This window comes from Balaenoptera physalus, assembly GCF_965194825.1.
Source record: "Balaenoptera physalus genome assembly, chromosome: 20".
Taxonomy (NCBI): Eukaryota; Metazoa; Chordata; class Mammalia; order Artiodactyla; family Balaenopteridae; genus Balaenoptera; species Balaenoptera physalus.
Genome location: NC_138901.1, coordinates 44,258,185 through 44,401,113, shown reverse-complemented (window position 1 = coordinate 44,401,113; position 142,929 = coordinate 44,258,185). Strand labels below are relative to the sequence as shown.

Below are 142,929 nucleotides of genomic sequence, written 5' to 3'. Positions count from 1 at the left end.
GTACTCAAAAGTTGGCTACTCTCCAAAAGAGAAAATTAGTTAAACAACTTGCATTAAAAATATGTAGGTCTGGCAGTTGTAGCAAATAGCAGATTTAGCCAATGTGGACGACCCTCCACCTCACCCTCAATTCACAAACACAGAAAATTGCCAGATAAAATGAAGCATGTTTAAAACTACATACACAATATGAGAGACCACTTCATACTCATTAGGATGGCTATTATTTAAAACAAACAAACAGAAAATGATAAGTGTTGGTGAAGATGTAGAAAAATTGAAACCATTGTACACTGCTGGTAGGTATGTAGAATTTATGGTAGTTCCTCAAAAAGTTAAACACAGATTACAATATTATCAAAAATTTCACTTCTAGGTATACATCAAAAAAAAAATGAAAGGAGGGACACAAAGAGATACTTACATACACATGTTTATAGAAGCATTATTCACAATAATCAAAAGGTAGAAGCGGGCTTCCCTGGTGGCACAGTGGTTGAGAATCTGCCTGCCAATGCAGGGGACACGGGTTCGAGCCCTGGTCTGGGAAGATCCCACATGCCGCGGAGCAACTAGGCCCATGAGCCACAATTACTGAGCCTGTGAGTCTGGAGCCTGTGTTCCGCAACAAGAGAGGCCGCGATGGTAAGAGGCCCGCGCACCGCGATGAAGAGAGGCCCCCACTTACCACAACTAGAGAAAGCTCTCGCACAGAAATGAAGACCCAACACAGCCATAAATAAATAAATATATAAAATTTTTTTTAAAAAAAGTAAAAGCCATTCATATTAAAAAAAAAAAAAAAGGTAGAAGCAACACAAGTGCCCATCAACAGATGACTAGATAAATGAAATGTGGTATACACCTACAATGGAATATTATTTGGCCTTAAAAAATAAGGAAATTGTAACACTTGCCACAAAATAAAGAAACTATAACATGATGAACCTTGAAGTCATTGTGCTAAGAAAAATAAGCCAGACACAAAAGGATAAATACTATATGGTTCTACTCATATGAGGTACTTAGAGTAGTCAAACTCATAGAAATAGAAAGTAGGGTGGTAGCTGCCAGAGGCTGGGGCGAGAGAAGAATGGGAAGTTATTGTTTAATGGGTTAAAAGTTTCAGTTTTGAAAGAATAAAGTTCTGGAGATGAGTGGTGGTGATGGTTGCACAACAATGTGAATGTACTTAATGCCACAGAACTGTACACTTCAAATGGTTAAAATGATACATCTTATGTCATGAATATTTTACACAATTAAAATAAATAGAAAAAAAAAAAGAAGAAAAAAAAAACTGTATGGCTGAACTTAAAAGAGAGAAAGGGAGATTTTCCTCAAGAGGAAACCAAAACAGAGTGATAAACTCTGAAGGTGAACTGTAGAAGCCTGGGAAAAACACAAGATCTGGTCTAGGTGTCAAGCTTTTAATGCCCACACAGAAACAGGGCCACACTTGAAGGAGGACTTGACACTAGGCCCCTAAATGAAACAGGAGCCTTGATGCTAGACAAACTCTACCCACCTGCCAAGTGAAGCAGTAAAGAAACTTGCTCTGCTCAGGGCTCCTATGAGATATTAAAGCCCAAAGTCTGTACCATGCTCAGGAGCAAATGAAGAATTTATATTACCTAAGTGAAAAAAAAAAGGTAAAAACGGGTCCTGTGCTCTATAAATTGCTGACAGTAGTGCAAATTAGTATAACCCCTAGGAGGGGAATTTGCCAATACTGTTGAAATTATAAAGCATATATAATGCACATACAAAGCAGAAAACAATAGGATAATATTTTCAAAATGCTGAGAGAAAATAGTGGTTAACTTAGATAAACGAAATGTGGTATACACACACAATGGAATATTATTCAGTATTAAAAAAGAGGGAAATTCTAACACTTCCCACAATAGGATGAATCTTGAAGTCATTATGCTAAGTGAAATAAGCCAGACACCAAAGGCTTATACTATATGTAAATTACCACTCAATAGCAGAGGGCAATGAAGACCTTTAGAGGGAAGCAAAACTGAGAGTATTACTACCAGACTTGCACTAGGACTAGGATATACAACAGAAAGAAAGAAAGTGAACCCAGTTGGAAGAGTACAGCTGCAAGAAAGAATGGTAAACAAAGCAATGAGTTAAAAACAAATGGAGTGGGACTTTGCTGGTGGCACAGTGGTTAAGACTCCACGCTCCCAATGCAGGGGGCTCAGGTTCGATCCCTGGTCAGGGAACTAGATCCCACATGCATGCTGCAACTAAGAGTTCACGTGGCACAACTAAGGAGCTGGCGAGCTGCAACTAAGGAGCCTGCAACTAAGACCCAGTGCAACCAAAGACCCGGTGCAACCAAATAAATAAATAAATAAAAATTATGTTTTTAAAAAAAAATGAATGGAGGGACTTCCTTGTGTTCCATTGGTTAAGACTCTGCACTCCCAATGCAGGGGGCCCAGGTTCAATCCCTGGTCAGGGAACTAGATCCGGCACGCCACAACTAAGAACCCGCATGCCACAACGAAGATCCCGCATGCTGCAACTAAGACCTGGCACAGCCAAATAACTAACTAAATAAATATTTTTTAAAACAAAGAATGAAAAATATAAACAGGAACTGTTTTATTGTTGTATAAAACAATAATAATAATTATTATTATTATGACTAATTTAGGGGATTTAAAAGACAAAATGGAACTAAAATATTGAATAAGAACAAATATAAAACAAGAGGCAGACTTCCCTGGTGGCGCAGTGGTTAAGAATCCGCCTGCCAATGCAGGAGACATGGGTTTGAGCCCCGGTCCGGGAAGATCCCACATGCCGTGGAACAACTAAGCCCGTGCGCCACAACTACTGAGCCTGCACTCTAGAGCCCACGAGCCACAACTACTGAGCCCCTGTGCCACAACTACTGAAGCCCGCATGCCTACAGCCTGTGCTCCCAACAAGAGAAGCCACCGCAATGAGAAGCCTGCACACCACAACGAAGAGTAGCCCCCGCTCACTGCAACCAGAGAAAACCCCACGTGCAGCAACGAAGACCCAACGCAGCCAAAAATTAAAAATAAGCAAAATAAAATAAATTAAAACAAAAAACAAGAGGGGATGACTATATTTAAAATGTTTTAAGGACTTTGTATTGTTGGGGGGGAGCAGAGAGTTATTAACTATATTAAGTAAGCAAGTTAAAATTTTTAAAGTAATAAATAAGATGTATCATTTCCAAACTAGCAGAGGGAAAACAGGGGTAATAAACTAAATTTAAAACTTGGGTCAATCCAATAGAAGGTAGTAAAGGAGAAAAAGCATAAAAAAGGATAAACAGAAAGTATCAAAATTATATGGTAGAAGTAAATCTAATATATCAGTAATCATAAAAATATTAACTTGTCAGTTAAAAGAAATGTCAGGCTGAATTTTTAAAAATAATAAAAATCTAGCTATAGGCTGTTTTTAGAGACATACTTCTAAAAACAAAGAAAGTACTTCAATTAAAATAAATAAATAAATTTTTTTAAAAAATCAACTATATGTCAATTAATAAATATATTCTTAATAAATATATTTTTAAATAAACGCAAAGAAAGTAAATGGATACTAGAAAAATATTATCCTCTCTCAATCCCCACCCACCCAGCCCCACCATACCAAAAAGAGACAGCATCTCTAGAATAATACACAACAAAATAAGGCTCTAAGGGTAAAAGCACCATTTTAGAGACGGTTTCCATAAAAATATAAATAATGAAAACAGACTCAAAAGGAAATAGTAAACTCAAGACCTAAATCAATGAAGAAAATTTTATCAGTAGTCGAAAATCCATCCCTCCCATTTAAAAAACTACTAGGCCAAGACCAAGCTGTCAAGAAAGAGATAACCCTCCATCTTACTGACTCAAACTGTTCCAAAGAAAAGAAAAAGAAGAATAATTCCCCAACTCATTTTAATAGCCTAGTATGTCATTGATACCAAAATTGGATAAAGATAGTAAACAAGTAAAATTATGGACCAATCCTGCTTATGAATACTTACAAAAACCTAAATAAATATTAGCCTCAAGTCCAGCAAAAAGAGTTAATACAATATTTCATCAAATCAAAAATGTCACTGATTGTAAGACACACCATTACTTTTATACTAAGAAACAAAAATCCTGTCATTTCAGCCATAGCATAATGCTTTCTTATCACTCACACATTTTATTTTATACTCACTGAAGGAGTTTTCAGACTTAGTTACACTTATTTTTATCATTTATCATTCTTATACATTCAAAATGAGGAAAATATAAGCAAAATAAATAATGTTAAGATCTTCATATTGGAGTCCAACTCTTCTAAATCACCTTTCAATTCAGAGTCTTTGATATTTATTCTTGCCATCAAGAGGTGGTAGTATGTAACATTTGTAAAAATAGTTTCTACCATCCTCTCTGGCATTTTCTTCTAAGCCACAGACACATATTTAGAAAGTTTTGCTGCTGAAATTTTCTTACTTTACCAGAAGTTAACAACAGAAAGTTTTCAGCAACAATCAAGACTCCTATTCCTTCCTCAAATGGTTCTTAAATGGCTGTTAACTAAAACGCTAAGGAATCACAGGTAACCAAGTTCAAGCAAGAGCAATTAGAAGAAGCCATTGACTGTAAAACATATTCTACTTACAGAAATGTGAAAATGTAAAAAATCTGCATCTCAGAATCAACAAACATGGTATTTCACAATCAAAGAAGATTTATTTCAGCAATACGAGAATAGTTTAACATTAGAACACTTATTAAAGTAGGTCACCACATTAACACATTAAAGAAAAAAACTCAAAGCATGCAGAAAAGCATTTGATAAAATTCAACAATCATAACTTTTTTTAAAAAACCTCTTAGCAAAACAGAAATACAAAGGAACAGACTTAACCTTATACAGCTGACTACCTGCCAAGATTCCACAGCAAAAACAAACAAAAAAATGGTAAAATGCTAGAAACATCCTCTTTAAAGGCAAGAACAGGAATAAACGTGACTGCCATCATTGCTTCTATCCAATATTCTACAAAAGGTCTTAGGCAGGGGCTTCCCTGGTGGCGCAGCGGTCTGGGAAGATCCCACATGCCGCAGAGCAACTGGGCCCGTGCGCCACAACTACTGAGCCTGCGCTCTAGAGCCTGTGAGCAACAGCTACTGAAGCCTGCCCGCCTAAAGCCCATGCTCCACCAACAAGAGAAGCCACCACAATGAGAAGCACGTGCACCACAACGAAGAGTAGCCCCCGCTCACCACAACTAGAGAAAGCCCACGCACAGCACCAGAGATCCAACACAGCCATAAATTAATTAATTAATTAATTAATTTAAAAGGTCTTAGGCAGCTCCATAAAACAGTAAAATAGTAGAGATAGTACAAGGAGTGGAAAAGAAGAAAGAACTAACCTGTTATTATCAACCCAGATAATCCAAAATAAGCTACAATCTATTGCACTAATAAGAGATTTCAGCAAGGTTATGAAGTACAAAAGCCAATATATTAAAGCCCATAGAGGGCCTATAGTACGGCAATGAACAATTAAAAATATAATTTTTGTAAAAGATGGTATTTATAATAGCTTCTAAAAAATAGATAGGAATAAATTTAATCAAACATGTAATGCATTTTTATAGGAAACACTTAAAACTTCACTGAAAACATTTACCAAGAAAAAAAACTGAAGCACTAAGATATCAATAAAGTGATATAAAATATTTATGAGTGGAAGGAATATATATATCTATTTCTACCAGAAATAATCTATAAAGTCATTGAAATTCTAAAATTCTAATCAAAACATATAACTCAACAAGCTGATCCTAAAAGAGGGAAGAGAGATCTCGGAATAGCCAAAACAATTTTGAAGAACATAAAGAAGGGGTTGGGGAACTCAACCTACCATGCATCAAGACTTTTTATAAAGTTTTAAGAATTAAAACAATGTGGTATTGATATAGTAACAATTATCAGAGCAACGGAACAAAATATTTAAACCAGAAACAAACCCAAGTAAAGAAAATTCAGGGACTTCCCTGGTGGCACAGTGATTAAGAATCCACCTGCCAGTGCAGGGGACACAGGTTCAATCCCTGGTCCGGGAAGATCCCACGTGCCGCGGAGCCAACTGAGGCTGTGCACCACAACTACTGAGCCTGCACTCTAGAGCCCGTGAGCCACAACTACTGAGCCCACGTGCCACAACTACCGAAGCCCGCACGCCTAGAGCCCATGCTCTGCAATAAGAGAAGCCATTGCAATGGGAAGCCCACGCACCGCAACGAAGAGTAGCCCCTGCTCTCCGCAACTAGAGAAAGCCCACGCACAGCAACGAAGACCCAACGCAGCCAAAAATAAATACATAAATACGTAAATAAATAAATTTATTAAACAAAAAGATCAAAGAATATCTCTAGGTAGTCCTTTTTCTAAGGAGAAAGGGTGGGAAAAGCATCTGATGAGGAGGTAGGGGACAGTGGCAATTTAACAACATCCATACTTTCTTATTTCTTTACAGAAAATCTGAAGCAAACATGACAAAACTTTACTATTTTTTAAAGCTAGGTGGAGGGTACAAAGGTGTTTATTATATTTTTTCTGTCCTTTCAGTTTATTTTAAGTATTTCATAATTTAAACATTTTACATAGAAAAGGTCTGGGAATATGCATGATATACCCATTTTTAAAGCCCTATCCTATAAAATAAGGATAGAGTCTAAAAAAGATGTTTGTTTATAATGGGGAAAAATTGAAAACAGAATTAGCTAAACAAATTGCAGAACAGCCACACAATGAAATGTCACATAACCACGAAAAAATTATAGTTCAGAAGTGTAGTTATTAACTTGGAAAGATGGTGACAACACATTAAGTGGAAAAAAAACAGACTATAAAACTATAGGCTTTCAACTAAGGCATTAAATGGTTAAATGAACTTTGCCCCACATGCATCAGCAGGCCAAGGTTCTATTAATGCACCTGCCATATTTTAATCTCATCAACTTGCGTCCATGGATAGAAGTTAACTACAAGGAGCTTAATAATAATAAAAATTAAAATAGATTAATTCTAGTGTTTTGAATAAGAAAGATATTGCTGTAATACTGATATAGAATAGCTGCATTCAAAGCCAAAAAAAATTATTTCCCAGTGTTGGTGCCAACAATCCCAGCCTTTCCAGATGAGACCTGTTCTATCTAATCATCCAGTCAGACAGCTACCAAAGTTAGCACACTAGTGTAAATTGCTGATCATATATAAGAAAGAGCCAGGTAAAATATAATAAACTATATTCAAAATAAACTGTCAGGTATCAGTGAAACAAAGCTATACTAACAAAGTGATGCCATATTTATTAGAGAGAAGAGTGGCAGCAAGAAGTTACTAAAGGAATTTTGAGAGAATAAAGCATTTTGCCCTGTTACATTTATACCCACTGATAAATTGGAAATTGACTTGGGTACTCTAAAACCTGTGCTCCATATTTTGTTCATTAAAAGTTGCCCAAGGGACTTCCCTGGTGGCACAGTGGTCAAGACTCTGAGCTCCCAACGCAGGGGGCCTGGGTTCGATCCCTAGTCGGGGAACTAGATCCCACATGCATGCTACAACTAAGAGTTTGCATGCCACAACTAAGGAACTGGCAAGCTGCAACTAAGGAGCCCATGTGCCACAACTAAGGAGCCCGCGAGCCACAGCTAAGACCCGGGGCAACCAAATAAATAAGTAAACATATTTTTTAAATATTTTAAAAATATTGCCCAAAACGTCTAAGAATCACAACAGATTCTGTTTTATGAAAACTGCAATAGCATACTAAAGGAAAATTGTTTCCTCTACTCACAACCTTTTGATATCAAATGTGTGGGAATTTTCCCACACCAACCAATTCTCCAACTCTCCAGACACAACTGGGTGTCCTACAATTCAATTCTGACATTAACTACTGGGAGTTAGCATAGACCCCACAGAACTGAGTCCCACAGGCTCAGTTCCACAAGATTGTCCTCCACTTCAGACACCAATGAACAAGTGGTGGGTCCCCACGTTACCCACACTTCTGTCCAACTTCTGTTCCCATGACCCCCCTCCTCATGTTTGATAATTTGCTATACCAGCTCACAGAACTCAGGCAAACACTTACTTACATTTACCAGTTTATTATAAAGGATATTATAAAGAATATAAATAAACAGCCAGATGCAGAGGTATATAGGGCGAGGCCCATAAGAGTCCTCAGTACAGGAGCTTCTGTCTCCATGGAGTTGGCGTCCACCACCCTCCTGGCACATGGATATGTTCACCAACCTGGAGGCTCTCCAAACCCCATAGTTTAGGGATTTTTTTATGGAGGTTTCATCATGTAGGTATAACTGATTAGTAACTCAGTCTCCATCCCCTTTTCCTTCCCTCCCAGGGTGGGGAGGCTTAAAGTTCTAACCCTCTAATCACACGGTTGGTTCCTCTGGAGACTAGCCCCCAACCTGAAGCTATCTAGCGGCCCATCAAGAGTTACCTCATTAGCATACAAAAAGACACTCTTATTAATTCCAGAGATTTCAAGGGTCTTAAAAGATCCTATGTCAGGAACCAGGAACCAAGACTAAATATTATAATAAAAAATGTTCCTATCACCCCTATTGCTCAGGAAATTACAAAGGTTTTAGCAGATCTTGTGCCAGGAACTGGGGATAAAGACCAAATATAGGACTTCCCTAGCGGCGCAGAGGTTAAGAGTCCACCTGCCAGTTCAGGGGACACAGATTCGATCCCTGGTCCAGGAATATCCCCCATACCGTGGAGCAACTGAGCCTATGTGACACAACTACTGAGCCCATGCACCATAACTACTGAAGCCCGCGCGCCCTAGAGCCCATGCTCCGCAACAAGAGAAGCCACCGCAATGAGAAGCCTGTGCACCGCAACGAAGAGTAGTCCCCACTTGCCGCAACTAGAGAAAGTGCGTGAGCAGCAACAAAGACCCAACGCAGCCAAAAATAATAAAATAAAATAAAATAGGCCAAATATATATTTCTTATTATATCATAATAGCACACATACAATAAAGGGTAGGGAGTTAGAACTTCGAGGGAAAAATATTTTCATTAATATTATTTACTGTGAAAGTATTTCTTGTGTTCTTTATACCTTGATGAAATACTTTCGAGACTTATAAGACCACCAAATATAAACTGCATTTATTGTGTAAAAATTAAGAATGGCTCAGGCTCTATAATGGTAGTTGGATGTAAGATGTGCTAAGTCTCAGCTTCTAGAAGAGTTGATTTTGAACTCAATCACCCTTTGAGAGAAGACATACCAGCTCGCATAATTTCATCAACGAGGAGAATGTTGGTGGCAATCACTGTGCTGAGGGAAAAGATGACAGGGTGAGTAAAGCTTACCAATCCATCTTATCTTTCCCCCCCAGAAATCTTCAGCTACTAATGACACTTTGTTCTGCAATGATGTTGGTGTGAGATAAGACAAAGCTATTATAAATACAAACATCACCCCTTGCATTATAATTCTAACTCATTTGCTGATAAAGTAGAAGCCTAATTTTATATTCCAGCAAAACTGAGCTCATTTTTAGCACATCATTTGATCTTTTTCCCACTATGCATGTGGTACTATTTCAGTAAATGGCCTTCTTTCCCTTCTCTCTCAAATAAACAGTAAGATTAACATTTCCCATAACTTACACTGATAGAACTAAAATCTAAAAGGGACTGTAAAACGACAGCAGCTAGTCTTAATAACTGGATACAATGCCTTTTCGTACACTTAGCCATTTTCCACTGTAGCAGGCAAAAATAATAGAAAAATCTTAATGTTATCAATTATGTCCTTAAAAGTCTTTCTCTTTTTATTAATACAAACTTACCAAGAGTGAAGAAGTTGTTTTTTCACACAATAATTATCCCAAACTCCTGCATCTGCTGCTACCATTGGCTCACCTGCAAAGGAAAAACAAACTATTTCAAATCTACAATCTTGATATATTCTGTTAATATTGGCTGTATATTCTAACAATATTTAATATACCACCAAAATTACTATTATCAAGGTCACCAACGACCTCCATGGTGTCAAATCCAAAGGTCAATTCTCAGACCTCATCTATCAGCAGCACTTACCTAACACAGCTGATCATACCCTCCCAACCACTCTTTCTTCACTTGTCTTCCAGGACATCACACTTGCCTGGTTTTTTTCTTTTGTACTAGTGGCTCCTTTTCTGTCTACTTTGCTGGTTCTTCCTCTTCTTCCTGAGCTCTTAATGTCAGAGTACCCAAAGGCTCAGTCCTGTATTCTTCTCTCTCTACACTCACTCCCTAGATGATCTCATCCAATCTTCTAGATTTAAAGCATATACACTCTGATGACTCTCAAGTTTTTATCTCCAAGCCGGACCACTTTCCTGAGCTTCAGACTTGTACATCCAACTGTCTATTTTAAAGTCTCCAGATACTTCGAACTTAACTTTGCCAAAACTCAATGCTGACCTCCGGCCACCAAAACATGCTCTACCCACAGTCTTCTCCAATGCAGTTAATGGCAATTCCAATGACAATTCCTTCCAGTTGTTCAGTTGACTCCCCTCCACAGAGTAGCAAGAGTGATCCTTTTAAACATATTTAGACCATGTCACACCTCTGTTCAAAATTGCTCCCTATTCCACCACAGAAAAAGTCAAACTCTATACACTGGCCCACACGCCGTCGCGTGATCTGACCTTCTATTACCTCTCTCATCTCCCTCCTCCTCGAAAACACCAGACAGTGGCTTTTCCACTAGCTGTTCCCTCTGCCTAGGACATTCTTTCCCTAGTTCCCACGTGGAACTTCCTAACTTTCTTTGATTTTGTTCAACAGACATTCTCAGTGAGGCCTATCCTGACCACCCTCTTCCCATTGAAACCCCCTCCCCACACTGCTGTGCTAGCATTCACAATCATCCTTACACTGTTCCTTTAATTTTTTCACAGAATTTATTACCTTTAAAAATGTTAAAGGAACTTATTTATTAAGGTTATTATTTACTGCCTATCTTTCCCTGCTACAACCTAAGCTCACAAGGGAAGGGTCTTTGTTTTGTTCTGTGTGAATCCCGAGTCAAATAACAAGCACTCAATAACTATTTCTTAAGTGAATGAATATTTGCTTTTAAGAAGTTCAAAAGTAAAACAAAGGCACCCAAAATTTAAATATAAAAGTCATCCAAACCTCCACCCCCTTACTTAAGTTTTGGGTCACTGTAGTATAACCTCTTTTTTTATTAAGCAGCTGATTTTTCTTTACTTTCTTACCTGTATTCAAATCTATGCCAACAGGTTGTTTTGATTCTGAATGCTCAACCTGAACTTTTACTAGTGTTTCCTGCAGGTCATAACCAGAATTCTGAGCAAGAACCTTTAGGAATAAAAAATAATAATAAATGTATGTATGGAATTCCTTCATATATATTTGAATATCAGATATAAAAAATAAGGCACTCGGGCTTCCCTGGCGGCGCAGTGGTTGAGAATACGCCTGCCAATGCAGGGAACATGGGTTTGATCCCTGGCCCAGGAAGATCCCACATGCCGTGGAGCAACTAAGCCTGTGTGCCACAACTACTGAGCCTGTGCTCTAGAGCCCACGAGCCACAACTACTGAGCCTGCATGCCACAACTACTGAAGCCTGCACACCTAGAGCCTGTGCTCCGCAACAAGAGAAGCCACAATGAGAAGCCCGCCCACTGCAACGAAGAGTACTCGCCGTAACTAGAGAAATCCTATGCACAGCAATGAAGACCAACGCAGCCAAAAATTAATTAATTAATTAATTATTTTTAAAAAGCACCTTGGTATTGAAAAGGAAAAATGGAAGAAAACTAAGACTAGGGTTATGCTTGGGTGGTAGGAATAGAGATAACTGGGGGGGGGGAGGCTTTTTTCCTATTTTCCAAGTGATCTTTCAAGAGAAAATATTTTTATAACTTTTAAAAATTCATTTATACCCAATTAGGAAATGCATTTCTACTTATGAATCTTTTATAACCAATATTTGTTACACATTCATGTAAAGAAATAATTTTTAAAATAGTTAAGCATAATTATAGGGAATTTTTCAAAATTTTCATCTAACTAGATTACTCCAACTCCTAACTGAATGTGAAGATACTTTATTTAGGAAGAACAAAACAAACTATATGTTCAATATTCTTCACTCTTCAAGTCTCCTTCACTCTTCCCCTTCTTCTCACTCTCAGCAAATGATTTTGCTTCTTTGAGAAAATAAAAACACTGTCCCATCACTACCTCTACCAATCCACCTGCACTTGAACCTGAACCTCCTATGACTAGGAATGAATTGCCCATGCTCCTCTCTAAGGTTAACCCCTCTGCTTGTGTACTGTATCCCATTTCCCCTCTGCTCCTGCAACCGTCCCCTCTTCCCTCACATCAACTGTTCCTGCCTACAGGAGCATCCTCATCAGGGAACAAACTTGTCATAGTAATTCCCATCTTTAAAACAAAAAATTCTCCTTCAACCCCATTCCCATATTCCCTTCTAGCTACTGCCCCACTTACCTGCTCCCCTTTAGAGCTAAACTCCTCTGAGTTGTCTACATTTGCATCTTCACTTCTTCCCTAACCATTCTCTCTTGACCCCACCTTCAATCTGACTTTCACACTCACCCCTTTATTGAATCAACTTTCATTCAAGCCACCAAAAAACTAAACGTTCTCCAAACCTAATGGTCAATTCTCAGTTCACAACTTGCTCATCAAACTGTCAACCTCATATGACATAGCAGATTATTCTCTCCTTCTTGAAACACTTTCTTCTCTTACCTTCTGGGACACTATTCTCCTTTGGCTTTCCTCCTATCTCACTGACCACCCCTTTTCAGTCTTCTCTGCTCAGTCCTCCCTACCTTCTCAATTTCTAAACATTGGAGTTTTCAGGGCTCAGTCTTTAAACTTCCTCTTCTCTCTATCTATATCACTTCCCAGATGATCTTATTAACTCTCATAGGGACTTCCCTGGAAATCCAGTGGTTAAGAGTCTGTGCTCCCAGTGCAGGGTGCATGGGTTCAATCCCTGGTCAGGGAACTAAGATCCCACATGCTGCACGGCGCAGCCAAAAAAATTAAAAACTAAATTTAAAACTCTCATAGCTTTAAGTCATCCACACACTGATGACTCCCAAATAAATATTTCCAGTCCAGACCTCGATCCTGAACTCCTGACACCTCTCTCCAAATTCTTACGCAACATCTCCACATGGACATCTAATAGGCATCAAAAACATAACATTCCCCAAGCTAAACTCTTGATTTATTTCCCCAAACCTGCTCTTCCCAGTCTTCTCCATCCCAAGAAATGGCATCTCTGCTTTTCCAGCTGCTCATGCAAAAACCCAAGAGACATCCTTGAATCCTCTGTTTCTGTCACATTCTATGTGGAACATCAACAAATCCTACTGCTCCTTCTTTCTAAGTATACTCTGATCCAAACCTTTTTTTCTTTTCTCACCTATATTACAACAGATTCCTAACCGGTCCCCTGCTTCTGCCCTTACACCTCCCACCCTGCTCCACAGTGTACTCCCCACACAACAACCACGGAGATCCTTCTGAAATATAAACCAAGTACTTGTTGCCCTCAGCAATGGTAAGGTAATTTGGACCAACCCTACTACCAAAAGCAACTAAAAATGCTGGATTAAAAACAAAACAAAAAAACCTTAAAAACTCTGCAGAGCCATAAAACAGTAAAGAGCTACAAAAGTTTTCTTTTCAAAACTGAAAACAAAACAGGAACTCCAAGAGGTAAGTAGATAACTGCAACCACTCACCCTAAAGTCATCTGATAATTCAGGCAAATCTGAATTTTGACCTCATAATGAGAGGGGGACAGAATTTAAAAAGTTCAAGGCTCCTCCAAAGTACAGAGTATAACAGTAAGACCCTCTTCACATTAAACTAGAACCTCAAAGGCTACATACTCAGGGTACAAACCAGCAGCCCTCACATGGACTTGCAGTTAGAATTCACAACTGGTTATTCAAAAAAAACCTCAAGCTGTGGATTTAGTTTAAAGTCGTCCCTGGGCAGGGCTTCCCTGGTGGCACAGTGGTTAAGAATCCGCCTGGCAATGCAGGAGACACGGGTTCAAGCCCTGGTCTGGGAAGATCCCACATGCCGCAGAGCAACTAAGCCCGTGTGCCACAACTACTGAGCCTGTGCTCTAGGGCCCATGAGCCACAACTACTGAACCCGTGTGCCACAACAACTGAAGCCCGCGTGCCTAGAGCCCGTGCTCCACAACAAGAGAAGCCACCACAATGAGAAGCCCATGCACCGCAATGAAGAGTAGCCCCCGCTCGCCACAACTAGAGAAAGCCCGCACGCAGCAACAAAGATCCAACACAGCCAAAAATAAATTAATTAATTTTAAAAATAAATAAATAAAATAAACACCAGAAGTAGACAAGACAAAACTTTAAATATTGTAATTATCAAACTGAACTATATGTTTAAAGAAATGAAAGGTAAGTTTGAAAAGATCTGCAGGGAACAGGAAACCATAAAAAGTGACAAGGCAGATTTAAGAACGAACCAAATAGAACTTCTATAAATAAGTAAAGACACCTACACATACACACACATATATTAAAAATAAATAAAGTATTTACAGATGAAATATAACATCTGAATTGGCTTCAAAATAATCCAGGTTTGGGCAGGGGGAAGGAAAGAGGAGTATATATGGGGGATATAAGACTGGCCATATACTGATTATTGATAAAGATGAGTGACAGATACGTGGGAGCTCATTCACTATTCTATTCTACTCTTATATATGTTTAGAGTTTCCCATAATAGAATGCTTAAAATGAGTTAAGTCCAAAGTCAACAAGGTGCTACTCACTCTGAGTACATACATACTCAGACAATGTTATAATTGTCTTACCTCTCTGACCTCACCTTCTACTACTTTTTCCTCTTCCTCTGCTCCAGGCACACTGGAACACCCCAGCACACATCTGCCTCGGGGCTTCTTCCACTGTTATTCCCTCTGCTTAGAACACTCTTCTTCCAGATATGCACATGGCTAGCACTAGAGACCCCTTTATCTCTCTAGTTTACTTTCTCATCACAATGACCTTCCTTGACTACCCTAAAATCATGCACATGCTCACATATACAGCTGCTCTAGCCTCTTCACAGCACTTATTAGCATTATTTGTCCACCATCTCTTTCAACTAGAAATGTAAGATTCTTAAAAAAAGAAATTCTGTTTTGTTTACTCTTCATTCCTAGCACCTAAAACAGTGAATGGCTCCTGGTAAGTATCCAATTAATATATGCTGAATGAATAGACTGATAATGAATAGAAGTAACTAATGAAATCAGTGAAAGAATATCTGAAGATAACCAAGTATTCTAGAATCTATGCACTGTTAAAGTTTATATCATTTACTTTCTGTTTCTGATTTATGCTTCATCTCCATGATTTCTACCATGAAGAGATCAATAGGATAACCCGGTCTTCTAATAGCCAAAACAGAATCCACCACAGCCTGGAAGAGAAATGAATGAGAACAGTAAATTATTTGGTCTACTAAAAGAAACCACTGGCCCTAGTAATCTATCACCAGACTAAGCAGATAAAGTGTTTCAGGCTCCAAAACACAGGGCAAGGTCAGAAAGTGTCACTTTGTCATGGACACGAATGATAACCAATGCCAATGGATACTTTAGAGCCTACAGGGACTTCAGAGATTATCAGGTCCAAACCCCTTATTTTACAGAGAAGGAAACTAAGGTAAGACTTTAAGAAGTTATGGTCTTAAAACAAGGTCTAACAGGTAGTAGCAGAGTCAGGACTAGAAATCAAGTCTCTTTAACTGCCAAGCCTACTATACAAACACTACTTAAACCTTTCCACCAAAGGACACCTTAATGGAAAAGAAGGAAATGAAATCTAAGGAAAGAGTTCAAATTTGCTGGCTCTAACAACATGAAATTTTTAAGTCTTATGTTTTACCACGAAACTTTTCCACATCATGCCATAATATATACGTTTGTTTTTTGTTGTTTTTTAATTTTCATTGGGGTACAGTTGATTTACAGTGTTCTGTTATACATGTTTGTTTTAATGTGAAAATAATGCTTTTCCTCCATCGTAAAGTAAAATTGACACTCCAGAAAGACATGTCTCATTTATTCTGCCAAATATCCCCAGGGATACGCAATTTGAGAAGCACAGCACCGCACAGCTTATTGCTTAGCTCAGAAAGTAATATGAAAATAACTGACTACAGAAATTAAATGCTATAGTATAACCATCCTCAAATAAAATAAAAGCAAAAAAACTATACCTTAGAAAAGTTTACTGAGGTAACATGATTTTTGGTTTTGATGACTAATGGGGAATAATGACAAACCATTGGAAAATGAGAGTATTAGTGTTTCTATAACTCCAAAAGAGAATGGAGGCCCTAATCAGATAGCTTGAAGATTCTGGGCCACGTGATATATGTACTTTAACACAGAAGAGTCTTTATTTAGACTGCTCAGCAAGAAAATGTCTTAATTTCTTAATCTTAATCTGATTTCCCAAGTAGGTTTTCCTATTGGTAAGAATTGACCAGAAACAACTCAGGTGTTTCAGTATTTATATTTCTCAAGGTAAATTAGTAAGATAGAATTCTGATTTCTATGTCAATGTCTTGTGAATTTGGTTGTTATGAACTCATCATTCCTGATAAACTAATATACTCAAGTTTCAAAAAATGCAAAGCTGAGGAATAATGATGATATCATCAAACTACAGCTACCTGATAAAAGCCTTCCCAAAATACCCAACTTTGTCCTGATATTATATATATATTCTACCTTTAGAAGTAAACAAGTATATACTTCCCAGATGTGAATATTATCTATCAGATCAATCATGCTCATTAAAGTGGTAACCTTAACTACAAGGCACACTGCCAAAACAACGTCCCCAACCTCACATAATAAATATGGACCTCTAGGTTTAGGAGACCAGTGTGCATCACCCCAACAGCTTCCAAAGGGGGTGATCCATAGGCAGCCAAGTCCCTCCCAACTTTCAAGTTAACTTAAAAGAAGGCTTAATATGACACTTTTGAAAAATTACACATACTGTTCTGACCAATCAAATCTACTCTGTAAATAAGCCTATAAATGTCTGTCTTCTATATTTTGTTGTATGTTCAAAAGAACCACATGCCATAGCTGATTATCTTACAGGAAAAAGAAAAATACCACCATGTGTTAGGCTGTACTCATTCTGCAAGAGTTTAACCACATACCTCTGTTAACATATCAGCCAGTTGAGGATGAACTTTAGTTTGTAGAGATGTTCTAGCCACATCTAAGAGGATTTCTCTTTTCATCTCTTTTTTAATTTTAACTTGTTCCAAAACTTCAAGTGCCTTTACTTTTGCAACTTCAAATCCTTCAGCTATTATTCTAGGGTGCAGGCCCTAATACATCAACATAAAACTATAAATTATAAAGTAAGTTATCCAGAGTAAAAGTAACCATCCTTTCCTACTAATAGGTATGTCCAAAAAATTAATTACCTATATCAATGCCACTAAATATAAGTGTATGTATGTAATTTGTAATCTTTCAGCGCTTCATATTTCAAACAATCTCAAACTTACAGAAAAACTGTTTATAATTTACAACAGTACAAAAAAACTACAAAAGTTCTTTTTATGTCTGAAAACTATAAAACACTGTCGTGTAGTGCTCTTCTGAATAAGCACAGCAGAAAAGACTCCCTGTAGTGTAGAGGAAAAGAACCAGCATTGTTTGGAGAAAAATGACAGATAGGCAGCACCTTCACCAAATGTTCAAAGTTAACATCATAGAACGGGACAAACACACACCATGTGCCTCCAGATATGCTGTATTAAGACCAATACAGCATTTCCATGGCACTCCTGCCAAAGGTTCATAACCTGAGTCTGATCATGAGGAAACAGACAAATCCAAACTGAGGGACTTTCTTAAAAAAAAAAACAAAACAGCCTATCCTCTAAAAGTAGCAAGTCAGCAATGTCATGAAACACAAAAGATGGCTCGGGAACTATTCCAGCTTAAAGAAGACTAAAGGGGTATGACAACTGAATGGGACAAGTGATGAAATTTGAATAAAACCTGCAAATTAGATAAAAGTATTTATCAATGTGTTAATATTAATTTCCTGTTTTGATCACTATACTGTGGTTATATATATGAGAATTCCCTGGTTTAAGAAACATACACTGAAATATTTAGATCATCATGTCTGCAACTTATTCTTATACCATTAGAAAAAAATATGTATATTACTATATATATACACATTCCATATATATATATATATATACATATATATATATATATATATGTATATATATTCATGAAAGAGAGAGAAATGTTATTCTTTGGAATATTCTTGCAACTTTTCTGTAGGTCTGACATTATAACAAAAATATTTTTTGAAAAAACACTATTGTTTATTCTGAAAAATAATACATAAACTTATTGAAAGCTGGAACTAGTTCTAATTTATTCCCTTCCTCCATTCCTTTATGTCAGTCCTATAATAACTTTAAAAGTTGACATTTATTGAGCATTTGTGCCAGGCACTATTCTAAGGGATTTACATGTATTATTTTAGTCCTCTCAACACCATGAAGTGGGTGTTTTTATCATTCCTGTTTCACAGATGAGGAAATTTAGGCTTAAAGGCTTAGATCACCAGGCTAGTAAGAGCCAGAGCCAGGATTTAAACCCACAAGGCCTGACACCAGAGCCTGTGTTATTAACCATCTTCAAAACATTTCCTCAGCCTAGGACCTCACAACTTCTCACCTAGACTACTAGGAAAACCTTCAGTCTTGACTCCCTTAAAACTGTCCCCCAAATATTTAAAATGCCAATCTGACCATATCACTCATTCATATGTCAGTATGAACATTCTTCTTGGTTAGTATATGACATGCCCATTCACTACTGTCCGCATCACTTTAAACTCCACCAACACCAGACTGCTTGTAGCTCTGCACACACACCAGTTTGCTTCTTTTCTCTGTGCCTTTGCTCATGCTGTTCCTTCTGCCTGGAATGCCATTCTCTGCACCCCTCACTCTTTCATCAGGTTCACTCCTCACCCCTCACTCTTTCATCAGGCTCACTCCTCACCCCTCACTCTTTCATCAGGCTCACTCCTTCTAATCCTAAAGATTCAGCACAGGCCTATTTCCTCCAGGAAGTGCTTCCTGACTACCTCAGGCTAGTTTAGGATACCCCTCCCTCCTCAGTGTTTCTATCCCATCCTGTGCCTAGCTCTGTCACTGCACTGTCACACAGTTTCATAACTATGTCAATGTCTGTCAGCATCTCCCCTTCCCTAATTTCTTCCTTCCTAGCCCAACCCTAATTTTGTTTAGGTATCTCTCTTCCTCAGTGCTTCAGAGGAAGCTGACCCTATCCCTAGCTCAAGGGGCGGATCCTAATTAGATTAAGTCAATTTCCCGAAAAACTGTCACTGGTTTGGGATGGACATAAGACCAGTGTTGGCCCAATCATATAAAGGAAGAACTTTTATTCTATGGCTGGGTGAATGGTTTTCTCTTGCCCTCTCCTGCTGAGTGTTAGTAAGGAGAACAGGTAGCCCTGATTTCTTCTGACAGTCTTTCATCCAGGATGGGAATAAGCCCATGAAGAAACAGCATTGCAAGTGGAAGAGCTAAGAGACAGAAAGGATCTGGGTACTTGATGACTGAATGAATTTTTTAATCAACTAACCCTAGAAGCCTGCTTTATTGCTATATTTCCTGTTACGGGAGATAATTTTTTTATTGTTTAAGTGACTTTTAGTCAAGTTTCTACTGCTTACAGCTAAAAGCATCTTGAGATAAGTTGCAGGTACTGAATTAATAGACAGATCCCAATACTAAATGAAACACAAAGTGATCTTTTTAGCACTTTGAAAGGACAGGTTATGCTTTGCTAAAATGGTCCTTGAAAGAGCAAAAATTCAACTGCTTAATTAGAAAAGACAGATAAGTAACGCAAAGAAAACAATACAAATTGAACAAAGGCATGGAGGTAGAAATGTATGTAATGATTTCAGAGGCCAGTGAATGAAGGAGTCTGGCTAGAGGAGACGGTTTATAAAGGGAAATAAAACTAGAAAAGTAGGTAAATTCACAACGTGGAAAACCTTCAATAATTCTTCTCTAGTTATTTTTTAAAAGGTGCATAATTTGTTTTCAACTTTCTCAGTGATGTTTTCTTTCTTAGGCCATTAGTCATGGGTACATGGCTAATTTTTCAACTTTTAAATATATCTCAAATATTTCATTTTTTAAAAAGGTATATAATTTCAATAAAAGGCATTATTTTGACTAAAAATTTCATTATTTCCATTTATAATTGTCCAAAAGTATCTTTGACAAAAATCAACTTTTGCCCTCTAAAATTAAACCATTTTACTAGCAAAAAAAAAATAACTTTTTATTCAAAATAAAGTACCACATGAATGTGCATTCTATGAAATTCTAATACCTCAGACATGTAAAGATCAGCTGGTTTTAGTAACTCTCCGATAATTAGAACATTTGAAGTAGTACCATCTCCTGTAATGTCATCCTGGGCTGTTGCTACTTTTGCTATCAAGGAAGCTGTTGGGTGTTGAATTTGCTGAAAAAAGCAAGCAACAGATTAAAAAAGAGAGAGAATGAGATAAAGAAATAGTCCACCAAAAACAAGGTAACCTAAGGGTCAACAGTAAAATTAAGAAATGAAATAAGCTTCATTCTATAAGTTCACAAGTTTTATATTATCATACATAATAAATGTCAAAACGAAAAGTTAAAAACTGAGAACTAATGAGGTTTGAACATTTTATAAAAGAGTCTCTGCTTCGAATGCAATGACATTTCCAAAATAAGATTAAATCCTTCAATCTTGAAGATGAATATATGTACTAAACTTGCAAAGGATTTTTTTCCCCATGATTACAAAGGACATAATGCATTGCCTTTAAAAGATGTAACTAATTTGGAAGTATCCCTAAGCTATTATTTGCACTACACAAAGATTTGAAAACAGCCAATAGACTTTTTTTTTTCCTAAGGTTTAATCCAACAAGCATATCTCATGACTGCAGTATTTAGCTTACGGCCTTGGTTTAAGGATATACAAATTGTACTATGTTCTCAGCTAAGGCTAATTAAGGTTTATTAAGTCAGCAACATCAGCTCACCATCTCATGAAGCAGTACGTTGCCATCTTTGGTGAGTTTGATGTCTCCTGCACCAGAAACAAGCCTGTTCAGAAAACAGTGGTTATAAACTTCATATAGCAAGAGCCAAACAAGACACTACCAGTGTTAGCCACTCCACTATCCTTAATATTAAGTAACTGGGTGTGGAAAACTTCCATTATACCATGGGGGATACCACAGTAACTACCACAGAATCACTTCTCCCCAGATGGACTGCCATGGTGATTTCATTCCAAACAGCACATTTACAAGTTTAAGGACAAGAGCAGTCCATGAGCTATGAACAGTGGTTTGGTACCTGGAAGAGTACTTGGAAGTCTACAAACCACACATTTGTGAACTTTCTGCAGGTTTCTTTTTTTGTGAAATGTTACCATTCATTCACTGAACTAATTTTTTCCCTCAGCCCTCAGGTTTATTAGATCAAGTTCTGTCAACTCTACAACCTAAATGTCTCTTGAATCTACCCCCTCCTCTCCATCTCCACTGTCATCATCATCTCTAGTCTGGACTACTTAGCATCTTGGTATCTCTGAATTTGAATTTACCCTCCACACTGCATTTATCTTTCTAAAAGGCAATGTGATTCAGTCAGTTCCCTCACCAAAAATCCTTCCATGATTTTCATGTTCTCCATCACCTTCAAGATAAAATCCAAACTATATAGCAATGACATAGTTTACCTTTCCCAAGCTGGGTAATGTCTATTTTTTCTACCTCTTCTACCAAATGAGATCTTGTGGGCAAACCTTGTGGTTCCCTTACTACATCATGTTTGGTTTTGTTTCTGTTGGATTTACACCACTGAGCTTCTCTTGTTCCTTAAGTTACCCTATCTAGAAGGCCTTTACTCCCTTCTCCAAATGGAGAACTCTAATTCGTTTTTCAAGACTGATGAAGAATCCTCTGTTATTGAGAAGCTTTTCCTTCTCCCTTCTGCCATCAGTTATTAGTCCCTTTCCTCAGTATAATGGTATATATATAATTAGCACATTCATCTCTACCAGAACTCCTTAAGAATAGAAACTGTATCTTGGTCATCTCTGAGTTCCCAGCATCCCAGTTAGTACATACTCAGTGCCCTCTTTTACTGTTAATATTAATTACTTTGCTCATTCCTCTGAGACTGTACTTCTCTCCTCTTACACCTCTTTGCCCTCACTAGTCTCTTTCCCTCTCTTCTAAAGAAAATAATGGTCCTAAGTAAATATATGCTGAAAGAGCGTTCAACTTGCCTAGGGACGCATAGCTAAAGCGGACCTTGGATTTGAACCCAAGCCTGCCAGGTTCCAAAGCCCGTGCCGTCTCCAGTACAACACACTGCCAAGCAAAACCCAAACTCTTAAACAGCAGGGGAGCTAGATGGCTTATGTTTCATATACGACACTAAATGAACTGACTTTCTACTTGCATATGAACCTTAACAAGAAGTCGGGGGCCAGGGAGGGGGTCACAGTCGGCCCTTTCTTCGGGTAGCATTTCTCCTCCTCTCCCACCAGGCTAGAAATGAGCTCAGGGCAGGAATGAGAACGAGGGAAACCAGGCCCACAAGTGCGTCCACGTCGCTCCCAACTCTTTGTGGAACGTCTGCCTCACAGCGCGCCCCGACACCCAACGAACCCCGACGCCCTAACCGCCGCTCCAACCGCCGTCTCACATTTTCATGGTTCCCTTGGGACCCAAGTTGGTCCGCGGCACATCCTGCAGCCCTCCGGTGGCGCATATATTGACTGACAAGGCCGCCTGAGCCCGGGCCACCTCAGCCTTGGAGTTTATGGCTTTAATCGCAGCCATGGCCAGACAGTAGAAAGAGAACCCCACCGCCTCCGCCTAAAGCGGCCTCAGCTGCTATTCTGAGGGAAACCCTGCCGCCACGGCTCACGCTCCTGAGCCTCAACCAATCCGCGCCCGGACAGGAAGTGACGTCATCAGGCGTCGGCGGGACGGAAGCCAGAATCGCTTCGGGTCCGGTCGCAAAGATGGCGTCCTCCGCCTCCGCTCGGCCTGAGGCGGGGAAGCGAGTGGTTAATCAGGACGAACTGCGGCGGTTGATGAAGGAGAAGCAGCGTCTGAGCACCAACCGCAAACGGATAGAATCTCCATTCGCGAAGTACAACCGCTTGGGGCAGCTGAGTTGTGCCCTGTGTAACACCGCGGTTAAGAGCGAGCTCCTGTGGCAGACTCACGTCCTGGGAAAGCAGCACCGAGAGAAAGTGGCCGAGCTGAAAGGCGTGAAGGAAGCCGCCCAGGGACCGTCCGCCAGCGCAGTGCCTCAGTCCGCCAGCGCAGTGCCTCAGTCCACCAAGAGGAAGGCGCCGGACGCAGAGAGCCAAGATGCCAAAAGAGCGAGGGCCTCCCTGGTGTCTGAAGTACAGCCCTCCACTTCCGCTTTGCCCACCAACGTTGACAAAGCCGGAAAGGAGTCCACTAGGGCGACCCTCAGTAAGGCTTCGGGACTCGGTTTACTCCCTGATTATGAAGATGAGGAAGAGGAGGAGGAGAAAGAGGAGGAAGGAGGAGGAGAAGGGAAAAGAGGGGATGTCTGTAAGCATCCGGCCAACGCGCAGGGCAAGGAACACTCACTTTCCTCCGCGCGGGAGGCAACCGGTAGTAGGCTGCCAAGCGATTTCTCGGACACAAATCCTCCCAAGGCCCCTTTAATTCCTCATTCAGGGTCAATTGAGAAAGCAGAAATACATGAAAAAGTGGTGGAAAGGAGAGAAAACACCGCGGAAGCATTACCGGAAGGGTTTTTTGACGACCCTGAGATAGATGCGAGGGTACGAAAGGTTGATGCCCCAAAGGATCAGATGGACAAAGAATGGGACGAATTTCAAAAAGCCATGAGACAGGTCAACACTATTTCCGAAGCCATAGTTGCCGAAGAGGATGAGGAGGGACGGCTGGACCGGCAGATTGGGGAGATCGATGAGCAGATAGAGTGTTACCGTCGGGTGGAAAAGCTGCGGAATCGCCAGGATGAGATAAAAAATAAGCTTAAAGAGGTTCTGACCATAAAAGAACTGCAGAAAAAGGAAGAGGAGAATGTTGACAGCGATGATGAGGTAGAACTACAGGATTTGTTGTCTCAGGATTGGAGGGTGAAAGGGACTTTGTTATAGAGTTTCAAAGACCCAAGAGTTCTACATCCTCTACGACTGTATAAAAAGTGCCGCCTCTCAATACGATATCGTTTACTCCATGCCTGGAGATTTGGTAACTTGACTGGGTTGTCGAGATACAATGAGCCTGTGAAGATACCGCTTTGGAAAATTGGTGTAAAATATTTTTGAGGTAAAGGTGTTTTTGAAGTTTTCGAAGTATTACACTCAAATGCCCACTTTTTCACACACTTATAGATCTAAAGTTGTAAAAGCTGTAAGCTGTAAATATTGTACATATTAAATATATATTTACTTAAGAATTATATTTTGAAATTTATAAGTTAATAGAAGTCAGGCCAACAGACAAGCTTTTAGATGAAAACCAAGTGTGGCATTTAGAAGGTATATGGCTTTTTCTTTTCTGACTCCCTAAATCAAACTCAAGAGGGTTGTGGCCGGGCGGGGGGTTGTTTTGTTGTTGTTTTTAAGAACACTACTCATAAACATATAAGTCATTCAGGGCTAATCAGGTCTCTGTTTCAAAACGGTGTTCCAGGAGAATATGGTGAAAAATACATGCCAGTATGACCAACCTCCTTAATCCAAAGTTTCTCTTGATTAAACCAGTGGTTCTCGGATGTAGGTACACAGGAAGATCTCATACAAAGATTTTTTTAAAGTGTATGTGGATCATCTAGGAAGCTTTTTAAAAAATTCATGTGCCCGTGCCCTACCATTGGAGAGATTCAGTAAATCTGGAGTGGGGCTCAGACACCTGTAGTAGTTTTGATGGCTTCCCAGGTTATTCTGTGGGAATGCCCTGGTGGTCCAGTGGTTGGGACTCCGCGCTTCCATTGCAGGTGGCACGGGTTCTACCCCTGGTCGAATTAAGATTCCCGCAAGCCACGAGGCGCGGCCAAAAAAAGAAAGCTTCCCAGGTTATTCTAGTAAGGCCAAAATTGGAGCACCACTGCCCTAAATCCAGAACCTATTTATATTTTTCCAGGCTTTGTTTTTTCTTTAAATGACACATTCCGTAAGTTTACTGTCTATTGCATAAAAGAAATGCTACCTTTTATTTATATCCCATCTAATCTTAAATTTTATTGTTACATATTATAAATTAGGGGTCAGAGTTAACAGGTTCTATTAATTGTAGGAAGGAGGTATAAGTTGTTTCTCCAGCAGTAACAATTAGCCTGTGCTGATCATCAATAGTTTAAATCAATCCTTCTCCCTTTGGAGATAGAGGTATTCAAATAGGAAAAAGGAATTAGCAGTGTTCTGGGGATAGAAATGCATACAGCACATTCAAATAAAAGTGAGTAGTAATAATAATAGCTAAGACTTTCTTATAAGCCAGGCAGAGTTCTAAGTGCTTTACATAAGCTCAGTCTAGTTTCCCTAAAGCCCAGGTTTTAAGCCCAGGGATAAGGTATAAAAAAGCCTTGAGTGTTGAACAAAAGAATTCTTCCTGTAGGCAATGTGAGCAAAATGGAAGTTTTTGAGCAGAGAGTCATATCTGCAAGAAATATTATGAAAAAAAAAAAAAGAAATATTATGGAAGATTATTTCAGTTGCAGTGTATAGAACGGAATGAACATGGGTAGGGGCTAGGAAGCTGGGAGACTACTTGGAAACTAGATTTTAAAAGCAAGGCAGCTAAGACTGTAATTAGGTATGTATTGAGAGAAAAGTAATAGTATTGAAAGAATTTCACAGAAAGGGCTAACACTGACTAGAAGTGAAGAAAAACAGGAGATATATAGGTGGAATTCAGGAGTTTTGGGTTTTTCTAGTGTGGGTGCCTAAAGGAAGTTATCTAACACTTATGGAGCATATTAATTGTCCTGAGGCCTTTGGCAGAAAGGCTTTGCTTTTGTGAGCTGTCCAGTGGATCTGTGATAGCAACTTCAGTTTGATAATGTAAAAGGCATGTCTGCATCAAATGTATGAACCCACACTTAGAGTTTTCTGTCGTTTATCATCTTATTATTTCAGGATGTGAGAAAGTACAAGGGGGGTGTTGAATGGTGGGCTAACTTCTATATGGTAAGAGGCTATGCTAATGATCTAGAGGAGCACTGTATATTAAAAATATAATTCAAGCCACATACATATATTAAATTTTCTAGTAGCCACATGAAAAAGTAAAAAGAATGTGAAATTAGTTTTATTTAATCCAATATATCCAAAATATTCCGTTAAATTTCAATATGTAATCAATATTTAAGTATTATTAATGAAATATTTTACATTTGGGGGGTTCCTGTAGAAATGTATTTTGAAATCTGGGTGTATCTAATAGCACATCTCAATTTGGACTGGCCGTATTTCAGGTACTCACTAGCCATATGTGACTAACAGCTACCATAAAGGACAGCACAGGTTTAAAGAGAAAGGTATCAGGACTTCCCTGGTGGTCCAGTGGTTAAGACTCCACGCTCCCAGTGCAGGGGACATGGGTTCGATCCCTGGTTGAGGAACTAAAATCCCACATGCTGCACAACACAGCCAAAAAAATAAAGAGAAAGGTATCCAGGTGGAAAAATACAACATGCTCAGGAGGTAGTGAGCAGCCCAGTTTAACTGGAGCAGAGTGTTTATTCCTGACAACAGTGGGAGTTATCACTGAAAAGGTAGGTTACGAACCGTTGTGGAGGGCCTTGAATGCCATGCTCTAAGGGGTCGGAACTTTCACTAAGTTAAGAGTTGAGTACCTTGAGATTGTTGAGTCCTTTACTGTAACACAGTTAAAGGATGAGCTTAAGGAATGCCAGGCATATAAACCCCCAGTGGGTTTTTAGGAGGACCCAAAAGCTCTCAAAATCTCCCAATGCTCTGTATCCCAGAGCATGAGTGATGGGTCCCTGATCAAAATCAAGTGAATCCTTGTTGTATCTGAGATTGATGTAGATAACTACACTGGTTGTTGAATCCTTCTTGTTCCTCCATGCCTTAGAGAGCTCCTTTGTACCTCTTAGAGCTGTGGGAAATAGGTTTTGGCATTAGACTGCGAGTACCACCAGTGTTTCCAAATTGTAAGAAGTGGTCCCAGGGATTTCTTCCTGTCACTTGTTCTCTTTTTAGAGACCACCTCCCCCACAATTCAGCCAACATTTACAGGCATACCTCAAAGATATTGCAGGTTCCATTCCAGACCACCACAATAAAGTGAATATCGCAATAAAGCAAGCCACACAAATTTTTTGGTTTCCCAGTGCATAAAAAACTTATGTTTACACTATACTGTTGTCTATTAAGTGTGTAATAGCATTATGTCTTGAAAAAAGTACATACCTTAATTTAAAAATTCTTGTATAGAAAATGCTAACCATCATCTGAGCCTTCAGTGATCATAGTAGTAACGTCAAAGATCACTGATCATAGATGACCATAAAAATAATAGGGGAAAAGTTTGAAATATTGTGAAAATTATCAAAATGTGACAGAGACACGAAGTGAACAAATGCTGTTGGAAAAATGGCACCAATAGACTAGCTCAATGCAGTTGCCACAAACCTTCAGTTTGTAAAAACAAATGTAGCACTATGAAGTACAATAAAATGAGGTATGCCTGTGTGTTAGAATTATTGTAAATACTACAAAGGCATGAGGTATGCCTATGTGTTAGAATTATTGTAAATACTACAAAAAGTAATTATTGTCAATACTACGTCTCACCCAATTGAATACAGTTCCCCTAACTTGGAGGAAAAAAAAAAATGCTCATCTCATAACTAGCCTTCAAATGTTCATTTGTCCAGTGCCTTACAATTTACAAAATGCTTTCACATAGATCTCATTTAATGATGGAAGTAATGACTACTTTTTACACACCAGGGAACAAAATAAGACGCTATGGAATTAAAATTGCAGGGAAAAGAGTATAACTTAGACCTAACACTTTTAATGTAACACTCACTAGATTAGTATGGAGTAATGGAAAGAACAAGGGAATTGGCACAAGAAAAGACAGGTTCAAGTTCCCACTCTACTTTTTTTTTTTAATTTTAATGAAGTATAATTGATTTACAATATTGTGTTAATTTCTGCTGTACAGCAAAGTGATTCAGTTATATATATTCTTTTTCATATTATTTTCCATTATGGTTTATCACAGGATATTTAATATAGTTCCCCCTACTCTACTTTTTAATGTCTAGTGATCTTGGGCAAGTCGCCTCTCTGAAACTTAAGTTTGCTCTACTATAAAATGATGATGATACCCCACAGGCTGTAGTGAGAGTCTAATAATACATGCATGTGAAAGGAGTTTATAAACTGAAGTTTATAAATAAAGCAATAAAAGTGTTTCTACTAGTAGAATCTGGTCTAACTGCCCCATGCTACTACTAACTTGCTAGCTTGATCTTAGGCTAATAATTTAATGTCCCTTAATTCCCTCTTTAAAATGAGGGAATTAGAGCAGATGATTTTTCTTTTTCTTTTTTTGAGATTTCTTTTAACTCCAAATACTTAATTTTGCCATGAGACAAGTGGCATCTCACCTTTTAAAGATTTTAAAAGTCATTCAGTTGACTATCTGGAGACAGAGATGGCCAAAGTATTGTTACTTTTACTTGCAAGATTTGCCCAGGATAGTCCCAGCTGTCTTGGTGTAATTAGGAATGGTGTCCCCTTTCACTTTCAACACTGTTCCTTTTTGGAGATACAGATACAGGTATATACTCACCTACCTAAAAGTTTGATATGAGGAAAAACCACTTTCTAATGAATGGAAGGTCTTAATGGAAATAGTATGTTTCCTGTTAATGATGCACCCATTGGCTAGCTACTTGGCTGGATGATGTGTTGGGGGATTTGAGTAAATACATATGTAGGTAGGAACTGTGGCTAGATAGATGACCTTAGGTTGGTTTTGTTTTTTTTGTTTTTTTGTTTTTTTTGCTGTGTTGGGTCTTCGTTGCTGCACGCGGGCTTCTCACTGCTGTGGCTTCTCTTGTTGCGGAGCACGGGCTCTCAGCGAGCGGGCTCAGTAGTTGTGGCTCATGGGCTCTAGAGCACAGGCTCAGTAGTTGTGGAGCACGGGCTTAGTTGCTCCACAGCATGTGGGATCTTCCTGGACCAGGACTCGAACCCGTGTTCCCTGCATTGGCAGGCAGATTCTTAACCTCTGCACCACCATGGAAGTCCCCCCTTAGGTTGCTTTTTTAATACTGAGAGTCTAGTAGCCTGTATGATACCAGGAATTTAGATGGTTTAAATTTGAACAGGAAAAAAAATTCCTGTAACCCTGTGTTCTATTTTCTATCTACATTTCCTCTCTCAGCGACCTCACTCATTCCCATGGGTTTAAATATCACCCATACTGCAGCAAATGAATGGACATAGAGATTATCATACTAAGTGAAGTAAGTCAGACAGAGAAAGACAAATATCATATTATCATACTAAGTGAAGTAAGTCAGATAGACAAATATATGATATCGCTTATATGTGGAATCTTAAAAAATAATACAAATGAACTTATTTACAAAACAAATACAGTCACAGATGTAGAAAACAAACTTATGGTTACCGGGGGGGGGGGGGGAAGGGATAAATTGGGAGATTGGGACTGACATAGACACACTACTATATATAAATTAGATAACTAATAAGTTATCTAACTGTATAGCACAGGGAACTCTACTCAGTACTCTGCAATGACCTATATGGGAAAAGAATCTAAAAAAGAGTGGATAGATGTATATGTATAAATGATTCACTTTGCTGTACAGCAGAAACTAACACAACATTGTGAATCAACTATACTCCAATAAGGGACTTCCCTGGTGATCTAGTGGGTAAGACTTCACACTCCCAATGCAGGGGGCCTGGGTTCAATCCCTGGTCAGCGAACTACATCCTGCATGCATGCCGCAACTAGGAGTCCGCATGCCTCAACGAAGATCCCATGTGCCGCAACTAAGACACAGTGCAGCAAAAATGAATAATAAATATTTTTAAAACTATACTCCAATAAAAAATTTTTTAAATAAAATAAATATCACCCAGAACGAAGTATACAGAGTGAAGTAAGTCAGAAAGAGAAAAATAAATATCATATATTAATGCATATATATGGCATCTAGAAAAATGGTGCAGATGAACCTATTTGCAAGGCAGGAAAAGAGACGTAGACATAGAGAACGGACTTGTGGACACGGGGGAAAGGGGAGGGTGGGACAAATTGAGAGAGTAGCATTGACATATATACACTACTGTGTGTAAAATAGATAGCTAGTGGGAAGATGTGTGTGTGTAAAGCACAGGGAGATCAGCTCAGTGCTCTGTGATGACCTAGAGGGGTGGGATGGGGAGAGGGGAGGGAGGCTCAACAGGGAGGGGATATATGTGTACATATAGCTGATTCTCTGTTCTACAGTAGAAACTAAGACAACATTTTAAAGCAATTATACTCCAATTAAAAAACAAAACTTATGGTTACCAATGGGGGCGGGGGGAGGGATAAATTGGGAGATTGGGATTGACATACACACACTACTATATATATAAAATAGATAACTAATAAGGGCCTACTGTATAGCACAGGGAACTCAATATTCTGTAATGGCCTATACAGGAAAAGAATCTAAAAAAGAGTGGATAGGGCTTCCCTGGTGGCACAGTGGTTGAGAATCTGCCTGCCAATGCAGGGGACACGGGTTCGAGCCCTGGTCTGGGAAGATCCCACATGCCGCGGAGCAACTGGGCCCGTGAGGCACAATTACTGAGCCTGCGCGTCTGGAGCCTGTGCTCCGTGACAAGAGAGGCTGCGATAGTGAGAGGCCCCCGCACTGCAATGAAGAGTGGCCCCCGCTTGCCGCAACTGGAGAAAGCCCTCGCACAGAAACAAAGACCCAACACAGCCATAAAAATAAATAAAAATAAATTTTTTTTAAAAATGTGGATATATGTATAATATATGTATGACTTGTTCACTTTGCTATACAGCAGAAACTAACACAACATTTTAAATCAACTATACTCCAATAAAAAAAAAAAAATCAGGTAGGACCTTGATCAAAAGTCTAGGGTCGGATTTCTCCCACTCACTAGCTATGTGGTATCTACCTAGTCAGTTTACTCCTCCAGCCTTCTCTGGGTGTTGTGTTGTCTGGGTATTCCCTAAGAACCCTCTCACTTCTATCACTGTGATATTGTGATTTATAATAAGAAATATATATTTTGGCCTTTGTCCCCGTTTCTGGCACAGAGCTCCTAAAACCCTTGGAATTTACTAAGTGATTAGAGAAGAGTGATAATGGCGTCATTTGTTATTCAAAACAAGCCCCTTTCAACCACGCCTGTTTATGTTAATGAGGTGACTTTCGGAAAGCCCCTAAGAATGGGTGCTGTTTACGTGGGGAACCACCCGCTGAGTAGAGGGTTAGAACTTTCAGTCTCACCCCCAGACCTCCAGGGAGGGGAGGGAACTGGAGACTGAGTTCAATCACCAATGGACCATGATTTAATGGATCATGCCTATGTGATGAAGCCTCTATCAAAACCAAAAAGGATGGCATTAGAGAGCTTCCAGGCTGGGGAAGGGAGGTGGGGAAGCACACAGGGAGGTGCTTGGAGGGTGGTGTGCCCAGAGGGCATGGAAGCTCAGCACCCCTTCCCACATACCTTGCCCTATGCATCTCTTCTGTCTGTTCCTGAGTTATATCCTTTCATGATAAACCAGGAATCCAGTAAGTAAATTGTTTTCCTGAGTTCTGTCAGCTGCTCTAGCAAATTAATGGAAACCTGAGGACGGGGTGGTGGGAAATTCTGATCTAAAGTCAGTCAGAAGCGCAGGTAACAACCTGGATTTGTGGCTGGCATCCGAAGTGGTGGGAAGGGGCAGTCTCATTGGACTGAGCATTTAACCGATGGGGTCTGACACTAGCTCCAGGTAGATAGCGTCAGAATTGAATAAAATGGCAGGACACCCAGCTGGTGTCACAGAATTGCTTGATGTTTGGAAAACCCATATATCTGGTGTCAGAGTTAAGTAATATTCAGAGAGTATTGTGTATAATGTAAACGGAAACAATAGAGTTTTTTCCTTTACAATCACCAAGACCGAGACAGGAGCTGAAGGCAGGAGAGGGAAACCATAGTGGGCTGCTCGGTCCGAAGGCTTCAGCAGGAAGTGGAACCTCCCAGAAAAGGAGAGAAGAGGGCTTGGGGCTCTCCTGGTATAAAGGAAATGGCATGAGGAACAAGAGAGGAAGTGTTCAACCCAGTCTTCAACCTCTGCAGCACACCAGAGCTGGAAAACCAGCGGTCATCAGTGCTACCTATTGACCGGCCCTCAGTCCCGTGGAGGACACAAAACTTAAGTTTAAGGACACAAAACTTAAGTTTGCTTCCCAAATAGGCTCTCGGTAAAATTAATTTTCCCTTTGAAAATTATTAAGTTACCTCCTAAAAAACATGACCACCAGGACTTCACACTAGAAAACCCAACCAAAAGTTCAAGGAGGATGGTAGTAACTTTGAGTCTCCCTCACTCTGTGAAGGTCACTCTGTATCTGTGACCTCAACCCTGCCCCAGAAGCCCCGTCTCTGTGCCATGGATTAACTACTCCCAAAGGCACACCTGACTCCTCTCAGCTGTCCTACTTCAACCTGGCAGCTGCAGCACAAAGATGTTCAAAGGAGAGGAAAAAAAAAAAAAAAAACCCCTCTGGTTAAACCAACCTCCAGGGACTTCCACAGTGGTTCACTGGTTAAGACTCCACCCTTCCACTTCAGGGGGCATGGGTTTGATCCCTGGTCGGGGAACTGAGATCCCCCATGCCGCACAGCACAGCCAAAAAAAAAAGCCAACCTCCATAGGCTTTATTGAGAATGAAGAGCCATGGGCTGATATGAATTATTACATCTTCCTGCAGCTGTTCCCTTTTAAATATTTATCCTGGCAAACACCACCACTGTTTTTTACAACTTATTTTAATTGTGTGACTATTAAGCAAACCAAACCGTAAAATCAGCTCTCAGTGCTGAAATTTATGTGATTCATAGACCACAGCTTATTAAAAAGAAATGCACCGAGTGCAAACTAGCCTCATGAGTGCCCCACACCATCTCTAGGCAGGTGTGAAGCCTTTTCGCTATTACTGCCTGTGGCTTCCAAGCTTCCACAGTGTGTAGCGTAAAAAAAGAACAGAATCTACCCATTTCCCTGTGATTTTTTTTTTCTTCTTAACAATCCTGATGAGTGAAAACCGGATGTCAGGGATGCTACAGTCCTAAAGGGGGTGGCAGAAGCTCTGAGAGACTCTCATACAGGATCGGTGCCCTGGAAGATTTAGGATCAAGGTCTGAGGGAAGGACTTAATCATGGGACTTCGAAGAGCCAGGAGGTATCCTGCATATTTGCTACCAAGGTCCTTCTTGATTTGGACCATGGAACTGCTTTGAGACTCCAGTAGAAGCCCTCCCTCCAAAAATGCACTTACACACAAATATTTATATAAAATTTCAGGGGGTTCAAGGACACCCCTGAGCCTATCCACAGATCTCCTAGGGGTCCATGAGCCTTCAGTTATTACTACTTTCACTGTTACCACTCAAGCTGCCCTCATGTCTCCCCTTTTTACAGTAGCCAACTAACTCATCTCCCACTCTCTCTACACAGCAGGCAGAGTGACAGCAATCCTGTTAAAACCTAATCAGATCATGTTACTTCTCTGCTCAATATAACCCACTAGCTTCCCATTTCACCTGCAATAAAACCCAACATCTTTACAGTGGTTTACATGACATGATCTATCTCCAGATCCCCTGCTGAGCTCATCTCCAGTTCTTCTCAGCCTTAACTCCTGCTGCTCTAGACACACCCATCTCCGTGTGATCCCTCAACAGGACACACACCTGCTGCTCTGTCCTGTGCGGCCTTTTCTTGCTGCTCCCTCTCCACCTGGCTCTCTCCTTCATTCCTTCAAGTGTATTCAACTGTCACTTTGTCAGCGAGGCCTTCCTGACCACTGTATTGAAAACTGCAACCCCCATTCTGCCCTCCCTGACACCTCCTGTCCGCCTCTTCTTTTTCTCCATAACACCCATCATCATTTCACATAGTATGCATTTTCCTTACTGTTTATTATTTCTCCTATGCTAACCTGTTAGCTGCAGGAGGGCAGGGATTTCCGTCTGTTTTGCCTCATTGCTGTACTCCAGTTCCTGGAATAGTGTCTAACCCAGAGTAGGCACTCAATAAACACTTGACTGATTGATGACTAGCTTAAACTCTGCAGTGCCATGAATGTATCCAGGCTGCGAGCAGGCGGGAATGTACATTTACTGAAATACCTCCAAGTGACAAGCGGTTTGCAAGTTAATATATGTCATCTCATTTAATTGTCACACACAATCCTAAGGGGTATTTTTATCCCCATTTCACCATGAAAACTGAGCCCCAGCAAAATTAAGAAAATAAAGAGAGGTTACACAGCCAGTGGTGGAACATAATTCAAACCTAAGTCTGTGTGACTCCAAAGCCCTGCTATTCCCACCACACATCACCTCCTTTCTCTTGGTGGCAGTTCCCACTTCCCTAAGGAAATGCAACTGCCAGCTTTCACACCTCCTTCCACTTTACAGCTGGAGTCTGAGTCAAAGATCATTAGGGGTTCCTTGGAGTTCTAATCAAGCAAAACACTTACAGCCTGAGTCTTTTTGCACATTTACATCCAACATTGTCAAAGATACAATGTAATGAACATCCTTCTGAGGGAAGTTTATTACTTTTAGAGAGTCATTCATTCATTCATTCCATTCACTCATAGGTTTCATTCATGTATTCATAAATACTTGCCTAGTTGCCTACTATGCACCCGCTACTGTTCTAGGCACTGAGGATAAAAAGATGCACGAGGCACAGATGTCACCCTTCACAAACAGGTTTGAAGGCTCAGGTGGTGCTGTCCAACAGAAGTATAACACGGGCCATTTGCAGTTGTATATTCTCCTGTCACCACATTTTGAAAAAAGTAAACAGTTAAAATTTATTTGAATAATATATTTTTATTGAACCCAACATATCCAAAATATCACTTCAACATGCAATCAACATAAAAATATTATTAAAGAGATATCTTACAGTCTTTTTTTGTTTTATAACATCTTCAAAATCAGTTTGTACTTTACACTTACAGCACATCTTAATTTGGATTTTTTTTTTAAATTGAAGTGTAGTTGATTTACAACGTTGTGTTAGTTTTAGGTGTACAGCAAAGTGATTCAGTTATACATGAGCATATATTCTTTTTTTCATGTTCTTTTCCATTATAGGTTATTACGAGATATTGAATATAGTTCCCTGTGCTATACAGTAGGTCCTTCTTGCTTATCTATTTTATATATAGTAGTGTGTATATGTTAACCCCAAACTCCTAATTTATCCCTCCCCCCAGCACATCTCAATTTGGACTGGCCACATTTCAAGAGCTCAATAGTCACATGTGGCTAAATGACAGCAACTGACAGCACAGGGCTGGGGAAAAAGACAGATGCAGTCAAGGGGACTTTCAAAACACCATAGTAAATGCAGTGACAGAGATTATGTTCAGGATCACTCAACCGAGGGAGTTCGGATTTGAGCCTCCAGTGACCTTCCAACCCCAGACCTGTTCATGCTGCCGCACATAAAAGACTTTGCCCACTTCAAACAGTGGCCTCATTGCTGGCCTCGACCAACCAAACTTAATATATCCAAAATAAAATTCATCCTCTTACCTCAAATACCTCCTCCTGCTTCCTCATTTTCTATTTCAGCTGATGGCACCATTATCTATCTGTTCACTCAAGTCATCTTCATTACATCTTTAGACAAAAGATTACTTTCTCTAGAAGATAATTTAAAATCTAAATCCTGGGACTTCTCTGGTGACGCAGTGGTTAAGAATCCGCCTGCCATTGCAGGGGACAAGGGTTCGAGCCCTGGTCCGGGAAGATCCCACATGCCACAGAGCAACTAAGCCCAGGCGCCACAATACTGAGCCTGGGCACCTAAAGCCCGTGCTCTGCAACGAGAAGCCACCGCAATGAGAAGTCTGCGCACCGCGACGAAGAGTAGCCCCCGCTCGCCGCAACTAGAGAAAGCCCAGCAACAAAGACCCAAAGCAGCCAAAAATAAATAAATAAATAAATTTAGGGGCTTCCCTGGTGGCGCAGTGGTTGAGAATCTGCCTGCCAATGCAGGGGACACGGGTTCGAGCCCTGGTCTGGGAGGATCCCGCATGCCGCGGAGCAACTGGGCCCGTGAGCCACAATTACTGAGCCTGCGTATCTGGAGCCTGTGCTCCGCAACAAGAGAGGCCGCGATAGTGAGAGGCCCGCGCACCGCGATGAAGAGTGGCCCCCACTTGCCGCAACTAGAGGAAGCCCTCGCGCAGAAACGAGGACCCAACACAGCCAACAATAAGTAAATAAATAAATAAATTTTTTAAATAAATTTATAAAATAAAATAAACTTATAAAAAATCTAAATGCTTATCCAAAAATGCACCTTCCTCTCCACCCCAACTAACCGAGCTTGTTCAGGCCACTTTCATCTCTCACATGGGTCATCACAAGAACCTTTTTCTTACCCAGTTTTATTGAGATATAGTTGACATACAGCACTGTGTACGTTTAAGGTGTACGGCATAATGGTTTGATATAGATACAATAATAAGCAAAAAAGAAAAAATTTCCTTAAAAATATGAACCTCTTCACGAATTTGCATGTCATCCTTGTGCAGGAGAGCCATGCTAATCTCTGTATGGGTCCATTTTAGTTAAAGTTCTGCCCAAGCCAGCACTGAAAACCTTTTAATTGGTTCCCTTACTATTTCATAAGGCCCTTCAAGGCTCTCAATCCCCTACATAACAAAGCCCATGATCTTTTTCACATAGCACAGAATTCCCTCCAGGGTGTGAGCTTTGCTTCTCTAACAATGCCCAGCTGTTTACCTTTCCTAGACCCTGAACAGGTTCTCTCACCTCCTCTGAGCCTGCTATTCTTTTGTACTTTGGTTGGTTGGTTGGTTTTTTTGGCCGGGCCCCCAGGCTTGGGGGATCTTAATTCCCCCATCAGGGACTGAACCGGCCCCACCACTGAAAGCGCCCAGTCCTAACCACTGGATCGCCAGGTGTAAAAACCGCCATCCTAATCTCTCAAAAAGTTGACCTGAGGTTTAAAAGAAATATACTTTAAACAATACACAATCAAGGGTTTTCTGTACCCATTACTCCTTTATATATCTATCTAGTGCCCCTTTCCAATTAAATAACATTTATTGAATACTTACTATGTGCTAGGCACTTTGCGGGACACAAGACAATGGAAATACAGAAAAATAGATTGAATAACGCGCGACCCTTGCCTTCCCCAAGCTCATCACAATATAGTTTCTCAACCAGTACCTTTAATGACTAGATAATCTCTACAGTTAAGAGCAAATCACGGGGGCACTTCCCTGGTGGCGCAGTGGTTAAGAATCCGCCTGCCAATGCAGGGGATACGGGTTCAAGCCCTGGTCCGGGAAGATCCCACATGTCGGGGAGCAACTAAGCCTGTGCACCACAACTACTGAGCCTGCGCTCTAGAGGCTGTGAGCCACAACTGAGCCCACGTGCCACAACTACTGAAGCCCACGCGCCTAGAACCCATGCTCCGCAACAAGAGAAGCCACCGCAATGAGAAGCCCGAGCACGGCAACTAAGAGTAGCCCCCACTCACCGCAACTAGAGAACGCCCACGTGCAGCAACAACCCAACACGGCCAAAAATAATAAATTTTTTTAAAAAAGAGCAAATCAGGGGGGTCCCCGGCGTTCCTTCAGGCGCCGCCTCATCCCAGCATCTGGGCTTTCTCCTGATGGGTAAACACCCCCGCCACGCCCCAATACAGACTCCCGGGCCTCTCCGGGGGAACCTGACCACCGCCCACGTGGCAGGCGCAGGGCGGGGACTTGAGGCGCCGCTGGGGCCTGGACCTCTGCGCCTGCGCGCTGCGGCCAGCACAAGGACCCGGATTTAAAGAGACAGGCGTTACAACCTTGGTGGCTGCGCGCGGCCTGTGGGTGCCTGGCCCTAGGCCTGAGGTGGAGCCGGAGCCGGGAAGGCAGGTGAGAGATGGCGCGGCCGGGCCGGGCAGGGGGGAGAGAGGCAGCCCGGGTTCCGAGGCTGGGGCGGCTGGGAGCCAGCCTCCTGACCTCCTCCTCCGCCCGCCCGCGGAGCCCCAGGGCACACCCTCTGTGACGTGGAGGCCCCCGGGGAGCCCCACCGGCCTGCGCCGAGGCAGGGTGCCCCCGGCTTCCGCGGGGCTGCTCTGGCCGGATCTGCCCACCCGCCGCGCTGAAGTCGATGGACTCCGGAGGGACCTCGGGAGCCTTTCTCTACCCGCCGCGTTCCCTTCAGCCCAGCCCCGGGCTGTGTCCTGAAGGCCCCTCCTGCCCGAATGGAGAGACTCGCTTCCCCGCCCCCTCCCGGTGTCCCCGCTGTCCGCCCCGGGCAGTAGTAGCCCGTGCCCACTCCCGAAAGCGTCGCGGGGAGGCCCTCCGGGAAGAACGGTCGCGGAGCTTTCACTTCCCGGCCCGGCTGCGTTCAGGCCTCAGTGGTTTCCTTTTCGGCTCCCTTTGATGAAATGCTGAGCGGCGGCTCTGGGGGCTGTGAGCCAGGCGGGGTTTCTCACAGCGGCTTTGTGCCTCCTCGTGGCCCAGCGCCTCCTGGGCCCTGCGGAGGGTCGGGCGCTGCGAGGTCCTCTCCAGTCGGCTCCTGTGGTCCCGGCGGGGGAGGGGAGGGGGAGGGGGGACGGGAGGGGGAGGGCTTCGTTGCTCGCCCCCCAAGGAAGGTGGTGAACCTTGTTCTGAGCGCCTCTTACGGGCCTGCCGTGCTTTCCCGTACCTCACCTCTGTGGTTCCTCAACTTCTGGGGGTTATAGAGACCTTAGTGAGTTGCCTGAAAATCATGACCGTCTCTCCCCCCCGAAATGTACAATGCTGAATGTGCACCTTTTTGTATACATTTTCAGGGAGTTCAGAGCCTCCACCCCCCCCCCATGGACTTATTTTAATTTTCCCAGCCATCCCGTGAGGTAGGTATTATTTTCTCTGTCTTAGAAATAAGAAAACAGACTCAGGGGAGTTAAAGGAAATTCTCAAAGATAACATAGTCCTTAAACTGTATGGTCACACTTGTGCTCCCGTCTCTGATTCCCAGTTACGTGCTGTCCTCTGCATCATGTTGCGCTACAGTAAGTCAAGCCTGCTTTCCATTATCACCCAATAGCAATTTCACTACGAAGGTGGGTGCAGGCTGAAAATAACGTCCAGTCTGTTTAAAGTTGGAACTGCGAGGATACTTCAGAAAATATGGATATAAGAAGGTGGGGGATGCCATGTGGATATGATACCTGTTTCCATTTGGGGTGATTGGTCAGTTCCTTTGATTCTTGCTGTTCCAGCTACTTCAGCATTTCCCAATTCAAGCTGCTGAATTATAACCAGGCTAGTTTCACATAGGGAGCTTCTGCTTAAAGGATAACCGCTTCATTGATTTTGAGGGCTTTATTCTTAGAGTGACAACCCTTTGAGTTAGGTACTATTATTATCCACATTTTACAGTTGAGGAAATTGAGGAACTGAGAGGTGAAGTAACCTACCAAGGTCATACAGCCAATGAGCTAGGATTTGAAACCAAGCAGTCTGGTTTTAGGCTCCATTTAACTGCCTCTCAAAATAGGGCTTCTGATTAAATCACACATCTATATAGTGGCTTAATTATTTTCTGAGGACGGCATATATTTTATATTTCACATTAAAAACTTAATGAACATAATGTAGTGGGATTTTTTTGTTTTGTTTGCCGCACCACACAACTTGTGGGATCTCAGTTCCTCAACCAGGGTTTGAACCCCGGCCACTGCAGTGAAAGCGCAGAGTCCTAACCACTAGACCACCAGGGAACTCCCAATGTAATTTTACTTGATGATTAAAAAGAAACTTTAGGATCTTATTATACTTAAGGCTCACCATCCATTTTAAGGATTAGGGGCTGCTGGTGGCCTGAGAGAAGGTTTTATGTTATTTGGAGTCTCTTGATTGTGATTTACTAGATACACATGTATACATTAGATAATTGAACATCCTTTTGCAAACTGAATTTTCCTGTATTGGAACTCTTCATCCTGTAGGCAATAAATCTTTCATACTTGGTCTTCCCTGGTGGTCCAGTGGTTAAGACTTTGAGCTTCCACTTCAGGGGGCGCAGGTCCGATCCTGGATGGGGGAACTAAGATCCCACGTGCTGTGCTGCACAGCCGGAAAAAAAAAAAAAAATCTTTCATACTTTGGGAAATGTTTGATTGGTCAGCATGGATTGTGTTAGGATGTCTGCCTTTGAGGAAATTAGAAGCCTACCTCCTTGTTTATAACTCACTTTTCTGCCTCTCACCCTTTCATGCAGCTGTATGACTTTGGCTTTTAAGATCCTCTTACCACCAACTCTCCGTGCGCTCAGCCAGAAAGAACTGTACCTATTCCGAGAACAACATCACTGGCCTGACATAAGACAGTTCAGCCGGTGGTCAGAAACAGTTCTTCGTGGACACCGCCTCCTCCAGAGAAGAAAGCCTGTTGTGTCATTCCAGGAAAGCAATCTAAGACCACGTGCCACCCGCCTTGTTTTCTTGCCAGGGTCGCATGTGGGACTCTGCAGTGGCCCCTGTGAGATGGCAGAGCAACGGTTCTGTGTGGACTATGCCAAGCGTGGCACAGCCGGCTGCAAAAAATGCAAGGAAAAGATTGTAAAGGGCGTGTGCCGAATCGGCAAGGTGGTGCCCAATCCCTTTTCAGAGTCAGGGGGCGATATGAAAGAGTGGTACCACATTAAATGCATGTTTGAGAAACTGGAGCGGGCCCGGGCCACCACAAAAAAAATTGAGGACCTCACAGAGCTGGAAGGCTGGGAAGAGCTGGAAGATAATGAGAAAGAACAGATAAGCCAGCACATTGCAGGTGGGATGGAGAATACTGCTTTCTCATCTTATTGGTGCTGAGAAGAAAAGGGATGAGAGTAGAGCCCAATTTCTTTCTTCCTGTTTGTCTTTCTGTCTTTAAGTTTTGGTTCAGAAATAACTTAAAACTCACAGAAGAGTTGCAAGAATAAAAATAATACAAAGAATGCTCATATTCACCTTTTTTTTTTTTTTTTTTGGCCACACCATGTGGCTTGTGAGATCTTAGTTCTCCAACCACAGATTGAACCCAAGTCCTCAGCAGTGAGAGCGCAGAAAGAATCCTAACCACTGGACCGCTGGGGAATTCCCTCAGATTTACCTATTGTTGACATCTTGCTCTCTTTGCTTTATCATTTGTGTTCACGTGTATATGCTCGCGTGCTCTCTCTCTCTCTCACTCTCTCCTTCCACACACACACAGTTTTTTTTTTCCTGAACCATTTGAGCATACATTATGGCTCTTTGCCTTTAAATACTTCAATGTGTATATCTTAAGAATAAGGATATCTTGACTATAATACGCCTATCAACCAGTAAATTTATCATGATATAATACTTTAATCCACCATCTGTATTCTAGTTTTGTCAGTTGATCAGATAATTTACAGCTTTTCTCTCCCTTCAGTATGGAATCCTAATCTAAGGTTGGGTATTTCATTTAGTTGTCATTTCTGGCCTCCTTTAATCTGGAACATTGCCATGGTCTTTCTTTTTCTTTTATGACATTGACATTTTTGAAGAATAGAGTATCTACCACTACACCCTTTTATCTATCAATTTATTATCTGTATGAACTCAGAGATTACTACTTTTTCCTGGTGGTTTATAATTGTACTGTATTAATTTGGTACTAAATTGTCCCATATTTGGCCAGTTGGGAGCCCCTTTGAGCTAGTTTCTGTCCTCAATGCCCAAATCACTTTTTTTAAAATGTTCTAAAGTACTTCCTTACTCTCTGGCATAACAGTATGCTTGCTCTTAGGCTTACCTTGTATGTATCCTATCTCATCCCTGGAATCAGCCATTTCTCTGGAGTCCTTATTCCTGTTAGTGGGGAAATGGCATAAGAAGCCAAAATCTAGATGTTCCATGTCCTGGGTGCCATGAGGTGTCCTTGCTTTTAAGCCCTTTCAGCAGACAGAACTAGAAAATATATGTTCGTATGTATACAAAAACATATATACATACACAGATACATGTATATGTGCACATACGTACATATTCACATGTATGCATATTTTAGAAATCTTATACTGATACTTACAAATCCAATTAGTACTTTCTGACCTTCACTGTCTTCATCTACAAAGTAATATTCATATCTTCAATTAAGTTTAGTTCTGGTCACTGTAGGAGTACTCTAAAATGGGCATCTATCTTTGTTCTTTGAGAGGAAAAGAGATTTCTGGGAGAGAAAACTACTCATACATTTTTTTCTCAAGCTCCCCTCCTGCCCTGCCTGGCCTTAGCCATTGGCCTCAGCCTTTGTTACTTCTTGACCCATCTCATTCAGAGGAAGAAAAACATGAGGTAGAAGTAAACTGTCAGATAGCTCAAATAACTCAGCAGCTGGAAGTTTTTTTCCTACGTATACCAAATCAACATGCTCTGTTTATCCATCTTCATTTTACTTTCTTGGTTATCTGTAAATTGGGGCTAATTCCATAAGCTGAGGTCGCCACATTTCATCTGTTGAGACGTGATTTCTGATTTCCTCCAAATAATCTGGAGATTATTATATGTGGGATAAGGGTTGGAGAGTGTTGATGAAAATTTAAGTTATTAATGAAAAAGAGTAACAGTCTTTTGTCCCCAGGACACCCTCTCCCTAATAACCTATTACTCACTACCTCCACTCAAGAAGACCAGCCAGCCAGTAGTCAGCATTGGGTTAATACCATGGTAGTAACTTACCTAGCCAGGCTGTAAGAGCAGTTGATAGATTCTTTGGAAGCTTTCTCAGGGATCTTTCACTGAAGGATATTTTCCCTTCTTTTGGGATCCTACAGATCTGTCTTCCAAGGCAGCAAACACACCAAAGAAGAAAGCTGTTGTCCAGGCTAAGTTGACAGCCACTGGCCAGGTGACATCTCCAGTGAAAGGTGCCTCATTTGTCACCAATACCAATCCCCGGAAATTTTCTGGCTTTTCAGGTAAGATATGTCAGGGTTACCTGAGCTGTTACAGTCCTCCTTTTAATTTGGTATCCTATTTGGGACTCTGGTTAAGAGTGGACATTCTGAAAGAAAAAAAAAAGTGAACATTCTGTGCTATCTAGCCTCCTTAATACAGGTGACCCTTGAACAACATGGGCATTAGGGGCTCCAAACCCTCTGCACAGCTGAAAATTTATAGTCTACCCTCCTTATCCCGTGTTCCTCCATATCCACGGTTCTACCATACCCTCAGTTTGCATCCATGGATTCAATCAACTGCAGATTGTATAGTACTTATTTGCTATTGAAAAAAATGTGTGTAAGTGGGCCCATGCATTTCAAACCTGTGTTGTTGAAGGGTCAACTGTAATTTGCTTCCATCTGAGCAGAGAGGCAATGGCTAATTCTCAGTGCCCCACTTATATAGCATTTCTTTGTATATTTTAATCTCTGTTGCAGCAAAAAGATGTTTGTTTTGTCAGGACTTTTTCCCCTCGAAGTAGTTTACCTGGATCAGACATGATTATAACCTGCCCTTTACTTCCTTGTTTTTTGATAATGGAAGAATCTTGAGAAATTGCATGCCTAAACTTGCCCAAACTGGAGATGAAAGTAGAGAAAAAGGGAGATGTCCTGCATGGCCTTGTGTAGCAGATAGCGTTGGGCTGGGGGCTTTTACATACTTGGTTTCATTTGTTCTTCGTTAAATGTTGGGAAGTACTTGTATTAGGCCCATTTTATGAAAGAAAGCCAATGCTCTGCATCATTATGGAGTTAGTATTTACACTGAAGTCTGTCTAACTCCAGCACCTGTGGTCTTTTACCCTACAACCTGTTACTTCTTTTATATGGAGACATTGTTATGACTGCCTCAGCTAAAGAAAATAAAGTCAGAACACATGGGCTCAGAAGTTGTTTGAGGAGGTTGCTGCTACAATGAGTGAAAGAAGCCCGGACTTGAGGTCAGAAGACCTGGGTCCTGGTCTGAGCCTCTGTGGTGTCATCTGTGAAGTGGGAATGGCAACACCTGCCTTGTTGATCCCACAGTGTCTCACAAGGAATAAAGGAGATAAAGTTGCAACATCAGTGCCTGACTCTCTGGGATTTTTTATTATTTTAAAACTCCAAGGTTTGCTTGGTTTTTGTCTAATGGTAGGCCAAAGATAGAAATACGGAAGAGTCCAGGTGACAGTAAGGGCAGTGTGTTTCTGGAAGGGCCCTGGTTCTAGGGAGCGAATTTGGGAGAAACGGGGTGTTCTAGTTCTTACAAGCTGCTGAACAGTGACACTTTGGAGATTTTGTCCCCTAAAATCCTCTTTAGACTCCAGGTTAGAGATGAGGATAGATTTATAATTTACAAAGCCCAGGCAAGAAGACACTTAAATCAGCAGACAGCTTGCTAATGGCTTTGCTGCAAGCTTGCAGAATGAAATTTACTTTGTAAATGGTCACAAGGAGGTAAAAGAGGATCAACTCAAAAGAGTTGTACAGTTATTTGGGGTGTCTGGAGGAAAGCCCTACTTGTTGCCTACTTTTTCTTTTTACAAAAAGAAAGAAAAGAAAGGCTTCTTCCAGTTCCAACAATCTGCAGTAGCAATGGTTTCAGATTGACCAACGAGTCCGCTGATTTCTTCCCCCTTCCTGATCCCAACTTTTCTGGGTTCAGCTTTGCAAGTGCTCTGAGATCGTCCTGACCACTCTTGGCATGAAAATGGCCCTTATTCTTCTGTGAAGCAATCATATAAAGAGATGCACATCAGCTGGTCTGCTTCAGTGTGAGGCCATCGTTTCTTTACTATTAACAGCTGTGAGATTTGGGGAGATCACTTGACTTCCATTTTTTTACCCATAAAATGGGTATAATATCTACCCCCAAAGGGCTGGTTTTGGGGGATTAAGTGAAGCTACACTAGAGCACCAGCAGAGTGTCTATTAGTTTCCCTTTCTTCCTTTTCAGCAAGGCAGAATGAATCATCTATGCTGTCTCTCTTTTTCTCTTCCCAACAGCGAAGCCCAACAACTCTGGGGAAGCCCACTCAAGCCCTACCCCTAAGACAAGTCTGTCCTCAAGCAAATGTGACCCTAAGCACAAAGATTGTCTGCTACGCGAGTTTCGGAAGTTGTGTGCCATGGTGGCTGAAAACCCTAGCTACAACACGAAGACCCAGATCATCCAGGACTTCCTTCAGAAAGGCTCAGCAGGAGGTGGGGCCTCGAGCATCCTGGATGGGCTTCTCCTCTAAAGAGCTCAGAGTCGTGGCCGCTTCATGGACATGTGAACTATACAGTTGCACGGGGCCTCACGCTTGGTTTAATGCTCTGCTATTGCCATCTTGAAATTCTTAACACTTTTGAACAAAGAGCCCACATTTTCATTTTGTACTGGGCCCCACGAAGTGTGTAGCCAGTGTTGCTCAAAACATGTTGGCATCTTTCTTCCTCCCTTACTCTGCCCCCCAGGAAGCCAGAAGAACCTATCCCATTTGACCAAGAGGAAAATTCACTATCCTGCATGTTTGATTAGTTTTTTGTGAACCACTTGCACAGCTTGGGAATAGAATCTTCCAACTGTGTTTCTTTCATTCATCTAACAAATGATCATTGAGCATCTGTAATGTGCTCATCACTGGGGACACTGCAGTGAAAGTCATGGTTCTGCCATGCAGGAGTTCATCCAGGGGCTAGAAGGGAGGCACACCACCAGCCACCCAACGCCACGGCCTTTGCTGCCGTAGTGAAATGCACACCCTACCCTGTGGTCCCATCACGGCAAGGGCAGCAATGTAGACATCTCTTTTGGTTCCTTGAGGTTATGTATTTATTTGTTTAAGCTTCATTTCTCAAGAAGGGTTTCTTTCTTCTGTCTCCTCCAGATGGTTTCCACGGTGACGTGTACCTAACAGTGAAGCTGCTGCTGCCGGGTGTTATTAAGAGTGTTTACAACTTGAATGATAAGCAGATTGTGAAGCTTTTCAGCCGCATTTTTAACTGCAACTCAGATGATATGGCACGAGACCTAGAGCAGGTCAGAGGAAGGGGAGGGAAGGTGGATTCCAGGTGGGGTTCTGCCTAGCCAAGCACCTGTACCCTCTTTTTTCTGGTGGAGCTCATACTGTTTTAGGAAACTGAAACCCACTTGAGCAAGCTTTCATTATGAGAGGAGCTGAATGGGAGGCTACAGCTGTTAGTTTCACAAAGTTCTGAGGACTGAACTTATACTACTGCTGCACCCGAGAGGCCTAGACCTCGAGGGGCTGGATCTGAGACTTCCCACTATCTCTCCAGGGGCTCTTATTCTAGACCCTGGCCTTTTCTGGCTTTTTTCCCCTATAACTTGGGCTTACCATTCAGTTTTGGTTTGTTCATGACTCCAGCCTTGGCACAATGGAAAGTTTCTATCCAAACATCCACATTATCTGATGACCACATCTGTCTCTTAGTTCAGATTCTGACAGGCCTCAAATTGGCTTGGCCCTGGATTAGTTCTTGCATCACTTCTCAGCTAAGGCAGGTGGCCAGATCCTGTGGTGGATGGAGGTACCCTTTCCATGAGCTGTAGGTGGGACAGATTCTTGAGAAGTGAGGTCAATATGTGTGAGTTGGGGATAGGAACGGTGATTGAAATCTCTGATTCACCTTTAGTCCTGGGGACTCAGGGGTTACACTTGGCCACTCTGGGGTTGCTGCAGTGGCATTTTGGTTTTTGGAGACAGGGTGACGTGTCAGAGACAATCAGAGTCTTCTTTGAGCAGAGCAAGTCTTTCCCCCCAGCTGCCAAGAGCCTTCTTACCATCCAGGAGGTGGATGAATTCCTCCTGCGGCTCTCCAAGCTCACCAAGGAGGACGAGCAGCAACAGGCCCTGCAGGACATCGCCTCCAGGTGGGAATGGGCCCGGGGGGATGGAATCACTAGGGAAGGAAGGTTTGGGAGTGCAGAGCTTTTCAAAGACCAAAATGAATGTGCCTCGTCCCTCTAGGTGTACAGCCAATGACCTTAAGTGCATCATCAGGTTGATCAAACATGATCTGAAGATGAACTCAGGTGCAAAACATGTGTAAGTACCTGGTGCTCTGATAGTTGAAGCTGCCCACTTTCTTTGTTGTCAGCTGGCGTCAGGACTTTGGAGCCCTGATTTGGTTTTTTTTTTTTTTTTAAATTATTAGCACCTTTAATTATTATTTATTTAGTTATGTATTTTTTGGCTGTGTTGGGTCTTCGTTTCTGTGCGAGGGCTTCCTCTAGTTGCGGCAAGCGGGGGCCACTCTTCATCGCGGTGCGCGGGCCTCTCACTATCGCGGCCTCTCTTGTTGCGGAGCACAGGCTCCAGACGCGCAGGCTCAGTAGTTGTGGCTCACGGGCCCAGTTGCTCCGCGGCACGTGGGATCCTCCCAGACCAGGGCTCAAACCCGTGTCCCCTGCATTAGCAGGCAGATTCTCAACCACTGCGCCACCAGGGAAGCCCCTGATTTGGTTTTGAATCCTGATTCTCCCTTCTTCCTTCCTGCAGGACCCATCACTTGACCTAGCTCAGCCTCCATTTTCTCAGACGTTAAATGGAGATAACAGTACTTTTTCACAGAGTTATTACAGTCAAACGTATGGAATATGTTCAGTAATTATGGTATGAGTTGCTTGCCCATTCCAACCCCCTCTTTGCTGGGGCAGCATCCATGTAGCACAGTATCTCAAAAGAGCTGAGTTTTCCGAGAGCTTTTTCTCCTGTGAAAGTCTTTAGACAATAGAACATAACCCCTTCCCCGTATATTGGGAGCCCTCCTCTCTCTGAGGACAGACTGTTATCCAAAGCATTAAGGTCAAAGGCAGTGGTTTTTGTTTCCTTGCTCCTGTCGGCCTTGGCAGGTTAGATGCCCTAGACCCCAATGCCTATGAAGCCTTCAAAGCCTCACGCAACCTGCACGATGTGGTGGAGCGGGTCCTCCGCAACGAGCAGGAGGTGAAGAAGGAGCCAGGCCGGAAACGAGCTCTGAGTGTCCAGGCCTCACTGATGACCCCGGTGCAACCCATGCTGGTAAGGATGCTGCTCTGGCCCTGCTTTCTACTCCTATCCAAGGTTACTGTCCTTCCCCGTGAGATCTGATAGGGTACGATGTTGACAGCCTGTGCAAGTTGGCTGGAGGAGTTTGGGGAAGGAAGAGTAGAGATGCAGAGGTTGTTTCTCATGGAGGAGTAAAGGCAGAGGAGGAGACGGAGTGACCTGGTGGAAAGGCCTGAGATCTAGGCCCGGCTCGGCCATCAGCAGGCTGTAGAATCTTAGGTGAGTTCCTTAGCCTCTCTTGGTCCTTAGTTTTCTTATGGGAATGAAGTCTGAAGCGTCTACCTAGAGCGGTTCACCTGTCATCTTTCCTGAAGTCAGGTAGATGTATGAAGTAACTCCTGTTTCTGTGACCTGCCCCAAGGTAGCTCTGAGAGTTGGTGACAGAGCCAGGCTTCCTATGACAGGGTGACTTGGGTCTCCTTTTTTTCTGGAAAGAGAGGAAGCTTAAGGAATGAAGACCAGCTCTTCTTGGGCCTCTGCTCATTTCATGAGAAATGAGATTTCCTTTCTGGCGTGGGTTTTCCTATGCAACAGGACTGTCCACATCTGCTGCCATGCCTGCTGCGAGAGCCTCTGCATTGTTTCAGTGGGGTGCGCTGCTTTGTATGAAACGGTCTTGTGAGTTTTACTGAAGTCTTGGTCTAGGTTTCTGTGTTAGGGACGGGGAAGTATTCTGTGGGACAGCCAGCACCAAAATAGTGAGATCTCCACTTGAGGGACCGGTCCCCTCCATTAGTGGCCTTTCTGACTTTTATAAGAATTCTTTCTGGAGTCTGTCCTACAGCCTGTCATTTGAAGAGTGGCATGGGTTATACAGCTTACTGGTTAACCACCCAGGCTTTGGAGTTGGGCCTAGACTCACATCTCATTTCTGCCCTTTACTAGCTATGTAACCGAAAGTGGGCATTTAACCTCTGTGAACTTCAGCTTTCTCATTCATAAAGCGAAAACAACAATATTTACGGCATAAGATACTACATTGAGGATGAAATGAAATTTTGTGTATGATCTGACACATAGAAATACCTCCAAGATGATAGTCATTGTTGTTTGGGTCAGGACAGCACAGGTATGTGAATAAGCGCTCCTGTGTCATGTCCTGTCCTAGGGATCCCTGATCACTGCCATCCTGCCAGCCTCACTGTCACCTGCACGCTTTAATCTTAGCTCTGCGTACCCCCTGTGCTGAGATAACTGATGTGTTCAGTAATAAGCCAGAGGCCCTGCAAGACCCTAAATTATTATTGAGAAAAAAATCAAATGCTGTTTCAGTGGAATTGTATTTGCTCTACAGTGAACTGCATTCATATATTCCTCAAAATGCAAGCTCCTGTGTCAATTTCGGTGGTGCTTTTATAGTTGGAATACGACACTGCCCAGCCTTTTCCACTCCCATCACCTCTTCAGCAGCCTACCCTGGGGGTATGCTCTGGCTGTTGGTCCCTGGGACCTGGGCTCTGGGCTGTCCTTGCTGAGCAGCCCCTCTTGGAAGAGCACCTGTTAAGTCTCCAGGCTTTTCTTTCCCTACCCCAAGGCCGAGGCCTGCAAGTCCATCGAGTACGCGATGAAGAAGTGTCCGAATGGCATGTTCTCTGAGATCAAGTATGATGGGGAGCGAGTCCAGGTACATAAGAACGGGGACCACTTCAGCTACTTCAGCCGCAGTCTCAAGCCAGTCCTGCCGCACAAGGTACAGGTCCCTTCCTTTCCGCTGGGACTCTTTCACTTCCTGCCTCTAAGAATCTCAAAGCCAATGTTCCATAGCCATTCCAGCTCTGGTGTAAAATAGGGTCTATTTTGTATTTGTTGAATGAAAGAATGAATTCATTTATTCAGTTTTGGAGTCTTCCAATAATGAGGGGCTGTTCAGTAGGGACAGCCAAAGAGCGCAGACAGGGGTCAGTCAGCACAGAGCCCGGGGGCAGTGATGCCGGCCGTGATGCTGGGACAGCGAGAGCTCAGCTGGTGAGCCACGTGCAGTGCTTGTCTTCTGCGTTTCCAGGTCCTGTGTGCTCCCCCTGAGCTAAGTCATGGCTCAGGTACAAAGGGCCAATGGGCTGTCATTCATTAATTTGTTCAACAAATGTTTATCAAGTGTTCAGTATATTCTGGGCACTGTTTAGGTAGTGGGCATCCAGCATTAAAAAAAAAAAAAAAAAAATGGGTGGAAGTTCTGCCCCTCCAGAAGCTTACATTCAGATGTAAACACAATCCCACAAGGATTTCTGGGAGCCCAAAATCCTGCCCTCAATCAGAGGGCATTGAGAACCTCGCCCCTGAGCCCTTCTTAGCTCCCGAGGCCTCTGGGAGCTTTTGGGGGTGTGTCCAGGGAAAAGCAGCGGGAACATCTGGCTCCAGTAGCTGGAGGGTAGGTAGACTTCTTGTCCTTGTTCCCCCTTCTGTCTTAGCTCAGACTTCGCTTCTCAGAGCCCCGGGAGAGGGGATGTGGTATGGGGCTCTCATCCTTACCTCAGCCGCCCCTGCCTGCTAGAGCACTGGGCAGTCAGACCGTTTGGTTCGGGTGTTCTGGAGAGCTGAGCACAACCTCCCCGTGAGCATTAGTGTGGGCTCACTTGCTCCGTAGGGAGGGCTCACAGTCAAACTGCTGAGGAACAGCTAGCTCCTGGTGAGCTTGTTCTGGGGCCACCTCCTGCTCCTTAGGAAGGCATTTGGGCACAGCTTTCCAGACTGAGAGCCATTTCCCTGCTCTCCCTTACCAAAGTTTCATTCATCCCTCTCTCCGCTTTGCTTTGGTTCATGAAGGGCTGGGTCTGGGATGGAAGCGGAGTGGGATGGATGTGCAGGCCTTTCCTGTACCCCCTCCAAGCTTCTGAGGCAGTGATGGCCTAAGTGCCCTGCCAGGGGAGGATTGGACCACCGTAGTGCTCTCTGGACTGCCTTCATGGCCTTACTCGGCAGGGGCCACCATGGGTTACAGTGGGACATCTTCTTGTAGGACTGTAAACACTAAGGCTCTGCCTTCCACAGGAAAAAAATCCAATTCCAAACATCCTTTTCTTCCTCATTCTGAAGATGGCTATGGGTTCAGAGCTCCCACTCAGAGAAGAAGCTCCTCATATTTCCTTGCTCCTCCTAAGGGGATTCATTTCTTCCCTTCCATCTTTTTTCCAACTGGTCTGTTCTCCTGCACAAATCTCTGCCTGCCCACCTTCCCTCCCTCCATTCCGTGTTTGTCTGCCCCCCCCTCCTCCCCCTCATTTTCACTCTCAGTTTCTTCCTTTTTCCTGCAAGTTCTCCTCTGCAGCCAATAGAAAATGACCTCAACATGGGCTGACCTCTTCCTGGGTCTGGGCAGAGGTCCCGAAACATAGCTGATTCTTCTTGTCTAGGTGGCTGCCGAGGCCTAGGTCTGTTCTGCACATTAGCTGGGCTTGCACATGCTGGTGTTCTGTGTTCCTTCTGGGGCCTGACTCCCTCCCCTGAGTGACCCTTCTGCCTCCAGGTGGCCCACTTTAAGGACTACATCCCCCAGGCTTTCCCTGGGGGCCACAGCATGATCTTGGACTCTGAGGTGCTCCTGATCGACAACAAGAAAGGCAAACCACTGCCCTTTGGGACTCTGGGAGTGCACAAGGTACTGGCTCAGGGCCAGATGTGCAAGAGTGAGTGTGTGCATGTGTGTGTGTTGTCAGTCTGAATGGAGAGGAATGTATCACTTACTTAGGGTCAAGCTTATCTTCATCTCTGAACTGGTTCTGAATTTAGCCCTGAGTTTAAATGTGTTTTTGTGTTTTGCATAAAAAAAGAGCTACTAGTGGCAACTAACTTATAATTGGGTCAGTCTCTATTCAGAACCATCTTTCAAGTGCCCTTATGGCCCAGGGACTTCACAGCACAAATAGGCCTTTTGTATCAGATGCTTCAGAGGGTCTCTGGAAGTGGACTGGTACTCCCCATTTTTCATGCCCTCTTATTTTTGTCCCTTATGTACCTACTACCTCATTTTCCCTTACAGAAAGCTGCCTTCCAGGATGCTAATGTCTGCCTGTTTGTTTTTGATTGTATCTACTTCAATGATGTCAGCTTGATGGATAGGTGAGGAATCTATTTTTGATTCCTGGGTGGGGAGGTGAGGGCTTCAGACTGGAAAGGAGGGAGGAGAAGTGGCTGGAGCTGGTGCCTCTTTGTGCCCAGGAGCTGCAGCGGGAGGGAGCTGAGAGCCAGCACAGTTGCTACACAGCTCCCCATTCAATGTTAGGAAGAGCCGATGTGTTGACTAGGTCTCGGCTCTGAATGCTTAAGTCACAGAGGAAACTCAACCACCCACAGCAAAATGGATTGTTGACGAGATACAGACTATGAGCACAGTAGGGCTTCAGTTTATCTTCAACAGCACCTATGGGTGCATAAGGCAGATAGTTTTCAGCTCAGAGGTTTTGTTTTTGGAAGAGGCCGACAACAGGAAGCTTGTGATTGTCGGTGTTCTGTGGCTGGGGCCTTCTTAGGGATAACTAGCAGTCGTGACTTACCTGCATCCAGTTCTTGAGCCTGAGAAACCGTTTTGGCCCCTTCCTCCCTTAGAGAGGCATCCCAGCCCCCACCCTACACACCAGCCTTGAGTGTGGAAGGGGAAGGAGACAGAGGGAGAAAGAACCGCGGGGGTGGGAGTTGGGGTTTGGGCTTCAGGTCCTGACGCTTGTCAGCCTGCTCACCCAAGCACCAGCCCGCCTGGGGCCTGGGGTGAAGCAGGGTCCAGAAAATGAGAGTCGGAGTTATTTTTCAAATGAGACCGGGATTTATACAGTCTGTTTGGGCTGATGAGGTAGAGACAGGAATTACAGCAATGAAGTGGCTCTGTGCTGTGGCTTATAGCTGTCTGTCTTTGGTCCCAGTGGAGCCCTTGTCACCCTGGGCAGGCAGAACTGTTAGACATGAGGGCCCTAAGCCATGGCAAGCCCTGAAGCCGAAGTTCATTGCTGTGCTCCTTCCCTCCTCGGAACTCCTCAAGGGGGTGGGAGGATCCTGCCCTGACCTCAGTTCTCCTGTCCCCCTCAGGCCTCTGTTTGAGCGGCGGAAGTTTCTTCACGATAACATGGTTGAAATTCCCAACCGGATCCTGTTCTCAGAAATGAAGCAAGTCGCAGTGAGTGAATCCAACCCTAGGCAGTGTCCTAGTGGTTTGAAAGCAGGGCAGAGAGCCCCTTGGGTCAGATGTGACTGGGAGAATGAGTCTTAATTATTTTCTTATGAGGGAAGCTGGTGTGTATACAGGCAGACCTTGGAGATACTGTGGGTTTGGTTCTAGACCATGACAATAAAGCAATATCACAATAAAATAAGTCCTATGAATTTTTTGGTTTCCCAGTGCATAGAAAAGTTATGTTAATACTATACTGTAGTCTATTTAGTGTGTAATAGCATTATGTCTAAAAAAACAATGTGCATACCTTAATTAAAAATACTAAAAAATGCTCACCATCATCTGACAACACAGGGTTGCCACAACCTTCAGTTTGTAAAAAACACAGTATCCGCAGAGTGCAACAAAGCAAAGCACAGGAAGACAAGGTCTGCCTGTGTTCGTCTACCAGTCTCCACCTGGGAGGGCAGGGCATGAAGCATCCTTCCCAGGTGGGCTCCCAGTGTCTCAGAGCTGAAGCAGCTCTCTGGTTGGTCGCTGCTCTGCTAGCGCTTTTGTTCCTTCTATTCAAGTCAGGGTGTTTCCAGCAGGCGCTTTGCTAGTGTGTGAAAAGAAACCCCCCTCTACCTCGCTCCCAGAACCCTTCTCTGTTCTCATACCAACCTCAGCGTCTCTCCTGTTATCCCTCAGAAAGCTTCCGACTTGGCTGACATGATCAACCGGGTGATCCAAGAGGGCTTGGAAGGGCTGGTGCTGAAGGACGTGAAGGTAAGATGGTCACATCCTTTGATTTCTCCTGCAAAGCCCTCCCCTGAGCCTTTCCAGCCATGGCCAGGAGGTGGCGGTGGTGGTCTGAGGTGTTTGGGGGTGAGTGCTGGGGGGTGTCTTTCCAGAGTTCTGGATCCCAGAGGATGGGTTTGTGTATGTCTCCCGTAGTGCCTGGAGCAGAGCGGGTTGGGCACTGTGACATCTGTATGTCGTGTGAAGAGGTAAAAGGCCCACCCTCGTAGAGTGTCCATTCTAGTTTGTGGTCTCTCTCTTGCTTCCCCTCAGGGTACATATGAGCCTGGAAAGCGTCATTGGCTGAAAGTGAAGAAGGACTATTTGAACGAGGGGGCCATGGCTGACACAGCTGACCTGGTGGTGCTTGGGGCCTTCTATGGGCAAGGGAGCAAAGGTCAGGGTGGCCTCTGGCCCCTGGGAGGGTACTTCTTTGAAAGTTACCACTCAAGGAATAGGCAGGCCTTTTTCCTGGCTTGGTCTGCTAGCGTGGCCAGTCATGACTTCCAAAGCTCTGGGATTAGGGGCCCCAACCTCACCCATGCTACGTCAGGCAGGGACATTGAGAGCTACGGACCTGGAAAGGGAGAGATCAGGCAGGAGTACCCTGTGCTAGCCTGGCACAAAGAAGCTCACCACCAACTGTTTCTGCAGGGACTGGCAGCTTTCTCCTCAGGGTAAATCTCCATTTCCTGACTGGAGAGGAAGCTGGGGTCTGAGGAACGAGTACTGGTAGGCATCTTTCTGTGTGCCAGGCTCTATTCAATTCCTTTTACTCCACCAGAGCCCAGCGTCAGGTGTGATTATCCCTAATTCACTGAAGAGGAAATTGAGACTCAAAAAGGTTAAACTTACACAGCTAGTAAGGGGTAGATCCAGGAGGTGATCTCTGGCACTCTGATGCCAAGGCCTGGGCCCTTTCCTCCAGCAGGCTGCCCCTCACAGGGCACGAGGGGGTGGCAGAGATGCCTCCCCCAGTTTATTTAGCCCCTCCTCCCCCCAGGTGGCATGATGTCCATCTTCCTTATGGGCTGCTATGACCCGAGCAGCCAGAAGTGGTGCACAGTCACCAAGTGTGCAGGAGGCCACGACGACGCGACACTCGCCCGCCTACAGAAGGAACTGGACATGGTGAAGATCAGCAAGGTGAGGAGGGGACCTGGGGGCCCTGCCCTCTGGACTGGCAATCATTCCTGAGACAGGCAGTGTTATGGGGGCTGCAGGTATCATTTATCTGTTTCCACAGAAAAGAGAGCTGCTGCTTGGCCATAGGAGCAGTATTAGGCCCTCAAGTTCTCTGAGTACCTACCTTGTGGAAACTGGCCTGCATGCCCTCCAGGCCACACCCTCTCTGGGCAGGGAGGATCCCAAGGGGTGAGGGTTAGCCTTTTGTGATAAGTCACCTGTTCTCACAAGCCCGTGACCAAGAAGGGGTTTAAGTCTCATTTGGCAACAGCCCAGGACTGCATCTTTTCTCCTCTAGGATCCCAGCAAGATACCCAGCTGGCTGAAAATCAATAAGATCTACTATCCTGACTTCATCGTTCCAGACCCAAAGGTATTAGCCCAGGGCCTGGGGTCCTCCAGCCCAAAAACTGAGCTTGTACATTACATTCTCTAGTGCCACAGAGACGTCGTCACCTTGGCCTCAATGACAGTCCACCCAGGGTGGGGCTCTGGGCTGTTTAGCAAGTGACAGGCACGGGGATGACCAGTCAACAGTGAGGAGTCGTCCTCAATAGAGAGAGAAAGGGACTGCCCATCCTCTAGTCTCAGAGGGTCTGCTCTAGAAGTGACCTGGGCCAATCCCTTCCTGCACTGACAGAGAAACTGAGGCCCAGAGAAGAAACGAGACTTCCCTAAGGTCACACAGCATCAGCAGCAACAGTGGGACTTGAATTCGTCTCCTTCCTGTTAGCCACTGCTTTTTTTATTTTAACTTGTTCTGTATTGCTTTTAGCTGGTTGGGAGGTGTTTTCTACTTAACCAGGGAGTGACCTGACTTACTCCTGACAGAAAGCTGCCGTGTGGGAGATCACAGGGGCTGAATTCTCGAAATCTGAGGCTCACACAGCCGATGGGATCTCTATCCGTTTCCCTCGCTGCACCCGAATCCGTGATGATAAGGACTGGAAGTCTGCCACTAACCTCCCCCAACTCAAGGTGCCGTCTCCTGGGCTGTGTGTGTGTCCTGTACCCCACTGTCCCAGCCTTGGAACCGAGGGCACCTGGCCTCCTGCGTCCTCTGCCTTCTCCTTTCCCCGCTGCACTGAGATGGGCAAGGAGGGCAGTTGTCAGAAAGGGGGACCAAGCCGTGGCAGGGCCGGGCCCAGCAGCACTGGGCCTCCGCCCACAGCTCCCGGTAGAGAGCCCTACCTTCGCCGGGCCCCGTGGGCAGCCCTGGGTCCTGGTGCGGGAGCGCTCCTGTCTCACGGCTTCCTGTGGAGGACCTGGCCCCAGGCTGCAGTCTCTATGCTGCGGAAAAGAACTGGGGGACAGAACAGTGATCTGTGCTGATTACTCCAGAAACAGGGCCAGAGCTAGAAAAGTACCAAGGAAGCCAGCCGCTTTTCCCTATGTGTCTCTTTCCCCTCACTGTTCCTCAGTCACCTAAAACGTACCACACAGACTGCCTGAAGCCAGTGGCTGGGAAGGGAGTGATACACCAACATTCTCCCCCCTCCTCAGGAACTGTACCAGCTCTCCAAGGAGCGGGCGGCTTTCGCCATAGTGGCCGGAGATGAGGGGAGCTCCACTACAGGGGGCAGCAGCGGAGAGAACGAGGGCACCTCGGGGCCAGCTGTGTCTCACGAGGCCCCGAGAAACTCCCCCAAGCAGCCCTCTGCCAGTGCCAAGAAGGCAGGAGGGAAGCTGAGTAGCTCCAACGGCAAAGGCGGTAAGGAAAGGGTAGGGGCTGGGGTGATGAAGAATGGACACGAGGGCAGAGACCAAGGACAAGGACCCAGTCTCACACTCCAGCCCTGAGGTCGTGTGATTCTCTGTCCACTGCAGCTGACGTTGGCTGCATTCCTGCTGTGTGTCCGCCCATGGGCCAGAAGCTGTTCTGGCATCCTCCTGCTCTGTAAATCTGAATGACAGGACCCCGGGAGAGCCCCTCGGAGGCGGGGATAAGCCACCTCTGAGCTAAAGGCTCAGCGTACAGCCCTTACCTCCTGTCTCACCCACGCTCACGGCAGAGGAAGGGCCGAGCCCTTCTCTGTACTCTCCTGACTTCAGGGACCATTATCCGCTCCCCTGCCCTCTTCTTAGTTCTCATCCTGAGCTCTCCTGCAGGCAACAAGCTGGCTGCAAAGCCTTCCCCTGTGAAAGTGGGAGAGAAGCGGAAGGCTCCTGATGAGACCCCATGCCAAGCAAAGGTGAGGGTAAGAAGAGCAGCGCCCTGCGGGGGGTGGGGGGGGCCTCGTGTGCCCAACCCTCTGCACTTGGACTCTGAGAGACAAGCGAAGGTGTTACCAGGACTAACTGCAACCCCCTGCCCTCCTGCAGCTGCCCCTGGCCGCGGGCTGGGCTGGCAGTGCTGCGGCTCCACCCCGTGCCCTCTTGTTGCCTTGCAGAGGCGGCCGGCCAGCGAGCAGAGAGGAAGGAGCGCTGTGCCAGCAGGCAGGCAGTAGAGCAGCCGGCCCAGCCGAGAGGCTGCAGGGACCCACCCAGCTGCCGGTCCCAAGTCACAGTTGACATTAAAGGGGAGAAAGCCCAGTCTGGGTGTGGGAGTGCAGCAGTGTGAGTTTGTGAACAGGGCCAGCCAGCGAGGAGCGGGAGAGGGCACTGGCTTGGTGACCGTCTTTTTCCCTCTTGTACTCCCTTGCTAGTCTCTGGTTTGACGGCAGCTATCGAGCGCCTCCTGAGGCCAGTGACTCGGTTCAGCCCTGGGGGAGCTGATGCCCCAAAGGGCAGATAAAGAACTCGACATCTGGTCACTACACGGTGATTGTGCCACCCCAGCCCAGGAGTCAGCACGGAGGTCTGGGAGCTCAGGCCCTGAACCCAGTGCCCAGAGCACCTATACGACCTTTCCGTCTTTTCCCTACCCGAAGCCTGGAATCCGCGCGCAGTCACGAGCCGGGCTCCCGGCCCCTTGGGCAGCTGGTGCACACAGTGGACTGCTCGATCGAGCAGCCTCGCTGCGTCTGAGCGCCACTGGCCCTGCCCACCAGCCCCTGGGTGGTTCTTGGAGACATGTACTTTCCCTTTCCAAGTCCCCAGTGTAGGGAGCCGTCTCCTCTCCCTTCTCTTCCTCTAGGCAAGGATGGAAGGGCGTGTCAGTCCTATGTAATCTGGAGTGGCTGGAGGGTCGGGGTTTTGATGCCTTTACCTTTTCTCCAGTAAACTCCTTCCCCTCGTGTCCTGACCACTAGGCTCCCTCTCTCTGGCTTTTGTTCTAACCTCCCTCCTCACTGGTCTCCGCTCCCTGGGCGGAGAGCCACCTGCCCCAGCACGGTCCAGCCCTGCTCCGGGCCTGCCCTGACCACTGTGCATTTGCAGGTGCTGCCGGACATCTTCACCGGGGTGCGGCTCTACCTGCCGCCCTCCACGCCAGACTTCAGCCGTCTCCGACGCTACTTTGTGGCATTCGATGGGGACCTGGCGCAGGAATTTGACGTGGCCTCAGCCACACATGTGCTGGGTAGCAGGGACAAGAACCCTGAGGCCCAGCAGGTCTCCCCAGAGTGGATCTGGGCCTGTATCCGGAAACGGAGACTGGTAGCTCCCTGCTAGGACTGCTGCCTGCCCTCGCCCTCTGGCTGTGCTCTCCCCACTGCACTACTCCTGGACAGGGCAGGCAGGCACAGGACAGAACGTGGGGGAACGGGCTTTCTTCTCCAAGCTGTGCATCTTCCAGAACCCACCAACCACGCATGGTCTCTTCCAGACTGGAGTCAGTTGCTGTGGGTACCACCAGTGAAGTTAGTTTCTCCTGCCAGTTTACATAGGTCTTTCAGATCTGGGTGCTGGTTTTGACCTCTTTTTTTTCTTCTTTAAAAAGAAGCTTTTAAAAAAACAAAAAACAAAAAAACCAGGAACTATCTTGGAGTTATGTCCTTCCCCCCACACCCTCTATAATTCTCCTAGTGAGTAAGGAGTGAAGAAGGGAAGGCCGGCTGTTGAAGCTCTGTCCACAGAGCCCGTCCTGGCGGCAGTCTTTTCTCCCTTACCTGCCCCTTCTACTTCCAGGCTCATTTTAAAGTTGTATTTAAAAGAAAGACTGTCCCCAGAAATGCTTATATTTGGCAAAACTTGTATGCAGCCTGGCCGCCAGGAATGAAGTCTCACTTGAAAGAAAACAAAATGGGTTTTCTCTCTTTGTGCTCTCCTATTACAGCGTGTGGGTCCGGTGTGAAGGGAGGGAACCATGATCAGGTAGGAAGGAAAGGGAGGTTGTTTGGGCTGCTCCTCGGGGGGATACAGGGCTCCAGAAGGATCTGCCTCCCCCAAATCTGGAAACAAGACTGCTCTTTAAAAACCCACCTGAGGACAAATCTACACAGCCTGCTTACAAAGAATGGCTCCTGCACCGCCTGAGGCTGATTTATTTGAATAAAAGGAAAACAATTTAGCATGGACGAGTGCAGTTCAACAGAACTTTTTATGGCATTGGAAGCACCCTGTAAATCTCCACTGGCCAACATGAACCAGCCATATTCTGAGCATGTGAAACGTGCTAACGAAACTGAGGAAGTGAACTTTTCATCTTCGTTCAAGTAGTCACGTGAGGCTAGTGCTAGTGACTACCACCTTGGGCAGTGCAGGTGCAGACAGACGTAGTTTGAATCAAGCCCTGAAATTTAACAGCCCTGACCCTCCAGGAATGGGGACAGGAACTGCACCTACATCACAGGGTTGCTGTGAAGAGTAAGTGACCTCAGGAGGCCTTCGGTAAAGCACTTAGCACAGAGCCTGGCACGCAGCGGTCTAGAGTCGGGAGGATCAGCACTGGTGTGCATGTCCGGAGCCTGCCCAGGAGACTGGGGCCTGGCCTCTGACTTCAGAGCCCTGTCAGCCCACCTCAGCCTCGTACCTGTGCGACACAGCTCACTCTGGTCTGTGTGCAGTTCATCATGTCACCCTCTGGTTTTGAACTGACTTCCAGCTAGTTCTGCTGACTTCTGAGGGTCCATTCTGCGTTTTCTTATCAACAGATTGGCAGGCTTGTTTGTCCAGCCCCTGTGAGTGAGGTTAATGTGACTCAATCTCTGGAGCATACCCGAGTCTGCGTCTGAGTCTGGGCCACCGCCTAGCCCCGGCCCTCCTCCAGTGTGCTCGGCCAAGGTCACACTCCGCTGGGAGGCCAACTTCAACCTGATGGAACGGGGTTTCCACCTGCTGCTGAAAATGTGTTGGCAGGAAGGGCAGGAGGGGGAGGCGCCCTGACTCTAGGCCAGGACGTTTGGTGTTTCTGAATAGGCACCATTCAGTCTGGCTTCACTGCTGAGAAGAAGACACTCTTTTTATTCTGTCCTCTGCAGAGACAAAAGCTGCTCCTCCTCTGAGCACTGACCTACATAAATTTTCATCCCCCTCGCCAGCCTCCTCAGGCCAAGCAACTGGACAGAGCAGCAGAACAAGGCTCTCCCCTCAGGATTTTGCCAACGGACACAGACGCTGCCCTTTCGCCTGGCTGGTCTCTCACTCAGGGTGCGCTCACACAGCAGAGGGGGGCATCTCAGTCATGAGCTCAGCCCCTCAGTCCCTCCCTGCCCCGCTGGGTGTGTTGTCTTCGGTTCACTGTACAAGGTGTTTATTTCCTTCCAGTCTTTCTGACACAATTTTTCTTTGCTGCTGAGATTAGATGTGATCTTGTATCCATGTATTTCCACAGACCGTAAACAACATCATCTTCAACCTCCCCAGCAGAGTGCTGGATGCCTGCCCTCCTTTGAGCCTTTGTTTACTTGCTGCTGGTTGGCAGCAGACAAGAGGTCATCCAGGGTGCTGAACAGGTCAGCTGCCCAGAACAATGAGGACAAAGTGCTGTGGCTCAGCCTCGAGCCTTTATGCCCTTTTGGCAAGATTTCTTCTTTCCTCAGTCACAGGGCAGATCTGCACTAATCCAGCTCTCCCAAAGGCTGCCTACTCAGGAGTCCCCTCCCCTGGGCACCTGGTCAGGCAGGGGTACAGACCTGCACAGACAGGGCACTCTGCCCTCGAGGCTGGGCCAACCTCTGAGCCACACTCCAGCCACCACAGCTGTATCCACAAGCTACTGTCCATCTCCCAGGGTCACCTGAAGACTTAACTAGGCACCCTGGCTGTCCTCAGATTCCTTTCTACCCACATCTTTAAGGTCTGCCTCTACCAAATCAGTGTCCCATGTCTGAACTCACTTGATGCTTTTTCCTATTTGGACTTAGGATTGGTCCTTTTTCCTACCCAGGTCCCATCCTCTTCTAGGCTCTTCCATGACCAAGGCCACATGGCCCAAGCATCTCCAGAAATAATGCAGTCTCTCAAGAGCATGCCTGTGTGCCTGGGATTAGCCTGTGGTTTGTCAACTCTTGTCAGTCTAAACTGTCAGACCTCTGGTATCCTCACACCAGATCAGACAGGCATCTATATTGAAACTTTATTACAAAGTTATAAGGCAGAGCTCTGTAACAAAAAATACACATTTGGGTTTGCTCTTAACACCCAAGTAAGTCTGAGAAAATCTTAATATAAGCCATTTGAAATAACACATTCACATCCAAAAGATTTCAACAAATTTATACATTTTATATTGAGCGCTAATCCCTGTACAGCTTATTCTTACTAGTTTGGATCCAGCTATTCCAATGTATTATGAACCAGTCAGCTGTCTGTGTCTTTTAAAACAAGTCTCAACTGAAACCTCAGAACAGTCACAGCAAAAGCCATGGAATAATGGAAGAATTAGACATTTCCATGATAATTAAGACCAAGGACCTATGAGGAGCAGGAGAGAATATTCAAGGATAAAATTCAAGTTTTCTACCTAGGTTAGATAGTAACTGAAATGGGATCTTAGAATTCCCAACTTTTACTTGGCGTAGGAATAAAGAAGATACAAAAAAGCGGGGGGGGGAGGTGTTTGCCACCTTTTTTTCCTAAATGGAAACCTTCACCAAAAGAGGTTAGAAGACTTCAAGGCAAGTTCTTTCTCCAAAATGAGTAAATGACATCAGTTCTAATTCTTACTGAGGTTAACAAACCAACCATCAGGATATTATTAACTCATGTCTTAAGAGGGAAGTTGGGAGGTAGGGAGAGGTAAGGCCGCAGCAGAGAAAGCAAGTTTTAAGTAGGGAGACAGCCAGCTTCTGCCCTGAAGTTATTGCTAGGTTGTAACTGAGCTGCATACATGTAGACCTGTTTCACAGTGGAACTGAGGAGTAGCTGAATCCTTTGTTAAACTGGTAGGCACTGTAAACTATAGTATTTACTGTCCAGCAGAAAGGTGAAAGACGATGTCTTTATAGGGAAATTTCTTGATTCCCCCAGTTCCTACAAAGGCTGTAGCCCAGAATCAAATCACCCAGGACTTGGTATAATGTCAAGGTAAGCGGTCCAGTGTTCAGCTGACAACCACTTTAAAATTATTTCACTCCCCCAAAAGAGATTGATTAGTGGTTGACAGCATTAAACATGTCTGTACCAATAAACAGGTCCCCTTAGAGGTTTCCCACTGCTTTCAAAGTCATGACTGGTTCTTCCAGTCTGAGAGATCTTGGCTGCATGGGGTGGGGGTGGGGGGACTGCCAGGGCCTTCGGGTGTTCAAGGGTTTGCATAGCTCGCCCAGTGGTGACGGCAGCACACACCGCTCTTCTGATAGTACACAGTATGTACGTTTGTGCTTGGCTAAGCTTCTCCGGCAAACTTAAGCTCTTCCAGTGGTGAAAAGACCCTAAGAGGGCTCGAGAACATCACCTGTTCGTTGCACGGCCCTTCCTAAAGGGCCTAGAGAATGCTTCTTCCTGACCTGCCCCTAAATCAGCAGGCTGAGAAAGGAAATGGAAGTAGGGAGTCCCCACCAACCTGGGGAACTAAGACTTCCAGCTGTCTGCTCAAGGGCTGAATCCAGCCTCGTTCAGTACCTTCTGATACCTCTTAGGTGCTCTGTCTTACGTGCTCAGTCTCCGGGAGCTTCATGAGAAGTCTGGCTAGAGAAGCGTGAGGCTCTCTGCCTAAGTCTCTGTGCCTTCAGTGAGACCATGTTTAAAACCTCCATGGGAAAGAGGGACCTCATGCTCAGGGGAAAGTGGTTTAAGGCTGTCTGTTGGAGAAGGCAAAGCCAAGCAGAAAGCCACTGCTTCCACCCAACGCTTTCCCTTTTCTCATAAACTAAAATTAAGGATGGCACAAAGTCAGGCCCCAAGAGAAGACGCAGAGATGATCCACGCACCATGTCTTGCACAGAGGCCGGAATTTCCCAGCAGTTTGAAAGCCAGATGCTTTGTTGACTGCCAAGGTCAGGTCAGGAGACTGATAGCTTCCAATCCCAGCACTTAAGGAAGCAACTCCTAACGACTTCAAATTTTTTCAATAGCATTTGTGTTTCATTTCTCGCCAGAAATGAGTTTACTGGGCCAAATTCTGTCCTAAGGAGGATCACCATTGGTCTGGGAAGCTAACATCTTTTTGGTCTGAAGAAACACATGGGATTTTAGGTAATGTAGCAAGAGATTTCAGCAAAGGTCGGTTAAAGCACAGAAAGCCAGAGAGACCAGAAATGAATCCAGATGTGCTGGGGAAGAAGAGAGCCATTTCTACCAGGACTTCCGATGGGTGGAAGAGAGGCACACAGCTCAGGGGGATGGGTGGGCTACAGGAGGAAGGGTGAAACTGTTTAGGTTCTCAGAGGAAGGGAAGAAGATACGGTCCAAATTCCAGAAAGTCCTCTCTTCATCAGTTACCATCATCACCCCAAGATCGCTGAAACAGGGACTTGCCTGTGCGATCTGTGCATGCCCAGAGGTGACACAGCATCTTGCTTGCCCTGGTCTTGGGAACACTGCAGATTTTCTTGTTAGGCTGCCCCTCTGCAAGCTGGCCAACTGTGGGCCCAGACACCTCGAGCTATGTCCCTGTAAGGCACTGAAGAAGCTGGTACAAGCCTTCAGGATCGGAAGACATGCACGGCTCGGATCACGTACTGCCGGCAGATGGGACACTCGTTCATGCGCTTGCCACACTTGGTACAGGTGACCATGTGGCCGCACTCCAGCAGAACACAGTCGATGGGCGAGTCCATGCAGATCCGACACAGGTTCTCCTCCAGGCTGGATGGCACTGCTCCCCCTGGACACACACAGCAGAAAGGGGGTAGAGGGGAAAGTAAGAAGACTGTCTAAGTGTAAGGAGTTGGGGGACAGGGGGAGAACAGGCACACTGGGAACAGCCCCCCCAAATCCACATACTTCACTCAAACAGAATTCCAAAAAAACTTTTCCCCAGTAGTTAATTCCACTTGCTTGTTTAATCTGCACCTCTACAGGTCAGGCTATAGATTTGAAGAGTCAAGTACTTGTAGATCAAAGACGTCCCAAGAACATGAGAATTAAATAAGGCAAAGTCCTCAAAGCTTAAAAGAAATAATTTTCAGACAATTGAGGCTGTAATACAGCACTTAGGGACTCAATATTCTCTGAGGCAGAACATGATGAAAAGATAAAACTGGTTCAGAAAAGTTTAGATATAAATGGAGCTGCAATGAATGGCTCACTAAGGATCATGAGGCTTATATGTAAACATATCCCCAATTTAATAAAGCCAAGGATCATGGGAGCCTCTGGGCCATGCCACAGACTACCGCCAGGCTTCCTCTTAGGAGACGTCATGCTCCAAGAACCCGGCGGAGATTACGGCTCCCTCTTCTCTGCTCCCCACACACGGCTTTATTCACACCCTCATGACTGCTCATCACACTGCATGAGAATTTTTGAGTTTGCCTACTTGTCTCCCCACTACACTATGGGCCCCTAAATTCAACAAATGCAATCAATTTCTACACTAATGTACTAAGCAACTGCTATGTGCTCTGAGGTCTGATATTCATCTTTGAATCCCTGCAACCAGTCACAGGGTAGGTGCTCTCTACATGTCTGACAAATGAACATCTCCCAAGGGAATGATAACAGCTCACATTATTGCAAGCTTACAGGTGCTAGCAGGGTCCTAAACACTTTGCATGTTTTAACTCATTGGATGCTCACAAAAACTATGAAGTAGGTACTCTTGTTACTCATATTATAGATGAGGCAACTGAGACCAAAAGGTTAAGTGGCTCGCCCAAGGATTCAAATCCAGGCAGGCGGGCTTCTGGGCAAGGGGCCTGAGGGCAGGGACTGCCAAGATAGTATTAACTGCTCAGTGCATAGTTCTCGACAAGGCTAACTGGCTTGTGCAAGTGGTAAGATACAGTGGGCATGACCAGCATCCTAGGCTAGCTGCAGGAACAGAAAAACCTTCACTTCCCCAAAGTCAACCATCCCCAGCATGTTTTAAATGGTAGCCTGAACCAGGTAGCCATAAACAGGCAACTGGCCTTGTACCAGCCACCTCTACGGTTCCACAGGGAATTCTCTCACACTCCATTGCTTCTGCACTTTCTTTTCCTGTTCCCTAGACTATTCAAAAAGTCAAGAAACACTTGAGGAGGGCTGGCTGTAAGAGGCAGTGAAACCTATTTACCTCTTTGCAGAGCTGTTGGCCCTAACAGGGAAGGTTTGGAAACAACTGAACTATATAAATACCTAAGATGAGCTGGAGTAATTTATAGAATTTCATTACTGATTGCTTCTATCAGGATTAACAAATTCATCAACTCAGTTGCCAGCATTCTTCCAGGGAATCAGAAAAAGAAAGACACCAAGTGGATTGGCCCGATCTTGGTATCAGATGAGGGAGTGGGTCTAGAACTCCAAAAGCTTTGGGGGAGTTCAACTCTTGAGAATTTATCAGCCAGAAGACTGTGCCCCATTCGGAGCTATATGATTGTGAGCTCTTCCCCAAGAAAGGATGTTCTCAGAAGCGTAGGGGCCTGCAAAGCACTTTAAAACTTTTTCAGAAAGCTCTCCAAATTTGTTATTTAGTAAAACAGCCATGTAGCCTTTAGGCTTTCAAAAAGGTCTAGCATGTTTTAGAATGATTTGGATCTGCAGTCAAGATTCCTGCAGTGTGTTCTGGAGGTGCCCAAAGGCCCAGTGGTGGTCTTTAACACACAGGTGAGTTCGTGGCAGCTGAGCGCCACAATGAGCACCATACGTAACACCTTTCCCGATCTATCCCCAGAGCAGTTCTAACCACTACCCAGCCCTGTACAAACAAGGCTCTCAGGTCACCACCCTTTTCTTTTTTTTTTTTTTTTTTTGGGCCACACCGTGAGGCATGTGGGATCTTCGTTCCCCGACCCAGGATCGAACCTGCGCCCCCTGCAGTGGAAGGGCAGAGTCCTAACCACTGGACCACCAGGGAAGTCCCCACCACGCTTTCTTTTTAGTTGGTACCAGAAGCTGATAAACATCCCAAGTGATTTCCCTGAAGGTGTACACAGAAACCCTCCCCACTCAGACCAAGAGGGAGTGAAAACTATAGGGGAGGGAGTGCCTTAGCCCCAGGAGTGTGGGAAATGCACCGGATGTGCCACATGCCACCACTTGCTTTGCTGAATATTTTACAGATGCTGGCTTCTGAGCTCTGACAACCCAGAGGCGTGCAGATCTGGCTGCCCCTAGGTGTCCTGCCACTCTTGTCCCTTCACGGGGACGGGGATGAGAATTTCTAGAGATGCTAAGAAGCCTTGGTTCCCAGTAAATTCCCCCACATCCTCTATGGATGCTGACATGCTCAGAATTCTTAGACTGTTAACAGGAATCAGGGCTGAAGGAGGGGAAGGACAGAAGAGCTAAGAGCCTAAGCCTGTTCCCAAACAGGAACAACTACATACCGTTCTGGTCTTCAGCACCACACACTGGAAAGGAAAGAGAAAGAAGGCGTCTGAATATGTGACAGCACGAGGAAAGTCTCCAGCCACCCTGCCTTCACTTCCGAACTCTGACTGCTCGCCTGCTGGGAACCAGGCCGGCCAAGAGCCCAGACAGAACACCCGCCCTCCTCACTCCCCCTGCGTGCGGAGGACTCACACACAGCTCCTGCCGGGGTGTCTGGTCTAGTCTTAGAAAGAAAGATTCCACCGCTTTGCCATGAACAAAACTGCCAAGCAGGAAGGCTACTGCATAAGCACAGGGTCCTTTTCTGTTGCTTCTGAAGCCAGCACTAAAGTCAAGAAAGGAGGGACAGTCTGCTCCAGTCGGCCAGGGAGCCGGGATGCAGCCCCCCGGCGGAGCCATCTCCTAGTCCCAGGTCCTCGCCACTCTAGGGAGGTTCTGGGGATGATCCCAAAGGGGAGAGTCTGTGATCAGGTGACCAGTCAGATGTCCCCTAACTCTGATGAATCTGAACTTCTGGGAGAGGAGAGCCCCAAATCCGACCTCAACTGTGAGCAGGCAAGGAGTCAGAACGACCTGCAGGACCAAATCAGCTGGGGAGGGGGTGTTGGGGGGCGGGGGGCGGGGGTAGGTTCTGGGTGAAGTCACTTCAGGAAATGCAGAGTTCCACACGGCTCAACTCCTCTCTCTTCTGCAGGACTTCTCTGCCTTTACTGTTCCATTATTCATCCACTATGAATCAGCAGCAGGGACATAAAGTTTCTTTTTTTTTTTTTTTTCCCCAAACTCATCTGAGCACAGACCTTGATATTTACTGGGCATCGCTGAAAATGATACCATGCTTTGGGAAATGAACAGCCCAAGTGCAGGCAGGACACAGTGTTCTTGCACCGTGTGTGCAAAGAAGGAGTACTGGTAGAGGCAGTAGTCAGTATGGCAGGGGCGACGTGTGGGGGGAAAGGCCATGGACTTGGACCAGGAAATCCTCAGTTCAAATCTGGGCTCTACAATAAAAGGAAGACACTAATAACGCCCATTTCACAGGCTGCCCTGAAGATTAAATACATGTACATGATGCCTAACCCGATCCCAGCCCTCAACTCCAAAGGACAGCTATTATTAGAGGCTGCAGATGTGTAAGGTGACTCCTTCCTGGGCTAAAAGTGGGGAAATTTAGTCAGGTCGATGTCGACTCTCAAGCGAGACAGCAAGCACTCTGGAACTCCGTGCAGCTGTCACCCAGGCGGCCCCTCACCCAGGTGCTGGAGTCCCTTCTGATCCTTGTACAGCCGCGTCACCCTCTCCATCAGCTCCCACTTCTCACAGCAGCCCTTGTAGTTGACGAAGTTGCGAGCCAGGATCTCTTTGAGCTGCCGCACAGTTAGACCTTCAATGTCCTCCAGGTCGGTCAGGTCAGACAGAGAGGCCCTCCGGCCCGGGACGAAGCTGTCCTCTGAGTCAACAGACTGCAAAGGCAAAGATGAGATCGGTGGGCTCAGCTCCCCCAACCCAGGCCCTCCCTCCCAGGACCCCAGAGCACTCATCACCCCATGCTTTGGGTGACTGGCCTCAAGAGGAGTAGGCACAGGAGCAGTAGCCGGCATGGTGCCCTGCATCGCGAGAGAGACCACGGTCTCTTCCTGACCCGAGCCCTGAGCTCAGGCGCAGCGGCCTGACCCGCCCAGCAGCACGACCCGGTAGAAGGAGCAGTAGTCTGAGGCAGGTGGCCCTGGCTTTGAATCCTGATTCCTCCGCTGATTAGTACTGAATAGTATCAGGCAAGTGGCTCACCTCTCGGAGCCCAACTGCCCCTCCATGAAGAAGAGGCAGCAGTCCTGCCCCACAGGGTTGCTGTGACGACTAAACGCGGCAGCACCAGAAACTACCGAGAATGGTGTCGGTCCTTCTCCCCTGGAGACAGTTCTGCTTTCCCACGAAGGAGCCCACCTCCTGGGCGAGCATCCTCTCTATGCACCCGCGACAATAGCTCCACGGCCCCGATGGCTGTGCCCTGGGCACTGGGCCCGCCACGGCTGAGGCCTGAACTCCCTCCCATCTTTCCTCCTGATTATCTGACTTCCTTCCCCTAACAATGGCTACTGTGTGCTAGAAGCAGAAGAAAAGAACAAGATTTGCACAGCGGCACCGGGAGCCTGCCCTCTGGCAGCTCTTAGAAAGTCAAGAGACTGGAAACTAATGGGCCATGTGGCTCCCCCGTCTCCACTGTGACTCAAAACTCCACACTAACACACTGACAGCCACAAAGATTAACCTGGAATGCTAACACTAAACTCCACCCCTGAAAACAGAATTTCAGAAGGACTATCATCACACACTGATTCTCCTCTCTCCACTTGGAGTCTGCCAAGAGGTTCCTAATAACAGCCTAAGAATGCCAGTGAAAGAGCAAAAGCAAAGGCACAGACCCAAGCGGGGGCCCCACCTGGGTCTCATCCTCAGCAGGTGCTCTGGCTGTGCTCTCCAGGTAGACGGGTTCCTCTTGGTCCTGAGACACATGGCCATTGGCCTGTGGGAAGAGAAAGGTGCCATCACATCCACAGAGATGTCCCAGGGATAGCATGGGCCTCTTGCCAGCTCACACCATTTCCAGAACGCATTCCCATCTCCCCCGGAAATCTGGAGTCTCGCATAACAGCATTACAAAGCCTGCTCTTCAACACTGACTTTGTCAGGCAGGGAAGCATTAGAAATAGATTTCAACTCTAGAACAAGATGCATTAATTCTGCCCACCACCAGGAAGGCATTAACCGCCACTCACCGTCAATTTAGTCTCAGCCTGAACACTCCGAGTCAAAGGAAGATCACACGTCCACTCCTGTGCTGGACCGCTGTCAAGTTTTTTCCTGATACTGACCCCAAACTACCCTCCCGACAACTTCTGCCCACCGTCCCTGGTTCTGCCCCCAGACCAATGCCAACTATTTTCTTCCCAGCTGTTCATATCATATCTTCCCTTCCTCCACACAAAATCTCCCCCACTCCCTCATCTGGCCCGGGTGAGACAAAGTTTCCAGACCCTCCCCACCCTCCCACCCCTCTCTTCTGGCTGGTTGCTGCTCTCACATTCTAGAAATGTGCTCCAACCAGCAGGGCACGCTACTACTGAGAGCTGTCGTGAAACCTGGTCAGAAATTATTATTAGCCTGAGACTATATAAGACAAACGCCTGTCCTTAAGAAGCTTCATTCTGCTTAGAATTCTAACTTCTCAAAAGGTTCCCCCTAGATACTCCTTCAGGTTTTGCCACAGAGTAGTCAGAACTGTGAGCCTCCTGATCCCATCACCATTGAAGCCACAAATCCCTTAACTAGATCCTCTTCACCCACTGCTCCCAAGAGGCAAAGGGCCTGGTGTGAGCCCAGAGCAAAGAGGTGTCTGAGCTCACAGGCCTTTTCCACTGGTCTCAGTAAAGGGACAACCTGGGAAACAAGTCACTCACTGCCTCTAGCCGCTCATCTCAGATTAGGATGCATAATACGGAGCTAATTAAGAACAGGCAAGCAACTACAGTGGCAATGAAGAGTACAAATAACCACCACCACCAAAAATGCCAAGTGACGATACGCTCCCACATATAGCACACATGTATGGAGATGCATCCAAAACAATGTCTAGCTTTCTCTTAGATTTACGTCGGTGTGGTACACACTGGCCTCCTGGTGTCACCTTGGAGTTACAAAAAGTCTTTCAGAGCCTAACCTCGTCCTAAGTAGACAGCTTCTTGTATGTCCTTTCTTTTCCAGGAAAGAGAAACTAGATCTCATGCTGCAAAGTATGCTCCTGTCTTTTCAGTTTGCCCACTGGCTAAACCAAAATCTACAATGAAATATGTGTCCACAGTTGTGCTTATTCCACACACTTCCTTCACCAGCAACTACTGCCAGGACATTAAAGGTACAGGAAAGGGTCCTGGTAGGGCGAGTGGTACAAGCAGATTTGCATCCTGGGTGCATGCAGCTCGCTGTAGAATTGTCGGGCAGTCGCGCACAAGTTACTTCGCTTCCCCTGTTTTTCTGGATGGCAAAATGCAGACCTCACCAGAACAGGGGATGTGAGCTGACCTGAAGGTCCTCTGAAAACATCAGAGAAGTACCCAATGAGATCTGGTACACAGTGTCACCTGTGGGTGCAGTCTGGAAACTTCTGATTAATGAAAGGAAGCTTAAAACCGACTCCTTTCATTGGAAAAGCCACCTGAAGGTTCTTGAGGGGAAAAAAAAATATCCCTCAAGGCACTCTCCTGGCTCCACATAAACAGAGAGAAAGCACTTAACCAAGCAAAGGGAGGAAGTCAAAGCAGGAGCCCAAACCTGTCCAGCAGACAGAGCCAGAGCTGAGGGAAGAGTTAAACTCCAGAGCGCGCTGGGGAGAAAGCAGGCTCAAGCCAACAAGGGAGCTGCTGAGTTTCCTGAAGGTAAAGCATGCGATCACAGTGGCCTTTATGCCTCAGTGCTCGTCAGAGCTGAATCAGGGGGCCCCATCCTGGCGAAGGAGGTGATCATAAACAAGAGGCAGCAGCCATCCACATCCTGTGTGGGAACTGACAACACTGGCACGTGCCTGCTCGAGGCGGCTCAAAGCCCTTTAGACGTGAGATCACGCTAGGCAGTCCTCCCAACATCCTGGCAAGAGCAAAAGTGGTCTGGATTGCTAACCCCATTTCATTGTTATAGGCTCAAACCTCACCCAAACTGACCCAAGAGTCAGTGACAAACCGGATGTGGAAACCGGATTTCTTAGGTCCTAATCCTCCCACTATTGCCCAAGCCATGTAAGTAAAAGGCTCACTAAGGCACTTAACGTATATCTACGGGACACCACCATGCCTTACACAACGGTGAGGTCCGCCTGCGTCACTCTAATCCAATAGTTGGTTTCTGCGTCTACCTTCCCCCTTGGAGGGGCTTTCTCAGCACAGAAGCAATGTGTTACTCATTTCTGTACTTTCCATGCCTGGTTCATATTTCAGTCGATGTGCTGCTCTGAGCTTACCATTCCCAGGCCCCACTAGGATGCTGGTAAGGCTGCTTACTGTTCAATAGCCCGCCAACCACTGCCCCGCCCAGACAGAGGCTGGCAAGAGAAGCAGCGCCCTTGCCTTAGTCACAGTGTTTCCCCACTCTCCCTTCCCTCTACATGTTCCTTTTCTTCCTTTGTGCCTTGTGACGGTCACCGAGGAACGGAGTTCCCCATCCGGCCAAGGAAGACCACAACAAAGGTGAGTAAGGAGGAGGGCAATTTGAACAGAACTACATGCAAAGACTACCAGTGAGTTTTCTCAAAATATTTCTGGAAAAATGCATTTTTTAAAACTCTCTAACTGGGATATGTACGTATTAAAAACAAACAAAAAACACAAACACCCAGTAACGCGCATCAATATCCCTGAAAAAAGCCAACACGTGAGTCTGATGTCCAGAAAACATCATCCCTCATCAGTAAGCAGAAAGGCGTCACATGATCCAGACACTTAACCTTGCCCCACTCCCACGGTGCAGGCGGGAGAGGAAAGCGAGCCCTCCACCCGGCAGAGGCGGTGTGGCTGCCAACGGGCCGTACCTGCTGCCGGTCCCGAGCCTGGGCCGGGGCTGAGGAAGGGAGGCCGGGTGAGGTGGGAGGTACTGTGCTGGTGTGAGGCTGGGTCAGGAAGGCCTGCTGCTCGGGGGAGTCCGGGGACAGGCTGGGGGCGCAAGTCCTGCCCTCCTGGGAGATTACAGGCTGCTGGCCAAGCACCAAGAACACCAGCTCCTCCTTCTCCCGGCACGTTTCGGTAGAGATGTCATGCAGGCTGAGATAGTCCCTCAGGTCCTTCACCTTCATCTTCATGAGCTCCTCCCGCTGAAAGGCTGTAGCTCGGAAGCGCTGGCAGAGAAGGCAGAGGCGGGGCCCGCTCCCCACTTGGCTCGAACAGGCCACGCAGAAATTCTTCTTACAGTCCAAGCAGGTCTGCTGCTTAGAGCAAGAGGCAGAGGAAACCACGTCAGACAGCGAGAACAAGACAGTGCGATGGGAGCTGGGCGAGACCTCCCCCATCACTCTTACTTTTACTGAGCTCCTCCTCTCCCTGCAGGTGCAGGCTACCTTGCAGATTTCAGGTAAAAGCCACTCGGAGGTGGCGCAGCCCCTGTGGGCATCGTGTATCCAGATACAGGACACTATGTGGAGTGTTCCGTCGGAGGCTTACTTTATTCACTTTACTGATAGAGAAATGGAGGCTATTAATTAAGACTACCAGCTTCAGGATAAAAAAGCCCTGCATTTTTATTGTCTCCCTCCTCCATTTCTTGTGGCATCACCTTGGGGGTGTAACTTAGCCTCTCTGGCCCTCAGTTTCCTCAACTGTAAAGCAAGGCGGTAACAGCAACTGCCTCATAGGATTGTTGTAAAGTTAAGAGATAATGCATTTAGTATATCTGACACATGAGTCTTCAGTAAGTGTTCAGTGTTTTAATTATTCTTGCTAGGAGATACAAGCCAATGATAAGAGTCAAGATTCAAATCCTGAACTATGATTCTTTCTACTTTATTGCTGAGATAAGAAAGCAAATGCATAAAGGTTATGGTGGTGACTGTTGTTACTACTAATGTTATTAATTAAATTATTGAGGGGCCACTATGTGCTAGAGCTAGACTTGGCTTGTCATTTAATTCTCAAAGCAAGCCCGCAAAGTAGGTATTTGCGTACCTCCCTGTTTTACAGACCAAGCATCTGAGGCCTAGAGAGATTTAAGTCCCATCCTAAAGGGCAGGCAGTAAAGAGTGGAGCTGGGATTCACACTCGAGGTCTGTCTGAGTTTCGTGCCCACAGTCATGCTCACGTTGCCTAACTCAGCCCCAGGCGAGCCTACAGCTGGGCTGAGTCAAGGGCCTGGCTCTCCATCCCCCAACTGCCAACCCAGCGCCCCGTCTGCAGAGGCTGGGGCCCAGGCCCCCCTCCACCCCAGGAAGGCCCACTCAGAGTGCTGGGAACGCAGTGGTGCCTGAGAGCCTACCCAGGACAAATATTTAGTCAGCTACAGGAGGCCCTCTGGACGTGATTAGGGAGCTCTGGTCTGTGAAAGTACAGGGTGTCTCAGACGGGCGACAAGAGCACCCGGCAGGCAAGCTGGTACCACCAGGCAGCAGCTCCTCCCAGGATCGCAGAGAACACGACTCATGAAGGCTTGCTCAGCTCACAGGAAGCAAATCCTCGGCCTCTCGCCCCGCAGGCTGACCGAGCACGGCGACATCTGACCGAGGCCTGTTCCAGCCACCAGCAGGCCACACGCCACCAGAGGGGTAATCCCTGGGCCCACAGGGCTGGTCCCGGAGGGCGCCCTCACCCATCCTTTAGAGAAATTAAAAACTTTTCATCCTGTGGTGACTTAAGTATTAACCTAAAGATTTCTGCTCCCTCTTTTCTAAGTATAGAAAGCTATTCAAGCTAACAAGAATGCCCAGGAGAGGGACTTCCCTGGTGGCGCAGTGGTTAAGAGTCCGCCTGCCAATGCAGGGGACACAGGTTCGAGCCCTGCTCCGGGAAGACCCCACATGCCGCGGAGCAACTAAGCCCGTGCACCACAACTACTGAGCCTGTGCTCTAGAGCCTGCGAGCCACAACTACTGAGGTTGCGTGCCACAGCTACTGAAGCCCGCACGCCTAGAGCCCGTGCTCCGCAACAAGAGAAGCCACTGCAATGAGAAGCCCGTGCACCACAACGAAGAGTAGCCCCCGCTCACTGCAACTAGAGAAAGCACAGCAACAAAGACCCAACACAGCCAAAAATAAATTAATTAATTAAAAAAAAAAAAAAGAATGCCCAGGAGACTGACATTCCCAGAGTCGAAATCACAGATACTCTTGTGTGGCACTGAAGTAAAAGTCTGCATAGCTGACGTCATTTATAGTTAGTTTTCTCTAAGTGTCATTCGTGCAGTACAGGAAAACAAGCATAATGCTTACCATCGTTTTGACTAGTGATACTTAGAAGCTGGGGAAGGACACGCATCAAGCTCCCTTATTCTCTACACAGTTATAACCAGACAATAAAACGTTCAGCGACTGACTGGAAAGGACGCATGGCTGCACTCGCTTCATAAGGGTCTGGGACCAGCAGCCACTCAGGTGGAAACTGGATGTTTCCGGGTATGCGGGGTTCAGTCATATCTAAAGCTTTTCTGTTGGGCAATGAGATGTGCTTAGGATGACAGTGAAATGACGAGGCTTCCGTGTAATAAAGCTGTAGGTCCTGACGTGGAACATTATTTAAGTCAATGCAGTTTGATAAGACCTAGCTTGACACAATTAAAAAGCCCCAAGTTGCTCAATGAGCCAGATCTAAACAACTCTCTTCTTCAAAGATGTGCAGCGTATTGGACGCAAGATCAGAATGCAAAGGCAGCAACCAACCCAGCTTCTCCGTACCCCCGGCTCGCCAGGGACTCTCAAGTCCCGGCATCGGCATCTGAAACACACCCTACAGGAAAGAGTAAGACAGCGCTCTCTTGAGGCTAAAACCCCAGTTTGCAGAGGCAGGAGAGAACAAAGGAGAAGGAAAAAGCAGCTGTCAACAAATGTGGGCAGAACGAGCAAGGGAAACACATATGTATACATTCTAGCAAACGGTGCAAACTGACTCACGAGGTCGCATGAAAGATGACCTAGGGGAGCCGACGAGCCTGCACAAATGCCAGGAACACAGGCAAACACCAGCATTGGGAGGCTGGCAGCGGCACCCGCCTTTGCCAATCCACCCTTCCTTGTTCCACCCTCTCCCCAGCCTCGTTCCCTGGCACAGGGCGGGCCCACTTTCTCAGCCCACCAGCCCCTCCTCCTAGCCATCCTGCCCATAAGCATCCCCTCCTGCAGCCCACCGGGAGGAAAGGGGCAGCCCGAGGCGTGACACACTAGGATTAAGGCCTAGCTGGTCACGTCCCAGCTAAGGGAACTTGTGCAAAACAGATAACTTCCCAGAGCATCAGATTCTCACCTGTAAAGTCGGACACTCAGCCTACCTCGAAGGACTACTCAAGTACTACATGAGCTAAGGCACAGCAAACCTCAGCATGCGGTGGGCGCGCAACGCACTTCAAGGTGACACCGTCACCCCCTTTTCCCTTTCCCCTGTGCCTCATCTCCAAGCACGGGCCGGTCCCTAGGAGCCACCCCCTTTCTACTCTGAGACTTGAGTATCTCTTCCACGTTTCCAAGTACAACCGCCCTGCCAGGCCACCTCCCCCGCCTCCTCCTCAGCCTGGTCAGCTCAAGAGGCTGGGAGCCAAACTCCCTCCAAAACCGTCAGGGCTGCTGCTAGACCATATGTAGGTGTTACCAGTACAGATGGGATATGAGGCTTGTGGCAAATCCCAGCCTGCCATTTCTCTCTGAGACTGGAAACTCTGGGAAGGCAGGGCTCCATCTTTCTTAGTACGTCCTCTCTACAAAGTCCTTAGTGCTCTCTGGACTTTGTACCCAATGAGCAGTTGGAAAATACTGACCACGATGAAGAAAGGAAAAAGAGACAGTAGGATCCATGTAATCACGCCAGTTCAAACACTTCTAGAAAAGACATTTTAAAAGCTTGCAGCTGTTAAATGCCAAACCCTTAAGATAAGATGCTGATCCACTTAAGCATGAAATTACAAGTGCAAAATTCTCATAGGAGAAAACATCCTTAATATCCACAAAATTCACTGTGAATTACACAAAATTAATCCATCCCTTTGTGGCAAGAAAATATTGTACCAATAACCATCTTTTACCTTCCAGACTGGAACTTTCTTTCCCCCCACAAAAGCTCTTCTTGCTACAGAAGCTTTCTTTTTGTCTCCTTGTGTGGCTGCATATTTGCCCCCATCTTCCTGTCAGACTACAAGCTCCCTACTAAGGAGGGATGACTTTCTTCACCTCTGCCTGCCTAGCCCACACAATGTCTGACACACAGTAGATACTGAATAATGTATTTTCCACTGAACCACTGAATAGGAAAAAAATTCCTTATTTTAATCACTGTCAGGCTCCTAGGCACCCAGACAGATTCTCGGCCTTCTTTAGTTTGACCTCCTCCTCCTCCTCCGTTTCATCTGTCTTCATCAGCTGCGTGCCCTTGTATCTTCGTAGCTAAAGTACCTGTTGTATGAGTCTCAAATTTTTCATCTGTAGAATGGGTTAACAACCACTTCTTCACAAGGTCTGGCACAAAGAGTTGCTCACTAAATGGAAGCTACTTCGATCAGTCTCGGCCTCCACCCTACACCAGGCTCTGGGAACTTCCCGCCAGGTGTGCAGGAGCTTCCTAAGTGCTACTCCTATGGCTCCATCAAATTACCCTCCTCATGAAGCCACGTCTGCTCCCTGAAATGGGATCGATCAGGTTGTTGCCTTGTTCAAAATCTTTCTGATGCTTCCTTGTTGTCTGGTGGCGATAGGCTCCTTACCATGGCAGTCATGGCCCTTTACCACCTGATCCCAACCTTGCTGCCCTAACTTCCCTGGTACCCTGCACTCTGGCCAAACAGGCCACTCACAGTTCCCAAGTCCACCTTGAACTTGCTCCACATCTGGTGCTTTTACCTCAGCCACTGCTTTGCAAATCAACAAACTTTCCTTCATCCGGCTAGAATTATCAGTTTACCAACAATGCCTGATGCCCTAGAACTTAACTTATGCAATTGACTATTATTAGTTCTTTGTAAAGGTGGGCCTCCTCGACCAGACAGTAAGCTCCCTAAGGGAAAGACCTATGTCTTAGTATTCTCTCCACAAAACTGTAACCTCCAGCTACTAGCATGCTGCTGGGACAGCACCGGGCCCTCAGTGAAAATCTTCAGCACGGAAATGTCAGCCATAAAGTGATGAAAATAGAAACTCTCTGGTCTACTTCCTCTTTTTCAAACTGCTCTCAACTCAGCAGTCCATTCGTTCATTCATTCATTTATTTTTAAAATTTTATTGCCTACCTACCACGTGTCAGTCACTGTTCTAGACACTGGGGAAAAGCTGTGAACAAAACTGACAAAATCCCTTCTCCTATGTATCACCTGAGAAGACAGGCAATCCACAAACACATGTATGCTGGGTGGTGATAACCACTATGAAGACAATAAAGCATCTTCCCACCCTGACCCAACCATCGTTCTCCTTTCTCTGGGGGCGGTTTCCTTGTTCATTCACGTTCTCTCTTCAGGCTGAGCAATGTCAAGAACTCGCTCGATCCCCTGGCTCTCTCAAGTTTCCAATGTGCTCGACATGCTTATCCTGAGCCTGGAGCACCACCATCGTCCTCTCTGTGCTTTCTCTCCATTTCCACTCCAGAGGATAACTGACTTTTTTAAAAAAAAAAGGGGGGGTGGGGGGGTGGTTTCAAACAAACCTATTGCAAATTCATGCTGCTTCCTTTGTTTGTTTGTTTATTTTTTAATTAATTTTTTTTGGGGGGGCCACTCCGCACGGCTTGCAGGATCTTAGTTCCCTGACCAGGGATTGAACCCACGCCCTCAGCAGTGAAAGCGACGAGTCCTAACCACTGGACCGCCAAGGAATTCCCCATGCTGCCTCATTTAAATGAGGGTTTTCCCTATTCCTTTCTTGCCAATTACTCTGCCACTTCAGCTGGTTGTTCCTAGCATTCCTCACAATGTAACAATGAAAACAGCACGAGCTTTGACGTCCAACAGACTCTTGATGTACTTGAGGAGTCCTTGAAACTACTACCTTAGATAAAGGGAACAATTTCTTCATCTGTAAAATGGGAACAAATGATAGTAGTACACACATCATAGGCTGTTGTAAGGTTTCAGTGAGACAACACATATGAAATGCGAGGCTCAGTGCCAGGCACATGACCAGGACCCGACAGCCCTCCTTCCATCTCATCTCAGACCCTAACTCCACCCCACCGTCTCCACCACCGACAGCACTGAGGCCACGTGGCCCCGAGTTCCTCCTACTCGCCACTTCAGTCTCCATCATGGACTGAACCTTTCAGCCTACGTATAAAAGGAGAGGTACCCCTGCCCACCAAGCCACAGCCCCCTGGCCTGCAGGAGCCTCTCTGGTTGAGCTCTCAGTGACTGGGGCAGCCAAGCAAACCACAACAAAGCTTGGCTACGTGCCCACCTTCCCCGCACTGCAGTGAGGTGTAGGCAAAATACAACCTACGAGGCAAAATGCCAATCCTCCATCGTCTTACAGTTACAAAGGGGTGGCTGGTCAACATTTTGAGCTGCAGAAATTCTGACATGCTGACTATCTTCTGGGAGAAAGCTTGAGAGTCAAAGACCTATGTTTGAATCCTGGCTCTGCCATTAATAACCAGGTGATCTTGGGGCGCTACTTAAGTAGAGGGGAAAGAATGAGTATTTTAATGTCTCCAATGCTGTCAGGAACTTGAGACAGTTTCCTTTTTACCTGTTAAACTTTAAGCCTTAGTTTCTCATATGTAAAGTGGGAGTGTAGGGACCCTAAAACCTACATCATAGAGTTACTGTGAGGATTAAATGAAACAAAAACTCTATAAATTGCTTAAAATAGTCCCTGGCATACAGCAGGTGGTTTAGAAAGTATTTTTTTCCTCTCAAATTTCTCATTATCATCATTTTAACGTCACATTCTAGGCTGCAAACCTCTCATTCTGCAGAAGAAGACAGATGCAGCAGTTCTCTTCTCCGGGTCAGGGCTCACCTTCAGCCCCAGGCGTGCTTACCACAGACAGAGGGATGGCCCACACCCGTACACCATGGCCCAGCCAGTGATTTTACCTCCTGCTCACTAATCTGGAAAACACGGCTACCATGCATTTCAAATGAAATGGCAACAGTAAATAAGCTCCATTCTTCATCTTGTTAGGGTCCTGATGTACCTGAGATGTCCTTGACACTGTTTTCAATAAAAAGAACAAGTTCACCTGCAGCCAGGCTTTTTACGACGGCAGCTAATGAAGGAAACAACAGCAAGTGCCTACTGCACCCCAAGCATCGCACCGGGCACCCTTCGCAGCTTAGCGCATTTTATTCCCACAACACTGCGAGATGTTGACTTGGGTACAATTATTATATCCCTACTTTACAGACGGAGAAAATGAATCTCAAGACAGGTTAAGTCATACAGCTAGGAAGTGGCTGAGCTGCTATCAGAATTCAGATCTAGCTGGCTCCAAATCTATGCCAAGATATGTTGCTTTTGCTTGGTTAGTTTTAATACTTTTGTGAAAGGACAGCTCTGGGTTGCCAGCTTTGCACAGGCACCATGGAAGGGTCAGCAGACCTGCCTGAGGGCCTGAGGCTACAGCGGCCGAGCAGGCCGAGAGGTCGACACTCACCTTCCTGGCCATGCTTGCGAAGTGGGCCCCGCAGGCCTTGCAGTTTGGTTCCGAGCCCGTGGGGGAAGGGAAGGAGCTGTACCCAGGGTTGGAATAGGCCTGCGTCCTGGCTCCCTGGGGCGGTGGGGCCTCCTCAGGCTGTCCATCCAGGCAGAACCAGTTGCAGCAGGTTGCCCACATGATAAAATCTGGCACGAGGGAGAAAGGGGGAAAGGTCAGAGTTAAGACACACCTTGACGGCGTCCCCTGAGGGCACAGGTGAGCAGCGACATCGGTCCACACCTCCCATCACCGTCATGGTGAGGATGGGCTTTCGGGGGCCACCGACTTCCTACCGCCTCCTGCACCACGCCCGCTGCCGTTACAGGAAAGGTGTGCACAGACGCCTGACCTGCAGGCCAGGCCGGCACGGGCAGCAGAGCCGGCACGCTACCTTTGAAAGGTTGCCGATGTCTGTTTGGGTTTAATCTGAGAGCTTTACTTCAAATAAAATCTTTTGTCTTAGCAATGATAAGTGGCCTAACAGCCATTTTATTCAGGAACATGACCTTGCCCCTAGAGCTCAGACAGATAGAGCTCTATCATACACACGTGTACAGTTCCACACTCATATTGACCATGGGGCGGAAGGATCATTACTTCCTTTATTTAGATGAGGCAACCCAGGCTCAAAGGAATCAAGGTCACACAACTAATATATAGAGAACGGAGATTCTGAAAACCCAGCTCTTCTGACTCTAAACCTAACGTTCTCTTCCCTATACTACGTTGCCCCCTGGTTTCCCCTCCCACCAGCCAGCAGAACTTACGTACAGCTCTCACATTTGTACGTCCGGCCCTACATCAACGTCTACCACGGCACCTGTAATAGTTATGCTTTTTTTCTACCACTAAACCATACGCTCCTTGAGGGCAGGGACCACTTCTTATTCATGTCTGTTCTGTACTCAGCAGTATCGTGCACACAGCAGATGCTCCACAATGTTTGCTTCCTTGCTGAATCAGTGCCTCTGCGGGCTTATGAAGAAGTTTTGGGTTATTACTTCCATTTTACATATCAAATACAGGAATTAGGGGCTGGGGGGTTGGTGACTTTTTGAGATCACAGAACAAAGAGGATCCAATCTCTCAAATGTCAGAATAAACTAAACATTGCAAGGGGGTCCACTAAAATGCCAGTCGCTGCTGTAATAAAGTAAAATGTGCTTTTCTCAGTAGACTAAGGTAGTCAGGATGGACACTGTGGGCCTGAACTCTGCTTACAGAGATATCGAATGAAACATGTTGCGTATTAACAATCAGTTCACACAAAAGAATGGTACTTTCTGCTCTGCCTCCTGACTCGCTGAAAGTGCCTTTGTTAGATCAGAGTTCAAAGACGTAGTAAGCTGGAAGGAACTAAGACGTCAACGGGTTCCACCTTGGTTATTTTTTAGAGGAAAAGAAAGAGGCCCAGCAGGAGGAAAGAAACTTCCTGGTTCACCCAGTTACAACCTTTGGCCTCGTGATTACTCCAGGGCCTTTCCAGCTTCCCGACACTGCTTCCAATAATACATGCATTCACTTTTGCAGGCATGTCTGATTAATACCTGTCTCACCCGGTGGCCTATGACCCCCATGAGAGCAGGGACCATGACAGTCTTACAGTGCCCAGCAGAAGGGTGGCTCAACAAGTACTACTGAATGAATGAATCACATACAATATTTAAAGATTAACTAACCACACATTCGTTCCATTTCCTTCACATCAAAAACATGTCTCTCTGACTCACTATGACTTGTCTGAAGGCTCTCAATTCCCAGAAAACAGGGACTTAATCTGCCTTACGAATTCACACGGAATAATGAAGCCCAGAGCAGTTAAAGAACTGAGTTATTTGCTGGCAAGAGACTGCAGGCAACAGCAGAGTAGTAACCCTCCAAAAGAGGAAGTTTGTAACTCTTTAAATCACCTGTTGATGGAAGCATCTGAAACAGTGTGTAATAATACAAAGATCAGAGGATCTGGAATCTGAAGACCTGGGCTGTTACCTACCTCTAACAAGTCACAGCCTTTCTGGACTTCATTTTTCTCATCTGACATTCTCCAGGCTGTAAAGCACTAAATAAACCTTAGTTGTTGCTACTAGCATTATAACAATGCTTTCACTGCAATTTCTCTGAGACAGCACAGGTAAAAAGTAAACGTAGAGGTTTCACAATTACCATTTGCCTTTCTGGGCTTGTCCCGAACGTGGACAAATCTTTGACAGAATCAGCAGGATGTGTCAATTAACTAAGTGAGGTCAGGGGAAGGGGAACAGCAGAGCAGCCTTGAGACAAAGCTGTGGGTGGTTCACTAACTTGTCAAATCCTCCACTCATTCATGCGTGCAGCCCTTAGAGGAGCCAATGCCTTGCTGTCTCCAGTGCTAGGTGAGTATGGTCGATTACCTAAGTTCATGGTCTAGTAGGAGAACTAGAAATGTAAAACCAAAAATTGAAATTTCAGGGTGATCAGTGCTTTAACGGAGGTTTGTGCAGTGTAAGGGGGGTTACAAAGATGGGAACAATGATCAGCTCCTCGGGGTGGAGGAGTGACCAGGGAAGACACATCCTATTGAAACAGGCTGGGACCCCGGGGACCCTTTGCTGCCATGCTTCACCTGGACAAACGTCTCCTGGAGCAACAAAATACAAATAAACTATAAGGTACTAAAAATAACTACGTGCATGCACTGGGGCAAATTATGGACAACAAGATACAAAAAGACCAAAAACCCAACTGCCACTTCTAAAGAGCCTGGAGCAAAGGCAGGGAGCAAAAGCAGGGCACTGCGCATGCCCCCTGCACACACCACCACCAGAGGGCTGGGCAGACCACCTCAGCCACCTCTCCAGTCCAACCCCTGGACCTGCTCCTACCCTCACCCCATATAAGGAGACAGCTTGCACCCCTGCTCAGCAAGCGAGCAAGCAAGGGCACCTGCGGCTTGTTCTCGCTCCCCTCCTGCTGCAGCAGGGGCCCCAGTAAAGCCTTGCCTGAATTTCTCATCTGGCCTCTTATCGATTTCTATTGATAAAGGAGGCCGAGAACCCTGGTCGGTAACACTATTATGGACCAGAAAGTCAAGAGCAAAAAGACTTTTCAAGAACAAACCAAGAGCATGCACCAGGGCATTAAAGAAACTACAAAATGCTTGGTTGGGTCAAAGGTAAGGGTAGGGGTGGCGGAGAGCACAGCAAGTAAACAAGCAACCATTTAAAAAAAAAACAAACTTGTATTCCATGGTAAGGAGTCTGGACTTTATCCTGTAGGTAGCGGGACACGATGAAGGGTTCAGGCAAGCAGGTTTTGTTATCTTATTTGCATTTTAGAGTGGCCACTTACAGCAGTAAGCGGTGTGGAGGACAAATCCGAGAGAGGGGCAGGTTGGAAGAAAGATATGAGGATATAGGCAAAAGAGAAAGGGACAGCTAGATCTGCGACAAACTTAGCAGGATGTGGCAATGAACTGAAGAGGCGGGGGGGAGGGGAGAGAAGACGCTGGCTCTCTGAGTTACACAACAGGAGACAGAGTGGAATGGCTGACTGGGATAAAGCCCTCGGGAAGAGTATGTGTCTGTGTGTGAAATGGGGAGTGGGGGCAGGTTAAGATTCTGAGTTGAGTTTTGTACCTGTAGGACCTGCTGACCTTCAGCACCGTGTTGGCTGAAGATAAAGGTTTGCAGATCCTCGCCTACTGGAAAGTATGTACAGCCAGAGAGGGCCAGAAGGTTGGTTAGACACTCTGGGGCAGAAGAGAAGCCAGCCTGGGAGAGCCCTCGGGAACGTGTGATCTGAAGAGCAAGCAGAGGGGAACCAACCAGCACAGGGGAAGGAACGAAGCATGCTCAGAGGTGGGAGAACAGGAACAGCGTCTTGAATTTCAAAAAGAAATTTTCAACATTGTCTAATGACCCAGAGAGCAGAACACGCGGAAGAATGAGATGGACCTAGTTTTAGGAAACTGTGTGCTCCATGCCCGAGCAGTTTAGCAAGAGACAAGCTGACCGGTAACCACAGGTTGCGAAGTGAATGAGAAGTGAGGACCTGCCAGACTTTAAGGATAAATTATTCCTTCTAGAAACTTTTGACAGCGAAGGGAAGAGAGAAGGCAGCAGAGGTCACGAGATAAGAGAAATGTAGACGTATTCATAGACCGCAGAGGAAACCCCCCAAGACTAAGAGCTGAAAGAAGGGAAGCTGGCAATGAATGATGGGAGTGACGACCAGGAGTGGGAAGAAAAGTGACCAGGTGACGAGACGTGGGGATGGACTAAGACCTCCTTCACCGGAGGGTGGAACAGAGGTGAAGACAGATGGAACCAAAGACAGCCTGATGGCATTAGCAGAGAGAGATGGAAGAATGGAATATTTAACCACAAGAAGAAAACAGACTTTTCTTCCCACAAGGGGAATCCACGTGTTGCAATTCTTTTCCCTAAGAGGTAAGGACTTTGTCACGGAATGGGCAGACCCACTCGGTAAGGCACCATCAGTCGGGAACTCTGGAAAGCCGGCCACCTGCACCTTGTTTCATTTCATGTGCTTTTACAAGCACTTGGGAAGCACCAGATGTGCTGGGCACCGGGGAGACCAAAAGTGAATTCCACAAGGTCCTTGCCCCCGGGGACTCTGGGCCCAGTCAGGCACGATATATACAGCTCAACTCGGCCCTCCTGGTACAGAAGCTAAGAAAGCTTTTCCTTAGCTGGGAATCAAGAGGACCTGTCTTCCTCAGCACTATTTTCAACTTCTAACTTTGGCTCTAAACTTAACTGCCTGCCTCCTCTGAACAGCTCTGAAAGAAACACCGTCAGCCTGTTGGGAGTATTTGGCTACTCTTACAAGGACCTGGCTGTGTGGAAAGACTTGAAATGTGCCCCTTCGTTATTCCACCGGCCCCATGTATGGGTGGAGAATGCAGCCTCCTCCTGGGGATGTGGGTGTGTGGCCAGGGGTCACTGGGGAAGAGTCTCCAGTGCTAAAAATACCTTAGACCTGCCCACCCTAACAGAACAGGCCCACCGAAGTCAGCAGCCTAGGCTTCTACTCTTTGTGACATATATTTAACTACCAAAAGACACATTTCTTAATGTGGTCTTGCCAAACTGGAAAGCCCTAAGCCTAAATGAGAACTATATTCAGGGTTATTTCAGGGAGTGAAAGCAAAGAGTTCGTCATTTTAACGCTGCCGTACAAATAACACTCTTCTTTGGGGAGGATACTGCATCCATCAGCCCTAAACAGAGACGCACGTGCGGCATCTATTACTTAAGGGCTGAAAGTGCAACCAACTGTGGGATGTATGAAGAATTCTCCCTAGGTTGACAACTTTGAAAAACTTCCCTCTCTGATCTGCAAACCTCTTTCTGATCTGCAAAGAAAATTATCACCAAATCTTCGCCGAGGGCTTGAAAATTCCTTCGCCAATTTCCCTCACCCTCTTCAGAGAAGATGGGACTTGGTGATCTAATTTTCAAATACAATCTGACTGCTCTCCTACTGCGTTTGTTTGAAACCTGCCAGGCTCTCCTCTTCCAATTTGCCTAAAGGGTAAAGAAGACGGGAGATGTAGGGCTGGGGTGAACAAGAAAATGTACTATTCCCTGTGGAAGGACCCAGTGGTATGAGGCAAGAACGGCTAGCTTGCACGTGGGGTTTTGTCAGCTTGATAAGTAAGCTGGTATTTCTTGGGAAACTGAACCCTGTTGAACAGGAAAATTATAGTGCTAAGAACAGGACAAGATAAGTGACCTATTCCAGGTAGGCTGAGTACAGCCATAGTTAGAGGCAAGAGGGCAGATGCTGTGATTTCTCCCTATTAAGTCCTAGAATATTAAGTAATTTTAAAACAATCACTTCTCTACTTGTCTGCCTGCTCAAGACAAATGATTTTAAGTGCATCAGTGGTTGTCACAGACTTTCCCATGGAAGAGAGAAGAAGGGTCAGAATGGACCCACAGAGTAAAAACGTCAGAATGTCAGCATCTTAGTAAAATCTCTGAGTTTGCAATGCAACTCCAAAACCACCTTGCTAACCACCAAAATCTAAGGCACTAAAGTTGAGGCCCCCAAGATTCTCATCCAAACTGTTCTGATTTTAGTTAACTGCCCTGTGTGCCAAGCTACAGGCTTTACCCGGATGCAGAGACAGCAACATCTTGGAATTAACATACTATGGGGAACCCACCGTATAAGACATTACAAAAATCCTTTGGAAAATACCTCATTAAATGCCCCCAATCCTCAAAGAAGTACCTTTATGACATGACAAATCAGAAAATGGCTAGTTGCAAGCCTTACAGAATCATCTCCAGTTTATTGAGGGTGGTTTGCCTACTGTCACTACTGTATTGCTGGAATTATCAAAAGCATCTATGCTGGTAAGTGCAGAAAGGAAAGTGTTCCACGTTCTGGATCATTAGTACAGAATGGGCTTTGCTTCATCTTGTATATCATCCTTAAAAAGCAATTAAAGGATGACTTTGAAAGGAACTGCAATGCAATGGCTTTGAAAGGAAATGCTATGAAAAACCTATCAATATGGCTTAGCCATGTCTCTTTGAAATAATTGTACAAGTAATGACATATTCTGAGAAGTAAAGAAGAAAGTAGCCATACTCTGCTGGAAGAATGCTTCTTATCTGCCAGGCACTGAGCTAGGTACTACCTAATGCTATCTCATGTGATTCTCACAACCATCTGGCAAGGCAGATTAGTTCTTCCCATTTTCAGGTAAGAAAACCAAAGTTCAGAGAAGTTAAGTAACTCGCTAAAGGTCATAGCTACAGGGCAGTGAAGCCAGAATTTGAACCTAAGTCGCTTAGACCCTGAAGCCTACACTCCGTAGGCCACAACAGAAGTGTTCCCGATTCCACCAAAAAAAAAAAAAAATCAGTCTGTCTGCCCTGCAGCCTATTACCCTCTGAGCGTCTGCTTTCCACCTCTACTGGAGCTTTCCCATCAGTGCATAGACACTTTCCAGGACCTCCCAGACTTAGAAAACTCTTCCTTGTCATAATGCAAGTACGAATTACAATCACAATGTATTGCCACCAAACACCCACTGGAATGGCTAAAATGGAAAAGACAGATACTAGCAAGTACTGACAAGGATTTTTTGCTGGCCAAAAATATGAACTGGCACAACCACTTTGTAAACACACACACACACACACACACCCCCCAGGGCTTTGCAATTCCACTTCCAGGTACATACCCAACAGAAACATGTCTACCAAAAGAAGTATACAAGAATGTTTGCAGCAGTTCTATTGTAATAGCCCCAAGGTGGAAAAGATCCAAATGTCGATCCACAGTAGAATGGAGAAATAAAGGTATATTCATACAGCAATGAGAATAAACAAACTACTGCTCCATGCAACGGTAAAGATGAATCTTATAATGCTGAGTGAAAGAAGATAGGCACAAAAGAATACATATTAAATGATTCCATTTATATAAAATTCCAACACAGGCAGATTACTATATGGTGCTAGAAATCGCACAGGGGTTATCCTCCGACAGTAGATGGAAGGGGGCACAAGGGGGCTTCTGGTAGTGTCCTGTTGCTTAATCTGAGTGCTGGTTATATAGATGTTTACTTTGTGAAAATTCATCAAACTGTACACTTAGAATTTGTACAATTCTCTAGTTATATATATATATATATATATATATATATATATTTTTTTTTTTTTTTTTTTTTTTTTTTTTTTTTGGCTGCATTGGTCTTTGTTGCCGTGCGCGGCCTTTCTCTAGTTGTGGAGAGCGGGGACTACACTTCGTTGCGGTGCACGGGCTTCTCATTGCGGTGGCTTCTCTTGTTGTGGAGCACGGGCTCTAGGCACGTGGGCTTCAGTAGTTGTGGCTCACGGGCTTAGTTGCTCCGAGGCATGTGGGATCTTCCCAGACCAGGGCTTGAACCTGTGTCCCCTGCATTGGCAGGCGGATTCTTAACCACTGCGCCACCAGGGAAGTCCCTCTCTAGTTATATTTTAAAGTTTATAGAAAGAGTTTTTAAAGCATCTAATATTTGTAATTTGTAAAAAAAAATAAAAATAACAAATAACAAAAAAACCCACAACATGTTGACTCCACACCCACCACTCCTCAGTAAAGGTCCTTTTCTCTGCTCTCTACATCAAAATTTCTCCAAATATTCGACTGCACTTCCTCAACCTCTAATTCACTCTTCAACCTTCTCCAGTCTAGCCTGACTCAATCACTCCGCCTAATCTCTTCTTTGTAAGGTCACCGGGACTTCCAAGTGGCCAGGTCCGAGTGACACTCTCTAGCTTCATCTTCCTCAACCTCCCAGCAGGGCTGGACACGGGCAACCCACCCTTCCTCCTGGAAAAGCTCTCCCCTCTAGGCATCTCTTAGCTTCCAGAACTCTGCACCCTTGGTTTTCCTCCTGCCTCAAAGCCTCCGTGCTGCCCCCCTCCCTCTGTTCTTAAGTTTTGCCAGTGCCTAGGTTGTCTTCCATGTCCTCTCCATCCACACTCTCTCTCCCGAGGAGACCCCAGTCAGATGGCTTTAAACACCATTCTCAAGCTGAAGATTCGTCAGTGCCCATCTCCATCTCCCTTGGCCCGGACAGTGGTCTAGATCGCATCTCTCATCTATTACTCACATTTCCCTCCTTAGGCCCTTTGAATTTGCTGTTTGTTCCTTCCGCCTGCATTCTTCTCCCCAGAATATCACGTGCTTGGCTCCTTCTCGTCATTCACCTTCAGTTTAAATGTCACTTTCTAATCTCATGCCTAACACTTAGTACTAGCTGGTGTTACTTGCTTACTTGTTAACTGCCTTCCCTAACTAGAATTTTAAAATCCATAAGGGCAGGGACTTTGTGTACTATTGCATTTCCAGGGTCTATCATAGCTTCTTGGACAAGAGAACGGCTTCCTAACTAGTTTCCCAGCTTCAGTTCTTGCCTCTCTCCAGTTCTTTCTCCACAATTCTTTCTTCCTTCCCGGACAAAAACACTTAAAGCTCTTTCATGGACTCCCATTACATTTGAGAATTAAAAATTCCCACTCCTTGGGGAGAAGGAAGGGTAAGCTGGGCCGAAGTGAGAGCGTGGCATGGACTTATATATACCACCAAATGTATAATAGATAGCTAGTGGGAAGCAGCCTCATGGCACAGGGAGATCAGCTGGGTGCTTTGTGACCACCTAGAGGGGTGGGATAAGGGAGGGTGGGAGGGAGACGCAAGAGGGAGGAGATACGGGGATATATGTATAGGTATAGCTGATTCACTTTGTTATAAAGCAGAAACTAACACACCATTGTAAAGCAATTATACTCCAATAAAGATGTTAAAAAAAAAAAAATTCCCACTCCTTACACGGTTAAAAGACCCCACGTATGCCGCCAGCCCCGGCCCACTTCCCCAATTCACAGCCTGCTACTTTCCTGACAGCTTACTAAGCTTCAGGCCTTGTGACCTTTCAGTTCTTCGAGGACGCCAGGCTCCCTGCCGCCGCGGGGTCCCTGCACTTGCTCCCCCGCCGCTACTGCTCCTCTCGCCCTCAGGGCTCTGCTCACGTGTCACCTGTTTACAGGTCTCCTCCCCAGTCACACACTCGCTCACTGCCCTTTCAGTTTCCTTTGGGAAAACGATCATAATCTGTAATTGTATCTGTCTGTTTACAGCATAAACTCCAAGGGCAGGAACCTCATCTGTCTTCACTTTTCTATCCGCATCATCTAGCACAGGGCCGCTTCATAGCAGGCACCCAAATAACTTGTGGAATGAACAAGCCGAGATCAGAGAAACAGTCCATATTTTATCAATACAGCCCATGAGGCAAGTACTAGTTATCTCTGCTTAGGGCCCAAAGCATTTTGCCAATATTTACAGTGACATAAAGTGACTACGAAAAAGTTCTTTATCTAAAACAAAGGTAGCGGGACTTCCCTGGTGGTCCAGTGGTTAAGAATCTGCCTGCCAATGCAGGGGACACAGGTTCAAGCTCTGGTCTGGGAAGATCCCACATGCCGCGGAGCAACTAAGCCTGTGAGCCACAACTACTGAGCCTGCGCTCTAGAGCCCGCGAGCCACAACTACTGAAGCCAGCGCACCTAGAGCCCATGTTCCGCAACAAGAGAAGCCACCACAATGAGAAGCCCGCGCACCACAACGAAGAGTAGCCCCGCTCGCGGCAACTAGAGAAAGCCCGCGCGCAGCAACAAAGACCCAACGCAGCCATAAATAAATAAATAAATAAATTTATTTTTTTAAAAAAAGGTAGCTAACCTTGGGCAGGCTACTTAAGCTTCCTGAGTCCGTTTCCTCACCTGTATAAGAGGGTAACACCTCCCCTGTTGGAAGGTAACTAACTGTAGGGATGAGAAATAACCAAGAGCCTAACCTACAGTAAGTGCTCCATAAATAGCAAATCAAAATAAATTATCGTTAAACTATACGTTACAAGTCTAAACTGGCAACAGCTCAGCTGTTCAATAGCAACTACTGACTGGCAAGCCCAACGTCCCTCTCTCCCTCTGGTCGCGCAAAGCCCGAGTTTCCCACCGCCCGAGGGACCGGGCTGGATGGGGCCTATGACACAGCCGGTCACATCACCCACGCAATAAAGACACAATCATTATCTGAAGAACTCACCTTAAGTTTAAAATCACCTTTCAACTTGGAAGGTTGCTTATTTTTTAAAAGAAGTTAGTCTGGAAAGAAACTCGAACTCCCTCAAAACTCTTTCATGTAAAACAGAATCTCAGAGTCGCAACTGGAATCTTCCAAGAAACCTGCCTGAGGGGTCTACCTCGGAGGGGGAAGATTTAAAATGCCGGTGACAACACAATGAGCATAAAATAGGGTGACTGTGGCATTTCTAAGCAAGGCAACTGGCAGAGTCAACCATACTACAGACGGGTCTCCCTTGCCGGGTGTGGGACAAGGAAGCACGTTCTCTGTGGTACTGAGATTATTTCTGAGATATTTTAGCATGAAGAACTCAGAACACCTAAGTCACAGAGGAGACAAGTATACTGTGGAACTTTGGAAAACTTTAGAACCCCAAGGCCTGAATCAGAACAACAGCCCTGCTGGGGTAGTGTATAGTCTGGACATAAACAGGGGAGCTTTCTCAAGGCTGGAGCATTCCCAAAGGCTTTAAAGCCTAATGGAGGTTTTCCATCCTCCAAGGCAGTCCTTTAGATGTGGGTAATGGATAATGTATCGTTCCTAGATAAGAATTTTCTTTTAGCGCTAAATTTTTAGAAAACAGAACAGTAAAAATATATATATTAAAAAAAATAAAAAATAAAAAAATAAAGTTCCCAAATATGTTTTACTTTGGTTTTCGATTCAGTCAGACTTGACCTTAAAGCCTGGCCCTAACAGTGAGTCACTTGAAGGAGCTTGAGAAAGTTGCCTCTCTGAGCTTCACTGTAACAGGAAGACACTTACCTGCATCCCCCAGGCTGGACACAGAGTAGGTGCTCAGTATGGAGGGAGCAGGCCTTACTGGGCTTTCCAGTTCTACATAAGGGGTGGAAGGCAGTACTAGACGTTCAGTAAACAGTAGGCACTAGACTAAGGCACGGGACCAATGAGGATCGAGTGTTTGCCTCTCTCCAGAGCCCCATTCACACTGAGACGTGTGGGAAGGCTTCAGAGACACTGGGGCCTGGCTCCTCTCTCCTCCCATCCCCGCGTTACACTTCTGTACAAATGATCAAAGCTTGAGTGAGAGAGAGGATCTCCTGTGCTGGTATTTCAGGCGCAGGCAAGGGGAAAACTGGGGGAGTTATTCAGACTCTGGGGTCCTGAAGCCCTTTCTCAGATGATCCTAGAAATTTTTATTTTTTAAGGAAAAAGCAAAAACACTGCAAAACACCTAACATGTGCCAAGTGAGTTGTTACATGTCCATCTACTGTCTCGTTTAATACAGTGATGCTGCCCCAAAACTCAGAATTTAAATGGTTATTTTGTAAATGAAGAGGCTGGACCTCAAGAGGGTTGGGTAACTGGAGCAGGGTCACACAACTAGAGGGCGATGGGATGTAAGTCCAGGTTCTTGGAGTCATTTGTGGTCCTCCAGAAAGAGGCGGCTGCTTTCAGCATCCACATGCCCCACCGTCAGCACCAGTGCTTCAAGGGCCTGTGCGCTGGGAGAGCGAGGTTAACGGACCGACTGGGAGAAGACCAGGGAAAGCGCCTGAAGTGGCCAGCGGCGGGGGGAGTGCTTCGCACCGGTTCCTGCTCCATTCTAGGGACACCCAAAGGGGTACCTACCCGCCAAGCCAACCTTCAACACTTGAGGACCTTGTGAAAGGCACCATAGACAGAAAAGCCATTCCTGGGAATCCAGAAGTTTAGTTTACACATCCAGAAAGGCATCTGCATTTCCTACTTCCTACAACCTCAGGGCACCAGTGCTCCAGACAGATGCCCACTTCCTAAAGGTAAAGCCCTTCCTCGATATTTGGGATCCGTTTCAGTTTCTATTCTTGCCCACCTGTGTTGGTCCAGTGGAGGAGAGAGGGGTTTCTGACTTAACTGTCTCAAGTACAACTAATGCTCTATTAGCCCCCTTTTAAGAAGTGTTTTCACTGGTAACCATTAAGTAATAATGAAAGTCCTAAATGTCCATCAACAGATAAATGGATAAAGAAGATGTGGCACATATATACAATGGACTGTTACTCAGCCATAAAAAGGAATGAAATTGAGTTATTTGTAATGAGGTGGATGGCCCTAGAGTCTGTCATACAGAGTGAAGTCAGAAAAACAAATACTGTATGCTAACACACATATATGGAATCTAAAAAAATGGTACTGATGAACCTAGTGACAGGACAAGAATAATGACGCAAATGTAGAGAAGGGACTTGAGGACACACGGGGGGAAGGGGAAGCTGGGACGAAGTGAGAGAGTGGCATGGACATATATACACTACCAAATGTAAAATGGATGGCTAGTGGGAAGCAGCTGCATAGCACAGGGAGATCAGCTCGGTACTTTGTAACCACCTAGAGGGGTGGGATAGGGAGGGTGGGAGGGAGGCTCAAGAGGGAGGGGATATGGGGATATATGTATACATATAGCTGATTCACTTTGTTGTACACAGAAACTAACACACCACCGTAAAGCAGTTATACTCCAATAAAGATATAAAAATAATAATAATAATAATAATAATAATGAAAGTCAATCATCAGATCTCAGAGCCCCACCCTCCTTGCTCTCGGCTCCAGCTACCCTGCTGTGCTTTCAGTCCCCAAATGCCAAGCTTACTGTGGCCTCAGGAACCTCCCTCCAGTTCCTCTCTCAGCCTCGACCCCTGCTCCCACCCCACCTCCCTCATGTGGCACTTACTTCCTCAGCGAAACCTTCTGGGCCCCGTCTGTGCTCTCATAGCATCTTGAACACCTCCGGACAACCGTCATTCATTCATCTGCTCAGCCCTCTTCCAGCCACTGGCGATTGCAAAAGGAACAAAACCAGGCAAGGTCCCCGCGCGGCGTGGCACGGCGAGTGCATTCTAAGGGGATGAGCGCTCTGGCAGCATTGCATTTAAGCAACCATTTAACAACCTGTATGATTCTTTCTAAAGTATTCTTCTCCAGTGATTAGGGAGCAGAAGGTGAAACAGAAAACAAAAGCAAGTCACTTTACAGCTTTATTTCCAACCTCAGTGCCAGGCAAATGTGATCACCAGGTATTTGTTGAAATCTTACTAATGATAACAGCATTAGAGCTTTAAAAACTGGGGGGAGGGACAGACATTCATTCTTGAATACTCCACAACCGTGATTCCAGGGTGATGAGCAAATTATGGGTTTTAAACCCACAGAACCACAGCAATCCTTTTAAGGAAAGATGTCATAGTAACGCTGCCTACCTCACACATGCTGAAGATAATTTAAACGTCTGCTAAGATTGCTTGAAAAAGAAGGAAAGAACAGGAACAGACCGACCTTCTAAAAGTAATAGAAAAATGTTACGATTGTCGGTTCTTACAGCATTAGAAAGCCAGAAAGGGAGAGCCTCAAAGATGTACAAGATCGTCAGTCACTTCCATCCCTCCCCTGCATCAAAAGGCACAGAAGGCATCAGGGCCCTCCTGGAGGCTGTGGTTTGAAATGGTGCTGCGACGAAACTGCAAAGAATACAAATAAAGATGAAAACAGCAAATGGAGAAGCAAGAGAACAGAGAAAAGAAATGCTGGAAATCAAAGAGACAGACCTCGACCAGACAGCCAGGTCCAAGCAGAGCTTTGCCTGTGGCTACTGAGGGCACAGCCCCAAGCCAGGTGGGAGAGAAACAGGACAAAGGCTGTGAGAACCAGAACAGCAGAGGGTCTCAGGGCATAGAGTGTTACAAAGACAACATGAAGAAGGAGAAAAAGAGAGAGATTTCTACTTTGCACCAGTAACAAATGAGCTCTTTTTTCCTGCAGTGGTAACTGTTGTAAACAACTGAAAAACATACTTAATAATCACAAATTATAAATGTTCCTGGAAATTCCCTGGTTCCAACTAGTCCATGACAAATATCTGCAGAGGGACCTCAGCATCTGCTCTGAAGTTCAGGGGAAAGTAATTCTAACCAATGGGGGTGTGCCAAAGTATCACCCTCGGGGTCTGACCAATTAAATGGCTGCTTCTTTGTGTGGCGTTTAGGAGCGCTGACAGATTGAACAGTGCAGCAGAGAAACCTACACATTTAATTGCAGCCCAGGCATTCTGCCCCAAAGGGCGAGTCAATCAGGGAAGAAAGCAGTGCAGAGTGAAGTCTTCTAACAACGCTGAAAACAGAATAAACGGACCTGCAGTTTAATTACCCCGGGATCCTTCTTCCATCAAAACTGATGACAAAGCCCATCAAGAATAAAAAGACTCTGATCCTCCTTGTACTCTTCTGCAGGGAACAGGATTTACCAGATAAGCTTGTCTGGACCTTCTGATTGAAGAAGCTGCTTTCACTAGATACTATGACAGTGACTGACTAATGGGTAACCATGATAAAAAAAAAAACTTCAAGGAGACAGGAACTAGGTAAGAGGGTTTGTGGTACTCCTTGCCCTAGGAAAAGGCAGTGCTTCAGGACGGGAATTCTGCCCAGGATCTAAATGATGTTCTTTACGTAGGCAAATGTACTGGGTGTGGAAGGAACAAAGACTCTAGATTTTGGTGCTATTTAATCCCTTTAAACCGTAATTTCCTCAAAAACAATAGAACCTGCCTGCTTCACTGAAACTGGTAATTGAAAGAATTAAAATAACAAGCATTTCTAGAGTTTAGCACATAATAGGTGCTCAATAAAAGTTGGCTAGAAATAATTTTAAGAAAATCTTTTTCAAGGTTCTTTAATGTGACAATTTATCTGCTCTATCCTCTACTTTAAAAAAAAAACAAAAAACAAACAAACAAAAAACCTTTAACCTGATACCTTTAACCAGGCTCCATCTAGTTTTCCAAAGATCCTCCAAGAACTAAAAGACTCCAGGCCCCTCCCACCAGCTCTTAATTTTATAATGCCTGAAGAACTTTTCTCTGAGGTGGTCAGAAGTGGTTTCTCCACAATGCAGCCCTAGGCTGTTTCTTTCCAATTCTACTCCATTGCTAATAAATTTGTCACTTTTCCTGCAGCCCAGACAGCTCAGACTGTCCCTTAGCTCCTCAACCCCTCTTGTTCACCAAATTCAGAGAATGGAACATTCTAGGCCCTACCTGGTGCTCCGTAACTATTTGCACTGCGCTGAAGTCAGATGGGATTTGGGGATAAATCCAGGATGAATCCAGACTAACCCCTTCCTCCCCAAGACCTTTGGGCTTGGTTTGATGTTTGACCTCAATCTGAAAATTATGCTGACTTTCTGAAATGTTTTCTGCTCCTGCCAGGATATGATATGCCCAGTATCTATCCCAAGAAGCAGAAATGGAAATTTCTAGTTCATCCAGTACCACAAAGAAAACCTTTGTATTCGCACCATATTATCTCCTCGTGAAGAACACCTATGCTTACCAGGTCTTCAGGTTTTATTCTTTGCCTATATATCCCACAACACAGTGCAAACTGCCTCGTATTCACCACTCCTTGACAGATCCAAGAAAAAAGCCACCTGTGCTGATACCCAGAAGAACTGCTGTTTTCAGGGATGTTGTGATGTGCTGCTACTTCACCCATTTGCTCCTGGAACTATAAAGTGGCAGGAGAGTCTTCTTTGCAATGGGGCAGGGATACGAGATGCACAAAAAAACATTACCCAGGGGCTTCCCTGGTGGCGCAGTGGTTGGGAGTCCGCCTGCCAATGCAGGGGACACGGGTTCGAGCCCTGGTCCAGGAGGATCCCACATGCCGCGGAGCAACTAAGCCCGTGAGCCACAACTACTGAGCCTGCGCTCTAGAGCCCGCGAGCCAAAACTACTGAAGCCCATGTGCCACAACTACTGAAGCCCGCGTGCCTAGAGCCTGTGCTCTGCAACAGGAGAGGCCACCACAATGAGAAGCCTGAGCCCCGCAACGAGGAGTAGCCCCCGCTCACTGCAACTAGAGAAAGCCCGCGTGCAACAGCGAAGACCCAATGCAGCCAAAAATTAAATAAATGAATAAATAAATAAATAAATAAAAAAAAAAAAAAAAAAATTACCCAAACCTTTACCGGCCCCGTACTCATTAGTTTATGGTTTGAGACCATCATTGTTCTGAAATAACTCAAGCAGTTATAATAATCCACAAACACCCCAAGATTACTCCCTAATAGACATAATAAAGCAGATTTCACAGTGGCAAGCAAGAAGGAATGGCGGGGGGTAGGGGTGGGGTTCAGAAAACAGGGGTTCCGAAGATCGTTTACCCGCTGGGTGACCCCCCCCCCACCCCAAGCAAATTACTTAAGCTCTTCTCCAGAAACTCGCCTAGGTACAAAACAGTTCAGTAGTTGCCATTAGATCCAGCCTCCACACCAGAGGAAACTTTCAAAGGCTAAAAAGACCCCGTGGTCACTTGTGAACTACCTTGCTCAGGAAACACTCAAAAGGTGGGCTAGAAATCCTGGAATTCAATAAAAGGAAACTGTTATTTAAAAGGCTAGTGAATTAGAGGCTAAAATTTCCTATCATTATTAAAAAATAAATAAACAAGCACAGCTTGAATCCCACATCTACCAAAGAGAACAGATTAGCAGTCAATTCAGGGGTTTCATTTTATAAAATATACTAGATGCAATATGGTGTAAACTAGGAAAACCACCATGCACCAGGAAGAAAGAATGACCTGATCCCCAGAAGAAAGATCTGCAGCTGTATGAAGGCAAGGGCAGTAAAGGTCTTGTTGCCTTATCTCCTTTTCAAACCAGAAGCAGACACGTCTTCAGCCAAGCTCAAGTATTAGAAGTCTTGACTTATTAAGCACACCAAGTTTCAAAACACAGGCATACAAGTTACAGTAAAGACAAGCACATCCTGTTTGCACTTGACTTCCTGTTCTGGGCTGTCTGATCTCTTTAGAGGGCTGCTCCCTAGCCACAAATAGGTAACCTTTCACATCTGCCAACCACTGGTTCACTGGACAGTATTTCAGTGACAACAAAATACACAGTTCCACGAGTCAGGTAAAAGGTGCACCTAAAAAGGACCAAAAACCAATCATGAGCCTCTAAGACACTTTCTGGATTTCCCATGCTTCATACTGACATCTGACCTAGAGTAAACAATGAAAACTTAACACAAATAGTGCTGAGATAAGAAAATTAAGCCTGGAACAAAATTTGGAATATGAGGGCTGGGAAAAAGAGCAAGAAAAATTGGAAATGTTTTTATTATTAAATGTTGGCCTCCTTTCAAATGTAGAAGGAACAGATCTCTGTCAGCCAGTCCCCAGCGAGCAGATCCCCAGAAGGGAACCACGCAGAGCGATCACAGCAGTTAACAGGGCCCTTCTGGTGAGCACTGCCCCCAATCCACCCTGCTACCAACCTCAGTCTACTTTTCAGCACTGCAAAAGCCTTCAGTTTAGAGACCTGAAGCCTCCACTTCAAGCCAAACTTCCATTGTTTTCAAAGAGCTAGTGGTTCTTCCAAGCCACATTCAGTGTTGGGAATAAACGCTGGGCAACGAATATCCCAGTTTTTATGGACAAGTTATTTAGCCTCTTTGGGTCTGCTTTCTCATCTGGAAAATAGGAGGGCTGCACTACCCTAATCACTAATGTTTCTCCCAGCTGTAGAAGAAATGCAGGGATCCAACAATAACAGTTAGCAGAAGATGCTATGGCTTCCTGCTTTCCTTCGCTCAAATAAGATGCCTCTAACATCCCACATCCCGCAGTGTGAATCTACCTTGATCTACTTCCCAAGCACCCAAGGATTTTTTTTCCCTTTCCCTTGAAATGTGGATCAGAAAGTTTCCCACTTGAAAGCAATATACTAACAAACCTTGAAGACTCTTCTTTACACATGGTCCTTTTATTAAGATCGTAATGTAATCCACCACTTGGTTCCCATGCTGGTCATATGATTCCTGGAGAGAACAGAGCCACAAAGGATGGAGAAAATTGACCAGCAACATGTGGCACTCCCTCCCACACAGTGACTGCTAATGGGAAAAGAATGAGGCAAATCTGGGTAAGAAAAGGGAGTGGCGAAGACAAGTTCGATGAGTCAGTGCAAAAAAAGAAATAAGAAAAGAAAAGGAAATGGAAAAGGAAGAAGAGAAGCAAACAAGAGGGAAAAATATCTAAACCAGTGAATAGAAACTTAAATCTGAAATTCTCTTATCCATTCATCCAACAGCTATCAATGTCTACTATGTGCAGGGAACTAGACTCTAGAGGAGATACAAAGGTCAACCAGATAGCTCTGCTCAATGAGTTTATGGTCTAGTAGGAGAGAGAAAGGCATGTACACAAACAGTTGAAATATATGGCAGAAAGTGTGCTGTGCCATAAAGGAGACATAAAAGAATCCTCCACTGTGAGACTCAGAGGAGGAAATGATTACTCCCAGTAAGGGATCAGAGAAGGCTTCATAGGAAGAATGACATTTCAAGCCAAAAACACAACAGAAACAAGGGCACACAAGTAGGAAATCAAGGACATACCGTTTCAGTAAGTAACTAGATTTAATTTGAGACATAAGTGGGCATGAAGGGAGAGATGGTAATAATAATAGCTAAAGATCCAGAGAGCCATGGCTAAATTGCATAGCTGGATTGGAGCCAGACTGAGTACTCCAAAATCAGACTCAGAATTTGAACTTAAATCCAGTGGGGAAGGAAGGGGAGCGGGGCAGTGGGGAGGGAGATTGACAAGTTAGGAGCTGGAGGAATCTCATAACTTAACCCATAAAATTAAGGTAATAAAATCAACACAAAATCTATGTGTGAAGATACACAAAGTCCCTCCAAAGAGATACAATGTCTTCCAAACCAAAAGCAAGAAGAGAAGAGGACAAAAAGGCTTGGATGATGGCATTAATATATTTAAACAAAGAATATGACCACATCAAAGTGTTGTCAACAAAGAAACTTAGAAAAATGTAGAAAAAATAGAGGGGGCCACATCGACTCCAGAATCACCCAAGGCAGAGAAACACTGCAGCGAGGTGACACGCCATCTTCTCTGTGATGGGACAAGGTTCCTTCGTGAAGTTTAAATGGGAACAGCATATAGTAGCAGTTAGGGGTACATGGGTTCTTGGAGTCAGAGGGACTTGGTTCCAATCTCAGTTCAGCCTCCTACCAGCTTGGACAGAGCCTTGGTTTCCTCATATGAAAATTGAGGATAATTGTGCCTACTTTGCAGGAGGACCACTGGGAGAATTAAATGTCCTACTGTATGCAAAGCACTTAGTGCAATACCTGGCATACAGCGAGCAATCAATAATCTTAGCCTTTTTGTAACTGTGTTCTCTCCTACCAACTATCCTGTCACATTATTCCATGCTCACAAAAGCAAGCTTGATATTATTAAATTTCATTTTTCAGATCTCTTGATATTTAACAGCAATGTCCTAGCAAAATCCAGGATCCAGTCAACAGGAAAGGAATCCACTCTAAAATAAAAATTGGCGTTCCATTCTGAGCACAGTCATCCAAGTCTGAACACAATCCTGTCTCCAAAAGACTGATCATTTCCAGGTACAAAACAAAATCCATTTAGAAGAACCAGACCTGAAACATACTGACCAAAATCCTCAGAGGTCTTCCGGAGAAGCTAGATGGCACCCAGCAGACCAGTCCTACCTGATGCCACCCTCGATCTACAATAAGCCAACCTGGATGATACTTTTCCATACTTCTCCTTACCTTCCACCTCTCTCATACCCTCCAATCATGCACTGTGGTGAAACACTTTATCTCCCTCTCTAACCTTCTAGAGTTCAAAGAGCCCATCTTGTCCATCTTTGCATTCTTTTTTTGCCACATCCCAAAATGCCTTTCATCAAACAGAACCACAATAAATATTTATCATAAGAATGAATTTCAAACACGACTTTTCTTAACACAATCCATCGCGATCTGCCATTGCTGCACCCTGAGGTCCTCTTCTGACTTACTGAATTCTTATTCTACACTTTTCTTCCCCTCCTTTCCTCAACCTCTCCATACCTGAGCTACCAAGTATTACAGAAAAGTCAGAAGTCTTTATTTACTGGGTTCCCAACAAATTCATACAACTGGGACCAAGCCATCAATGGGCTCAGAAATCTTTTATTCGGGCTTCCCTGGTGGCGCAGTGGTTGAGAATCCGCCTGCCAAGGCAGGGGACACGGGTTCCAGCCCTGGTCCGGGAAGATCCCACATGCCGCGGAGCAACTAGGCCCGTGAGCCACAACTACTGAGCCTGCGTGTCTGGAGCCTGTCTGTGCTCCGCAACAAGAGAGGCCGCAACAGTGAGAGGCCCGCACACCGCGAAGAAGAGCGGCCCCCGCTTGCCGCAACTAGAGAAAGCCCTCGCACAGAAACGAAGACCCAACACAGCCAAAAAATAAATAAATTAATTTAAAAAAATAAAAAGAAATCTTTTATTCATCTCTAGTTGATGTCTCATAGCAGCTTTCCAAAGAGCAGTGTTGTGCAGGATTTAGGACATAGGGCCTGGAGTTAGACAGAACTCAAAGTCTTCCTGTGTGACCTCAGTCGAGGTACTTGAGGTACTTAACTTCCTTAAACGTCATCTTCCAAATCTGTAAAATGCAGTACCGAAATGAGGTAATTAACAACAGAGTAAGAGCTCAAAAAAATGGGAACTGTTACTCTTAAGTAATCTTCCAAACCCTATGCCCTCTTCCACTCCTTCTTTGTCAGATAATTAGAAACCTCCTCTCCTACTTTACCAAAACAATTCAACTGGGTCCTGTCCACTTGAGAGGCAGTGGTGGTACAGTGGGGAACACTGGGGTCAGGAGTCCAGCTGGTGCCACAGACCAGATATGTGACCATGCGCTGATTGTTCATTTGTGCCTCAGGGTCCTCAACTGCAAAACGGGTATTTTAATCTGTTCCTTGTAGAATCACAGTGAGAATTAAATGGAAAAATATGAAAGAGCAGTAAGCAGAAGAAGAGGGGGAAGAATAAGCGAGGTGATAAGGCTTTCGAGTAAAACAGACCCAGTTTCAAATTCCAGTTCCATCACTTAACTGGTTGTGTGACCTCGGACAAGTTAATTTCTCCAGACCTCAGTTCATCTGTAAAATGGGGGAAAATAACTTCACAGGGTTCTTAAGAGGTTTAAAACAATGTGCAGACTAATTGGCATGTTAATTTCCCACCCTTCTCTCTACCTCTTCTTTTCTTTCCATCTCAAAACCTCCCCTTTATTCACAGGACCAGTAGAATCCACCATTTTTGACCATTAGTTAAAAAAAAAATTAGTACATCTCCAATGTATCTATATTTAACAGCAAATTAGACAAGTACTACTACACAAATATACTGTGTTCTATCTAAAGCAGAACACTAAAAAGAAATTTCAAAGGTAAGATAAAAATATAGAAAAACTTAGCTCTAATAATTCCTTCCCATACCCCAAAGAAAGGTCCCATATGTCCCTAGAATTTGGAAATTCATTTTGGAGGTCACTACACTTTTATGGAAATTGTTTCAAGACAAAGATAAATAGAATAGAGTTGGTATAGCTCCTAGCACAGTGATTGGCACAGAGGAGATGCTCAGTGAATACTGGTCCATTACAGTTTTTAGAAAACCTGCCTCTACACACATACGTCTCTGTACAAGTTTGCACAAAGTGAGCTCTCAGCTCAGTCTCCCTTTCTCTTCAATTCCCCCATAGAATAGCTGGAGCTCTGCTTCACTTCCATGTCACACACTTGTTCATGAACTGTGCTCCAATCTACTGAAAGCCCTTTCTCCAAGGTAACCAATGATCCTGTGACGGCTAAATGCATGGCTTTTTCCTACATCAAACCTTGATGACTTCCCATATGCTGATGACCTACCTATCTTCTTCCCTTTAGTTCCCACTGAAAGTGCAATAGCTTGACTCTCCTTTAAAGACATATTTTCCTCCCTGTCCTTCCCTGGCTCCTCCTTTTGCCCCTTAAATATCTCCTAGGGCGCTGGACTAATCATTCTTCCTTTCCTTCTCTACTGAATTCTATTGGTTTTACTTTTAAAATATATCCTGCAAACATCCCTCCTATGTCCACGGCCACACCCTGACTTATACGCCATTATCTTTCTCAAAAACTAGAGCAAACACCTCCTCACTGGCCCCCTCTTTGCCACTCTTTTCTCCACACCGTAGTCAGGGTAAACTTCTCTTTTAAAAACTATACTCTGCCTGAGTTCCCTGGCGGTCCAGTGGTTAGGATTCCAGGCTTTCACTGCTGTGGCCTGGGTTCAATACTTGGTGGGGGAACTGAGATCACGCAAGCCACGTAGCATGGCCCAAAAAAAAAAAATACACACACACCCACACACACACACACGCCTATTACTCTCCTGCTTTAAAGCCTTCAGTGGTTTCCCACCATGCCCTTTTGTAAAGCCGAGACTCACTACATGGCCCACAAAGGCCCCATGTGATGTGGGCCCTGCCCACCTCTCCTGCTTTACCTCATGCCACCCCCCCATCACCCTCCACTCCCCATTCACCTCACTCGAGGCCCTTGGTGGTCTCCTTTTATTTTGACTTCCTCAAAAAAAAAAATCATCTATTGCCCCCAAGGCCTGCACACTTGTGGCTCCTTTCCTGCCAGGAACATCCTCCACAGCTCTCACAAAGCCTGCTCCCTACCCATCAGACTGCGGCCCACCTTCCCTACAGTGCAGCTGTCTGGCACACAGTGGAAGCTTGGTAAGTATCCATTGAATGAACAGATTCCTCAGTCTTTGGAATCAATCTCAGGCTTCAGTTTTAGTAGTCATTTCCAAATTCCTGCTAGATATCCAGACTTCAAATCTAGCATACCTAAGACACTCAAAACCAAACCCTTCATCTTTCCCCAAAGTAGTTTCCTCCAATCTTCTGAAATTATATGAGCAATATAACCCACACTTCCTGCTTCAGAAGTATGAATTTCCCATTCGTTTGCTCCACCTGCCCAAAATTCTAATCATCCATTAAAACCAAATTCAGGACTTCCCTGGTGGCACAGTGGTTAAGAATCCACCTGCCAATGCAGGGGACACGGGTTCGAGCCCTGGTCCGGGAACATCCCACATACCGCGGAGCAACTAAGCCCGCGTGCCACAACTACGGAAGCCTACACACCTAGAGCCCATGCTCCGCAACAAGAGAACCCACCACAATAAGAAGCCTGTACACCACAACAAAGAGTAGCCCCCGCTCGCCGCAACTAGAGAAAGCCCGTGCGCAGCAACGAAGACCCAACGCAGCCAAAAATAAATTAATTAATTTTTAAAATATGTTTAAAAACAACCCGAGGGGCTTCCCTAGTGGCGCAGTGGTTGAGAATCTGCCTGTTAATGCAGGGGACACGGGTTTGAGCCCTGGTCTGGGAAGATCCCACATGCCACGGAGCAACTAGGCCCGTGAGCCACAACTACTGAGCCTGCGCGTCTGGAGCCTGTGCTCTGCAACAAGAGAGGCCGCGATAGTGAGAGGCCCGCACACCGCGATGAAGAGTGGCCCCCGCTTGCCACAACTAGAGAAAGCCCTCGCACAGAAACGAAGACCCAACACAGCCAAAAATAAAATAAATAAATAAATTTAAAAAAAAAAAAAAAGATTTCCACTTTAAAAAATAACAACCCGAATTCAAATATCACTTCATTCATTCATGCTTTCATTCAACCACTTATTCATTCAACAGTTACTGAGTACCTTTTATGAGGCAGGCACTATGTTAAGATACTGGAAAGCAAAGCAGATATATTTCTGTCTATTATATATCAGTCAAATGATCACACAAATATTTAATTATAAACTAAAAATTGCTATGAAGGAATAAGTGCTAGAAACTTTGAGAAAACATAAGCGAGGAATCAAGAAACACTCCTTTGGTGATGTGCTGACTGGATGAGATGTAACTTACACTAGGCAGCCTGGAAGGTGCAGCATGCCAGGCAGAGGCTTCGCCAAGTCCTGGAAGCAGGAGGAGACCAGCAGGCCTATCTTTTTTTTTTTTTTTTTGGGCCATGCCATGTGGCATGTGGGATCTTAATTCCCCCACCAGGGATCGAACCCATGCACTCTGCATTGGGAGTGCAGTGTTAACCACTGGACCACCAGGGAAGTCCCCCCAGCAGGCCTATCTTAAGGCACCTACCATTCTGCCTCATATATACCAGCTGGATCTGTCTTATTCTGCCTCTCACCACAGCCTCATTTTACTGATAGTTACCTAAAAGGACACAGAATGTGTCAACATCCCCAGGAGATACTGATTCACAGGTCTAGTACCTAAGGAGTCTATGCCTGTAAAAAGCTCCCAGATGACTCTGATATGCAGCCAAGTTTGTAAACTATATGCCCAAACTACCTACTCAATAAATATATATTGATTATTATCTCATTTAAAATCTCTAAGGTCAGTGTGGTAAATTGTTTCCAAAATTGGCCACGATAATCCCAACCATGCAGCATGTCCTTTTGCAGTGTGACTTTGACACTCTACCCTGTAAGAGGTGGAGTCCATATCCCCTCCTCTTGGATATGGGCTACACACATGACTTACTTTAATCAAAAGAATGGGGCAGAAGTGTATGTATGACTCCCAGGCCTAGGCTTTAAGAGGCCCTGCAGCTGCTTTGTGGCCCCCTTGGAAGCCAACCACCATGTAAAGAAGCCCAGTCTAGATTAATGAGTGATGAGAGGCCACCTCTCCATGAGAGAGCTGGACCTCATGGAGGAGAACCAAAACGTCCCAGCCAACAGTTAGCGCCAAGCCCCCAGATACGTGAGTTAAGCCATGTTGGATCCTCCAATCCAATCCACATCACGTGGAACAAAGCAATATGGCCCTCACCCCTGAATTACTAATCCACTGAATCACAGCAATAAAATGACTATCATTTGAAGACACTAAAAGTTTTAGGGTGATCTGTTACACAGTAACAGATAACTGACACAGTCAGAAATTCAACACTCTTTTAGCAGTCATTCAAATGTTTCCCAACTTTGATCATCAAGAAACTCTTCCTTGGGACCTCCCTGGTGGCGCAGTGGTTAAGAATCCACCTGCCAATGCAGGGGACATGGGTTCGAGCCCTGGTCTGGGAAGATCCCACATGCCGCGGAGCAACTGGGCCCATGAGCCACAACTACTGAGCCTGCGCGTCTGGAGCCTGTGCTCCGCAACAAGAGAGGCCGCGATAGTGAGAGGCCCGCGCACCACGATGAAGAGCGGCCCCCGCTTGCCACAACTAGAGAAAGCCCTCGCACAGAAATGAAGACCCAACACAGCCATAAATTTTAAAAATTAATTAATTAATTTTTTAAAAAAAATGATACAAGGGGATAATTTTGCAAGGTATTATACTACGTTAGGTGATGGTCTAGAACTAGGTTTCAGAAAGTCCTATAAATCTTCAAATTAACTTTGGATGTTACCTGATGGTTTCAGGTGACATATATGGAATAGGCACCATGGGCTCAAGTTCATCAAACAAGAACAAAGAACATGCCATCTAACTAGAAAGCTTATGGATTTTCTAATACTGCCAAGACTAATAAAGATGTTTAGACTAGTGGTTTCATCCAGGGGACCCACTTCAGCCACTGTCTAATGGTGCTGAGCTCTAGGTCAAGGACCAGGTTCACTGAAGGAATTCAACAGTCTAGTGGAAGAGACAGACACTGCTGTGGAAGTCCAAATAAGGAAGAATAACTACCGGAGGAAGTCAGGGAAGGATTCACATATGAACTAAGTCTCCTGGGGATGAGCACTTTGCCTGTCAGAGAGGAGGCGGAACCACCAGGAAACGGCACAGTGTCCTAAAAGGATGTGGTATAACCAGGGACTGGAAAAATGAAGAGTTCAGTGAGGTTGGAGAGGAGAGAAATGGCTGGGAAAAGGAGAGGGAGATAAAATGAGTAACAGGTAGGATAGGGTCAAATTGTGAAGGACTTTCCCAATCCAGCTAAGTAGGAAACAGAGAACAAATGGCACTCTGAAAGGCGTGAATGAAAAGATTAGATTTGGCCTTTAGGAACATAACTTTGGCAACAAGAATGAAAGGTTGGAGCAGAGAAGGATCTATGGTGCAGTGACAAAAGCACAGTCAAGATTTGATAAGGCTTTGAATAAGAAGTTACAAACTCAAATTCCTGGAGGCAAAGTAGGTCAAATGTGACATCTTCGTTGTGTAACATCTGGGAGAATGGTGATTATCTGTGATCTTGGAAGAATGCAGGCCCCGCCTAAAAGTCTTCACACATAAAATTTTAAGCCATTGGGCTGGTTAAACAAAATATCTAGTTTTTAACCTATGATAAATTAAAGCAATACAGTGGGAATGAAGAAAAGACACACGTCAAACAGTACGCCAATATAATCAAGAGGGTTTAGCAACCATAGATTTATCATATTTAGAGATGTGAGGCATAAAAAGAATGAAGAGGAAGATTTGGTAGATATAATTAACAGAGTTCAAACATACAGCAATACAAGCAGATAACAGATACTGGGTAGGGGAGATAATGACTTGTTATGTATGTGTTGAACTTAAGACAAAACTGGTAGGTTTGTCAAGTTGGACAAAGCTTGCCAAGATTTGTCAAGTTGGAAATAAGGATCTGAAGTTTGGGAGAGACAGCTGGGCTGGTAAGACATACTGAGGATGGCTGAATTCATGGACATATTTGAGATCCTTAGAGGAAGGGGGTGGGAAAAGAGTGAAAAGAAACCCAAGACAAAGCCCTGGAGCATCTCGACACTTATGGGATAATCAAAAGAAAATAAGCATAAATAATGGAAGGATACTCTGGAAACTCAGAAGAGACAACGTGGCCACAAAGCCACAGGAAGAAAGCTGCTGGGGAAAAAAGAGAATGGTTCAATAGTGCCAAATGCTAGGCAGAGATTAAGTAAGATGGAGGCTGAAATCAGGACCAGAACACTGGGTCTGGAAATTAGGAGTTTACTTGTAATCTTCAGGAAAACAGGAATAGGGTAATGGGGGTAGAAGCCAAAATAACAAAATAACAAAGAGCTGCTAAGAGGATCAGAATTGAGGAAGTACAATTGAGGCTCGAGCTCATTCTACCCTTACTAAGGACCTACTATGTGCCAAGTACCATGGATATAATTCTAACAAAACAGGTGCTGCTTCTCAATATAGTCTACAATCGAGGAGACACAGGATGCTCTTGAGTACTCATCCAGTCTTGGTGAGTAAGAAGAGATTTCATTGAAGAAGTGATTTTCAGGCTCCAGCCAGTTAAGCCAGTTGGCCAGGATAAGCTGGGGCAGGGTGTCTCAGAGAAGGCTTGCCTGTGCAAAGGCCTGAAGTAGAGAGTGAACATGGACCATCTGGGGGTAACTGTAAGGAACAGGAGCAAACTTTAAGGAGGGTTACTGCCTGGTGCTGAGGCTGAAGATTTCAGAAGTTTAGAGGTGAAGAGCAGGAAGGAGATAGGGCAGCAGTCTGAACAGAATGAGGGATGAGGGGAGGGTCTTCCTAACACCTCAGAAACTCACTGGTAAGACAGTGCTTTCTACAATTCAGGAGTCACAATTATTAAGCAGAAAAGCAAATATGTTTGCCCCTCTCTCTTCCTTTAACAATGGTTTAGTTTGACTAAACTATTTCTCACAAGACACAGAAAGAATAGAGACTACAACAGCAAAAGATGGATAAAGCCGTAAACCTGTTTGATTTCTCTAAGGTTTATATAATAAACGGTCTTGTTAGGTCCAAAACCACATCCAGATCCCAAAGGAAATGAAACTTTTCCCATAACATCCCCTCCAAAGAGTTGAAGGACTTTCAGATATCCAAATTGATAACGTGTTGACTCACTTCTAAAGACTAAGGCTCTTCCCAGTTTCTGCATCAGCTCAGTCTAGCTCAAGACACTAAGAGAAAACAGTCTGGGGTTACCTGATTTTGCCTGTTTCAAAACATGGCCAGGGCAGAAAGCAAGCTGCCTCTCGTTGCTGCCGCTGCTGAGGTCCTTGGAGCCGGGTTCAGATGAGATCATCTCAGGAACCAACAGCAGCGGCTTTCAGGCAGTGAATGGTGCTGCCTGGGGACGTATCTTTGGTAAGCAAGATTGCAACAGAGCAGGCGGTTTACCCAGGGCAGTGCTGACTCATGCCAGGCAAAACTCATTTCCCAAACAACTCAGCCTGAGCCAACCGCAATCAACTGCAACCTAGAAAAGAAGAGGCGCCCCACTGATTTTTCTTTTAAATCGAAAGCTGATTACTAGGGGGAGGTGAACCTCATTCCCCGGCTGCTGGTCTCCCAGAAAAGCTCCAGTGGTCAGTCACCTTCTGAAATATCACCTGAAAACAGCCTGGGGCTCAGGACAGCACGATTACTGAAGGTAGCAGGTCCACGAGCTCTGGAGATTTCCCCAAGAGGCTGATAAAGAAGTCACTTCGCATTTACAAACTAGAACATCTGGGTGAGAGGATGCCCAGTCATGGGGGGACCTGCCCAGTCATGGCTAGCTGGTCAAATCATTAGGGTGAATTCTGTCAGCTCTGACCGGGCTCACTGTTCTTTTTCCCCACCAGGCTTTCTCCGACCTTTCTGTTTCCTTAGACAACTCATGTTCTCTAATTAACACAGATACATAGGAGGGTTTTGTTTGTTTGTTTGTTTAATCAGCTGCCACATTCTCTATGCTAAAGCTAAGTTATCCACCATCACACCTACTAGATGTTTAAGGAACATAGGAGTCTGTGAAAAACACATTAACACTTAACTTTTAAAAGAAAAATCCTTAAACTTATGTCAATTCTCATTTATTGGCCAGCTTATTAAAAAATCGATTCTAGAATGACTGGCTCATCAACAGCTATTAATTATCATTGAATTTGCCCTGACAGGCTAGAACTGACAATGGTGCTAGACAAAGAAAACAAAAGATTAAGTCCTTGCTTCCTCCGTGTTTTCATTTGACAAGAACGAAACTAAAGTTCATATCAGAGCCTTCTGTTCCCTGCTCAAAATTTCCCACGGTCATCAGATATTCCTTAGCAAGGGCATTCAAGGCCACCACACCTAGCCTTGTTCATCCTGTCAGGTAGGTCTCTCAAGGCATCACCTCTGGATGTAGCTGCCAATCCAGCCTGTAATTCAATAAATGTTAGGATTCGTTAAAATGTACATGCAGATTGTCAGAGTTCGGGTTTAAAAACTATGCTATTTAATTCTATTCCTTTTCACGGGGCTAGTTTAAAAAAAAAAAAGTTATTTAACCAACTCAATGCCCCTTAATTACATTATTCCAACAGGATAACCACACTGGCCTTTTAGAAGGTTTTAAAAATGTTCCCTCTTTTACTTCCTCCCCTTCAGTGTTTTCCTTTCCAGAAATTAGCTGTGTTTAAAGAAGTTTTCCTACAGTATGTATTAATTAGTCTTTTTCAAATGATAAAAGCATCTTTAGAGCAGTTGACAACCATTATCTCACAGACCACACTTTAAAAAGTATTTCTGTAGTTGATGATAAGTCACAAACATCCTAATATGGAGCAACTCTCAAGGTACATACAGTAGAGACAAATACGGAAACAAAAATAGAATACTGTTAAAAGCTTCTGACTCATTCTATATTAGTAGACTTTAAATGAGGAAGAGAAAATCCAGATGGTTCTGTGCCCAGGAAGTAAATGTAAATGATGCGAAGAGCAACAGAAGCATCAGAACTTCCTAACTCTGCTGAGATAAGCACCACTCAGCAGGTGAGGGCGGCTGTCTCAGATTATCGCTTCCCTCTGTGGGCTTCTGTACAGTTTCCATCAGTTTCCCCTGAATATAACCATACTCCACCTGAGTTCCTTCTTTTAGCCGGGAAAGGCTGAGGATTACACATGTAGAGCTCTAAAAAGATGCTAAACTTGAACTAATGGCTTCAGGCACTTGAGCTTTTATAAGGTTATATAAAAACTCCAAGAATATGAGACTGTATGAGAAATAAACAAAATAATTGTGGCTTTGTGCTTAAGTTCCTTCAATATATATATATATTTTTTAATATATTATTTTAAAACTCAGACAAAGTTAATTCACACCCAAAGCGATATAGACTTACTTTTTATGTGTGGTCACAAGAGATATTTAACATGGGCATGTGTGCATGTAGGCTTTTGTGTACGAGTATGTATGTATGTATATATACACACACACCTTGCAAACACCATACCCACTGTTTTACTTCAACAGAAATATGTAATGCCGTTTATAGCCCACATTTGGTTCGTTTTCTGATATTTCTTAACATTTTAAACAACAAGCAGGTGTCAAAAGAAATTAAAATAGTCATTTCTTAGGATTCTGTAGTCTTCCAAATCCATAGAAAATTACCAAATACATAGAAAGAGATATGGGAGGGAAGTGCAATGGGAGCAGATCAAGGAGGTATTTTAGCTTTACCAGTATTTGAATACATTTTACAACAAGCATATATTCAGATATTACTTAGTAATTCAAAATTCAGTTAAAAGTTTTAAATGTTCTACTGTTTATACCTACTTTAATCTTTTCCCCTTCTCACTCTTTCCTCTCAACAGCCTCCTTTTACCTGCTTCCCCATTCCTAGCATCTTAAATAATACTGTACATTTCCTCTTTTTAACAAAATTAATCTTACTTATGTCCATATCCTTTTTCTTTCCCCCCACGTCCTTTTTCTGATTGAGAAGACAGTGAATTGATAAACCCAAATTTCCAAGAACCAGTGGCTTTCTCACTTTGTTGATAATTAGAGACACTGCTAAATTCTAATCTTGGATGTTCAGGGATCTTATAACCTTTTTTTTTTTTTAAACTAGAGTACCTACTCTTCAGAAAAGACAATGAATGTCAACCAACTAGCTATCATCTAATAAATCACAGAAATTAGGCATGAAAAATGAAGTAAACTTTAGGATACTCGAGAATCAACTCTAGAGGTACTTAAGAATCAACAATGGTGCCTATTGAAAAGGATCACTTCCCAACCCAGTCTCTAAGACACTCTGAATTATCAGAAGTGGCAGGAGCCCCTAGAATCGGAATTTTTAATAAGCATCTCCCTCTCCCAAGTGATTCTGACACAGAGAGGCCTTGGATCGTGTTTTGGGAGACAGGTCATAGCTCTGTTCCCTAAGCACTGTAAAATGAAAAGGTTTTTTTTGTTTGTTTGTTTTTTGGCTGCGTTGGGTCTTCGTTGCTGCGCGCGGACTTTCTCTAGTTGCATCGAGTGGGGGCTACTCTTCGTTGTGGTGCGCGGGCTTCTCACTGCGGTGGCTTCTCTTGTTGCAGAGCACGGGCTCTAGGCACGCGGGCTTCAGTAGTTGTAGCGCATGGGCTCAGTAGTTGTGGCTCGCGGGCCCTAGAGGGCAGGCTCAGTAGTTGTGGCGCGGGCTTAGTTGCTCCGTGGCATGTGGGATCTTCCCGGACCAGGGATCAAACCCGTGTCCCCTGTATTGGTAGGTGGATTCTTAACCACTGCGCCATCAGGGAAGTCCAAAATGAAAAGTTGGGTTTTTTTTCCCCCAAAGACCACCAAACTGAACAGTAGTCTCACAGAGCAGGTCTTAGACATTAGTCCCCTCACCCACACGAACCATCAAGAACATAACAATTGAACTGTATTTATTTTGTTGACTGGACCATTATTTTCTTCAAGCCTCCAGAGGCAATTATCCTAACTGCTTATCTTAAGGATTTTCGCTGTCACCCACAGTCCTGTTAGACTGAGACATTTTCACACCTGGGATGCAGTACAAGGGGCTTAATGGAATTTTTATGACTGTGAAAATTAAAGTTCATTTGACTCAACAGAACAGTCAAATAGAACAAAGGAGAAAAACCTCCCCAAAGGCACGGCTTGAAAGTGGAGGCTTCTGACTTCCTGATGAGGCAGTTTTGCCCAGACATTCAAACCATGGGATGCTATATAGCTCATGTGTCAAGAGCACCTAAATGGCAACTTATCACCACAGCATCGTCCACTGCAGGCTTACTGTAACATTTGGAAGCACAGCCCTGCTGGACAAGATGGCCTCTCCTGGGAGACAGCAGCTGTCGCCATGGCGGGGATCATTCCGTCTTGGGGCCAGAAGAACTGGGCAGTCCCTTTAATCTTTAACGAGCCACTTTAGTGTTCAGATATAGGAACTGGCACTGAATGAGGCTCAACCTGCTTCACAGCACTTTGTGGCAAAACCACCCCCGAGCTGCAGGAGGGCACGCCAGCCACGCCGGTCCCCGGGGCTGCAGTTACCAGAATCTGTTCTATAATGTAATTTGGGTACTTTATTATCCACTGTGGCATAATACTTCATAGTGCAGAAAGGTATCCAATATCGGACTTCCCTGGTGGCACAGATGGTTAAGAATCCGCCTCCCAATGCAGGAGACAGGGGTTTGAACCCTGGTCCAGGAAGACCCCACATGCCGCGGAGCAACTAAGCCCGTGCGCCACAACTACTGAGCCTGCACTCTAGAGCCCACGAGCCACAACTACTGAGCCCGCGAGCCACAACTGCTGAAGCCCGCGTGCCTAGAGCGCGTGCTCCGCAACAAGAGAAGCCATCGCAGTGAGAAGCCCGCGTACTGCAACGAAGAGTAGCCCCCACTCGCCGCAACTAGAGAAAGCCCACGCGCAGCAACAAAGACCCAAAGCAGCCAAAAAATAAAAAGTAAAATTAATTAAAAACAAAAACAAAAACAAAAAAAAAAGAAGAAAGGTAGCCAACATCAAGGGTACAGCAACTGCCTACCTCAGGCACAATGAAATACTAGATTAGTAAATGTCAGGAACTGAAAAAGTAGCAAGCGCACTTTGAAGGAAAAGGAAGACTCCAAAGCTGACAGGACACAGCCTGATGACCTGATGACAAGACTGGTAAAAAGGAAGTCAGCGACGTGACTAAACTGCTATCTTGGGCGGTTCACTTTAGAAACCTGGTAACGGAAATCTTGGAACCATTCGACGGGTGTAATTTTCTATACAAAGCTATTTCTTCATTTTTTCCCCTGTGCTGCTAATACAGAAGAAGGGCAGGGAAAAGGCCCTTGTCATCAAACTCCATCACCTAAACAACTCCAAGAGCTTCATAATGAAGTAATTGGTAAGCTCATGTTCTATTCCCCAGTAGCCACCCTCTCAGAACAAAGATTCTGTAATTCAACTTTGAAGATTACCTTAATTCATAATTCTTATTTACTCTATAGCTCTGGATTTTTCTCTTCCCCAAATATACACACACATTCTCTCTCTCTCCCTCTCTCTCTCTCTCTCTCTCTCTCCCCCCTCCCCGCCCCCTTCTCTTTCTCTGTCTCTCCACCCTCATACTCATGCTCTGCCTCCAATAAGTCAAACTTCCTAAATTTTCACCCTGGTTTCCAAATGCCACAAGATTAAGTTACCTTCCTTCAGGTCCCCAAGTCTAGGGGGTCTTTGTTGACATGCGTTTCATCTTGATGGGTGATTTCTAGCCATGCAGATAAATTACCTGTTCACCTACAGTTAATCTTCAAACTGGCTTTTGTAGGCTATGGAAATAAAAGGGTAAGACTGCACAGCTTGAATGTCCCATCAAGGTAATCAAAGTAATGGAAGAGGCAGAGAAGACAGAAGGAGAGATTTCAAAATAAAAACTGCACTGTGCATTTCAGGAGCACTTAAGAAAACACTCCATCTGACTAAGCAGCCAATGAGTAGACAAATACCCACAGGACTATACACTCTCTAAGGACTACTGTGCTCACAGTTCTTGCTTCCCTCACGGTTCTGCAAGAGATCACATCATAAAGTTAGACTTGCATTATTCATAATAGAGTGGACAGATAGATGCCAACACCCAGAATTCTAAGGATTTACCTACAAATAAAGCCATAACCTTATTTCAACCCAAACCCATGTAACAAGGAATAAAATACATATTGTTTGGGTCTTTCAATGGTATTTCTCTCATCTCTTTTACAATAGAACCCAAAGTTTTGTCGCAGGCATTAAACACTTAAAATAAGAATCACAAGGAAAAATGCCCACAATATATTATCCATTAAAAAAAAAAAGCAGTACAGAACAGCAGGTGGAGAATACAGAATAGCAGGTGGAGAACACACACACACACACACACACATAGCACACACAGTATACATACATATGTATATATACAGAGAGAGAGATACAAAACATATAGTCAGAAAGTCTAGAACCACTTAACAGTGTTACTTTTGGTACGGGTGGAGGTTTACTTTCTGCTTTATACATATACTTTCGTGCTATTTTAGTATTTAAATGAGGAGTATAAGCTAATTAACATTACCAGAAATAAAGTACCTAAGATCACTTGACGAAGAAAATGAAACAGAACAATTTGAACAAGTTCTTAGGGCCATTCTGAGCCAAATTTTCAGCATATTTAAGGCTATATTCACTGAGGCAAACATAAGAATCAACCAGAATTCATAGTGTTGGGACAGCATTGTTGGTTCATTTGTCGTCATTCTGAGCCAGAAGCAGTACCGTGCTATGTCCTGCCAGGTTAGGGGGAGACTGAGTCTCGTGCTCATGTCCTCACTTCCCCCAGGTTAGTCCCGGTTAGTCTTCTCCTCTCAGGGACACCAGGGCAGGGGATTAAAAAGCAGGTCAACAGACCACTGATAGAGAAAGAGCCACATGAAGGGCTAACCGCGACTCAAAAATCTTTGCTCTTTGTCAAGTCAGTTTTACAAGTAGTCTGACGAACTTAAAAAACAGATATGCTACTTATTAGAAAAGTTAAAAAAGGGGGACAATATGAAATGCTGATGAGGATGCAGAGAAACTGGATCTCATACACTGCTGGTGGATCAGACTGTAAAATGGTACAGGGCTTAGGAAAATAGTTTGGTAGCTTCTTTAAGAGACTAAAGATACACTTACTGTAAGACTGAGCAATTGCATTCCTGGGCATTTAACCCAGAGAAATTAAAACTTGTATCTACACAAATACCTGTACATAAATGTTCATAATGGCTTTATCTGTAACAGCCCCAAACTGGAAACAACCAAAATGCCCTACAATAGGTAAATGGTTAAAAAACTGTGATACAGGGACTTCCCTGGTGGCACAGTGGTTAAGACTCTGCACTACCAATGCAGGGGGCCTGGGTTCAATCCCTGGTCAGGGAACTAGATCCCACATGCATGCCACAAATAAGAGTTCGCATGCCACAACTAAGGAGCCCGTGAGCTGCAACTAAGGAGCCTGCCTACTGCAACGAAGACCCAGCACAACCTAATTAATTAATTAAATTTTAAAAAACCTGTGATACATCCAAGGCATAGAAAACAAACTTATAGTTACCAAAGGGGAAAGGCGATGGGGGAGAGATAAATTAGGAGTTTAGGGACTAGCAGATACAAACTACAATACATAAAACAGATAAACAACAGGTCCTACTGTATGGTACAAGAAACTATATTCAAGACTTCCCTGGTGGTGCAGTGGTTAAGAATCCGCCTGCCAATGCAGGGGACAGGGGTTCAAGCCCTGGTCCGGGAAGATCCCACAGGCCGTGGAGCAACTAAGCACGTGCACCACAACTGAGCCTGTGCTCTAGAGCCCTCGAGCCACAACTACTGAGCCCGCGTGTCACAACTACTGAAGCCCGCGCACCTAGAGCCCGTGCTCTGCAACAAGAGAAGCCACCGCAATGAGAAGCCTGAGCACCGCAACGAAGAGTAGCCCCCGCTCGCTGCAACTAGAGAAAGCCTGCCCGCAGCAATGAAGACCCAATGCAGCCAAAAATAAATAAATTAATTTTTTTAAAAAGAAACTATATTCAATATCTTGTCATGAACAATAATGGAAAAGACTGAAAAAGTATACATACGAATCACTTTGCTGTACACTAGGAACTAACACAACATTGTAAATCAACTATACTTCAGTTAAAAAAAAACAACTGTGATACATCCATCCATACTGTTTATGCTATTTAGCAATAAAAAGCATTATTAAATACATTACTAAATACAACCTGGATGGAGGGCGTCATGCTAAGTGAAAAATGCCAACCTCAGAAGGCCATATGTTGTTATGATTCTATTTCCATAACATTCCAAAAAGGACAAAATTATAGAGATAGAGAACAGATTACTGGTTGCCAAGGATTGGTTGGGGGGAAAGGGATGTATGTGACAATCAATGTGCAATTACAATTACTCATTCAACTGTCCAACCACTATGGAGAATTAAGGAAGGTGAATTGTTTGTAAGGCAAAGCACATTTCATATTATTCTGCCGTCCCTACTATGCCAGAAAAAAAAAAAAAAAAAAAGATTGTTTAAGCATGACTCCGTTGCTGGCTCAACCACCTAAAATACATTTCAGGCATTACCTGTGCCCCATCTCTACCGGTGTTTTTATCTGAGCTTCCCCAGGGCCACGAGCGATGAGCCAGGAGGCAGCGGAAGTAACCCATGCAGAGTGAACTCTCACTGCAATTTAAGCTCAGCATTCAGCCCAAAGTGTCCCGCTTGAAATCAAAAGCATCTGAAAACTGCAGCGATCAGACACATAAATTGTGAAAGACGTGGTTACCGGGGTGGGGCACCTCACATGTGACAGGCTTCCTACTACAAACAGTTTTTCCTACAAAAGTCTCAGTAGCAGTCTCCAAATGTGAGGGAAAGGTTAGTGGAAAAAATTTAAATGATGCTTCCTCTGTGATTCTCCCAGCCAGGGCTCACATGTACTGAAAGCAGGTCACATGTCTCAGGCACAAAGTTTTAGTTTCTATACTCATCCGGGCTTCTTACTGAAAGTGGTCTACCACCGTTCATTCCACTATCACTTACAACACGAGGACCCTCGGGCCACCAACATCTACAGTATCCTATACAGGGGTCAATTTATTGGGAAGGCCTATTGAAAAACAGAAAGACACTACAAAAAAAAAAATTTTTTTTTAAAGAAAACCCACCAATAAATTCTCCTCTAACCCAATGCTTCAGGTGTTTAGCCAAATGTGCTTTTGAGGGTGACTGGCTGATATATCAAATACAATTACAATTTTAGAACAAGGAATAAACTATAAAACAATCCTTCAGGACTTTGCTGGTGGTGCAGTGGATTGCCTGCCAAGGCAGGGGACACAGGTTCCATCCCTGGTCCGGGAAGATCCCACGTGCCGCGGAGCAACTAAGCCCGTGTGCTGCAACTACTGAGCCCACGCACCTAGAGCCCGTGCTCTGCAACAAGAGAAGCCACCGCAATGAGAAGCCCGCGAACCACAACGAAGAGTAGCCCCCGCTGGCCACAACTAGAGAAAGCCCACACGCAGCAACAAAGACCCAACGCAGCCAAAAATTAAAAAAAAAAAGACCAAAAAAAAAATCCTTCAGTGCTAATGGAATTAAAACTAGTAAAGGAATAACAAATACTGCTAATAACATTCTAAAATCACTTTCCACACAAGGAGGCCCATGTATAAAAGGATAATTTTAAGCCCACATTCTATGAAATAGAACCTATTTCTAAAGACTTATTCTGATAAGTAATCATAATTAGATGAGCTGATGGAGTGAGAGGCAGCTGGGGCCTGGTGGTTGGGAGCGGACCTTTCCAGCCAGACTACTTGGGTTCAGACACTGTGTGGCCTTAGGCACATTTTCAACTTCTCTGTGCCACATTTCCTGATCTGCGGAACACAGATATTGGTGCCTACACTTCGGAGAATTGTTGGGAGGGGTTAAATGACTTCATATAGCAAAGTCCTTGGCACACAAAAAGCACACAATAGCTACCGATAATTTTTATACAGGTAAAATAGGGTATAAAGAGAAGTACCATAAGGTTATAATGACCAAAGTCCTCTGTAGGCTGGCACACATGCTATTCTACTGAACAGTAACTAGGAAAGCAAGGCCCAGCCTCATCACACAGCCTCCCCACCCCTCCCCACCCCAGTTAGAAAGATGGAGTTTGTTCTAGAGATGCTTAAAGAAAAAAGGCTTGACTTAAGCTAGACACCTCTCTCCCATTTCTAGGTTTCCCAACTATTCAGCAACAACCAGACATTTTGGAATCAGAAACACAAATTGTGTCCAAAAGTGTTAAACAATGCTTGTCCAAAGGCCCCAATACAGCTAATAGTTTAGACAGCTGTGCTAGGAGCCACAGAAGCTGCATTTTCTAACTAGTATTGCTTCTGAACAATTGAAACTTTCTCCAGAGCAAAGTCCAGACACAGGGAGCAGTGTTCCCCACAAACATCCAAACAGTTTCATTATTGTTTAACCACCAAAATAAAAATAACAGCTCCAATAATCTATCAAGTTTGACATTTCATCCAACCAAGCAATTAAACCAGGACACAACACATGCATGGAGAGATTTTTTTCCCCTGCTCCAAATCAACACTCATTTTGACATTATAGCCACACAAACTAGTAATGCTTGTTCCTAGACTTACAAAAGGTTTCTAAAAACCAAACACGCTGAAGTGCCTCAAAGAAATGGCACACCGTCAAATTTCATTTTCTGTCTCCCACCTTTTAAGCATCTTTATTAACTGTAAGTAAAGTTACAGGCCAATAAGTTGGAAACTCCCTTCTAATATTTAGTCAAAGGAGGTAAATACCCTCCTAATACAGGCACAAAATGCAAGGTCTATCAATATATTCTTAAATATATTAAAGGTAAGTATCCTCACCTCATCCTCAAGTATTAAAATCGTGGTTCTGATCTAGCAAATCACCAAGTGATAGAACTTCTCTCTCCAGGTAGGGAGTTCTCAGTTGGTTGCCTCAATTACAGGTAGCCTAAGGAAGAAAATCAAGGACCTCTGCTACCAAGTTCCTAAGACGTCCTCAGAACCACCTATAATAGAACAAAGCTATTCAAAGTGTGCAGACGCACACCCTCCATGGACATCCGTGTCAAGGTAAACACAAAAAAAATTCATAGTAGGTATGAACTGCTGTGCATCCAAGTGCATGACTTCCTGGTAATTCATTTTTCTTGTACTTTACAAAAATATTAGTTGGCAACAGACTGAAAAAGCACTTTACAAAGCTGGTCCTTCACCAGTTTCAGAAGCACTAACTTTTCACACAGTTGAATGCCAATTGTGTCACTTACTGTTCTGAAGTAATCAAAGCACCCTTGCCCTATCCTACAGCTTCTGATTTGAGGGCAATTAGAGAAACCAATAAGGAGGTACACCACGGTGTAACCTCATGGAAAGAGTACCCAATTAGACTCAAAAGACCTCACTGCTGGTCTTCAAGATCCAACTAACTTGGAGACGCTGGGTAAATTGGAGACTTTTTACTTCCCTGTGCCTTGAATTCCTCCTCTGTAGAATAAAAGCAGCCCCCTAACATCAGTATTTCTCAACATTATCATTTTTTTTTAATGTGTGGTTCCTTCTGACAGTATTACTTTCTCCAAGTGTGGTCTGCAGATAAGCTACATCAGAATCCCCAGCTTCATTCCCAAACACCCAGATTCTATAGGTCTGGGCTAGCAACCAGGAAACCGCACTTCTTACAAGCACCCGGGAGACTCTGATACACATGAAAATTTGAGATCTACTGCAATAATCTTAGTAATGCCTCTAGGGGTTAAAAAAAAAGGTCACAATTTGTGTGTAAACCCCAATAAAGAAATTATTTTAGGTAAAAAGTATTTTTAAATCAGTATATTAAAACTTATAGAAAATATTTTAATACACTTTTATAATATCAGTAATATGTAACAAAAAATTTCAATTTTTCCCCATTTAAAAAAATGATGTTTGCATGTAAACATTTACATGCTATGGCATCAAGAACTGCTTTTTTTTTTTTTAATTATTTATTTATTTAATTTTGGCTGCATTGGGTTTTTGTTGCTGCGCATGGGCTTTCTCTAGTTGCGGCCAGCGGGGGCTACTCTTCGTTGCAGTGCGCAGGCTTCTCATTGCGGTGGCTTCTCTTGTTGCGGAGCACCGGCTCTAGGCACGTGGGCTTCAGTAGTTGTGGCACACAGGCTCAGTAGTTGTGGCTCGTGGGCTCTAGATCGCAGGCTCAGTAGTTGTGGTGCACGGGCTTTGTTGCTCCGCGGCACGTGGGATCTTCCCGGACCAGGGCTTGAACCCGTGTCCCCTGCATTGGCAGGCGGATTCTTAACTACTGCGCCACCAGGGAAGTCCAAGAACTGCTTTCTTGACATGATATTCAGAACTCTTGAATTTTGTACCAGTCCCTCCCAAACAAAACTAGTGGCTTATTTTTATGTTTGTGCTGTTTCTGAAAAGATGAGCTGAGCAGAAAGATTTCAGGCGGCTATTTGTGAGCGTTTCCACAAATAACAGTGCAGGTGTGGATAGCCAGTACCTCAAAAACCAAATTAGATGTAACTGTCAACATATTTTCACTTTTAATATTAGTTTTGGTAGTACAAGAGACATGGTGATAAGCTGTATAAAAAAGTTTAATCAAATAAATAAAATTTAGGAATCTGATGAAGATCATCTGGAGGTGAAGCTGCAAAACTATCATATTTATGTCCCCCATTAATTGGCTGGTTCACTGTTACCATTCCTCAAGCAGCCGGTCTGCAACTATGTCAACAGTCCAAACAGTTGGGAAACACTGAACTAGATCAATGGGCGTGGGGGTGATGACTCAGAATCACCCGGAGTGCTGGGTCCAACCATATGGTGAGGGTGGTAGGGAAGGTGGAGTGCCCTCTGTCAAGCTCTCTGGGAACATTTGACCCCTTCCCCCACCAGCTCTGCAGCAAACACTGGCTAAGGTAAACTTCAGCTCTGACACAGAATGACTATGCAGGTACTTCCATCAGCATATGACAAATGACCAAGAATGGCACCTGAATCTAGTCATGCCCAAAAGGTAAAAAGAGAGGTAGATAGAAGTGAGAGGACCGGAAGGCCTAAGAATTTTCCACCGCGGACTGGGCAAGTCCTAGGCCCTGCAGCTATTCCTTCCCACCCCACACCCTGGCACAAAACTTTAACACCAAACTGTTCCTCTTCACCTCCATAAAATCCAAATTGCCCAAACCATGGCTACTGGTCTGCAAAATCAATTCCAAGACAATTCCGCCCTCTTCCTGAGAACCATCCTTGACTAAGGATTCCTCAAACTGGCTGAACTTCGGCTGACCCAACTCCCTCTAAAGTCCGGGAAAACACTCCACCCTCTTTCCCCAAAGCAGAACGCTCCTTTTGTCCAGGGTTTTGGAAGAAAGGCTCAGGCTCTAGTGGATCTTCTTCCACACCATGAAGGTAATAATTGAGCACGGTCAAGAGGGGGTATAATTCATTGGCTATGGACCCACTGACTCAAGACCCTGGAAAAGGTTGTTAAGTCAACAGAAGATGAGGCATGGTTATTTCTCAAGCATATATCTTAATCATTATGAAAGTTGAAAGGGGGTGGGGGGAATTCACAGAAATTGCTGGAGGGAAAACAAGCTTTCCTATAGCATAAAATATATTGATTCCATCACATTCCATGCATGTGATCAGAAGGAAGAGTGGAAAGATTTTTCAAAGTAAACGAAAAGGGTAAAACAAGAAGGGGCGGGGTGGGAGAGGAGGCCGCTCCATTTACTTAAGAAAAGCTTTTTTTTCCAAGTCTTTTAACATAACCCAGCAGTTGCAAATAAACAATGGTGCTGATTACTAACGAATTACATTTAACCATTCAGAGGCCAGCAGAGCCTCCAGTTGGCCTAACTTCCTGTAAATTTCAGGATGACTAGGCAGCATTTCTTCAAAGTGGATCAAGACAGTTAAAATGTTTCAGCAAATCAGACTGGCTCCAAGTAGTCTGATTGGATCGGCTGTCCCTAGGAGACCTGACCACTCCACAACCCAGAGATAATTAAACATTAAAATTGCATATAATAATTACAATTGCATATAATAATTATATGCAATTCTAGAAAAGGCATGTGAATGTTAAACTAGGAGATGCCGGCTAAATCTATAGCATTGGAGGGGGCAGCTTTCAAAAGTCAAGTGACACTAGCTCAACAAAAATTGTGTAAAGTTCAAATTCAGCACATGGGTGGTAGCTGCTGAAAAAGGCTGCTGAGAGAGCCAGAAGGTTTTGCTTATCTTTTTACAGGAGAGGACAATGGAGAAATTACCAGACCAAGGTCACCTTCCCTTAAAAAAAAAAAAAAAAAGGTTAGCAGGCTTAACTGAGATAAAAAAAACCTTCATAGGTCATAACTCCAAGAAATCAGCAGCCTGGTGAGAATCTCTCCAAGAATCCTGTAGGAAATTAAGTGCGGATTAGAGTAATTAAATGTGAAGTCTCCTTGAGAGTGATTTCTGTTCCTTAAGACTAGAGCCATTTCTGTGAAACGCATCACAGAAAAACTGTGAAGAGGATTTGCCAGGCATCACAGCCTTTCCACTTTCACATCAAGGTCTGCAAGCACTATGATCTAAAAAAGAACACAGCAGTGATTTGGGGAGGGAATTAAATAATACAGCTTATCTCAGAAAACCACTCCATTCTCTAGCCTTTGCAAAAGTTCTCATGTTCACATAATGGTAATATACTTAGGAGTTTCCAAAAGTTACACACATTTCCTCAAAAGACATATAGGAAAAAATATAATCACGGGGTAAAGACCAAACATTGTCTCTTCTGAATGCTTAAATAGCCAGTTATACATTAATTCTATAGAGAGAAAGAGACTATTACAGGAAAGTTAAGTAAGACGTTAAAAAATGTACCCTCGGGCCTAAGTCCGTTCAACTGACAGTAAAATCACCCCCTCAAAAAAGCAGTTTTGTGCAAAATCTAGTATTTTAATTTCCCAGCTTCCAAGAGAAATATATAAGGAGCAGAAATTAAACTAATTATGTCAGCAGCACAGTGAACAAAACTTTAATTGTATTACACACTAGTTAGACATTTGCAGAATACAAAGGCCCTTAAGGGTAGAAACTTCTTTAGAATATAAATGATTCCAAATCAATATGACAAAAATTAGTCCGTTTGGGCAATAAACAGATTCATGGTTGACATGGAAAAATTCAGCCAACATCCTAATTCAATGTAAAAAATTAACGTAGAGTATAAGAAACAAATCTCTAAAATGGCTTTAAATCACTCCATGATTTACATATGTTGGATCATTAATAGGTCCTTTAAGCCAGTATTGTACTAATCAGCTTTTTTAGCATCCTGCCCACAAAAGAGCCTATTCATTTAGCTGGGAGACAGGTGTTAGCAACCAGCAACCTCTTTTAGCCTCGAGTTCCAGGGGCCTGGTCTGTGATTACTATGGCCATGATTGGCAAGTCGAAAGGAAGGGCAGTTTAAAAGAGGGAAAGGGAGGAGAGAGGGAAAGAGAAACAAAAGAGCCCAAGAGGGGGGAAAGGAAGATGAAAGAAAGGGCCGTCAGGTGCTACTTAGTGCGGCCACCCTCCAAGCCCGGTAGCCTGAGCTGAGCTCCCAGATTACCACCCAGATACTTGAGGCAGAATTTGGATAATGTCATCATTCCCGCAGACAGTAATTCTGGATATATGCCTACACTCCACTCGTTCTAAAAAAATTTTTTTCAAGTGTCTATGACTCATTCCTCTTTCCCATATTCTCTAGTTCTTAACTTCAGTCCTCACTCTTTCATACATTTTCTAAAAGAGCTGACCGAGTAGATATTCCTGGAAAGAGATAGAGAGAAGGCCAGATTTCGAAAGACATCTTAAGCCTACGGAATAAAAATCCTATGAGAAAGTGGGAGAAGAGAACATTCACTGAGTTCCGTACAATGTACAAAGAAGAGATTTTCTCTCTTTTCGTCCACAGAACAATGCTACCAGGTATGATTTTCATCTTGCAGATGAAGAAAATGAAGCCCACAGAGGTTAAGTAACCTGTCTAAAGTAGCACAGCCAGGAGGTGGAGGAGCTGGGACTCAAAACAGGTTTGTCTATTTCCTAAATTGTTACACTTTTCCCAAGTTTAAATCCTTAACTGACGTATTTAATGCCTTGATTCTGCTTTAAGTCAGAGGGTTCTGTTTCAGCAATTTTTCTTCCATCCATGAACTCAGCAAAAGACCTGCGACTAAATTTTATTGCCTATTAAGCATCCATTATTTCCAATAAGCGTTTCAGCTATGTAGAAATGAAACATCTGGCAAGTTGGCTTTATTTTAAAATCCTACATACAGAGAATTCCCAGGCAGCTCTCCTATCCAACACTGATCAGAACTAGACTTGACTACCCATTCAGACCTCCAGTGGTTTCCACATTATCATTCATTTGTCCACTCAGGAAATAAAGGAAGCTACTTTCGCCAACCCTCCCTCCTGACTCCTGACAGATAATACAGCAGAGGGGGCCTCTCTGTAAAGTAATTTACATAAAAGTTATAAAAGCTCTTTGTTATCTGTCATGACTAGGAAATGGGCTATTCTAGCAAATCAAACATCCTGAATAACATAATGATGCTTTTAAAGGGACTACCAATTTATAAAGAATTTCAAAGCAATGCAACAGTGGCTCCTAAACCCGGCTGCAGATCAGAATCACTTGGGGAGCTTTTTGGAAGCAGATGCCCAGAGTGGTTTTTAAAATGTAGATTCTCGGCACTTCCCTGGTGGCCAAGTGGTTAAGAATCCGCCTGCCAATGCAGGGCACATGGGTTCAATCCCTGGTCCGGGAAGATACCACATGCCATGGAGCAACTAAGCCCATGCGCCACAACTACTGAGCCTGCGCTCTACAGCCCGCAAGCCACAACTACTGCGCCCGCACGCCTAGAGCCCGTGCTCGCCAACAAGAGAAGCCACCGCAATGAGAAGCCCACGCACCGCAACGAAGAGTAGCCCCTGCTCTCCGCAACTAGAGAAAGCCCGCACGCAGCAATGAAGACCCAATGCAGCCAAAAATAAATTAATTAATTAAAATAAAATAAAATGTGGATTCTCAGTCATCACTTATCCACTCAAAAAAAAAAAAAAAAAATCTCCAGGAGGTGGAACTGGGAAATCTGTATTTTTAAAGAACCCCTCTGTGACTCAGTTGGAAACTGCTAGGTACCGAATCTTTTAAGGAGTGGCTGGCTTTGGAGAACTCCTTGCAGTAAAACTCACTAAAAAGACTAAAGCTGCACTGAATACAATGTGACCTTTTTATGATTCAGGAGACTTCAGGATCTCCCAATGCCTCTGGTCCATCATTCACTACTAGTCACTAATCACTGTACTGGCAAAACCAGAAAGGAAGGAAAGGTTAGGAAGACTTCATACTGGTAAAAAGCTGGAAAAACCAGCTTTTGTTTTCCCTATCAGATTTTTAAAGAGCTAGTTTCCCCCAGAGGAAACTCAGATTTTATGCTTGCCTCGAAAAAGGAAAATGTTTAAAGACAGGCAGATTCTCTTAACTGCTCCAATTCAGAACGTTAACAGGCCCAAATGCATCAAAAATGTGGAATATTCAACCTGAACTACAGAAAGCAGAGAAACTTCATGACAGTCTTAACAAAGATAAATGAGGATAATGGGTTTAAGCTAAGAATGGCATCATAGGATTAGATAAAACCACTGTCCTGACCATGGCAACTGATAAATCCTGGAAACTGGGAGAGCTGAGGTCTTTCAACACATAAGGCCGATGATTCCTACCTATCTAGGATGGCTTTCATGTGAGATATAACAGGATATCCTATTAAGAGCCCAACTAGTTTTAGGATTTTAAAACTCCAAATAATATAGTCACAAAACAAGAAAGTGACCGCACCACCTCCCTATTGAAGCAATGGGAATTTGTGTGTTTGGATAGGAAAAGACTGCCCTTCAAATAGCCAGAATCTTTCTTACATAAACAGAAGTCACTACTACCAATAAACAGTAACCAAACAAAAATAATAACCAGTAACATTACCAAACAGTAATGATGAGGCAGCTCGCCCCGTGAGACTTCAGCAACAGCAATTTAAACTATGCATTCTCATTAAACTCTAAATTATAACTCAGCTCTGTATTGCAGGGGTTATGAGATTCAAGGTGCAGACGTTAAATCTTTCCTCCCAAAACATAAACACTATAGCCAGTACAAGTTTAATATAAAAGTCTCTAATCTACCTTTAAAACAACAGCAGTAGTAAAGAATAAAAAACTATTTTAAGAATAAAAAATTAAGGTGGAATTAGTCCCGTTAACACTCCTTAGGTTTATGTAGGTGTTTTCAGAAAGTTCTAGGCACAACACTCTTACAGATGGGTGTGACTGTATTAAACATCACAATGGACAAGTAATTAGGGAAGAAACTGTGCCCTTTTTTGTTATTGTTGCCGTTTGTTTTGTCTTTTTAAATGCTGGTTACTGAAAATGCTTTTCCCACTGCTATTTTAAGAGGCCTTAAAGAGGCATTCCTATTAGACTGTGCTAAGCAGAGTTATTATCAACTGGCTTGGCCGTGAGAAAGTTTTGAAAACAAATTAATTTCTAACCTCTTTGAGAACAGCTCTCTTTTTCTGCAGGTTATTTTAGCAACTGGTTAAATTAAGTCAATTTAGAAGATTTACAATCCCCGATCCCAATGTACACAGTTGGGATAACAGCTGTCTTCCTGATCAATATGAAAGTTTTTAGTGGGCTGATCTTCCAAACTAAATAGACATTAAAATGTGTGTGTGTCCTAGATTACATGGAAATTTGCTTCATGCACAATCAAGTTATTAGTTAGCCCTGCCACATCAAGCTGCAACTGTCATATACAATTTTCAAACTTAAGAAAATAACACTTCTAAATAAACTGTAATTTATGACTTGTACTCTGAAGTCCAGAATTATTAGGAAATATGCCAGGACGTTTCAGAAATGCTTTCCATCATCTATTTCCTTGAACGTGAAAAAGAATGCAATCAGGAAAAAACGATAAAGACGTTGTCAAACCTGAAATCCCGTGAACTAGCTCCCAACCCTAGAATTCTGTACACAAACTCAGCCCAGCACCATGTCCCCTGCCTACTCCCATTCCTAGAAAAAGGTTCCAATAAGTGACAAGCCTTGGCCACACTTCAGTAACTTGAACTGTCACCGGGAAAACCACAACTGCTCCCCAAACAGTTGCACCAACAGGGGTGACAGGAAGTCTCTGTCCTCCAAACCACCTGTAACAGGGATGGGCAAGGAACTTACTTTCTTAGAAGGCCACATGCACCTGGGGATGTTGTTCATTACGTTAACAGTGGCCTTTAGCCAGGGTGCAAAGTGGCAGTTGTGGGTAAAGCCCTATTTCCAAGCTAACAATAATTCTTCCCTGGGGTAGACTGGGAGGAGCAAGGTACACTCTTCCTTGATTACACAAGCAGCTTTTTCTCCTAGAACAAATGACAGACCAACAAAAAAGGAGAAAATATGCTGCTGTTTCTATCTTCTGCCAGCCTGAAATCAAGCTCTGAGCAGATGTCTGCGACGCTCTGGTTCCCCAGGTCTAGCATACTTCCCGAAGCCTGGTCAAATGTTTCATGGGCAGCCAGCTGCACAGAGGCCCCATGTCCCTCTCCGTCTTAGCCACTGGCGACCTCACACACATCACCTCAAATGAACAGAGGACAACTCCCAAAAGAGAGAACAGTGGACCCTGGGCGGGGCGGCGGGGGTGGGGGGGAGAACCACATCCCCAAACTTCTCCATCGAGCCTCCAAACTCCAGTCTCCACCTTCCTCCAACACGCCCGCAGGGCTCCTGCACTAGGAAGCTGGGTCAGGCTAGTTCCTTAAAATGCAGACGCAGGCCGCCGCGTACCTGACTCGGTTTCCTATGCTGTAAAGCGGCATCTTTCCCCCACGAGCCAACTGAACGTGCCGATCTGTAGGGCGTTTGGAAATATTTGAGAACACACGTCTCCCGTTACTGCCCCCACAGGTGAAATGCTTCCTTTGAGGGGACTTTTAATGGGACAGGTGCGGGCTACCTTGAATGCGCAGACTTCCAGCGAGGTAGGGCGTCCCCCATCCCCTGTAGGCAGGGAGAGTCTCAGGCCGCGCCCCGCACAGAGGAGGCGCCCCCGGACCACAGCGTGGCGAGACCCGAGGCCGAGCAGCGCCCCCGACTCCGGGCTCCCCCGGGACCCCACCCCAGGCCCGGCGCCCTGCGGAACCCAGCGCCGCCGCCGCCGCCTCCTCACCTGCCGCGGCCGCCTGCCCGGCCCGCACCTGGGAGGGGAGGGGTGGGGAGGGGCCGGATCCGGGCCGCGGACGGTTCAGGCAGGGGGGCTGCGGGCTGAGCCGCGGCGGCGTCTCCGGGGCTGAGGGGCACCCGGGGACGGTCGCGACATCCTCACAGCCGGCCCCAGGAAGTTGGCCCCCCCCACCCATCCCCGGCCTCCCGGCCCGGTCGCTCCCGCCCCTCGCGCGGCCCCGCTCCCGGCGCGGCCCCGCCCCCCTCGGGAGCGCGCCTCCGCTCCTGCCGCTCCCGAGCCACCATAGAGACGGGCGAGCCGCGCGGCGGGCTAGAGCGCGGCCACCGCGCGCGCCCCCTGGCGGAGCCCAGGCCGCGGGAGGCGGAGCCCGCCGAGCCTGAGACCGGGCTAGGCGTCGGTACCCCGGTGTGAGGGCATCCGCTGCTCCTCGTTGCCTTGGTTACCGAACTCTGCACGAGGAGCTGAAGGGTCCAGATCCGTGGTGCAGATTGGTGACACTGAGCGAGTCCCATAACATCTCAGAACTCGTTTCAAAATAAAAGTTTCAAAGTTGCCTCACTTTCATATTCCATTGTTCCTCACAACAATGGCTATCAGCAGGTGATGGTCCCCAAAATTACCATGAAAGAAGCCCAGGCCCACTAGAGTTCACTAGCTTATTCAAGGTCCCATAGTTGGAAAGTATTAGAAGCCAGATCTGGAGGACATCAAAACCCACGTTTGTCCCATTCACTCAATGGCACCTCCCTCTCCAGCATTTCCCAGTCTAAGCCCCCAGAGTTAGCTAGTTTCACCTTAAGAAAGTGAGGAAACTGCTAAGAGGAAGGCCCTGGTAGAATGAAGATGGCTGTGTGGAGGAGCCCACTCAGCCATTCATCAGCTAGCTGTGTACCTTTCAGCAGGTAATTAACATTTCTGAACTCCGGTTTCCTCATCCCTGAAGAAATTGGTATGGTTGGTGTGAGGCAGGTTGGTATGAGGATTAAATAAGCTAATACGTATAGAAGTGCTTAGTAAATTATAAAGCACTAGGGTTGCATGGGGGATCATTAGCCAGCGTGGACTAAGAAAATGTCTAGTCACGAAAATAGTAAATTCAAATCCTTCTTCTGATGGCGTCTAGTGACACCTAATTTTCTTATGCCTTAGGTTCCTACTGAGACCTCCCAGAGTTGCTCAAGCAATTTGTATTTTAATATAAGGAATATCACAAGGAAAAGTGAAGTAAAAATATTATCATTTATACATGCAGACTTCGTCACTTTACAAGTATTATTTCTAGTCTTCACAACCCAGCAAACTGAGTACTATTATTCCCACGTTATTAATGAAGAGCTGCCTATTCAGAAATTTACCCAAAGCCAAACAGTTAGGAAAAGGCCGAACCGGAATTTTAAACTAGGTCTTGGGGCTTCCCTGGTGGCGCAATGGTTGAGAATCTGCCTGCCAATGCAGGGGACACGGGTTTGATCCCTGGTCTGGGAAGATCCCACATGCCGCGGAGCAATTGGGCCCGTGACCCACAACTACTGAGCCTGCGCGTCTGGAGCCCGTGCTCCGCAACAAGAGAGGCCACGATAGTGAGAGGCCCGCGCAGCGCGATGAAGAGTGGCCCCTGCTCGCCGCAACTAGAGAAAGCCCTCGCACAGAAACGAAGACCCAACACAGCCAAAAATAAAATAAATAAATTTAAAAAAAAAACAAACTTTAAACTAGGTCTTTCCACCACCAGGAATGCATGTAAGGACTGACCTGCTAGATGCCTCCTGTACCTGAATTAACTGTGCCCATCTTTTTCCTATCAGGCTATTTTGGTAACTTTCCTTGATGCAATGCCCTGTCCTCTCTGCTTCTCTCCAGGGGTTTATTTTCCCCCACGAAGGCATTTATTATCTCTTCTTTTCCCCTCTCTGACTCCTTTTCTCTTGAGATATCAGGACCTTGTTCATCTTATTTCTGAAAGGTCTTTGTGACCTGTGATTAAGGCACATCATTCCCCACCCAGTCTCTCCTTCTCTTGATGTTAATTATTATCATAGAAAGTTAATAGGTCCAGAGCAAGGGATGGGGTAAGGCCCAGAGATGTCTTTTTGTAAGCTTAGTTTTTAAGCTGAGTGCTCAGTTCCGAAAGGGAGTGCACTTAAGCCACTGATTGGTCTAATAATTGGTGTCAGAATTCATGATATCCTTGTGGATTTTTTCTGGGCCCTCTGGTCCATATTACAGCTAAATCATTAGAACGCTGCTAAATAATGTGCATGTCGCTAAAGCGAGGAGGGCTCAGAGCTGCATTTACCCACACTCCTCCTTTCTCCACCTTTAGTATTATCCCCATCACTATTTTTCATCTTTATCGTGCCCTTCCGCAGAGGCACTCAATAATGTACCCATTGTGCAAGTAATCTGAAATCCTTTTCAGCAAGCAATAGTATTTAGTACTAATAAAACACTAGTTTGTCTACCAAGTGACATATTTATAGGAGCTGTTTACGTTGATGTATTTTTATTTCTACTCATTTGCTAAGTACTTTCCAATACATATTTATGAAGCGCATGCCTTTCCCCAAACAGTAGTGAAAAAATAAATCATATTATTTCTTTTACTAGTAGCAGCGTGGCTTGTAAGTCCTAGAGCCCTGATTTTTGTTACTTTTGGCAAGAGCATGAAAAATTAATGGTGACTGATCATCTACTATGTGTCAGACTCTGTGAAAGGCACTTTACATAAATTATCTGTTTAATTCCCCTGAGGCATATATTTTACCAATAAGGAAAATGTAATTCCCCTGCAACATACATTTTACCAACAAGACAAAGACATTACCTTGTCCAAGTAATTCAACCAGAAAGGACCCAGCAGGGTTTTGAACCTAGATTTTCCCGATTCCAAAATCCCAAATCATCATTCTACTTCACCAGCTCTTAAATCCTCCGGACCTAATAAATTTTGCAAAATATAAAGTATTCCTTTCTGAGAGAGGTTGTGTAGGTTATCCCAGAACGGAACAGGAAGTGATAAACAGACACAGGATGTTAACCCCAATTTTTCTATCGGAGGTTATTCTCTGAGGGAATTATTCCCTAAGAAATCAGTGGTAGGGTGTTTCCGGTACAAGAGTTCGACTCATACCTGGAGACAGGACTGGCTACAAAGTTTTCAGGGCACAGTGCAAATGTGGGACCCTTGTTCAAAAAGTGTTAAGAATTTCAGGATGGCAACCGGAGAGCATTAAACTAAGCACGAGGCTCTGGGCAACTGCACTGGTCACACTTGAAGCCAGCCTTGCCTGAACAGGACGCTGTCACTAGTTTCTCCAAGGCATCCTAAGCTTTTCAATGATGTGAAATAGAGTGCCTATTATTAATATTGGATGCTATTCCGCAAGATAGTATGGAAAAACCCAAAAGAACTTTTTGGCCAACCCAATATATGCCTGGGGAAGTATTTGGTGTTTTACATAAGCTATATGACCCTAAAGCAATTCTATGCAATAGGTATTATTTTCCCCATTTCCCAGTGGCTGAAACTAAGGCTTAAAGAAGCTAATTCATCCAATGACATACAGTGTCAGAGCTAAGACCAAGTTAGATGAGATGAAAATCTTGCTCCTTGACTTTGTATACTTGTCAGCATACACCCATTGTCTTCTGGCAAAACCCAGGCTTATATTGAGACTATTACAGCCAGAAACTAAAGAGGCAGCAAAGAGCTAGGATTCAAAGCCTACTCATGGATTCAAGCTTGTGCAGCAGCTGAAGTGCACTTGTACAGCTCTGGGATGCATGGACCTTCCACTGGCTGGGAAAGAGAATTCTACACATGCCAAATGGAATGGCCAGTACCTGGCCTCCCTCTCCAGGATAGATAGGAAACACACTGAGGTCCTTACCTTCATAAAAGGTAACTACAGGGAACCTACAGCATTTTACTTAATGATAAAATACTGGAAACAGCTCACTAAAATCAGGAACAAGACAAGGAGGATGGCTATTGTTGCTTCTATTCAACTTAGCACCGGAAGTTAGTCTAGCCAGTGAAATAAGACAGAGAAACATCTTTCTGAGGGTAACCTTGGATGAATAATCTACCTAGCTCTAATTTAAGCTCCAAGCATCACAGAGTTTTCTCCAATGCCCATCCCCAGCAACTCTCCCCAGTGCAACTCCATGCCAGAGCACAGTAAAACCTAGTTAGGATGTGCACCTAAATCCCTTACCTCCTGGGATGTCCCCCGTGGTCCAGTGGTTAAGACTCCGCACTTCCACTGCAGGGGAATACAGGTTTGATCCCTGGTCGGGGAACTAAGATGCCGCATGCCGTGCCAAAAAATAAAATAAAATAAATCCCTTACCTCCTGCTGGCTCACGTCTCAGGGACACACAGACGCTGTTGTTTTTCATTCAGCTTTATTTCCCCCCAAACCCCCGGTTCACCTTAATACCAATAATATCTCCCTTCTTTGAGTGTTTGTCATTCTCTCATAACTTCCCTAAGGGAAATCAGAAAGAGCTGAGAAAGTAGATCTCTGATCCAGCTTTTACGGCGAACAAAGATAAAAAGAGGTTGGGATGGGTAGCCTTGGTTGCTATCGGGGCAAAATACAAAGAAGAATTTAACTGAAACATTCACATAGTCACAGCCGAAGGCAGCATGAGGATGGAAGGAAGTAGGGTTTGGGATCAGACAGATTCAAGTTTGGATTCTGGTGCTGCCCACTTATTAGCTTTATGTCCATAACCTCACAGACTCCCATTTACTGTCTGGAAGATGGAAGGCTTTCTGAAGGTCTAAATGATATGTGGACAAAGGGCCTAAGCACATGTGCGCCTCGATACACTTGCCTCATGGACTTTGGCAGACACTGGTGGTTGCCCATCCAACGTCCAACTCCTCCACGCACACTCCCCCCTTTCTAGTAGCATTCCCCCCTTTTTTCTTCTTTTTTTAATAAATTTATTCATTTTTATTTTTGGCTGCGTTGGGTCTTCATTGCCGTGCGCAGGCTTTCTCTAGCTGCGGCGAGCAGGGGCTACTCTTCGTTGCGGTGCACGGACTTCTCATTGCGGTGGCTTCTCTTGTCACGGAGCATGGGCTCTAGGCGCACAGGCTCAGTAGTTGTGGCTCGCGGGCTTCAGAGCGCAGGCTCAGTAGTTGTGGCGCACGGGCTTAGTTGCTCCGCAGCATGTGGGATCTTCCCGGACCAGGGCTTGAACCCGTGTCCCCTGCATTGGCAGGTGGATTCTTAACCACTGCGTCACCAGGGAAGTCCAGAATGACTGCTTTGATGAGAACAAGCTTACAGACAAAACCAACACAAAAGGAGAGCAGAGCAGAGATGGAAAGGCCCTACGCCGCTTGATGAGCCGCCAAGTGAGCCAACCTTGGACGTCGTGTTACTAGAGATAACAAATGTTATTGTTTAAGCCTCTTTCAGCCAAGTTTCATTACTTGCAGTGGAAAGCAGCCACAGTGATACATGGACCTTGAGCCTGAGAGCCTTTGGGAGTTCAAGTGCCTAACAAAAGCCATCAAGTGCTAGCACATACATAGTAGGGACTCAACATTAACGTTGCGTAATATCAGACCAAGGACATTCAACAGTCCTCTGTAGGATACGTAAAAAGACACTCTGGGGGGACCTCAATGACTGGATCATGTGAAAAACATTCCTGCGTTTCTCCTTTGCCATCTTTAAAATGCCTTAAAACCCACCCATTTGTATGTTTAACAATTGCTGAGCTCCCATACTGTGGAAAGAGCAAAAGAAAAATTAACGTGGGAGCCCTGCAAGGGGATCTTGGGCTCATGGGCAGCCAATAAGACAAGTCTGAGTGGTACAGGAGGATTGCGATGTCTATCTAGACCCCAGCTGAGGCATAAAAAAGGGAGGATGTCAGGGTGGGTGTGCACCGACGCAGTCACGGCTGGGCGGAGGCAGACACATAAGCAAAGGGAGCAAAAGGCACGTGGGCAGGAGGGCCAGCCCGGCCCCAGGCCTGTTAGGGGAGCCTCGCAGGGTGGCTGGCCTGGAGCGGAGTGTGTGGGCTCGGCATGAGGATGAGGTGAAGCCCCCGTCCGAGAACAAGGCCAAGGAGGAAGCGAGCTGTGAGGGGCAAAGTCCTGCAGAAATGTCACGGGGTGGTCTGCAGCAGCAATGAATGGAGCGCCTTCCTGTGGCCAGAGAGGCTACCTCGGTGAGGCTGTGTGGCTGGAAGAAGTCCCCACTGAGGACAGAACTGTGCCGATCGGAAACTAAAGGCAACATGGACACAGAGTCCTGGCTGAGGAATCGAGAGTCCTGGGTTCCAGCCCCTGTTCTGCCACTGGGACTGTCATTTCTCCTCTTTGGGCCTCAGTTTCCTTCTCTGTTAAATGACAAGATGGGGCCTATGATCTTTACAGGCCTCTCAAACCACACTATTGTAGGGTCCTGAGTCAAGGACGGAGCACCCGGCACCATATATGGGAAGTACGGCAGATCTGCCTGGGGCAGAGATGGTAACCAGCCTCCACCTTGAACGCCAGTTCCAACTGACTAGTTGTGGCTGCCTGGAGTGCCATGTGGAGAAAAACCAAAACTGCAAAGGACTCTGAGCTCTGCCAAAAAGAATGCTTGATTGATTGGTGATGTCTGCGTGGGCTCAGGATGCCCAAATGGTACAAGTGACAGGGATGTGCCAGTCCCAGCTTAACGTCTTGTTTCCTACTACGGTTGCAATTATGCGCCAACCGCTCCTGGTGTAAGGATGCTGAAGATTCGTTTCTCCTGGGAGCCTGTGAAAGCAGCAGCGCCAGGGTTCCTCCTCCAGTCTGCAGCTTACCAAGCCTGTCCTCACTCAGGCAGATACCCTCGGGCTGGTCTGCCACTTGTTCCCAGTCCTCCAGCCTTCTTGCTTTTATCCCTGCTGTGTTCATCACCTCTAAATGTCGTATCTTCGGCCTGTAACTCTGACCTCTCTTCCTGCAGCCAAGCAACTAATTAACTACATGACAGGCTCTCAAACCGAGAAAGGCAACCTTCCTTTAAAAATTGTGGTCAGTGAACAATCCTGATCATTTCTCTCCTTTGTCTTTTATCTCCCCTTCCCTGGTGTCCTCCTCTCCGCCCAGCCAGGGTTATAGCTTGCAGAGGGATGGCCACAGTGCCCGTAACAGACAGGGGGGTTATTTCATACACTAGGGCACCAGGCTGTGGTATAGCTGGCAGGAAGAGAGGGGTAATTATATTGCATGTTGGAGCCATCGGCAATGAATTTCTACATAAAGAACTAGATTTGCCATGTATTATTTACGCCAGCATCAATTTTCCCAGCTGGCTCTATTTACTGTGCAAATTCTCCTCTGTCTGTTTATGGGCAAGGCCATGGTTCAGCACCTCTGGTTACTCGACACTGTGGAGGGGCCCCACAGGGCACCACACACGTTAAACAAGTGGCTGGATTCACGGGGACCAGGTCACATCTTCCCTTCCTGTTAAATTATATTCCTGGGACTGTAGTGAGCTCCCGATCTCACCTGGTCATGGTGATGCATGCAGGTTTGTGAAACCAAATGGGCAAGAGGGAAAGAGGAATAACCATTCTTTGGGGCCTCACTAGGGGAAACTGAAAAACCACCTTCTCGGGGGAAAATGGATGGCTCTGGGGCTCAGAGGATTTCCTTTGTATGTTTTTAAGATCAGGACCTAGATAAAGAAGAGTTTTGCACTTACAAGGTTACTTCCACCCGGTAACTCAAAGAGAGAGTTAAGAGAAAGGGAGCCTCATCTTACAGATGGAAAAACAGAGGCAAAAAAAAAAAAGAAGAAGAAGAAGGGAAGCAAAGGCAAGCTAGAGGCCTCAGACTCAGTCACTGTGTTCGGATGGAGTGCAGGACGGTGATGCACAGGGTTGCCTGTCCAGTCACCAGCATGCCTCTTCAGAGATGCCCAAGACACTGAACTCGGCGCCTGCTGGAAACATACGTGGTAGACACAAGGGAGGAAAACCTGGTACCAGCATGAATTTCTGGGTCCTTGCACAGTAGCATCCTCTCTAGCCAGTAACACTGTGTTTCCAGAGAGAGGAGCTAAGGACTAAGATGTCTGCCCAGCCCGAGAGCTTCTCTGCAGCCCCAAGGGCTGCCGGCAGTGAACGGCAGGCGTTACTGTGCAGGAGGGTTTGTCCCAGTCAACAGCAAGTCACATGTGGTCTCCCTGTAATGTTGGGCTCTGCACTGGAGTCCCCCAGGTCCCAATGTCCACCATCTCCTGGAAACCTGTTGGCTGGAACAAGACAGGAGGGGAAGGTGAGTTTTTGAGTTGAGCAGCCCAAGTGGGTAGCCTCTTTGGCTGCAGGGTCTCAGTATCCAGAAGTTCCTCGATGAGACATCTGTGGGCACAGAAGCCACCCTCAAGGGCCCAGATTCCTGGCTTTCCCCTGGGGCTGGCTCACCAGACGGGGAGATTTGGTCAGACACGCCACGCGCCAGCTGCCTGATGCTCCTGCACCTTGGCTGGTGTCCAGGAGAAGCCGGGTGCTGGGCACAAAGCTCCAGGAGCGTCCCAGGGCAGGTTTGAGCTGCCCGCTGTCCCTGTCTCGGGTCATGTGATTGGTCACCTGCGGCAGAAAGAGTCAAAGGCTTATAGATCCGTAATGCTGGTACAGAGGACATCTGCTCCTATGGCTTCATTTTACAGATGGGAAAGCTGAGGCCTAGTACAGGGAAACGACTTCCCCAAGCTTCCATAATTTATCAACGGTCTGGAATCAGAACCCTGGGCTCCTGACTTGCGCAGAGCTCTTGCCACTAAACCACAACGCCCCAGGCTTGATTCCAATAAAAGGTAACGGGGCATGTGTCTGGGAAAAGCAGTGCTGTCCGCTAAGGCCCACTACAACCCCAACGCAGCAATCGGGCATCCTGAGACCACGTGCACCCACCCCTTTGTGTCAGGGTGTGCATCTGTGTGTAGACGTGGGAGGCGTTTTGGAAAGGGGGATCCTAATTTGGTCGGTCAGCTCTACTCTGCCCAGGCTGGTCTCAGGTAAGCAACGCCAACCTCACTGCATCCTCTTGAGGTTACCCCCTGCTCCCCACCCCACCCCTGGGAGGAGGTGTGGCTTGTTCATCACTGAATCCCTGCTGCCTAAGCCAGAGCCTGGCACACAGCAGGTGCTCACATACATGCTACAGTCTGGAGAGGGAGGCCTTGGGACCCAGTATAAGAGCAAACGAAGGGACTTCCCTGGCGGCGCAGTGGTTAGGAATCCGCCTGCCAATGCAGGGGAACATGGGTTCAATCCCTGGTCCGGGAAGATCCCACATGCTGCGGAGCAACTAAGCCCAAGCGCCACAACTACTGAGCCTGCGCTCTAGGGCCCATAGGCCACAACTACTGAGCCCGCGTGCTTCAACTACTGAAGCCCGCATGCCTAGAGCCCGTGCTCCACAGCAAGAGAAGCCCACACACCACAAAAAAGAGCAGTCTCTGCTTGCTGCAACTAGAGAAAGCTCGCGCGCAACAACAAAGACCCAACGGAGCCAAAAAAAAAAAAAAGAACAAATCCCCTTATGCTGCTGGTAGGTGCACAAAAACTATAACCTTTTATAGTGGCTCGCAGCACAGCCCAAGAAATAAATAAATAAAATAAAATAAAATAAGATGGTGTAGTATAGTTGGCCCTTTGTATCTGCGGGTTCCACACCCACAGATTCAACCAACTACAGCTCAAATCCACAGTTGGTTGAATCCACAGACGCAGGACCCACGGATAGGGAAGGCAAACCGTATTTAGCACCTGGTCCTTTAGAGGAAAGGTTTCCTGACCCCTGTAACATAGGTATTAAACAAAATAATACGTAGCTGCTAAAACTGGCATTCTTAAAGAATCTATTAAAAGACATGGGAAATGGTGGTGTGTTTTTTTTTTTTAACAAGATTACAGTTTAGTTGGAAAGTTGATTAAAAGTATATGTATAGGGCTTCCCTGGTGGCGCAGTGGTTGAGAATCTGCCTGCCAATGCAGGGGACACGGGTTCGAACGCTGGTCTGGGAAGATCCCACATGCCGCGGAGCAACTGGGCCTGTGAGCCACGACTACTGAGCCTGCGCGTCTGGAGCCTGTGCTCCGCAACAGGAGAGGCCGCGATAGTGAGAGGCCCGCGCACTGCGATGAAGAGTGGCCCCCGCTTGCCGCAACTAGAGAAAGCCCTCGCACAGAAACGAAGATCCAACACAGCCATAAATAAATAAATAAAAATAAACCCAAAAGTTAAAAAAAAAAAAAAGTAAAAAAAAAAAGTATATGTATATATGCAGAGAAAAAAGATTCTATGGAGGTATATAAAAATATTAATATGGTTTCTGTGGATGTGGAGATCGATTACAAATTTGACTCTTATATTTAACTATTTTTTACACTCTTTTATGAGAAGCATGCAGACTTCTAATAAACTACTCCATAAGCAGAAAAAGTTACTTTAAAAGCCAAAAGATCCCTTTCTATGAAGCTCTGGAAAAGGCAAAACTATTGGGACAGAAACCAGATCAGTGGTTGTCTGGGGCCGGAGGATCTTTCTGGGGTGACAGAAATATTCTGTATCTTGACTGCGGTGGGGTAACAAGGCTGGAGATGACTATATCAAACTTCAAACAAGGAGAAGGTTACTCTGTATGAATTATACCTCAATAAAACTGACTTAAAGAAAGTAAACGGAAAAACAAGACTGTCCCTGATCCCTTGGCTATTTAAGGTCTGATCCCCTCCCAGTCTGGTGCTCTAGATGACTCAGGGAAGTTGGGCTATGGTCCTTTCCCAAAGGGCCACTTAGGGGGTTCAGAAGCTGCTCTTTAAGGGAAATAAAGAACTGTAACTAGGAAGAACACCTCCCCACTTGGTGAAGCCCAGGGGCCAGAGGTAAGGCAAGGATGGCTGGCCAAGCCCACTTCCTCACCACCAGTGCCACGCTGAGGTCACGGGCCAGAGTCTTCAGCTCTCGGGCCAGCTGCATCATCAAGGCCAAGCCTGGGGAAGAAAAACCGGAGAGGGTGGGCAGCAGGGCATCGGGGACCAGGCTGGCCGGAGATAGGACTCCAGAGCCGGGAGGCAAGATCAAGACCCCTGGGCTCTGCCACACCACTCACCTTCCCTCTGCTGACCTCCCAGAAGTGGGGCGACCACCGCAGTGACCGAATCCACAACCACCACCTTCAGAGTCCCTGAAGAACTGCTCACCTGCGGGGTTGATGGGAAGCAGGTGCCATGAACCAGGTGGCCTCTAGGGGGCGACCATGACCAGACAAGCCTGCTCCTCTTTCAGAAACTGGTAAGAAATAACCTCCCCCACCCCAAATACAGCTGGGCATGTATGATGGAATTTCAGCAATGTCTTTTTTTTCCCACCCCCATTTGTATGTATAACAGATTTTACTGAAGAATTGGGTGGAAAGAGAGAGTTTAAATCACAGGACATCACAGATACCCTAAAATAATTAAATTTGAGAAATCCCTGCTCAGATCCTGTGGTCTCCTGGTCAGGAATTTTCTTAGTAGAATCTTTCTCCTTGTGGCCAGTCCCCCATCATCTTGTCAGGCTCTCTTTTCCCTCTCCTGCTTACATCCCAACTTCCTAACTTCCTTTGCTGAAGAGGTCAGCCTTCTCTTTACTTCAGTCTCTTTCAAGATTGTGCCTCTAGGGCCTAATCGTCCATATCTAAAAAGGTTCCAGGGGCTCCCCTGGTGGCGCAGTGGTTAGGAATCTGCCTGCCAATGCAGGGGACATGGGTTCGAGCCCTGGTCCGGGAAGATCCCACATGCCGCAGAGCAACTAAGTCCGTGTGCCACAACTACTGAGCCCACTTGCCACAACTACTGAAGCCCGCGTGCCTAGAGCCCGTTCTCTGTGACAAGAGAAGCCACCACAATGAGAAGCCTGTGCACCGCGATGAAGAGTAGCCCCTGCTCGCCGCAACTAGAGAAAGCCCATGTGCAGCAACAAAGACCCAACACAGTCAAAAAAAAAAAAAAAAAGAAAAGGTTTCAAATATAGACTATATAGACAGCCACCTGCTAAAACCAGGAAACTAGGAAACATCCTCCTAGTTTCTTAGACCTAAAATGTTTCTTGTCCTTGAAGCTTCCCTTCTCTCCTCCCTTATTCCTTATATCGAGCCCATTTGCCAATTCTGTTTCCATAACTGGTTTTTTTCATCTCACGTTGGCCAAGTTCTGGATATTCAGCTTATCTTGTCTGTCTTTTGCATGTCTCCCCCCTCACATCCCAGTTATTGACTCTTGGCAGTCACTGGCTGTCTAAGAGATGCTGGCAGAAAGAGAGAGATCAGCTTAGCCCTTCCTTACTCTCTGGGAGAGCAGGTTGAAATCTCTGGCCAAAATGGGACAACAAGCCTTTGCCGCTTGTAACAATGGGGCTATCAGGTATCTGTGGCAGACAGACCCCACGATCCCCACCTCTAGGTGTTTGAGTCCTCTATGATCCCTTCCCCTTGACCCCGGGGGAGTCCCATGACTTGCTTTCTTACTAGTCAAATGTCAAAGGTGTTAGGATGTCACTCTCTTTTTCTGGCCGCACTACATGGCTTGTAGGATCTTAGTTCCCCGACCAGGGATTGAACCCAGGCCCTTGGAAGTGAAAGTGCAGAGTCCTAACCACTGGACCGCCAGGGAATTCCCTGGATGTCACTCTCTTGATTAGGCTACATTATATGGCAAAGGGAATGGGCTGCCACCCCGTGATTATATTATGTTATGTAAGATGGTGTGTTGCTGCCTATGATGGTGCTGTGAACTGCCTATGCAAAGGGCCACATGTCAGGAACAGTGGGCAGCTTCAAAGAATTGAAGGTGGCCTCTGCCAGCAACCAGCTGCCAGCAAGGAACTGAAGCCTCTAGGAAATGAATTCTGCCAAAAACCTTGAATGAACTTGTAAGTGGTTCTTTCCCCAGTTGAGCCTCCAGATAAGAACACAGCCCAGCTGCCACCTTGATCACGGCCTAATGAGACCCTAAGTAGGGGACCAGGCTAAGCTGTGCCCAGACTCCTGACCTACAGAAACTGTGAGGTAATTAAATATGTGTTGTTTTAAGTCACTAAGTTTGTAGTAACTTGCTATGCAATAATAGAAATATATACCATCTAATGGCCCTACAGTAAAAAATATCGTCTTTTGACACTGGGAGTTGAGAGATCTGGGTTATAAGCTTTGTTCTTATCCTACATATGTGGTGACTTTGGGCAACTGACTGAATGTCTCTGGCCCTCACTCTCCTCATCTCTAGAAACGAGAGGGTTGGATTAGGTCAGGACTACTTGACTTCATGTCTCAACACATGGGGGTGTCATAGCCTGTTACGATTCCTATGGCAAGCATTTGTTCAACT

At 45.1% G+C, this 142,929-nt stretch overlaps 5 protein-coding genes and 1 long non-coding RNA gene across 32 annotated transcripts in view; 2 read left to right on the top strand and 4 right to left on the bottom strand.

Annotated features, from left to right (window-relative positions):
• CCT6B (chaperonin containing TCP1 subunit 6B) overlaps nt 1-23,132 on the bottom strand; it is a 185,517-nt gene extending 162,385 nt beyond the window's left edge. For 4 of the 7 annotated variants that reach the window (XR_014257978.1, XR_014257979.1, XM_082443750.1 and 1 more), the window contains exons 1-7: nt 22,991-23,132; nt 21,313-21,376; nt 20,613-20,747; nt 17,360-17,533; nt 11,332-11,434; nt 9,907-9,979; nt 9,340-9,389 (exon numbers count right to left, since the gene is read on the bottom strand). Coding sequence is in view for 5 of the 7 variants with exons in the window: in XM_082443750.1 (XP_082299876.1) it covers nt 9,340-9,389; nt 9,907-9,979; nt 11,332-11,434; nt 17,360-17,533; nt 20,613-20,747; nt 21,313-21,376; nt 22,991-23,127 (736 nt within the window). In the remaining 2 variants the exon portion in view is untranslated. Of the gene's footprint in view, nt 616-9,202; nt 9,390-9,906; nt 9,980-11,331; nt 11,435-17,359; nt 17,534-20,612; nt 20,748-21,312; nt 21,377-22,990 lie in introns of those variants that run through there. The other 3 variants (XM_082443749.1, XM_082443753.1, XM_082443752.1) reach the window with 3 other exon arrangements.
• A 165-nt stretch (nt 23,133-23,297) lies between these two features.
• ZNF830 (zinc finger protein 830) lies at nt 23,298-24,656 on the top strand. Its single transcript, XM_082443745.1, has one exon. The coding sequence runs from the start codon at nt 23,313-23,315 to the stop codon at nt 24,453-24,455; it is 1,143 nt and encodes a 380-aa protein (XP_082299871.1). The 5' UTR covers nt 23,298-23,312; the 3' UTR covers nt 24,456-24,656.
• Nucleotides 24,657-31,346: 6,690 nt separating this feature from the next.
• On the bottom strand, nt 31,347-38,154 carry LOC309651262. Its single transcript, XR_014257985.1, has 2 exons — nt 36,174-38,154; nt 31,347-35,406 (listed from the first exon to the last, which is right to left on the bottom strand). It is a non-coding gene; the product is annotated as an uncharacterized lncRNA (long non-coding RNA).
• Nucleotides 38,155-38,408: 254 nt separating this feature from the next.
• On the top strand, nt 38,409-61,398 carry LIG3 (DNA ligase 3). 11 transcript variants are annotated; one of them, XM_082443683.1, is made up of 21 exons: nt 38,428-38,548; nt 39,454-39,516; nt 40,887-41,437; nt 43,449-43,592; nt 45,603-45,800; nt 46,469-46,620; nt 47,285-47,475; nt 47,573-47,650; nt 48,457-48,625; nt 50,187-50,342; nt 52,116-52,247; nt 52,629-52,708; nt 53,669-53,756; nt 54,444-54,521; nt 54,807-54,930; nt 55,537-55,679; nt 56,017-56,091; nt 56,550-56,696; nt 57,222-57,429; nt 57,828-57,916; nt 59,037-61,398. In XM_082443683.1, exons 3-21 carry the CDS (start codon nt 40,891-40,893, stop codon nt 59,268-59,270), a joined length of 3,033 nt encoding a protein of 1,010 aa, XP_082299809.1. In that variant the 5' UTR covers nt 38,428-38,548; nt 39,454-39,516; nt 40,887-40,890; the 3' UTR covers nt 59,271-61,398. The 11 variants fall into 11 exon arrangements, 10 of the variants coding, with proteins under 10 accessions (XP_082299810.1, XP_082299811.1, XP_082299809.1 ...); XM_082443678.1 differs by having other exon boundaries at nt 38,432-38,548; nt 39,463-39,516; nt 47,309-47,475; XR_014257969.1 differs by lacking the exon at nt 38,428-38,548 and adding an exon at nt 58,364-58,478 and having other exon boundaries at nt 39,241-39,516; nt 59,037-59,132.
• An 841-nt stretch (nt 61,399-62,239) lies between these two features.
• Nucleotides 62,240-129,744, bottom strand: RFFL (ring finger and FYVE like domain containing E3 ubiquitin protein ligase). Of its 8 annotated transcripts, none has more exons than XM_082443721.1 (7): nt 129,532-129,743; nt 80,775-80,962; nt 73,036-73,428; nt 69,898-69,981; nt 68,710-68,920; nt 67,454-67,477; nt 62,240-64,806 (listed from the first exon to the last, which is right to left on the bottom strand). In XM_082443721.1, exons 1-7 carry the CDS (start codon nt 129,719-129,721, stop codon nt 64,625-64,627), a joined length of 1,272 nt encoding a protein of 423 aa, XP_082299847.1. In that variant the 5' UTR covers nt 129,722-129,743; the 3' UTR covers nt 62,240-64,624. The 8 variants fall into 8 exon arrangements, with proteins under 8 accessions (XP_082299847.1, XP_082299848.1, XP_082299853.1 ...); XM_082443722.1 differs by having other exon boundaries at nt 73,036-73,425; nt 129,532-129,742; XM_082443727.1 differs by lacking the exon at nt 129,532-129,743 and adding an exon at nt 129,319-129,521.
• Nucleotides 129,745-133,936: 4,192 nt separating this feature from the next.
• Nucleotides 133,937-142,929, bottom strand: part of RAD51D (RAD51 paralog D) — an 18,268-nt gene continuing 9,275 nt past the window's right edge. For 2 of the 4 annotated variants that reach the window (XM_082441808.1, XM_082441805.1), the window contains exons 7-10: nt 140,673-140,763; nt 140,483-140,553; nt 137,980-138,144; nt 133,937-137,810 (exon numbers count right to left, since the gene is read on the bottom strand). In XM_082441808.1, the coding sequence (XP_082297934.1) occupies nt 137,727-137,810; nt 137,980-138,144; nt 140,483-140,553; nt 140,673-140,763 (411 nt within the window). In that variant the 3' untranslated portion in view covers nt 133,937-137,726. The remainder of the gene's footprint in view (nt 137,811-137,979; nt 138,145-140,482; nt 140,554-140,672; nt 140,764-142,929) is intronic. The other 2 variants (XM_082441806.1, XM_082441807.1) reach the window with 1 other exon arrangement.

Excerpts from the sequence above, each read along its gene's own strand:
- RFFL (XM_082443721.1), bottom strand. The coding sequence starts at position 129,721 with ATGGGTGGGGGGGGCCAACTTCCTGGGGCCGGCTGTGAGGATGTCGCG. Across the intron at positions 73,429-80,774 it reads TCGCAAGCATGGCCAGGAAG|CAGCAGACCTGCTTGGACTG; the intron begins GTGAGTGTCGAC and ends TCTTGCTCTAAG. Across the intron at positions 69,982-73,035 it reads AGGCTCGGGACCGGCAGCAG|GCCAATGGCCATGTGTCTCA; the intron begins GTACGGCCCGTT and ends CTCTTCCCACAG.
- LIG3 (XM_082443679.1), top strand. The coding sequence starts at position 39,419 with ATGCTGAATGTGCACCTTTTTGTATACATTTTCAGGGAGTTCAGAGCC. Across the intron at positions 52,248-52,628 it reads GGACTCTGGGAGTGCACAAG|AAAGCTGCCTTCCAGGATGC; the intron begins GTACTGGCTCAG and ends TTTCCCTTACAG. Across the intron at positions 57,917-59,036 it reads CATGCCAAGCAAAGGTGAGG|GTGCTGCCGGACATCTTCAC; the intron begins GTAAGAAGAGCA and ends GTGCATTTGCAG.
- ZNF830 (XM_082443745.1), top strand. The coding sequence starts at position 23,313 with ATGGCGTCCTCCGCCTCCGCTCGGCCTGAGGCGGGGAAGCGAGTGGTT.